Here is a 144027-nt window from a genome sequence, read left to right as displayed (position 1 = left end):
GCAAAATTTGTGAGTCAAACAGCTGCTTTCCCAGGTTATTTTCAGTACCTTAAGAAAAACAGGGAAAACCACTAATGCAAGATTTCTATATAGACAGAACTTATAACAGCATAAACTATTTATTAATAGAACTAGTTGATATTTTATCAAGGACAAAGTACAAGTGAAAATGCAAACATCTAACTGCCCTCCTTTAGAAATGGTGCCAAAAGTGATGTCATCCTCGCCACCATCAAGATAAGCAGTTAATTACAGATATGAACATAAAAGTGAAATTCACATTCTCACCACTAAGTGTCACTGCTGAGTAAGTGAAGTGAATGTCCATTAGTGAAAAAAGTCCATTAGTGAAAAAAGTCCATTCAAAAGAGCTTGCAAGTCCATACAAATAATATACTCAGTTTCCAGAAGTGACAACTACACCATATACAATAGAACAACATTCATCAGTACAAAATTTCCTTTTCTTTATAGTAAGGTGACCAGATTTAAGAATGAAATCCGGGAACAGCTGACGGGCTGCAGCACGCCTGCGCGTAGGTGGAGGGAAAATTTTATTGTTTGGGGAGGCTAAAGATGGGCCATACATAGACTGACTTAAAGCTAATGTGAGACTTGGATTCGCTGCTGGTGTAGAAAATTAACCTCCCAACTACATCTTGTGGTTTCCACTGACTCCCAGGGATACTGCGCAAAAATGCTTAGGATGTAAAAGTATCCATACGTGCATTTCTGTGAGGGGTTCTCCATCCATTTGTGTTTGGGATCAGTTAGCTTAAAGGGGTAGTTCACCTTTGAATTAACTTTTAATATGATGTAGACATTGATATTATGAGACAATTTGCAATTGGTCCTCTTATTTTTAATGGTTTTTCAGTTATTTAACTTTTTGTTCAGCAGCTCTCCATTTGGTATTTAGGCAGCTATCTGGTTGCTAGGGTCTTATTTACCCTAGCAACCAGGTAGTGGTTTAAATAAGAGATGGGAATATGAATAGTTAAGGGGCCTGCATGGAAAAATAAGTAATAAAAAATGACAATAATAATAAAACTGTAGCCTCGCAGAGCAATACTTTTTGGCTGCCGGGGTCAGTGACCCCCATTTGAAAGCTGGAAAGAGGCAGAAGAGAACGGCAAATTATTCCAGAACTATAAAAAAAATTAATTAGGAAGACCAATAGCAACGTTACTAGGAATAGGCCATTCTATAACATACTAAAAGTTAACTTAAAAGTGAGCCACCCCTTTAGATGTGTTCAAGTTAGTTTTATAGAGAGAGAGGAAGTTGGTACTGACATCCCAGGCACATTATATACAGTGAGACACAGTCTGTATTTACAAAACCAGCACATTATATGCAGTGAGATGCAGTGGGTACTAATGGCAGATATTCAGGCCCTAGCACTATAACACTGGCACTGATACACAACATTGTAACACCACTGTAACTAACTAGAAATGAACAAAACAATGACAAAAGTAAAAAAAAAAAAATAGTGCAAAAACCAACAACAAGTATATAAAAGCACAAGGAGCTTTTTCAGGGGGAAGGAGTTAACTTACCATCCATCTGTTAGGATAGGTGTATAGTGCCTGTGTATAGTACCTTCGTATAGTACCCTGGGTATAGTGCCTGCGTATAGTGCCAGTGTATAGTACCTGTGTATAGTGCCAGTGTATAGAGTACCTGTGTATAGTGCCTGCGTATAGTACCTGCGTATAGTACCTGTGTATAGAGTACCTGTGTATAGTGCCTGTGTATAGTGCCAGTGTATAGTACCTGCGTATAGTGCCTGCGTATAGTACCTGTGTGTATAGTACCTGTGTATAGTGCCAGAGTATAGTACCTGTGTATAGAGTACCTGTGTATAGTGCCTGTGTATAGTGCCAGAGTATAGTACTTGTGTATAGTACCTGTGTATAGAGTACCTGTGTATAGTGCCAGAGTATAGTGCCTGTGTATAGTGCCTGTGTATAGTGCCTGTGTATAGTGCCAGAGTATAGTACCTGTGTATAGTGCCAGTGTATAGTACCTACGTATAGTACCTGCGTATAGTACCTTTGTATAGTACCTGCATATAATGCCTGCGTATAGTACCTTTGTATAGTACCTGCGTATAGTGCCTGCGTATAGTACCTGCGTATAGTGCCTGTGTATAGAGTACCTGTGCATAGTGCCTGTGTATAGTGCCAGTGTATAGTGCCAGTGTATAGTACCTGAGTATAGTGCCTGAGTATAGTACCTGCGTATAGTGCCTGCGTATAGTACCTGTGGGAGTGGGAGGAAATCTGCAGCAAAAGTTCAGCGTAAGTGAGGTTCTTAGGTAAATTCTGCAGATTTTTTTTTTCAGTGTTCATTTCTGCACTGCCTTCAGTTTGTAATATCTCCCGAGCCCTGTCTGCATCTGTGCCTCGATTGGTCAGTTTTACTGTCTGTCAAAGAAAGCTGTGCTTTGATTGGAGAATCCACAAGAAGAAAGATCCAATCAGAGCTCAGCTTATTACAGCAGAACCGGAGCTTGCAGGAACAGGAGAAGATTTGCAGCACAGTGCAGAAACGGAGCAATTTGTTTTTTGTTTTTTTTATGGTGCCGAGCAGGTTTGGGCAGGCTTAGCCTTACTGAAAATCCGCCTATGAGTGGTGAAACTTTCTTTTGTGGCTTTTTGGTCAGTAATGTGGGCCAGGGAGGTCCTGGGTCACCAGTCATTACAATTTTTAACCAATTCCTTTTTTATTTTACTGACCCTTTAAGTTTGGGGTGCCACAGGATGTTTCTTACATCTCTAATCTTACGTTGTATTTAGTATTTCACACAGCTTTGCAGCATTCCATGGTAATGCATCCAATCCAGCTTCTATAGGAAAAGAAAATGGGGCAACAAAAAATGTACAGCTGTCAATGAGATCTATGTTTCATGCAAAATTTCAGACAAAATTCTTTCAGGTTCGAGACCTGGAATAAAAAATGGGCCCAAGACTATGAAACAGCATCCGGCTACAACTGCAAACTCCTACACTGCCATTATGAGTGCAAAATTCCAACATGTGACATTGGCCTCATCCGATTTCCAAGGGTCTTTCAGTGTTCTATGTATTTTCTTCTGTAAATTGTTATACAGCTATGGGACCTGTTATCCAGAATGCTCAGGACCTGGGGTTTTCTGGATAAGGGATCATTCTGTAATTTGGTTCTATATAACTTAAGTCTGCTAAAAATCATTTAAATATTGAATAAACCTAATATGATTGTTTGGCCTTTAATAATGATTAATGATATCTTAGTTGGGATCAAGTACAAGGTATTATTACATAGAAAAAGAAAATCACTTTTAAAAATTATTTACTTATAAATATTCAGAACTTTCTGGATAATGGATTTCCAGATAAGGGATCCTATACCTGTACCTTGAAATACAGAAAGAAATCACCAGAACCTGGTCCACAGTGTAGCTTTTATCAGCTGCTAGAAGCCCCCATGTGACAGCATATGGTCAGTTTACAACAGAGCAGCACTGAAACCTAAATGTATCAGAAGTGTGATCAATATTCTACCAACATCTTAATTAAGGTGCACAGGCACTTTTCATTGGATTTTTCTACGCTGTGCGTTGCTGTCAACTACCTGGCTAGGTACATCTCCCAGAGGCAACTGAAAGCGACCATCCTAAAGCCACTGGGGGCTACCTGCTTGTATTTGGCAACAAAGATCATGGCTAGAAAACGTCCATCAGCAGAGGATTTTCTGGAGCTTTTTGGAGATGGTAATTACACACCTGCTTATATTGCATATGTGGAGAAGAACCTTATGTGCCAACTGGACTACCGGCTGCAAGGACCCACCATTGATTTTTTTCTTGAACACTTCTCCCTAATAAGAGCATCTAGCGAGAAGTGTTCAAGCATCAACATCACCAGAGCAGCCAATGCCCTAACAGCTGCCAGAGGCATCGCAGCACTGGCCATGACAAAATATGATTTCCATCTGTATGCACCATCTCTACTGGCTCAGTGCTGTCTTAAAGCTGCTGGCCAAATATTCGGCTATAACACCGCAAATGAAGAGGGACCCCCGTGACTATCCTGCCCACCTCATGCAGGAATGCTTGGAAAAGACATTACTCCTGGTCTTTGCAAACAAGAACTTTTTGCATCAACTTATGCCAGGAGTCTTTCCAGAGACGCTTCAGGAGCATTCTACATCTCCCACCATTCACAGCGGAAGCACTGAAGTTACAGAGTCAGCCGTGCAGCACACAGGGACATCATCGAGAAGCCCTAAGAAGGAGACAGGAGCAGGCTCTCCCTGGAAGAAACCTAAAGGTGGCAGAAAATCTGCAGCTGCATCCAGAAACAGGTAAAGGAGACTGAAGTAGAGATGGTAAGTATTTTTCTGACAAACCCTTACTGACATATCTGTACACACCTACACACACACACCTACACACACCTACACACACACACCTACACACACACCTACACACACACACACCTATACACACACCTACACACACATACACACACACACACCTACACACACACAATGGACATACATTGGACTTACAGACGCACCAGGACAGTCTTCTTTGCACACACATGTCAGCATAGTCACACAATCACACATTTAGTTACTCAAGACTATGGACGTATACAACATAGACACACACATCAGAGTCACAGCTGACAGAAGGGGCAAGCAGTACCATACTGGGGAGCAGATCAGCAGGGGAGACAGCTGAATATCCCTGCAGTGGTGACAGAACAGGGAAGTGGCCGATACCAACCTCAGGACACAGAGCAGCGCACTGAGAACAGGAGTGGAGCACATCATGGCCACATAGGAACATGGAAGTTGTCATCAACTTTATTTGTGTAGAAGTGTGTTTCCCTCCTACGTTTCTACCTCATTTTCCATCTGTTCAGTTCAGTGTGTTGGTCTATATTTCAGTTCTGTACATTTGCACATTCGTCTGTCACTCATCACTAAGACAGAAATATGGTTTAATACACACAAGCAAAAATTTAAGACAATCTGTGTACCCTGCATTCCTTTTTACTCAACCTGGGTGACTGCAGAAGCTGGGGTCTGCAGGCTACCAATGTAATGGAGAGGAATGCAGCAATCACCTAGTAGCAGCTTAAATGTGATTGTGTGTATGCTGCCCAATCCCTTCTGTTTTCCTTTTTTCCACCGCAATTCCACCAGCGGTGCCTCCCCTTTATCTAAGGCAGTGCTGTCCAACTGGCGGCCCGCGGGCCGCATGCGGCCCGCGACCCCCCTCTGTGTGGCCCCCCACCTGTCTGGCTGCTTTGATGGCTTACTCTTGTGTAAGCTTTAAATGGTATCAGTACTGTGATTAACTGCCCCCCCTGCATGGTTCTCACCTCAGATTCAGGCTGTAATCCCCCTGTATTGTTTAAAAATGTAATCCCCTGTGTTGTTCACACCTTTTAGTTTCTGCACTGTTCACCCCCTGCAGTGTTCACACCTCAGGCTCAGGCTGTAATCACCCCCATTGTTCCCCTGTTCACACCTCAGGAGCAGTAGAAACCCACAAATAATCCCTGCACACTACAAAAAGAACATATACTGAGGTGGTACTGCAATTATAAAGTTTTTTAATATATAGTTATTGTGCAGACTGTAGGAGCAGTGCCAGCATTGTGTCACTGTAGGCTGCCTGTGTGTGCCATACACACAGGCATCATAGGGCAAGCAGAGTATGGCACACAGAGGCAGGGTAGGGAAGGCAGAGTATGGCACACACAGGCAGAGTATGGCACACACAGGCCAAGTATGGCACAAACCAGCCAAGAATGGCAAACACAGTGAAAGTATGGCACACGCAGGCAGGGTAGGGAAGGCAGAGTATGGAACACACAGGCAGGGTAGGGCAGGCAGAGTATGGCACACACAGGCCAAGTATGGCGCAAACCAGCCAAGTATGGCACACAGGCAGGCAGAGTATTGCAGGTTTTTGCTGTACTACAACCATTAATATGGGCATGGTCATGTGATAACATGGGTGTGGTTTCAAGTGGGTGCGGTTTCAAAAAGGGGAGTGGTAAAAACTGGCTTCCATTATCGGCCCTCCACCATGCAGGTCAGAAAAATTCCGGCCCTCGGTACAACAGAAGTTGGACAGCACTGATCTAAGGCATGGTCCATATACAGGAGCACTCTTAATTCACTCGTGTAGACCTTGCATTCTTTTTTACTCCATCCCTCAGACTGCAGAAGCCGGGGTCTGCAGGCTGCCTGGGGTCCAATGGAATGAAGAGGAATACAACCTTCACCATGCGGCTTAACTGCGCTTATGTGTATGCTGCCATATTTCTGTCTTCTTCCTCATCCTGCTTGCCTTGATGAAATATGGCGCATTGATTCTGGGAGCAAATCCGATTGCCGTTAAGGAATCAGGAAGGAATTTTTCCCTCTAGTGAAGCAGATTGGCCCTAAGCTTCTCATAGGGTTTTTGCCTTCCTCAGAATCAAAAAGCCAAATTTTTATTATCAATAAAGCTGTGATTTAACAGATTAACCACAAAGTCGCTGTATGTGTCTTTATTCTGGGTAATGGGGGACTTGGATTAAAGGTTTCATTTGGCAGGGGAAGCATGGAAGAGGGTGTGTGAGAATGCATCCAATAAGCAATGAGTTGTATTTGTCAGTGTTGTGAGCTTGTGGTGACACCTGTCTGCACAGTTAACTTAAAAGGTGAACCACCCCTTTAAGAAATTACATATCAGGAAGAAGTAAAATCTGGAGGCAGCGGGCAGTACTTGGCAAACAATGCTAGGAATGAGCTGAGCATTAGTGCATTTTTTCAGTTTTATTTTGAAACTTTTATAAAATAATCAGGGTAAAAGCATAAACTGATTTACAATAGCCTGGGGGGAACAGTCTGTGCTGTATATAGCCTGGGGGGGACAGTCTGCGCTGTATATAGCCTGGGGGGAACAGACTGTGCTGTATATAGCCTGGGGGGAACAGACTGCGCTGTATATAGCCTGGGGGGAACAGACTGCGCTGTATATAGCCTGGGGGGAACAGACTGCACTGTATATAGCCTGGGGGGAACAGACTGCGCTGTATATAGCCTGGGGCGAACAGACTGCGCTGTATATAGCCTGGGGGGAACAGACTGTGCTGTATATAGCCTGGGGGGAACAGACTGTGCTGTATATAGCCTGGGGGGAACAGGCTGTGCTGTATATAGCCTGGGGGGAACAGATTGTGCTGTATATAGCCTGGGGGGAACAGACTGTGCTGTATATAGCCTGGGGGGAACAGACTGTGCTGTATATAGCCTGGGGGGAACAGACTGTGCTGTATATAGCCTGGGGGGAACAGACTGTGCTGTATATAGCCTGGGGGGAACAGACTGTGCTGTATATAGCCTGGGGGGAACAGTCTGTGCTGTATATAGCCTGGGGGGAACAGACTGTGCTGTATATAGCTGGGGGGAACAGACTGCGCTGTATATAGCCTGGGGGGAACAGACTGCGCTGTATATAGCCTGGGGGGAACAGACTGCACTGTATATAGCTGGGGGGAACAGACTGCGCTGTATATAGCCTGGGGGGAACAGTCTGTGCTGTATATAGCCTGGGGGGAACAGTCTGTGCTGTATATAGCCTGGGGGGAACAGACTGTGCTGTATATAGCCTGGGGGGAACAGACTGTGCTGTATATAGCTGGGGGGAACAGACCGCTGTATATAGCCTGGGGGGAACAGACTGTGCTGTGTATAGCCTGGGGGGAACAGACTGTGCTGTATATAGCCTGGGGGGAACAGACTGTGCTGTATATAGCCTGGGGGGAACAGACTGTGCTGTATATAGCTGGGGGGAACAGACCGCTGTATATAGCCTGGGGGGAACAGACTGTGCTGTATATAGCCTGGGGGGAACAGACTGTGCTGTATATAGCCTGGGGGGAACAGACTGTGCTGTATATAGCCTGGGGGGAACAGACTGTGCTGTATATAGCCTGGGGAGAACAGACTGTGCTGTATATAGCCTGGGGGGAACAGACTGCGCTGTATATAGCCTGGGGGGAACAGACTGCGCTGTATATAGCCTGGGGGGAACAGACTGCGCTGTATATAGCCTGGGGGGAACAGTCTGCGCTGTATATAGCCTGGGGGGAACAGTCTGCGCTGTATATAGCCTGGGGGGAACAGACTGCGCTGTATATAGCCTGGGGGGAACAGTCTGTGCTGTATATAGCCTGGGGGGAACAGTCTGCGCTGTATATAGCCTGGGGGGAACAGTCTGCGCTGTATATAGCCTGGGGGGAACAGTCTGCGCTGTATATAGCCTGGGGGGAACAGACTGTGCTGTATATAGCCTGGGGGGAACAGACTGTGCTGTATATAGCCTGGGGGGAACAGACTGTGCTGTATATAGCCTGGGGGGAACAGTCTGCGCTGTATATAGCCTGGGGGGAACAGACTGCGCTGTATATAGCCTGGGGGGAACAGACTGTGCAAATATGGGGTGATATATAACAGGATAATTAGGGTTGTAAGGTTAACAGTGAAGGATGGAATTTACATTTAAAGGGGAAGATGGAGCGGTATGTTCAAATAAGAAGAGGGGTTGGTAAGGTAGCAAAACAAGGGTAGGATCTAGAGGTTGTTTAACAGGAAAGATGGGTGATAGTTTAACAGAAGAATATGGAGAATTTGGTTAACAGGAAAAGTGAGTGGTGAGTTAAGTAACAGGGAAAGATGGGGAGGTAGGTAACAGGTCGATTGGGGGAATATTGAGAGGTTGGTTAACAGAAAAGATTGGAGTGGTAGGTAACATGATAATGGGTAGAAATTTAACAGAAAGAAGAAGAAGAAGAAGAAGAAGAAAAAGTGGAAGAATAAGCTGAAGTGGAAGAACAGTTTGGGGGTTTCCAACCCAACATAATACACAGTATTTGCTCACTTTGGTTGTTGTCGGAATGTTACACACATTACCCAGTATCACAGGGTGGCACAATGGAGGTCCTTATGGAATGAGAATCTGAAAAAGATACATATTCCTGTTCACTAACCCCATGAACTAAGTAGTCTAAATTTTAATTTTATTGTTTTTATTCTCATATTTTCTACCTTATCCTTCTATAAGTTCTAGCAATCAGATAATAGTTTAAATTCAAAGCCTAAAAGCTGGAAACCAAAGAAAATGAAGTCAAAAGCTACAAAAACAAAGACAAAATGCAGAGTTGTCTTTAAATACTATTGTAAACACCATACTAAAAATTCAATTTTAAGTTGAATAACCCTTTATGTTAGTAAGTGTGGAATGAGAATATTGTATAATCTCCACTTAAACCAGTGGTCTCCAACCTTTTTAGCAAAAGGACCGGTGTCAAGCGCGAACATTGTTCCACGGACCGGGGGGGGGGGGGGCGCGGGCGTTCATTTGCGCATTCATCTACTCCTTTCTATGTGCGTTGCTTTCCTCTGAGCCTCTATATGCACGTTGAGTTGATCGGCACAACGCTTTTATATACGCCTTTCTTTGGGAAGCGATTCATGTATGCCGCATTTTTACCGCGGCCGGGAACTGAGGCAGCCCCCTAGAAAGCACCCCGCAGCCCGGCACTGGTCCACGGACTGGCGGTTGGGGACCCCTGTATTAAACAACGAAAAAAAGAAAAACAGGTACATTTGTGCATTGGCAAATGGTAGGTATTGGTACTTATATGGTTATAGTCCATGGGTACCTGTGTTACTGGGTACATGAGAGTAAGCGTGGGCCCTTTCAGATGCAGCATTGGCCAGGTATGTGTCCATTTTTTGCTAAGGGGCTACTGCCGGTGATGGTGGGTCTCCTGGGGGAAACAGGACCGGGGTACCAAGACAGTCTGTCCAGTGGTGCTAGATTTGTATAAAGGTTAACATTTTGTCTTTCTTATCCAGAATGGTTCTCTCTAGTGTAACTGTATCGCCCATAGTTTTTTCCTTTCTTGGGCTTTGGGAGGTGTCTGGTCTTTCCAGCTGGAGTTGGCGGATTGGGTAGTAAGAGCTGTGGTCATTCTGTGGTACGTTAGCCACTGTGTACGTGGGAGCTGCCTTTCGTTGCATAGTTGTTGTAGGGGTACAACATATTGACCCATACATCCCCGATCATAGTGAGGTTCAGGGTATACCATATTTGTTGTGTGGCACAAGTCTGGGAAATTCTAGGTTTTGCCAAAGTGGGGTTTGTGGGTAGTGCGTAAATTTAATAAGTTTGTGCCCGGCTCGTATTACTTTGCCTTGTAGTAGTAGTAGCAGCGGTGACATTGGTGGAGAGTGAATTTTGTGTTTGGGGAGGCTAAAGATGGGCCATACACAGACTGACCTAAAGTTATTGTGAGACTTACACACTGCTGGTATAAAAAAATAACCTCCCAACTACCTCTTGTGGTTCCCACTGACTCCCAGGAATACTGCGCAAAAGTGCGGGTGGGCTTTTTTACCCTAAAATGCTTAGGATGTAAGAGTATCCATACGTGCACTTCTGTGAGGGGTTCTCCATCCATCTGTGTTTGGATGTAGACATTGATATTATGAGACAATTTGCAATTGGTCTTCTTTTATTTTTAATGGTTTTTCAGTTACTTAGCTTTTTGTTCAGCAGCTCTCCATTTGGTATTTCGGCAGCTATCTGGTTGCTAGGGTCTTATTTACGCCAACAACCAGGTAGTGGTTTAAACAAGAGATGGGAATATGAATAGTTAAGCAGCCTGCATGGAAAAGTAAGTAATACAAAATTACAATAATAATGAAATTGTAGCCTCGCAGAGCAATACCTTTTGGCTGTCGGGTCAGTGACCCCCATTTGAAAGCTGGAAAGAATTAGAAGAGAAAAGCAAATAATTCAAGAACTATAAAAAAATTAATTGGGAAGACCAAGAGCAATACTAAAAGTTAACTTAAAAGGGAATCATCCCTTTAGATGTGTTTAAGTTAGTTTTATAGAGAGAGAGGCAGCGGGTACTGATGACCTCTTAAGCGCCTCTTCTCCAGTGTAAACAAACCCAACTTGGCCAGTCTTTCTTCATAACTGAGACTTACCATACCCTTTATGGCGAAGATACATGGGGTGACTTTCCTGCCATAGACTACTGTATCAGTCACTGCCACTAATCATTTGCAGTTTTTCGCTGTGCAGATTAGTTGCACACCTTTCTACAAAGTCCCTACAAAGTGACTAATCGCTGCATGTGTCTTCACCCTTACCAGCTTAATTGCCCTTCTCTGAACCCTCTCTAATTCAATAATATCCTGTCTGAGCACTGGAGACCAAAACTTCACGGCATATACTAGATGGGGCCTTACCAGCGCTCTGTAAAATGGAAGAATAACCCCCTTCTCCCGTGAATATATGCCCATTTTAATACAGCTCGTTCTTTGCCCTTGCAGCTGCTGCCTGGCATTGCTTGCTACAGCCAAGTTTATTATCTACAAGGACTCCAAGGTCCTTCTCCATTATGGCCTAGTGCAGTCCCATTAAGGGTATAAGTGGCTGCATATTTTTACATCCCAGGTGCATGACCTTACATTTATCCACATTAAATCTCATCTGCCACTTAGCTGCCCAGATTGCCAGTTGGCCAAGATCCTGCTGCAGGGATGCCACATCCTGGATAGAATTGACTGGTCTGCAGAGTTTTTTGTCATCTGCAAACACTGATACATTACTCATAATACCCTCCCCTAAGTCATTTATGAACAAGTTAAACAAAAGTGGACCCAGTACAGAACCCTGAGGGACCCCACTGAGAACTTTACTCCAAGTAGAGAATGTACCATTAACAACCACCCTCTGTACCCGATCCTGTAGCCAGTTTCCTATCCATGTGCAAACGACTTCACTAAGCCCAGTGGTGGGCAAACCGCGGCTCTTTAGCCCCTTGAATTTGGCTCTTCCAGGTGTGGGCTCACACGTACAGTGCGATCGCATTTTTGTTGCCTGTAGCAAAAATCAGCAGGAAGGGGGTGATCTTTGGGCTATGGGAGACGCGACGCAGGCGGGGGGTGGGATACGCAGGGCAGGGGAGGCTCGCTCGTTTCATGCACGAGTGAGCCAGTGACAAAATTTGGCTCTCAAAAGAAATCGCAGTTTTGTTGATATTTGGCTCAGTTGACTAATAAGGTTGCCCACCACTGACTAAGCCCAACAGACCTTAGTTTAGAAAGCAGTTGTTTGTGGGGAACGGTATTGAATACTTTGGCAAAATCCAAATAGATCACATCTACTGCATCCCCACTGTCCGGCTTCTTACTAACCCCATCATAAAAAGCCATCAAATTGGTCTGACATGACCTGCCCTTCATAAAGCCATGCTGATTACTGCTCATAATGCCATTCTGCACAACATAATTTTGTATGACTAAGCTTATTCTTATATTATACTGATCCTTCAGCTCATTATTCCTGGCAGTGACATTGAAACACAGTAACGGTAAATGAAATCCTGCAATATTTTGTAATGCCCCTGCCATTAAGATAATCAAGAAGGAGCCAGAGAACATGGCTGCCATCCAGAAAGAGGCAAGTGGCTGCAGACCATCAGTTCTTGTTCCATGCTCATGCAGCATTCCAGAGCCAGGTATAAGATCAGTCATGTCAAACTATTAATTAAGCTTCAGATATAAGATCCATTATCTGGAAACCTGTTATCTAGAAAGCTCTGAAAATTGGGAATGTCATTTTCCACAATCCATTTTAATAAGAATAATTTTATGACTTTTTTTTTTTTTTTTTTTTAAATAACATAGTAACATAGTTACATAACATCCTTTATATCTGTAATAATGAAAGTGCCTTGTACATTATGTTAACTAAGCTGCAGAAATCCAATAGGTGGCAAAGCAAAGCAATATTTTTTTGTGTGTGTTTAATATGTTTTGTGGATGTGCATGCAGTCGTGGGGGGTCATTGTCCCCACCATGCAATGACAAGCAACGGGGGCAATGACAAGGGAGGGTGGACAAGGGGTAGTCAGGAGAGTGGCCTGGTGTCTGCCATCATTGCATCCTAGGCAGCTGCCTCTTCTGCTTACCATTAGTTCTGGCCCTGATCCAAACACAGAGATTACTTATCCAAAAAAAACAAGGTCCCAAGCATTTTGCATAATAGATCGCTTACTTGTACTGGCCTGTCATTTATAGCATGTCAGTCAAAGATGGGCTGTTTCACTTTTAACTGAAGAGCAGCCCCCCTAGTCATTATTAGCTTTTTAGTAAAATGTTTGTATCAAGCTATAGCCACATCATTTTATGTAAACAACCAGAAGCCAACAAGTATCCAGTGTCACAAATCATGTAAGTATATACAGCAGGTTGGCCATTAAATTCCCTGTTATATGGTTTTGTATATCTTTGTGCATCTCTCTCTATTTGTATAACAATTAAATTACCTGTTTTCTGCTGTTCAGTGTTGTGCTACACATACTTCTGTCTTAGTCTCTTCCCCTTTGTCTCTATAACTAGCTATATGACTTCTTCATAATGGAATATGCCAGAGGTGGATAGACACCACCTGGAGAGAGAAGTGATGTAAGTGACAAAACATTGATTCAAATATAATTTATACTGGGTTAAATGCAGTATAAAAATGTCATAGGGTTATCAACTGGCACCCAATGAAAAACCCAACATAACTTTACCCTGGAGAGCACAAGATATTATTTAATGTTTTATATAAGAAGAATTTCATCTGGCCAGTGCAATTGTACAATACAGTAATGGTACATTAAGGGTCATGTGATTTGGTAAAATAATCTTGTACTAGGAATAGAATTGGTTGTAAGTCCTCAGGGCACATGTGTCACACTGAGGGGAGTCCGACAGGACAATGATGTTCCCATCATTGTAGGGGTTAAATTGGCTCCACACATGTAGTCATTTTATGTAATTTGGTACTTATATAAGGCTGATGTCAGACGAGGCATAGGGCAGATATTTTCGGCAAGCAGAAAAACGATTGGTGAAAATTCCGCCTGAAAATTCCACCCTACACCTCCTACATGTGCCTGCACCCGAATGAATGAGATATGCTGGGGTGCAGGCACATGTAGCAGAAATACACATAAAAACGCATAAGAGTCTTGCGTTTTTATGCGTATTTTGGCTACATGTGCCTGCACCCCAGCATATCTCATTCATTCGGGTGCAGGTACATGTAGGAGGCGTAGGGCGGTATTTTCAGCAAACGCTCTTCTGCTTGCCAAAAATATCCGCCCTGCGCCTCGTCTGGCGTTAGCCTAACTTTCTGTTTCACATCACTGTATGTGTCTCAATAGAAGTGCTGGTTCAGGTATGAAAAACTCTTACTGCAGAGTGTGTTGGTATTCTCTGTGCTGACATTCATTCTCTCTATATTTGTATTTATGTATTCAATGTAAAGATTAATAAAATATCCCATTTTAAAAAGCTTCTGTCTGGCACCTGTCTCACTCACTAACAAACACCTAGAACTTTATTTCTTTGTTATTTATAAGAAAAATATAAAAGAAGCCACATATCACTTGCTTTTTGAGCAGCAGCAATCAGGTTATTTAGCTAAGGTCCAGCAATTTGAAACACACATGCCAAGTTATCTGGCAGGTGATGTGGGAGTTGTAGTTAAACAATAACTTTAGGGCCATCCACTTGCACATTTCTATAAAACTACAATTTGCTTTTTCTACATTTTTCTACAATTATAAATAAATATTGTAGAAACAGTAACTTGTGCTATAACTTTGCAGCCACTCTTTATATGTATGCAAGCTAATCGATAACAGAATATATAGGCGTTTCTTAAGAATACATTGATTGGCTATAGTAAATGCTACAGACTGACCAGGCGGGCCTGATTAGACTCAGCTGGCTAATCAAAAAGCCTGAAGGCCTGGCTAGTTAGTCTACAGAAGAGCTTTGGCTGAGAAACAGAGAGGTGTCTGTGAAAACAACATACAGGAATCTATGTGGCTGTACACACACAGTTGCCTGTGCAGAGGTCTGTAATATTGCTGCAATTGATGTGTCACTGTAATGGAGGAATTCTCTTTTATACACTTTTTGTTATACCCTTATCTGGCTATTGAAGTAAGATTTGTATCTGCGTGTGTAAATTGCAGGAGGGTGACTGGCAGTGGATCTAAGCCTGCTGGTGAGCAGCACAAACCCAAATGCAAAAAAGCCTGAAGGGCTGTGTATATGTGGATATAAAGGATATAAACAATAAGCTGCTTTACTTTCCCTTTGCACATGTTTGCTGTTGAGGGGTGTGGCCTCATGATATGCCGCAGCAAATCAGCTTTCACTCTGCTCTGTCACTCACACATTTCTGCTTAACTGATGCAGACCAGTGCAAAATTTTTTTGTCTAGACTTTTATATTTTCAATCTTATAAAAACATTTTTCATGACGTTCCCCTTTAATATATCAGATGAAAGTGAGTGTAGTACTAGCCAGACCAGGATGACTTTGACATAGTTGGCCAACTTGAAGAATATAGAAAATAAATGTAATATCATTGGTTGCTATGGGTAACTGCACTGGTGCAGTTTAGAACCTGATTGTGAACCAGGCCCATACTGTAAGAGATACATATGGTTACTTCCATTAAAATATATTTAAATGTAAAAAATGTTAATATGAAGACATTTGGTTTGTTGTTAAACTAGGTCATTAAACACAGAAACTTCAAACGTTACCCTTACAACAATAAAAAAATTGCACCTGTTAATTTTGTCTGACTTAAGCCTGATTGAACTTTTGCTAAAACCACAGATGTACAATACTTTTGCCAAAGCAGTATTAAATTTGAAAATTTCAACAAAAATTTATGGTTAAAAAAAAAAAAAGTGAGTTAGTTCACTAATATAAGTTTAGCTAAAGTGAATCAGATTTGTGGGAGAAATACCTTAATCAGAGCAAATGTAATCCCACATGTACAGGCCAACATAAAATACTAGTTGAAAACTGACTTGTTAATGCCAGGTTTGGATGACTGCAGTTGAATCACCAGCACAGAAGAATGAGGGATAAAATCTGTTGCACAACTAAAGGTGATTCAAACTCGTGTAGCAACCCTGAAAGTTCAGTGTTTGCCAATCGGGCAGTTTTACTTAGGTTTGAACACCTAAAGGTGGCACTAAGTTCCCTGTGTGTAACCAGTTCCCTTTCCAGGTTACAAGCTCTTGAAATGCCCAGTAGGTAGAGGTGTACTCCAATATAAAAGGGATGGCACCCATGTTCTCAGGGTCTTTTCCTGAGACCTCACCTCTTGGGAAGTGCTTACAGGTCTGGGCTTTAGTTAGATTAAGTTAGAAACAAGCTTGTTTGTTAGAGGCAGGCACAGGATAGATCATATAAGTAGCTCCAAGCTTCAACGAGGAGAATAGTGAGTTAGAATCTTGCAGTGCCTTGCAGGGCTTGTCCAGGATATTATTGAAATGCTAACTAACACTGTGACAGGCGCTGCTGTTCCCGATCCATAGGAAAAAAGGGCCGCCAGAGCGAGTATTTGTGTAAGGCAGATCCAGGTGTTGTGTCACAGTCTGGCCCTGAGTTCCGTACCGGCTAGATTTCTAGGCTGCCCAATTTCTAAAATCCAGCTAGGGCAAATTTGTCACCAGAATCTGGGAATGAAAGGTGCATGAAACCTTTGCGCAAGACTTTACGATGGCCATCTTAGGCACTCAGTGTGCAATTAGCGACTGAACAGAGCAGATGTCCACGTGTTCCATTCCAAGCTAACATCCTGGTTACAGCAATCATGTTAGATCAGGACAGCATCAATGGCGCTTCTTTACCATAGGAACCTGCGCAGACAAACACCACTCATGACAGCCCTGCCTGACAGGTTTCCCTGGGGCATGATTGCGGATACTGGCTGCTGGTTCATGTGGTTTGGGATTTTTGCTGAAGAGGAAATCTGTGGCAAAGAGCACGTGATGGTGCCATTGTGCGGCTGGTGTGGGAACTGCCAGCAGGACTGCTGAATGGGCCTGTTTGCAGCTGAGCAGCATCTGAACCACTTAAGGCCAAGGAAGCACCCCTGTATGTGAGAGGGAAATCACCTGCAACAGGTGATGCTGGGGAAAAGAGAGATCACTGTTCATTCAGCTGCCCCCCTTCTGCTGCAGCTCTATGGGAACAGAGGCGTGGGAGGAGGTTGCCTGTTGGCCCACCTTGGCGTGTGTGAGATCAGGGCAGGAATAAATCTTTGCCCCAGTGTCAAATGTGCAGTCCCTTAAAGGCGGTCAGACCCACCATCTAGAGAGGCCCATTCCTACTGATGGGGGAAGCTCCACAGGGGAGCCTATTCCTGGCTGGGAGAAGTATGCTGAAGCAGAGGAGGACACTGGGGCCAGTCATTGGACCATGTTTAAGTTGCCTGTCAGTTTCTGGGCCCCACCTAAGATCAGCCAAGAGGGGGACTTAATTTCTGTGTCCCGTATCCACAGAGTGTTCAATTTCTGAGTACACCAGCTTTTTGCCTCCAATATTCTAACCCACCCTAAATGTCCCAGGTGGATGTGGGCCTGGAAGTATGTTTGCATGCTGGAGAAAGAGTGGTGGGCGCACCCTTGTCGCTTTGTTCATCTATTCAACCGGTCAGTTGACAGGCATCTCAGGTGACCTATATTTTAATAACTCTCTGGCTATTTTCACCCTTGTGAGTAACAGCCAGAGGCAAAATTTATTGTACGACTGCTGGGAGTCCCTGGGTTGTTGTCCCAACCGGCCAGTGCCCTATGGCAGATCCATTAAATGAACAGTGCCTATTTAACTAATTTATATAGTGTAAGTAAAGTTTATTTTGCTCAACTAATATGAGAAAAAAGAAATTGAAATTATTTCTTAGAGTGAAAGGTCCCCTTTAAAACTTCCAATGGAAATATTGCACAACTGTGCTCCTTCTAAAGCATATATGCCCTGCTCCAACACCCTGTAAAACCACCTTCCACAAAGCAAACATAATAAAGAAGTCCCTGTCAAATGTCAGAAAATCGTTTTCCTACATGACACTTCAGTACAGTACAGTATATCCTTTGATGAACGTTTCATGACAATCATGATTCTATAAAATCTAGAATTGTAGACTTTTCTGTTCCTGTTAATGGTTGTTATCCCTACTGTGTGCACTAAAAGCTTACAGATGTGGTGTATTTGGATTCCCAACATAAAGAACAGTTAGGTTAACATTTGGAGAGAATGCCTTTATGGCCATATATTGATATCAAATGGGAGCTTCAAGCAAAACGCAAGCTAAATTTATGCAGCAGCTTCTGTGGTGTCCCCTGGGTCTGTACAATGCAATCCCAGCAAGTCCTAGCATTTCTGCATTGTTTATTTCTTATGGAGGGGGAGATAATACTCAACAGCCTGTGAAGTTTTAGGGAAACACAGCAGGGTTTGCAGCACAAATGCAGGCCACTCAAAACATCCAGAAAACACAGTGGGGTTTGCAGCACAAATGCAGGCCACTCAAAACATCCAGAAAACACAGTGGGGTTTGCAGCACAAATGCAGGCCACTCAAAACATCCAGAAAACACAGTGGGGTTTGCAGCACAAATGCAGGCCACTCAAAACATCCAGAAAACAGTCAGTTTATTTTTTAACTCGAGAGGCTTTTCAGCAGCAGAAGCAAAAGGATAACAGAAAACAGTTTGTATTCAGCAACCAAAAGTCCAACAGAACAGAGTTGGCTTAATTTAGCCACAAAGTGTTCCACATGCAGTCCAAACAAATGCATTTGGCTTACTTTAACTGATAAATGCAGTCCCAACAAACACTGGTTTGTCTCAGGAAAATCAGCAGGTGAATCCCAAACAGCTCACATGTGCAGCATCTACTTCCCCACTCAGCTCATCCCAACCTGCCTTTCCCTTCCTTAAACACCCCCTTGGCTGTCCAGCTCACACTCTACTGCTAGTTAACCCTGTGTTGGTTCTCTTAAAGGATCAGAACCTAAGAAATGGGGATATATCCCTCCAGGATATATCCCCTCTATCTTGTTCAGGTCCTTACCCTGGCATTTTTGGTGTCTCGTGCACATTTTAGTTGTAGGTTTGAGCACACCTATGTGCAATACATAATTTAATTGTATACTGCCGGCTTGCAGCCAGGGTTTGCCATCTTTCCCAATATTTAAAAAGTATGTACCAGCTGCTTGGACTGAGACGGATCAAAGTCCCAAATGTGTGGAAATGAAGGTGGGGGCAGAATGACATGGAAATAAAGGTAAACCAGGAAGTACATTTTTGGTAAGTTTATAAAACTAGCTCAGCATTAACTGGCGATTTACTGGGTAAACAAGCTTTAAAGGAACAGTTTAGTGTTAAAATTAAACTGGGTAAAACACTGCGCAAAATAAAAAATATTTCTAATATAGTTAATTAGGCAAAAATGTAATCTATAAAGGCTGGAGTGAGTGGGTGTCTAACATAATAGCCAGAACACTACTTCCTGCTTTCAGCTCTCTAGCCTCTTAGTTAGTCTGTGACTTTAGGGAGGGCACAAGGGACATAACTGGGCAGTCAGGTCAGATTCAAAAGCAAACTAACTGAACAGTTACCGTATATACTCGAGTATAAGCCGAGTTTTTCAGCACAAAAAATGTGCCAAAAAGTAACCCTCGGCTTATACTCGAGTATACCTCCCTCCTACCTAACTCCCTCCGCTTGTGTCCGTCCTGACGACTCTTGCCGAATTGAGCGCGCTTGCACCTAGCCTAGACAGGCGTGCGTGCGTCCAGACGTCAATGCGCGTATGCGTGCACGGACGCACGCCGCGCCTTGCAGGAGGGACCCATCACCGCACCTTGCTGCAAGGACCCATCGTCAAATCCTGTATCGGCGTGCACGGAAACACCTGGTCGCACAACGCGCCTTGCATCCTCTGATCCTGCTCCCAAGGCAAGCCTCAATATCACACGTGCCCCCCAGTCCTCTTCAGCTTGCTAGTTCTCCTTGGGCCCGAATCGATTCTTTCTAACACCTGATGCACTGACAGTATAGGACGTACTAGTGCGACTGCTTTTTGCTGCTGATTTGTGTGCGCTGTTCATAAAACACAAATCATCAGCAAGAAGGAGTCACGCTGGTGCGACCTATATTCCTACTGCATCTGGTATTAGAAGTGATCAACAAAAATAAATAAAAATCTGTGGTTGGAGGGTAGACAAGAAGAGACAATGCTGTTGCGCCCCTATGTACAGTGCCCTAGGCAGTTCTGCCTATCCCTAGTTCCTCTGCAAGCCATATAATGCTGATAAATCTGACAGGTGACAAGAGAAGGTCCAGACATAACATTATTAGCAATGAATTTTAGCTGATAAGGGAAAATTAATCATAGTTCACAAACTGCCCATCTTCAGGAAAAAAGAAAGATAACTTATTTACAAAAATTAAATTTGTATTAAGTCCAGCATCAAGAATTATTTTGCCCTTGTAACTACTATTGTAGTACTGTGGTGGGACTTGTACACTGGGGTCCAAGTACTTGATAATTAGTATGGCAGCTTCCTTAGCTTTTGTCTGTAGCATTTTTCTTTCCCTAAAGTTATCTATTTATTTATCTGTTATTTATTTGAATATTGAAACTTGGCAGTAGTGGTTGCATTTCCCACCCTTGGCTTATACTCGAGTCAATAAGTTTTCCCAGTTTTCCTAGGTAAAATTAGGTACCTCGGCTTATATTCGGATCGGCTTATACTCGAGTATATACGGTATGTCCCATATGGCTCCCCCTCAAGTCACTGATTGGTAACTGACTGCTAACAGTTTAGAGAGGGGGAAGTAGTGTTCTGGCTTTTATGGTAGATATCCATTCATTCCGGCCTTTATAGATTCCTTTTTTAGCTAACTAATTATATTGAACCTTTTTTTATTTTGTGCAGTCTGTCTGTTTTGCCCAGTTTCATTTTTACACTGAACTGTTCCTTTAATATATGCATTTTTGCAGATATGCATTTCACAGTGTTTTTATAAATTTAACATACTGTATTTTAATGGAGTTTATGTGTGTTACAAATACATTTAAATAGGAAAATTCATGTTCAACTCAAAATAACACATTTCCTTGTTGCAAAAAATACATATAAATGCAATATGTGCATTCTGATGTGTTCACATGCCTGTGTGCAAGGGTCCTTATATTTTGTACAAACAGGTTAAGCCTTTGCTTTTATGTGTGCTTGCATGGCAGCTTGGAGTCCTAAGGTCAGTATGATTGTGTTATCTATCTATGACGATACAGAAGAGTGAATTGGTAGTGGCAGAATTCAGCTAATGTTCCCAGATCCCAGCTGTATTTGTATAAGGAGAAATTGCAGGTCAGTGTGATCAGTAGTAAAGACCACACAGCTTAAATGTACATAAAGGACAGAACAAGGCTGTGAACACTTGTCATAAGGTTATGTGGATGGCGAGCCAAATCATGTCCACATTGCTGAAATGAACATGTTTGTTGTTTGGCAGAGCACAACTTTACTACTATCCAAATCAGATTTGATGCTGTGTGCAGCTGTGTTTCACGCTTTCTATATGGATTTGCACTCGCAAACTAATGGTGCTGAGTAGTTAAGCAGGTTTCCTAATACTAATTAAATAGTGTAAATCCCAGAGGATAGGAAGACATTACTGTTCTATAATACAAACTCAGTTGTGTAGCCACTGATGTGTTACTGTGTATTTAGCAAGCTAAGCTAACATTAAATGTCTTGGCATCCAGGGCAAAACCAACTCACTGCTCATGGCAGATGCACCCCCTCACTCCTATCTGTATGTTTCAGGCAAGTTAGTAGTTATTATCAAAGTTATGAATATCTACTCAAAACTTCCACGTTACTGAACCTGCTTTTCCACATGTCTTTAGTTACTAAAGTGAAAAAATATTCTGTGTATAAATGCCAGGGGGTTCTAAAGAATTTGGTGCTCCATATGCATGGGATTGCCAAACTACTGTATGTACCATGTAGAAACCCCAGAATTAAAAAGTGCATGTAAATTGTCATCTATCACATCAGCAACTGCCTGATTTTTATGTGGGATAAATGCCATAAAATATCAGTTGCCCCCCAGAATCATATAATATTATTATTAACAACATGTATTTATAAAGCGCCAACATATTATACAATATTTACAAGGATTGGGAGAAGGTCAGACAGAACATGGGAGAGAATTGCAAAATCTTGAATGTGAGTATGTAAGGAGGTAATGAGAGAGAAGTAGGAGAAGCATAACAAGCGATTTGGTGAGTATCTAGAGATGAGTTCAGAGATGTAGGGTGGGGCAGAGATATGAACACTTTGAATGCTTTGAATGTTAGAGTCATTAGTTTAAATTTTATCCTGGATGGTAGGGAGACCAGTGCAGGGATTGGCAGAGCGGCACGGCAGAGGAGGAGTGGTTGCTGTGGTGTATGAGCCTGGCTGCAGTATTCATTATGGATTGGAGAGGTGACAGTCTCTGGAGGGGAAGGCCAATTAACAGAGAGGTACAGTAGTCTAGAAGTGATATGATGAGAGTGAATAAAAATTTTGGCAGCATCTTTGGTGATAAAGTGATTGTATTTTGGAAATATTTCTTAGGTGAAAGTGATATGATTTGATATGTGACTGAATATGAGGAGTGAAGTACAGGGCAGAACTGAGGATACCCCCAAGGAATAGTGGAATTGTTAACTGTGATTGAAGTTTTATATTTTTAGAAAGTTCATATGTTGACCAAAGTTGGCATTTTTATTCCAAACTAAAACTGGTTGTATAAGAATCTAACCCACCAAACTGTTAGCCAGGTGGTTATGAGGGGTCTCTTACTATACTGCAGACATGGTATGGAAGGGCCAAATTAGCAGCATTTATAAGTCCATGTTTGGCCATTTTACAAACTGCTATTTTTGCTAAACCTATGGAAATGCACAAACAGCCTCCAATTTCCTTTTCCCCACACTAGGCTTTCTTACTGTTCATCCTGACGAAGGGATGGAGTGCCCCCCCGAATCATTGATTTTTTTTTGTGGTACATAAAAAATGGGGTAAGCTCCCCAGCTGAAATTTTGCTTGAGTGCAGTCACTATTTCTACTTTGTTTCTTACTGTTAACCAACTGACTTACATGATCCTGCAGCAGTTCTCCTCCCCAAGTACTATCTGACCCAGCTAGGTCTTGCTCAGTGAGCATGAAACCCCTCTCATGATATTCAGTTGACCTTGGTGTTGCAATTTCATTGCCAGGTCTGTAAAGTGACAATTTGCTCAAATTTGCAACTGAGGTAAGCACACTGGGATTCCTGTTCTAAATCTGACTCAAACCTTCAATCTTTAAAGAAGTTATTATTCTAGTTAAAGCACAGAAAAACTGGAAAGACAACTAGAATATGTATAAGCAGACCTCTTAAGTTTCAAATTACTTTTGTTACAACTCCTGTTTTAAATGCCAGTGATGTAAAACTAAATGCAAAGTATTGAAGCTTCTAGCAAACTTGCTCCCACCCCTAAGCCCCTTCTACACTTTGCTGTTTAGCACCTATGAAAGGAAAACCCTGGACATAATTAACCACATCAAATTAAATAAACAACCCACGTGCTAAAATAATAGATAATAGCAAATGTTCATCCATTGTTTTATCCTTTTTTTGTGTCTTTATTCATTCCACCAGCCTGTTAGTATGCAGGGTCACTAGAGTCCCCAGTTGCTGGAGTTGATACATTTCTTACAATGCCCACCTCTTAGGGCTCTGGCACAAGAGGAGATTTGTCACCTGCGTTTTTTTCCCCCTGGCGCTTTGGCGACAAGTCGCCACGACAATACCCACGAAGAGATTTCATGTGAGTTGAGCTCCAGGCGATCTGCTACCCATGGTACACTCAACAGTTAACCCCCCTCATGTTTACTCAAGTCGCTCAGAAAAGGGTCTTTGTGCAATTTGAAACAGCAGGCGATTTGAAGTAGCCTCGTATGTTTTGACACTGGCGATTTCCATTGATTTAGCATTGGCATCTTGTCGCTCGTCTTGTCGCCAAATCGCTCTTTTAAAAATCGCCGGCGACAAATCTCCTCGTGTGCCAGAGCCCTTAATAAACTGTATCACTGTTTGCCGATGACACACAACTATGCAGGACAACTAATTTCATCAAGGATGTGGCATCGTTGCAGGGGGATCTGGACAAGCTAGCAATCTGGGTGGCTAAAGCTGGCCATACACGTGTGGGTTTTAAAAGATCTTTTCGTTATTGTACAACCAAGCTTATTATAAAAAGGATTGTTTAAAAGTATGATTTGTCCACCATCAAAAATGACCATTTCAAGTGTTATCGTCTAGTTAAAGCCAGGACAGTATTTTTTTTTTTTGTGGTCTGTCTATTTTTGGACTACTGGAAAACTCAGCCTTTAAATAAACCTGTCCTCTATAAGTGTTTTATTGATGATAACTAAATCATCTGAAAGGGCCATAGTAGTTCCCTTAAGTGTTTCCCTTCTTTACAAAAATAGTTTTGTCAATGGCATCTTTTTTACTTCTGTTATCCGTAACATTAAATGATCTGTCTTGACCTGAAATTGGAAGGTTGGAATGACAGGATTTGTGAGTTGTACTCATCTTAAGGAAGTATCCGTGAATGGCTAAATAGGGACTGGTAACCGTCATCACAAATAGCTTATAATCTTTTCTTATAGCCAATTTTGAAGTTAAGGAGAAACTGCTCTTAAATTGTAGATTATAAGCAGATATTTTGCATAAGAGATATATTTAAAAAGGCTTGAAACCTTGGCTTATAAAGAAAACTAGGAAGGGAGCCCTGAATGGGGATAAGAATTTGTTCATTGGATTAAAGATAAAGATAGTAATATACATAAAGCTAGTGGTAGGTTTATAAAATTAAAAAAAATAACATAACAATAGGTATAATAATGGAGATAATCCCATTTTTGCAATACATTTATACTGGGGTATAAGGACGCCACTCAGTGAAAGACATTACAGACCCAAACACAACTTAATCTTTTTGAACAGTTAACGTAATTTTAAGCAACTTTGCAATATACATTAATTAAAAATATGCAGCCTTCTCATAATTCCCTGCACAAGTGATGTCAATGAAGAAAGGAACATCACATTGCAATCCATTGTGGGTTATGTAGTTACCGCATGCTGCATTTCATATGATGCAGAAAGAGAAATGTTTTGCAGCATATACAAATTGTATTAATACATACTTTTTAAAGGAGACGGAAGTCATTCTGGCATTTTACTGCCAATAGATTTGCCACATTAATGCCACCTAGAACAATATATTTATTCTGCAGAAACCATTACCATACCTGAGTAAACAGCTTTAGAAGCTTTCTCCATTTGCTGAAAATAGCAGCTGCCATTTTTAAGTAGCTTCCTTCCTGCAGTCTCTAGCAGTTATAGCTCAGATCACACATTCCTAAGGGAGGGGGGAGGGAGTTCTTGGCATTCTAGTGGGTGGGGGAGCAAGAGAGGGGAGAGAGAAGAGAACTGAGCAGACTCTAGCCACAGGAATTAAGGATGTTTCTAAGAGTGAAGACACATGGAGCTACTTAGTCACGGCTACTTAAAGCTAGGAAATCCCCTGCCATAGACAGTACTGAGAATTGCCTCTGCTAAAACACACAGAGACGGTTATCAGCAAATGATCAGCATTGGCTTTTTTAGTAGCCATGACGAGTAGCTGCTACTAGTAACTCTGTGTGTCTTCACCCTAATGGTTAAACTGAGCTCAGGAGAGGAGGTTAGAAGAAAACACATGTTTCTTCAGCAGTTTGCACAGCTAGAGCAGAGTTTCTGTGGCAACCCGTAGTGCCATTTCTTCATTGGCTGCTAGACTGGAGGGCAGTGTTGGACTGGGGTGTCCTGGGTCCACCTGAACTGCCAGCTTATGGGTCCCCCACCCCAATTGTGACCTCCTCTACAGTGAGCCCTATGCCACTGCCACCACCCCCTGCACGGATATGCCACCTAGATTTCTCCATGCGGCCACACCAGTCAGGTGGGGGAATGCTTGCAGTTCCCATCAGGGATTGGATCTGGGTCGGCCCAGTCTGACCTTGAATTTAAAGCTAACAATTTAACGGTCTTATGGGGCAAATCAATATTAAGAGCCTGCTTTTGAAGGATTAATATATAACCGGGAAAACTGGCCAAATATGTTTAGTTAACTGTAAAAATTGGGGTGGGGTTGGGTTGTTAAGGGTTTAAAATTATTAACTATAATGTACATCAGTGCTGTCCAACTGGCGGCCCGCGACCCCCCTCTGTGTGGCCCCCCACCTGTCTGGCTGCTTTGATGGTTTACCTTTGAGTAAGCATTAAATGGTATCAGTACTGAGATTAACTGGCCCCCTGCATGGTTCTCACCTCAGATTCAGGCTGTAATCAGGCTGTATTGTTTAAATATGTAATTCCCTGTGTTTTTCACACCTTTTAATGTCTGCATTGTTCACCCCCTGCTGTGTTCACACCTCAGGCTCAGACTGTAATCACCCCCATTGTTCACTTCTTCACACCTCAGACATAGGTACTGTAGGCAGAGTATGGCACATACAGACAGCATAGGGCAGGTAAAGTATGGCACACACAGGCAGCATAGGTCAGGGAGGGTATGGCACACACAGGCAGGGTAGGGCAGGCAGAGTATGGCACACACAGGCAAGGTAGGGCAGGCAAAGTATGGCACACAGAGGCAGCATAGGGAAGACAGAGTATGGCACACACAGGCAGGGTAGGACAGGCAGAGTATGGCACACACAGGCAGGGTAGGGAAGACAGTGTATGGCACACACAGGCAGGGTAGGACAGGCAGAGTATGGCACACACAGACAGCATAGGACAGGCAGTGTGCTGCCTGTGTGTGCCATACTCTGCTTGCCCTATGCTGCTTGTGGGAGGTGAACCTGGCAGGGGTTTGTTAGCAATTGGAAATAGCCATTAAATGGTCCCAAAGGTGTGTAATTATGTACTGGGGGTTGCTCTGCTATCCACAGGGGAGGAGGAGGCATATGGAATTTAAGGGTATATCTTAATATGACATAATTCTTTCACATATGAATGATGGTTGATATCCCCACAGTAAGGACCAAGCATTTGGGATTTTGCTGTGCTACCACCATTGTGATAAAATAGGTGTGGTTTGAAGTGGGTGTGGTTTCAAAAAGGGGAGTGGTCAAAACTGGCTTCCATTAGCGACCCTCCACCATGTATGCTAGAGAAATTCCGGCCCTCGGCACCGTAGTGTCACGGTCGGCACCCAATACCAGATCAAGTGCCAAGCACCCTGGTCTCGGCTCGTGCTTCACCAGTAGCGTGACCGCCTTTGGCTTTGGGAGGAGCCCTCAGCTACTCGGATGCCACCTGGACTTATACGAGAGGTGCAGAGCAGGAGTTCTGGCTAGCAATGGGGCACGACTGTAAAAAGTCTTAAGGTCAATGGTCACGGTACAGATAGGAGTGGGCAAATACGTGGTCAGACAGGCTGGGTCGAGGCGGGCAGATAACTAGGATCGTCAGGCAGGCAAAGGGTCAAACCGGGTAATCAATCAGAAGGATGAGGCGGAAACAGTAGTCAAAGACAGGCACGGATCAGGATACAGATAATCAGAATCGTCAAAGCCAGGCAGGGTCAAAAACAGGAACAAACAAAAGCTTTAAGCACAAATACAGGCACCAGGAATAAACCTATCACGGGCAATGAGTAGCAAAAGAAAGGCCCTTTAAATAATTCAAATTTGGCGCCATTGCGCGCTGACGTCATGCGCCATGACGTCATCCGTCAGCGCGCCTGCGCCTTTAAATAGGATGAAGACGCGCGGCGCGCGCACTAGCAGCAGGCCGGCAAGACGAGCAGCGCGGCGGGCGTCCCCGCCGATGGCAGCGCGGCGGGCGTCCCCGCCGCACCGGTAAATTTATTACATTACCCCCCTCTCTAGGGGGGGCCACAGGACCCCCAGGTTTCTCAGGAAACTTGGCATGAAATTGCCTCTGAAGGCGATCAGCCTTGATGTCATCTACTGAGACCCAAGAGTTCTCTTCAGAGTCATAACCCTTCCACCTGACTAGATACTGGAGCCGACCACGCACCACACGAGAGTCCAGAAGCTCCTGGACCTCAAACTCGGACTGCCCGTCAACCAATACTGGGGGAGAAACCGGTAATGCACGGACCTGAGGAGCTGGCTTTAAAAGAGAAACATGGAAAGAATCAGAAATCTTAAAGGTTTGCGGAAGCTTAAGACGAACAGAAGAGGGGTTTATAACCTCAGTAATAGCATAAGGACCAATAAATCTAGGCCCCAACTTAAGAGAAGGGATTCTCAACTTAATATTCTTTGTGGATAGCCAGACAGAATCACCAACTTGATAGTGGGGAGCCTCCCTGCGAGATCTGTCAGCAGATTTCTTTTGGATCGCAGTGGCTTTAGAAAGAGAATCATGAACATCAGACCAAATCTTAGCAAACAAACTAATCGAGGAATTAACAGAGGGCACAGACGACAATAAACCGGAAAACGAAAATGCTTTTGGGTGAAGACCATTAACAATGAAAAAAGGAGACTGACCAGTAGAGGAGTGAGTGGCGTTATTATACGCAAATTCTGCCCAGGGTAATAGCTCCGCCCAAGAGGACTGGTTGTTAGCCACATAACACCTCAGGAATTGTTCAAGTGACTGGTTAACTCTTTCAGTTTGGCCATTAGTCTGAGGGTGATATGCGGTGGAAAATGATAATTCAATCCCCACCAGAGAACAGAATGCTCACCAAAACTTAGAAACAAATTGCACTCCTCTATCAGAGACCATGTTAATCGGAAATCCATGCAACTTGAAAATATTAGACACAAATAAATCAGCCAAGGATTAAGCGGAAGGGAGGTGTGGGAGGGGAATGAAGTGGCTCATCTTACTAAACCTATCCACTACCACCCAAATTACAGTTTTCCCTTGGGACGGAGGAAGATCTACAATAAAATCCATCGAAAGATGGGACCAGGGTCTGTCAGGGATTGGCAGTGACCTTAACAATCCCTGTGAAAGGTTTCTAGAAGACTTAGATCTATGACAGACAGAACATGAATTAACAAAGGCTTTGACATCTCGAGTGAGAGAGGGCCACCAAACACTACGAGACAGGAGAGACACGGTCTTGGCAATGCCAGGGTGCCCCGCCATTTTGGAATCGTGAGCTTCTTTTAACACCTGTTCTCTGAGATTTTCAGGAACAAATAGCCTCCCGGAGGGAGTCCCAACTGGGGCAGAAGACTGAACTGTGGATAAAAGGTTGGTGAGATCAACCCCCAGAGCTGCCACAATCAATTCACCCGGGATAATGGGTATGCACTCCTTAGGGTCAGGAGGATTAGCTTCAAAACTCCTAGAGAGTGCATCAGCTTTAGTGTTTTTGGAGCCAGGCCTATAAGTGATAGAAAAATTAAACCTGGAAAAGAATAGAGCCCACCTAGCCTGTCTAGGGTTCAACGGTTTGGCCGACTCAATATATAATAAATTTTTATGATCTGTAAACACAGACACAGCATGTTTAGCCCCCTCCAGTAAGTGCCGCCATTCTTCAAAGGCCCACTTAATTGCTAACAGTTCTCTATTACCAATATTGTAGTTGGCTTCAGAAGGGGAAAATTTTCTAGAGAAAAATGCACAAGGATGCAGTTTGTTAGTCAAAGGGTGCCTTTGAGAGAGAACCGCCCCTGCCCCAACCTCAGAGGCATCAACCTCAACAATGAAGGGGAGGGCAGTATCTGGATGACGGAGAATGGGGGCAGACACAAATTCTTTCTTAAGAAAATTAAATGCTTGCACAGCTTCTGAGGACCACAAGCTAGGATCTGCTCCCTTCTTAGTAAGGTCAGTGATAGGGGCCACAATCAGGGAGAAATTCTTAATGAACTGACGATAATAGTTGGCGAAACCTAAAAACCGTTGGGTAGCACGTAGGGAAAGAGGTTGCGTCCAGTCAAGAACAGCTCTTACTTTCTCTGGATCCATTTCTAGACCCTTACTGGAAATATGGAACCCCAAAAACTGAACGGAATTAACCTCAAAGGTGCATTTTTCGAGTTTCGCGTACAAATTATTCTCCCTTAATCTTCGTAACACCTCTTTAATATGACTACGATGGTCACTTAGGTTAGAGGAGAAAATTAGAATGTTGTCCAGGAAGACTACTACAAACACCCCTAGCAGGTCCCGGAAAATATCATTGACAAATTCCTGGAACACTGCAGGAGCGTTGCAAAGAACAAAAGGCATAACTAAATATTCGTAGTGGCCATCCCTTGTGTTAAAAGCGGTTTTCCACTCATCCCCTTCCCTGATACGAATGAGATTGTAAGCACCTCTAAGATCAAGTTTAGTATAGATGCTAGCACCCTTAACGCGATCAAAGAGCTCAGAGATTAGTGGAAGGGGATAGCGGTTCTTAATAGTAATCTTGTTAAGCCCCCTATAGTCAATACATGGGCGAAGACCTCCGTCCTTCTTGCCCACAAAAAAGAATCCAGCACCGGCAGGGGAATTTGAGGGCCTAATGAACCCTCTTTCTAGATTCTCAGAAATATACTCTCTCATTGCCTGGGCCTCGGGCAATGAAAGGGGATAAGTTCTCCCTCTGGGGGGAGTAGAGCCGGGAATGAGGTCAATTGGGCAGTCATAATGCCTATGAGGTGGTAGTGTCTCGGCAGCTTTCTTTGAGAATACATCAATATAGTCATTATAAGCTGCAGGTAACCCCTCCAGGGACGTGACTGCCATTATAGGGGAAATACACGAACCCCTACAGTTAGGTCCCCACTGAATAATTTTCCCAGATGCCCAGTCAATTGTGGGGTTATGAGCCTGGAGCCACGGCAATCCTAAAATGAGCGGAGAGGTGGCACCTTTTATGATGAATAGTGCTAGCTTTTCGCAATGAGAATTTATACTCAGAGAAAGAGACATAGTTTTCTCAGAAACCAATCCTGATCCTAAAGGTCTTTGATCTACTGCCATGATTTTCATGGGGGCACTTAAAGGAAGTAAAGGTACACCAAATTTGGCTGCAAAAGCAGCATCCAAAAAATTCCCCTCTGCCCCCGAGTCCACAAAAGCAGATACCTTGACCGAGCCCGTGGGCCATGTTAATTTGACCGGAATCAAAATCCTAGAGGCAGATAGGGGAGAGAAAACACCTGCACCCAAATGGAGCTCCCCTTCTCCATTTAGGCTTGGGAGTTTCCCGGCCTCTTAAGACATTGATTTAGGAAATGACCTTTTTCCCCACAGTATATACACAACCCTTGAGTACGCCTGCGAGCCTTTTCCTCAGGAGATAAGCGAGAAATGCCCAATTGCATGGGTTCCTCCTGAGGCAAAGGTACGGAGGGCCCAGCACATTCAAAATTAGACACAGCTTTGGAAGAGCTGAAAAAATTAGAACGAAGAGAGGAATTCCTCTCACCCCTTCTTTCCCTCTGTCTCCTATCTACCTGGATGGCTAAAGACATGAGGTCATCCAGGTTAGAAGATAGGGGGTAGTTGACCAGACTATCTTTGATAGACTCAGACAGGCCTATACGAAACTGTCTGCGTAAGGCCATGTCATTCCAGCCAGTTTCTACTGCCCACCGACGGAATTCAGTACAATACACCTCTACATCCCGTTTCCCCTGACGAAGCCTACGAATCGCGGCATCGGCACTGGATGCACGATCCGGGTCATCGTAGAGAATCGCCATGGAGTCAAAGAAACTATCTAAGGAGGAACGGGCTGGGTCTGAGGTGGACAATCTGAGGGCCCAAATCTGAGGGTCACCTTGAAGGAGGGTCATTACAAATCTTACTCTCTCCTCATCAGTAGAGAATGAATGAGGAAAGAAACTGAGATATAGTTTACAAGCCTCTTTAAATGTAAAAAATTTAGATCGATCCCCACAGAATTTTTCAGGGAAGGCAATCTTAGGTTCTTGGGGCCTAATGGTGTTACCCCACAAGTTAGCAGAACCTCCCGGAGGAGAAGAACCAGGACTGGACCGCTGCTGTGGAGTTTCCAGTTTACGGGTCAGATTATGAAAACCCTGCAGAAGATAGTTTTGTTTCTGCTCCTGTTCCTCTAGGCGTTGAAGCAAGGTGGTCAACAGCGCTTCAGTGGTGGAGGAGGCAGATGGAGCAGCAGCAGCAGCTTCGTGACCATAGTCTTCCATGGCCCGTGATAATGTCACGGTCGGCACCCAATACCAGAACAAGTGCCAAGCACCCTGGTCTCTGCTCGTGCTTCACCAGTAGCGTGACCGCCTTTGGCTTTGGGAGGAGCCCTCAGCTACTCGGATGCCACCTGGACTTATACGAGAGGTTCAGAGCAGGAGTTCTGGCTAGCAATGGGGCACGACTGTAAAAGTCTTAAGGCCAATGGTCACGGTACAGATAGGAGTGGGCAAATACGTGGTCAGACAGGCTGGGTCGAGGCGGGCAGATAACTAGGATCGTCAGGCAGGCAAAGGGTCAAACCGGGTAATCAATCAGAAGGATGAGGCGGAAACAGTAGTCAGGATACAGATAATCAGAATCAGAATCAGAATCGTCAAAGCCAGGCAGGGTCAAAAACAGGAACAAACAAAAGCTTTAAGCACAAATACAGGCACCAGGAATAAACCTATCACGGGCAATGAGTAGCAAAAGAAAGGCCCTTTAAATAATTCAAATTTGGCGCCATTGCGCGCTGACGTCATGCGCCATGACGTCATCCGTCAGTGCGCCTGCGCCTTTAAATAGGATGAAGACGCATGGCATCGCGGCGGGCGTCCCCGCCGCACCGGTAAATTTATTACACGTAGAAGTTGGACAGCACTGATGTACATTATGTCAGACCTGTTTCTAAATGCCATTATCCAGGATTAAATGTCCAGATCGAGACATTGAGCATCCATGGCTACTACAGCAATTTATTCTTAAAGCAATAGAGCATAGGTCTTTGTGTTGGGTCAGTCTACAGTGCAGAAATACATTTATGTAAAGCTGCATATAGATATAGCCAAATTAACTGAAGTAATCAAAGCATCCACAGTTAAATTTGAGAATGATGGCTGGTCAGCTAGAGAAGTAAGGAGGGCTAGGCTTCAGCTGCCTGTCTTCCTTGTACAAACCCAACCTGATCTCTATGAAGCAATAAAAGCAGAGTTATATTTAGCCTAGAAGCTAGAAAGACAGCTAACAATTTTATGTCTTCAGTTCAATACAGATATAAGCCTATAGGTTTAAAAAAATTGGACACTTTAGAAAATTTCTCATTAGCTAGTATGTCATTGAACGTTTTGATCATATGGAGAGAAAGAATATAAGATTTATAATAGCAGACAACCCGTCTGACCCAGGGGTTTTAGAAAGTTTGAGTCTGAATAGCTAGTTGAACTTTTTCTGTTATGGAGTCAAGAAAAGATTTTTGTTGACAATGACAAGTAAGCTTTAAAAATTAAGATAGGTTTTAACTGAAGGATTAGTAGGAGCTGTATAGAGTTTGCCATTGGTAGAAATGATTTTACTTTTGTTTTTGGTGCCCAGAAGATAATCTGATATCATTTACAGAAACATGGTCAATCCAGTTGTTTAAGTGTTCTGCTAATAACTTAGTTTCTTGGTTTAAAATAAATATATAGTTTCTGTTGGGTTCATTCAAGAGATTTTACTGCTCTAGAGGTTAGAACCAGATCTAAGTTTTAATCTTCTATAGCTGTGTCCTCATATCTAGGGTTGGGTTATTCATTTGTGTATTTGATTAAAGGTCTGAATTAATTTTTTAGTCTTTATATCGCTATGTTTTTTCCTTTGCTTTCCAATTTGGATCAGCTTTATGGGCCTCCCAGGTCTGTTAGTATTATGGAAGTAATCCTTCAAGGCGATTTCTAAGCGAGTACTAATTTTTTGGATTGTTAACAAAGATTCATTTATACTCCAACAAAAAACAGAATTACAGTTATGGATACAGTTGTGGATACTTAGGAAGAACAGGAGTACTGGATCATGTCAATGTTTGTACAATGTATTTACAATACCTTATCCAGGCAGGGTCGGTCTGGAGGCTGCAGGCCCCACTGGGGCTACCACCGCAGGGGCCCCGCACCCCTCTCAAGGGACCCCCGATGTGGTCCCCACACCTCCCCCCGGCCCGCTGCTCACCCAACGCCCTCCCCTGAGCGCACATACTTAGGGGGAGGGAGAGGGAGACATACTGGCTATGGAGTGCCCAGCAGGGGTTGGTTCTGGGCCGGTGTTTTTTTCGCGGTGTCCTGCCAGCCCAGTCCGACCCTGTATCCAGGCAAAAAAATATTATGATGAAAACATTCACATTTTTCATAAGGGAACTAGAATCACCAATACCCCTAGTTGCCCTATTCTTCAAAAGACAAATCAAGATAGGCTTTTCTGTTGGAGACTATGGGGCAGATTTATCAAATCACGAGTTCGAATCCCGAATGGGAAAAATTCGGATTGGATACGAAAATTTCTAAAGATCGCAAATATCACGAAAATGCTTACGAAAAAATCGTATTAGTCACGATAATATCATATTGGTGATCCGAAAGTCACAAAATTTTCATACCGAACGATTGTAAACAGCGGGAAAACCTTTCTGATTTTTTTGCATAAGCGCATGAAAAAGTTGCGCAAGTGTACGAAAAAGTTGCGCAAGCGTCGAAAAAGACGGCGAAAAAATACGCGCGGAGCGTTCATTCCAACGCTCCGAGCGTTCGTGCATTAGTAAATCTGCCCCTATGACTTGAAAAGACACAGATTCCCTGCTTGCTCACGCTCTTCTTTTCCATTTTAGACATCAGGAGAAAGTAGAGCTCTGCAAAAAAACAAATATTAAAACACAGAAAATTTAATATATAAACGCTCAGCCTTACTGCTCACACGGCACGATGCATCAATCACACAGATGAACTGCTTCAGCCTTTATTCAAACCATAAATAAACCATGAATAAATGGTGAAGCAGTTCATCTGCGTGAAGGTGCTCTCCTCTTTATCTGTGAAATATTAAAACACCTTCAAAAAGGTCTGTCAACTTATTTAAAAAATCCAGATTGATCATGAGAGGAAGAAAACACCTAGAGATCTCGACATACATTCTCTATGGAAAGAAGAAACATTAATAAACTTTTTCTATACGAAAGATGTATTTTAGAAAAGATATAAGGGCACATTCACAATGCCCCAGGCAGTGTGCAAAGTCCAAGTCTTCAGATACCCCTTTTTTTAAAGACGTTGCCGCCTAACTCTACTAAACACTTTAGGCACACCCTACATGACCTAATGGAAGAAGGCTTTTCTGGTAACATATTACACTCTCAGGTAGCTGATTATGTAAATGGTAGATTATCCAGTTATTGCTAAATATCACTTTCAGGCAAATATCTAACATCAGGATAGAACACTACAGAGCTGGGGAACACTATAGGAACAGCCTGAAATGCCAATACAGGGGCAAACATAATAGTACTGGGTGGAGGGGGCTAACACACAATTAGATACTTAGGTAACACTGCCAGACAGGTAGAAAGGCAGGCAGACAGTGCTGAAGGCAGAATGAACCCCAGGCAGAAACTTGACTTAGAGGTCAATCTATGTTTAGATTGTGGACAAAAAGCCAGGGCAGTGCCATTATTATTGGTGTTGAGAAGTGATCTTCAACCAGTGGCTCGTGGGCAACATGTTGCTCCCCAATCCCTTGGATGTTGCTCTCAGCAGGGCCAGAACTAGGGGTAGGCAGAAGAGGCAGCTGCCTAGGGCGCAACGATTGAGGGGCGCCAGGCAGGAGCCTCTCCTGCCTACCCCTAGTGCTACTTTGTCATTGCCACCGCCGCTTGTCATTAGCGGCGGAGGCAATGACCGATCTAATTACCTCCTGTGCTTTGGCACGCATGCGCCATTCGGGGGGGCGTGGAGGTGGGCGGAGTTGGCCGACCGGGTTGTCTAGGGTTGGCTTGTCCCGCCCCTGGTCGGCTTGTCCTGCCCCTGGCTCTCAGTGCCCTCAAAGCAGGTGCTTATTTTTCAATTCCTGGTTTGGAGGCAAGTTTTGGTTTCATAAAAATCCGGTGTTCTGCCCAACAGTACCTCCTGGAGGCTACCAGCCCACATAGGGGCTACCAAATAGCCAATCATTGCTCTTATTTGGCACCTTTGGAACTTTTTTTCATGCTTGTGTTGCTCCCCAATACTTTTTCCATTTCCATGTTGCTCACAGATATAATAGGTTGGGGACCCCTGGTGTTGAGGGATTGTGAATGATAAGGTAAGAGTCCTTCACAATGTGAAGCCCCACCATCTATAAAGATGCTCCAGAATAAAAAAAACAGAGACTGATATCACTATACTAGGGCTATTGTTAGTAAAAATATATAATAAATCTTAATGACAGAAACTTTTTAAAAAAGAATTTATACAGAACCTCTACAAGACAATTTAATTTTTCTTAGTGGCCAATGCACACAAAGTTAATTTTGTCACCTGGTTGGTAAAAATGTTGTTTTATGCCTGATGTTATTAACATGGAAAAAACACAAAAATATAGGAAGGCACTTTTTTTTTCCAAAAAAGGTGGCAAACCAACTCACAGCGTTTTGATATACGTAGCTATGCACCTTGGCAGTCAAAATGCCACTCAATGCATCCGGCCAGTTATCTCATTCAGTGGAAGCACCCATTTGTGAATCCTTTCATTCACAAATGGGTGCTTACTTTGTACTTTGACACATGTACGTCTGCCACCATTTCTGTCATATGAGTAAATAAAAGTCATGAGCATTAGAATGTAAATGTGATTTTATGCTTTTCAGTTACTATATTATAGATAATGTGAATAAGGGAAACTTTGAAAACAAGTACTTTCTCAGGGATAAAAAAAAAAGCCCAAACCATCGTTGAAAATATTTTTAATATTAAAATAATTTTATTAGGCTTTTCACCATAGGGCGGTAATGCTCAGGGAGTATAATTATTTCTGGTTGAGCAAGAGAAAAAAAATGTTTTACATCTCGGAAGTCCAAGTTGGATGGACAGGCGTTACAGCCAATAAGATCCTACCCAGCCTATCGAGCGCTCCAGTACACTGAGGGGCGGTGCAGGAAGCTGAGCGCCATCCACTCACAATCCACCACGAGCAGTTGCCTCGGTGATAAAAAGCGCATGCGCAAAGCGCTGCCTTCAGAACGCCACGTCCTGTACACCCGGCTCATCATGATGCGCGCAGTTCTTCTATTCGGCTGTTCCCTATTAATCGTCGCCAGGGCCAATATTCCCGAGGAGCGGGATGTACTGGTGCTAAAGAAAGACAACTTTGATGAGGCGTTAAAGCAGTACCCGTTTATTCTAGTGGAATTCTGTGAGTAGAATACGTCGGTGAGATATAAGGCCTGATGACATCAGGACATAGAGCGTAGGAAGCAGAAGGGAGGGGGCTGCGCTGCCTGGCTCGGAAGCTCACTAAGTTGTATAGATGCTTGGAGGCCTTAGAATGAAAACGTTCCCCTTCTCGCTAAGCGGGAGCCTTCGGGCGGGACACGGCAGCACTATGTTCTTAGCTGGCGGCCCATAGGTCAGAAAAAGCGAAGCCTGGACTTGTCAACCAATCAAGTTCATTGGGAGGAGTTTAACTTAGCGGGTGTGTCTGGAGGTTAGGTTGACGTGTACTTGTGCATTAGGCTGCTTGTGTGCCCTGCTGGGGTGTATTGCTATGGGCATGGGCTCTCTAGCATATTCACTGAATGGGGGGCCCTCTAGCATATTCACTGAATGGGGGGCCCTCTAGCATATTCACTGAATGGGGGGCCCTCTAGCATATTCACTGAATGGGGGGCCCTCTAGCATATTTACTGAATGGGGGGCCCTCTTAAAGTTAGCGATTTCGAAGTAGTTCTTGTTTAACTTGTCACCTTTCTACCAATTAGCCCTGTTTAACCTTCAGCCCCTAGACTTTATACTGTAACTCCCAGCATGGCTTAATAGATGATTATATGTTGAATTCTGTGAGTTGTAGACCTGCAGCATATACAGATCCAAAGTTAAGAATTTGTAATGCAACCCTTACAGCAGTCTTCCCAAATCTAGGAATAAGGTGCTTTGTAAGTGCAAGATGGACACCACTACTTTAGGGAGTGCTGGAATGTCTAAGCCGCCTGGTTGTATGTTGCTTTAGGAACATTTACACTGCATTTTCAACATTAGGTGTTTGAATTTATATTAAAATGGCATGAAATTCCTATAGGATTGTAGAAGGGCATAAACAAAACTGTTGCCTCAGAGCCCCAGATATCTTTGCCTAATCACCGCTATAACCAAAGGCTACTGTGGTCAGGATATTACTTGCAGTTGTCTGTGGTAAATGGACGTCTAGTTACAAGGTTTTGTTCTTTGTTGAACTGTAACTTCTAAGTGTTAGCATGTGGGTGTGGATTAAAGTTACAAAACTTCCTTTTATAGACCTTTACTAGTGGCATGGCCCATCTGATTTAACTGGTTTCTGTACAAATACAGAGTAAATGTACTACTTTATGTCCTTAAAAGGAACAGTAACACTAAAATAATGTTTAACTAAAATGTACTGTTACACTGCACTGGTAAAAGTTGTGTGTTTGCTACAGAAACACCACTATAGTTTGTTTAAATAATCTGCTGTGTAGCCATGGGGACAGGCATTAAAACTGGGGAAAAGAGAAAAGGCACAGGTTATAACAGATAAGCCATATAGAATATAATGGTGGTTTATAACCTGTGACTTTTCTCCTTTGGCTGCCCCCATGACTATACAGCAACTTTGTTTATTTAAACTATAATAGTCTTTTTGAAGCAAATACACCAGTTGTACCGGTGCAGGACAACACTTTATATTGTAATTACTCTTATACACTTTCATATATTGGCGTTTTTGTTCCTAAGCACCTAAAGTTGGGTGACATGCCAAATGGTTGAGAAGGGTTCAGTCTTTGGTTTGAGCTGTTGCCCTTCTGCTCCCTTTAGACTTTCAATTGATAGAAAAGGTGGGTGATGCAATGGCTAAGGGGTGCTATGTTGTAAGTTATGTTTCTGCGGGCTAAATTTTTGTATGTGTGACACTTTTTAGAGTAATGGTACATGGGTTGTTTTCAGTGCTACAATTTCCCAGCTTGGCAGCTGAAGGCAACCCGAATCTGCACAGTATTGCCCGAAGTGCTGGAATGCGTAATATGGGTATTAGCTTAAAACACTGCTTATACTTAGCAGGACTTGAAAATTAAACAATGATTTTAACATAAATTGCATTGTATTGTAATACAGGTATGGGATCCCTTATCTGGAAACCTGTTATCCAGAAAGTTCCGAATTACGGAAAGGCCATCTCCCATAGACTCCATTATAAGCAAATAGTTCTAATTTATAAAAATGATTTCCTTTATTCTCTGTAATAATAAAACCGTACCTTGTACTTGATCCCAACTAAGAGAAAATTAATCCTTATTGGAGGCAAAACAAGCCCCTTTTTGATTTTTAGTAGACTTAAGGTATGGGGATCCAAATTATGAAAAGATCCCTTATCTGGAAAACCCCAGGTCCCAAGCATTCTGGATAACAGGTCCCATACCTGTATATTGAAACTTGCGGGTCCTGAACTTTGCCCTCCAATGTGTAATTTTTTTTTTCTGAAACTTTATTTGTGTTCTGCAGATGCTCCCTGGTGTGGTCACTGCAAGGCACTGGCTCCAGAATATGAAAAGGCGGCTGGCGTATTAAAAAGTGAAGGTTTGCCGATCCGCCTGGGCAAGGTAGATGCTACAGAGGAGTCTGATCTGGCTCAGGAGTTTGGCGTTAGAGGGTACCCAACAATTAAATTCTTCAAAAATGGTGACAAGGCTTCTCCTAAAGAATATTCAGGTAACTATTGGTTATTGATGTGGGCTATTCTAAGCAGTTTCTTAAGTGCACCTCGCTAGTCTTTTAATCACTGCTGCTGTGTCTCCAGGAGTTAAATGAGACTTGTTAGTATGCACAGTGTGGCAATATTCTGCAACTCTGGCTTGACACCAGACATGGCAGACAGTTGCATTTCTTTCTTTGCTGCTTTCGTGGAAATCAACAATTTTCAAGAACTCAGAAGATAATTTTCTGTGACATCTGTATTTTATATTGCAGTGTAATAAATCATTAACTGTCACTAGTTTAGACATGTTTAGCTTGCCAAATCTGAGTGGTGCAGAACTTGCAAGTGTGCACAAGGCTTTAGTTTAATCGTGCCAGCATAAAATGTTGCCTTACAGCTGCATTGTCACCTGTGTTACAAATGCTTCTGTCCCTATGGCATAGTTATATTAAGTTACATTGTTGAAGCAGAATAGTTCATCCTTGTTTTTGTGCCCAGTAACTATGCCTTAAAAATGAAACTGGGTAAAATAGACTGTGCAAAATAAAAAATATTTTAATATAGTTAGGCAGAAATGTAATCTATAAAGGCTGGACTGAGTGGCTAGAACGCTACTTCCTGCTTTCAGCTCTCATGGGACTGAAAGGTTACTGACTGCTAACAGTTTAGAGAGCTGTAAAGGAGTAAGTAGTGTTCTGGCTATTATGTTAGACATCCGTTCACTCCAGCCTTTATAGATGACATTTTTGGCTAATCAACTATACTGAAAACATTTTTTTATTCTGTGCAGTCTAGTTTACCCAGTTTCGTTTTTACACTAAACTATTCCTTTAACTAATCTATTATTAACAATATCTGAGGGTTTTTGTTCATCCAGGCCATGATATATTGGATATTGTAAGTGATGTGACTAATAACTGTGCTTCTCATGCAGCTGGCAGGGAGGCAGCAGACATTGTCAACTGGCTGAAGAAGCGTACTGGCCCAGCTGCCAGCACTTTAGGTGATGAGGCAGGTGTTGCAGCTTTGGTGGATTCCAGCGAAGTCGCAGTTATTGGTTTCTTTAAGGTGCGCCATTGTATGTATGCCATTGTGTTTGTTGCCATGATGCAAATTACTGTTTTTTTGTTTTTTTTTAACTAGAATCTCATAAATAATTATGAAATATGCCAAATCGGTGAACCCTTCAATCTTTGGTACATGTACTTCAGCTTAGATCAAAGATTCAGATTTCTGACAACCCCCCCCCCCCCCCCAAGTCGGGTCTTTTCAATCAAACTGTTTATGGAAAGTCAAAGAAGCGGTGTTTGTTCTTTCTGTTGGTTTATTCTTATGGATATTAGCTGGGTAACCATACATGTTTACTATGGACTGTTTACCCAGCAATATATGTAGAACAAAAATACTTGAACCCTTATGTTTACAGTAGCTCTCTAAGGCTTATGGTATAAAAGGCTGGGATCTGCTTTTCCTGGCTCATAAAATGCAGTGACAGGTATGCTGTCGACCTGTGTGTGGACACACAGGGTATTTCTAAGCAAAAATGCACATTAAAAACCTATTCCTTTTTTTTTTTTTTTTTTTTTTTTTTTTTTTTTTTGGCCAGTAGGTTTTCAGATATTTTAGTTATGGGCTGTTGCTTATGTATTTCCTTTTTACAGGATCCAGCGTCAGAGCCAGCTAAAGTGTTCCTACAAGCAGCAGAGGCAGTGGATGATATTCCATTTGGTATCACATCCAGCGAGGCAGCCTTTTCAAAATATGAACTTGGCAAGGATGGCATTGTTCTGTTTAAGAAGGTGAGGATTTATTTAATGAAATTATGTTTACCCTGTTTTTTTCCCCCTATTTTCTTAAGAGAAATAAAGCCTAATTAAAGAATATTGTACATTGTTTTGGGCTTCTGTACCCAAAGGCAACCACAGCCCTTTTTAGCAATGAGGATCTATGCCCCCAGTAGCTCCCAACCTTCTCTTCTGGGGATTCACTGACCATGCTCTGTGCTGCTGTCAGTTACTGACCTTAGGGACAGATGCACAATATACTGTATATAGAGAATGTTGCAATATAAGGCTGATTAGTAAATAATACAGATTACTACATGGCAGTTCTAAAACCAGTGCAATTAACAGAATTTAATAATCTGCCCTGTTGCATCAGCTTATGACTGGCCAACCTCACTTTCTGCTTGATGATTTGCGTTGACCCCTAAGCTTAGATTCTCAACAGCTTCCCAGAGCCAACTGAGCATGGAAATATTGCAGATGGGGTGCCCCTGTAACAAGTTTGAAGTTCATGGCTGCTATTGAAATGCTGAAATTTTAGGCTGGTGCAGTAAGTTCTGTATATAAAATGGCATTTTTAGCCATATTTATTTAGGGGTTAGTTATCCATTAAATTCAAACTAGCCTATTGATTTGCAATGCACAGTGAGCTAAAGTCAGACAATATACATAGGCGGTTTACAGGTAACACTGCTGTGTTCTACTTCTGAAGTTTGGCTAATGTACTTTTTTTATTTTTCTTGTTAGAGGCAAGTCGAAAATCAGGTCAAGCATGTCTTAAGGCATCTTGTATACTTAAATCTCTAAGATGTGTTACACTGGTTTCTTTGCAGGGGCAATAGTTGGGCAGTGGTACTTTCATCTGTGCTACAATATTGTTTGTCTATAGTCCTGCAACTTGCTGGAAAATCGATTGGCCCCTGTCGTTTATCACTTCTGAGTGCACATTATTAATTTATGCATTGACTTTTTCTAGTTTGATGAAGGCCGAAATGCATATGAGGGAGATATCACCAAGGAAGAAGTTTTGAGCTTCATAAAGGCCAATCGTTTGCCTCTGGTTATAGAATTTACTGAGCAGGTGAGTATTTGTCTAACTCCACCCCTCTCCCCTTGTTGCTAGAACTGTTCTGACTTCTTTATTTCTTTTTCTTTTTAAGACTGCTCCAATGATCTTTGGTGGAGAGATTAAGACTCATATTCTCTTTTTTTTGCCGAAAAGTGCCTCTGATTACAAAGAAAAATTAGAGGACTTTAAAAAGGCAGCTGCAAGCTTCAAAGGAAAGGTATGTGTTCTATATACTGAGGTGCACATGTGAGATCTTGACACCGCTCAGCATCATGCCAAGGTCAATTGCAAAAAAAAAAAAAACAGCCTTAGTTAGCATGTTTTTAAATTGGCATTCAGGGAGTTAATAAAGATGAATTTGCAAATTGGAGTTTGTATGGTCTCCCCATGTCTGCTTGGGTTTCCTCTGGGTGCTCTGACACACTACAAAAACACAGGCAGGTTTAACTGGCTTCTGACCATAGTATATGTGAATGTGGTAGAGACCTTGGATTGTAAACTCATCTGCAGCAGGGACTGATGTGAATGATGTATAACTTCTGTAAAGTTCTGCTGAAAATGTAACGGGTAAAAAAAACCTGATCTGACTTCTTCTCTGCAGATCCTCTTCATCTTTATTGATAGTGATCACACAGACAACCAACGTATCCTGGAGTTCTTCGGTTTAAAGAAGGAAGAATGCCCAGCTGTCCGACTTATAACTTTAGAAGAAGAAATGACAAAATACAAGCCAGAGAGTGCTGATCTCTCAGCTGAGGCAATTAAAGAGTTCTGTGACAGTTTCTTAGAGGGCAAAGTCAAGGTCAGTTGGTCTCTACTGGTCTTAATGTTTATAATAGATGTACTTTTTCCCCCCTCCTCTCCAGTCTGTGTATTGCAGGATAACCATGTATGTCTTAAGTGTAATGGTCACTTAAGTTGCTTTCTTCCCTTTTCTTAGCCACATTTAATGAGCCAGGATGTTTCAGATGACTGGGACAAGAACCCTGTGAAAATCTTGGTGGGGAAAAACTTTGAGGAAGTTGTCTTTAATGAGGAGAAGAATGTATTTGTAGAATTCTGTAAGTATTGCACTGGCTTTTCAACTCAACTTTGCTTTATGTAAAGGTGTTCAGTCCTAACAGTCATGTGTTAACAGATGCTCCATGGTGTGGGCACTGCAAGCAACTGGCACCCATCTGGGACCAACTGGGGGAGAAGTATAAGGACCACGAAAACATAATCATTGCCAAGATGGATTCTACAGCAAATGAGATAGAAGCTGTTAAGATTCACAGCTTCCCTACACTGAAGTTTTTCCCTGCTGGGCCAGGAAAGAATGTATGTAAAGCCTTATGCTTCCTCCTCTATTGTTTACATCTCACACAATCACATCCCTACATGATGTGATTTTCATACCATTTTCCAGTTGTGTTTTGTTTTTTTTTTTTTCTGGCTGTACACCTGGCAAATGGTTCCCTCGCCTTTCAATAACTGATTGTATGTATCAGGAGATTCCATATCGACACACAGCCCTTGGTGACAGAGTATCTGCAACACACTTATGGATGCTGCAGTGCTTCTGCCGCTTTAATTTGGTATTTCAAGTGGGCTTATATAAAGACATGCTGCCACATATAAGTATTTGTAAAAACCAATGCAATAGTATATTTCTGATTCATGTGCTAGTTCTATAGTGGGTTATGGAGAGGACTTGGTCAAGGTACTTTGACACACTAGATTACTTGCCTGTTCTTCCAGCATTGAATTCCAAAAGGATAGTTAAATACCAGCCTTAAATCTAGGAAAGCTTTCCAAAAAAAATAACTTTGCAGGAGGGACTTGCTTGCCTTCAGTTCAGTGTGTAGTGATCAGGGTTTGCTTGTAATCAGAATGTCCTTAAACCCACTATTCCTTGATTATTAAAGATGACAATTGGCATGCATTTGGGCATGTAGTGTACTCACACTGTTCCAAACTGAGAGCACTTAATATTTTCTCATATTTAGTCCTCTTTTATGTGTAGCATATGCAAGAACTCAATGTACTAAATGTATGTGCCTACAGGGTGTATCCATGGCATACGAGTCCAACCTTATGGTTATTACTTCAGACAACATGGGCCAGATAAAAAAAAAAAGACCTTTAATTGTATTACATGTAGAAATCTCCATTTGATATTGGCTACTATCTGTCATGATTTCCCACTCTGGACAATCTTCTTTTTCAGGTGGCTGATTATAATGGTGAAAGAACTCTAGAAGGCTTTTCAAAGTTTTTGGAGAGCGGTGGGCAGGATGGAGCTGCTGATGAGGTAAGATTGCTGAACAAACACTTATTGGATGACTGTTGGTGGACCATATCAGGGGTGTGATAGGTCCTTTGCTAATTCATTCAAATAGGGCTGTGGAAGGCATTGCAAGTACTTATACCCTGACCAGTCTTCCTGTATTTACAATGTTTTACTGAAATAGAGCATTTTGGAAGGTCCCATAAATGTCAGGCAAGTTTAAAGTACTGTTGGGCAGGGACTGCATTAGCACATTGATATAGTCTCGCCCAACAAGCCTGCATAGGTTGCCCATTATTATCAGCTTGTTAGCCTGCTAGCCAAACAATCTGAGCAGGCCCAATTTGGCCAAGAATGTAGGTTTCCCAATCTGCAACGATCAATTAATTTGTTTGGCAACTTTGCCAAATGAGAATCTCGAGGATTATTGCCTGCTTTAGTTTGCTTGTGACCTATATGGAGTCCTTTTTTTTAAATCAGTTTGGGGGCCTTTAGGGTTGGCTCTAGCCTTACTTGGGTTTTGAAAAACTTGGTCAACATGTGGCATTCCAGATATTAGATAGGCCTTTAGGTAATGTTGGGAGTGCTAGTAAAACATTTAGAGGGTTCAGGTTACCATTACTGCCTCTAACCATGTTCCTGCCTAGCAACCTTACCGTTTGTTCTTCTGGTTACAGGATCTTGAAGATTTAGAAGATGCTGATGAGTCTGATTTGGAGGAGGGAGATGAAGCACATACAAAAGATGAATTATAAGAATAAGACTAACTTGCAGAAACCAGAAGACACTAAGAGGGTGGACGTCTAGAAATGTTACTGTGTCAAAGCTCTGAAATTGCAGGGAAATCTCACTTCAGCTGTTTGTCTGAGAGGGAAAAGGGAACTTTTGACCTTGTGTTAATGGTCGTCATTTTTTTTTGTTTGTTTTTCCACTGATGCTATTTTGTTTAAACCCCTAATTTGAATTATTCTGATGTCTAGCACTTGATGCTTTATGTAACTTTTTTGACTGTTTTTATTTTTGTTTTTTTTAATTGTGAGCTTTATTGTGGATGGGATGGAATGCATGACTGGTGAGAGCTTAACCTCCTAAGCTGCTGTTTGCTGCCGTAACTATGGGTATGGAATGTGGGTGTCTTGTTTTGGTTTTGTTTTTTTCTCCCTTTTTGCAAGTGTCTCCCTCCAGGACAAATGGTCACCCAGATATTGTGGTTCAGTATTTAAAACATTGACGGAATACTGGTAGAATCCCCTGTTCCATTATTACTACCAACAATGTAATTCCAGTGTTCGCTGCTCCCAACCAAACCTTGGTGGTATAGCTCGGTTATAAATGATACTTCTGTCCTGTCTGGGGCTTGACCCATCCTCCAAAAGCAAACCTAACCATTTTCTCTGGACAGGAGGATGTTTCCAGTAGAATCTGTTTGATTCTTGAAGCATTCCATCATATTTAAGTTGGAACAAAGTGTTGGCCAAATAAACCTAATTTTATTAACATTTTGTGTTACTGTTTGATTACTTGCTTGTCTGGGAGATGTACAAATTTATCTGCATGCAACAAAATCAACATTTTTCTTTTTGATCTGTGATCACTGTATGTAGGGGCAGTGAATTGTAAAGCCCCCGTTGCACTGAAAATCCAGAGGGAAATTGTGGTCTGCATAAAGCCTCAATATTGACATTTAACTTTCAGTATATTGTAGGTCATGGCTGTACAACTGGAGGCTTGTGTCTCCGATGTGGCCTTCCAAAGGATCTTAAATATGCAGTATGAGAACTATTTGACGCATACATGTTAGCCTTGCAGATTAAGTGTTTGCTTTCCTGTTCTACTTCTTTTAACCTTGGATTTAAAAAGCTGCCCTAGCAACCAGACAGCATTTGAACTAGAAGTACAGCATTAAGTTAAAATATCAGACTAAATTCAAAGTTGTGGCATCTATTATCCGGAATGCTTTGGACCTAGGTTTTTCTGGATAAGGGATCTTTTTGTAATTTAGATCTCTGTAACAAGTCTGTTTTTACATAAAAATAAAAAAGGTAAACATTAAATAAACCCAACAGCGTGGTTTGTAATCAAAGTGGATTTATGCCGTTTAGTTAGTATCAAGAACAAGTATTACAGAGAACAATTTTTAAAAAAAATAAAATTAGAATTATTTGCTAAGATTGGACAATATGAGAGGGTGGTCTTTCCCAACTTCTGTATAAGGTTAAGGCTCCATGAGGCAGATTGTCAGGCTGCGGATAAGCAGGCTTGACGTAAATTTGAAAAATCTAATTGTGCCTGCACCTGGAAGCACTGAATCTGCCCAGATCCAAGCACACACAGCCTATATTCACCAACTAACACAAGATTTGCTGGCCGATATCTATTATATGCTTGTACGTGGGTGGATTTAATGCTTCTGGGTGCAGGCACAATTAAGTGTTTTTTTTAACATACAGAAGGATTGTAAGCCTGCTCTTATAAGCAGGCTGACAGTTTGCCTCGTGGTGCCTACCTAACTGGTTTGCAGATAAGGGTTACTGCAACTGTACTAAAGGCTAACCTTAAAGGAACAGTTTAATTAAACTGGGTTAAATAGACTGTGCAAAATTAAAATATTTGTAATGTTATGCAAAAATGTAATCTATAAAGGCTGGAGTGAGCCAATGTCTAACATAATAGCCAGAACACTACTTCCAGCTCTCTAAGCTGTTAGCAGTCAGTAACCAATCAGTGACTTGAGAGGGGGGCCCATATGGGACATAACTGTTCAGTTAGTTTGTGAGCAGCAGGTCAGATTCAAATGCAAACTAACTGTCCCATATGCCCCCTCCCTCAAGTCACTGATTGGTTACTGACTGCTGAAAGCAGGAAGTAAAGTTTTGTAAAGTAGTGCTTTGGCCATTGTTAGACATCTGCTCACTAAGCCTTTATAGATGATATGTTTGCCTAACTATATGAAAACATTTTTTTTTATTTTGCACAGTCTATTTTGCCCACTTTTATTTTTACACTGTACTGCTCCTTTAAGACGCCCATTGGAAAATTTTTAGGGTTACTGGAGTCTGCAAACTTTATTAGCAAAATGTTTTAAACACATTCTGAATGCAATGCTTGTTACACAACATGTAACTCGTGCTGTGTATGGGGAGCAAGAAGTTGTCGGGCAACAGTAATTGTTCATCAGATGAGGCTAAACCATAACGGAGTAGCTTGACCTCTCCCTCTTAATGTAAAGTAACCTGTATGCCAGGAACCTTGATTTATAAGTGTCTTCCCCTACCCCCTTCCCTGCTACTCAAAACAGTAACACTTGTTTACAGGAGTAGATGCAGTCTGCCAAGATGTGGGGTCATTACTTCACAAGCTCTCATTACAGACATTTCCTTGGTATTCATAAGACTCCTATTTAGAGCCTCTCCATCTTACACTGTCACATGGAGAGAACAGATATATCCTGATACTGTTTACAGGGCTGGCTGAGTGCAGTGTGTATGTCTGTATCTATTTCCCGATCCCACCCATACTGAAGGCAGCTTTTGGTTCTTGGTGCGGTGACCCCCAGAAGCTTTGAGTAGCAGCTGCTCTCCTAATCAGTTGACCTGGTAAGATGAGCCTCCCTTGAACTGCAGTGGGCGTATTCAACGGTTGGTTGCCTTACAGTGGGATGAGATGAGCGTCCTGTAAATAGATGAGAAGGCAAGGCTATAAAAGGTTTTTTGGACTGCTGCTGCTTCTGCTGTAACTTAGCGGTGCTTATTGGTGATTTTGTAATAGAGCCTACTGAAGTTTGGCAGAATCAGCTTCCATCCAGTGGAAAGGAAGAGCTAGACAATTCTTTATATCTGGATACAAACAAACTAACAGAACTGGCGCTTAGTCCCTTGTCTCCAGCCCCGGACCACGGTATCCTCAGAATGAGGTATATGCCTTCTCATCGCTCTGCACGCACTGTGCGCTTCCCAAATGACATTCTCTTCCTGGACCATATCCGACAGGGTGACCTGGAGCAAGTTGGGAGGTTCATTCGTGCCCGGAAGGTGACAATGGACACAATTTACTTGTCAGGTGAGCGCACCCACATATGCTTTTAAGTGCAATAAAATAGTATTTGTAAAATTGCATGTAAAACAGGCACAATTTGAACATTCAGGCCATTTGTCTAATAGCAAGAGCAGAGGGTTCATGATAGGTTTTTGTGCAGAGGTCCAAAAATAGGCAGTTAAAGCTGCACTCCGCCTGTTTTATCCCATCAAAGGGACATTACAAGAGCTGGAGCTGCTGCAGGGAATCTTGTAACTCTTCCAGATGGAGAATAAAATGATTACACGGTATTTAGTTATGGGGAAAACCCATCAGCCTGACCTTCACTAAGCAGCTGCACTTGCACCAAAGGGAAGGACAAGCCTATTCACATGTATATAATCATTTATCATCATCTTTAATTCCTATATATCTTATTACGTTTTATTTTGTAAACCCATTTGTTTCACACTATTTTTTTATTTTTGGTTATGTCTTCATTTTGCTAAGGTTTAATGTCTTTTCCCTATAAGTTAAAGGCAGCCCTCCTCCAGGCAGCAGTGTATTAATGTAAATATATCTTATGGATAATGTCGTTGTCCTTCAAATTAACTTTTAGTATGATGTTGAGGGTGATATTCTGAGACAATTTGCAATTGTCTCCAGTTTGAAATTTCAGCAGCTACCTGGTTGCTAGGGTCCAAATTACCTTAGCAACCATGCAGGGGTTTGAATGAGAGACTAGAATATGAATCATTGAGCACCTGAATAAAAATATAAGTAATATAAAATGTCAATAGCAATAAAATTGTAGCCTCACAGAGAAATAGTTTACAGGCTGCTGGGGTTGGTGCCCCACATTTGGAAGCTTTAAAACCATTTAAAAACTATAAAAAATACAAATTCAAGACCAGTTGAAATGTTGCTAAGAACTGGCCATTCTATAATTACATACAACTGATTTGGAAAGTCCCGTGTCTCCTGAACGCATCCATACCATATATGTATATGTTTATGGAGATTTCTGACTTGTATAGGCTGAAAAATAAACTACCAAATTTTGAAACCCCAACTCCAGAAATCTGCATACTTTAAAGTGACAATCAGACCAGTCCCTGGATCAACTTATTCTCAGAGCTATTTTCAGTAACTATTCCTTCACTTGCTAAAAAGCCATCCAACCCCTTCTTGAAGCTATCGACTGTATCTGCCAGTACATCCATTGCAGAGAGAATATTCCTCAACTTCACAGGTCTCACTGTGCAAAACCCTTTAGGGCAGTGGCACAAGGGGATATTAGTAGCCGATTAATCTCCCTGAAATGCCATCTCACCTGCAAGAATGTAAATCACCGGTGGGATGGCATTTCAGGGAGATTAATACGCTTTGCCTCAGTTTTCCGAAGTCGCCCAAAGCATCGGAAGTGACGCATATGCCATCCCACCAGCAATCTCCCCTTGTGCCACTGCTCTTAGGAGTAGTAAAATGAAACCTCCTTTTTTCTAATGCAAATGGATATCTTTGCATCTGTTGGAAGGACTTACTAGTAAATAGCATAGACAAAGCAATAGGTTATTATATGGCCCCCTTATTTGGTTATTATATCTCCACTTAAGCGCCTTTTTCTTGCATAAACAACCCCAACTTGGCCAGTCTAATGTAGTTGACTTTCTTGGGACTGTCTCTAATTCAATAATATCCTGGAGACCAGAACTACACCGCATGTTACCAGAGCTGTGTAAAGTAGAAGTATCACCCTCTCCTTCGAATCTATACTTCTTTTAAAGGAGAACTAAAGCTTAACTAATAAGCAGGACACAAATGTTATACATTATGTTTTGGACTTCTGTACCAGCCCAAGGCAACCCCAGTCCTTTAGCAGGGAAGATCTGTGCCCCAAAGATGCCCCAGTAGCCCCCATCTTATTTTCTGCTGATTCCCTGCACATTCTCTGTGCTGCTGCCAGTTACTGAGCTTAGGGACCAACGCACAATATACTGTATGTATAGAAATGTCATGATATAGGCTGATTAGTAAATAATACAAATTATTAGTGCATGCCAGCTATGAACCCAGTGCAGTGGGTTCTCTCTATGCAAAACCTCATTTTCTGCTTGATAATTTGCAATGACCCCTAAGCTCAGTTTCCCAACAGCTGCCCAAAGCACATTAAGCATGTAAGTGTCGCAGACACTTCTAACAGATTCCAGTATGGTGACCCCCTGTGATAATTTTAAAGTACTGTATCATTACTGCTATAAAGATGAACCTTTGGGTTGATTCAATAAGTTCAGTATATAAAATATGGCATTTCTAGCCATTTTCAGGGTTTAGTTCTCCTTTACTATAGCTCAAAATCCTGTTTGCCCTTGCAGCTGCTGGCATTGCTCGCTACAGTCAAGTTTATTATCTATAAGGGACCCTAGATTCTTTTCTAGTCCCATTAAGGGTATAAGTGGCTGCATATTTTAACTTCCCAGGTGCATAACATTACATTTATCAATACTAATCTCAACTGCCACTTATCTGCTCAAACTGCCAGTTTATCAAGGTCCTGCTGCAGGGATGCCCTATCCTACATGGAATTAATTGGGCTGCAGGGTTTTGCGTCATCTGCAAACACTGATACATTACTTATAATGCCCTCCCCTAAGTTATAATTAAATTGTTACAAATTATATAAAATTGAGGCCAATATAGAACTGTGTGGAACCCCAGTAACAACCCTTCTCCAAGTATAGGATGTACCATAGACAGCCACGATTCCTAGCCAGTTTTGTATCCACATACAAAGAACATTGCTAAAACCAACAGTACAGAAAGCAGTAGTTTATGTGACACTATATTATTCAATGGATCACATCTATTGCAACCCCACTGTCCAACTTCTTACTAAATTTGATATATTCCATCTGGCCCTGGTGCCTACTGTGTCAGCCATTGACTAGATTGAGCTGAGCTATCTGTGCCCCTATCAGTGGGTCTTTAAACACTGACTACTCAAATGTATACTGTGACATGCTGTCTGCCTGTACACTTAATTTTTGGGTGAAATTAGCTACGGTAGGCAGGTAGCAGAGGACCAGGAGCATAGAGACAGGGACACCACATCAACAGGTTTATTTGGGGCAAACACCTCCCAACATAAACATCACAGTTCATCAGCAAACAGTTCATCAAACTTTTTTATGACTTGTCCCTTCTTTGGGACTCTCACCTTCCAGGGTAACGCTGAAACCTTTTCCCAGGGCTTCTTACCATCCCCAATGACCTTCACACATCCACGGTGACTTGAACACTTGGGCTACTCACTCAGCCTGTCTCTCCCCTCCTGGGATACCAGCTCACCAGCTTCTGGCACACTTTGGCTTCTCACTAAGCCTTGTTGTTCCAGCACTCATACACGTGGTCACGACTCCCTCTGTTCCTTGCAGTGGCAGGCAGCGCCCCAGCCCCGCTGTGAGAGTGAACCCCTCTCTGTGAGTCTTCACTTTCTGTGTAATCCCACAGCCCATTTATTTGCTGCTCACCGGCAGCTTAATCAGGCAGCTCCCTACAGCTGGCCAACTGAAAACATTAAATGGAGTACCGAATGGAAGGTCTTATCCTACTTTCCCTCCATTCACTCCAGACGCTCATTTATCCGGCTTTTCCTAAGCCGCTAACAAGAACACAGTGCTTACTTGCTGCAAAACCAGGCATTTTTCCTGGTGCTACTTGTATACCACTTTTAACACTGGTGAAAAATACACTAAATAGTGTTCTTATTCATTACATCTCTTACAATACACTGAATAAAAAAAGTGATTAAGAACATTTGCTTTTTCTGTATGCTTGATAACCAATTTATTTAATGAAGCCACACTCTCAGCCTGCATCTTTTTAGTATTAATTTACTTAAAACATTTTGGGTTTAGTCTTTTCTATCTTTGCCTGTCTTTAAAGAATATAAATACGATAACAAGTGTTGTAAAACAGCAACCAGGATTGTTATAGTATTTATATTCAACAAAGCATCTGTCCCCTTGCAGTTTTTCAATGCTTTCCTCTTTATTCTTATTAACATCCTTGTAGGGGGCACATAATGAAAGTATTGCACACAAATGTGTTCACAGCATAAACCAGTAATGAAGATCAAATTAGAATGCAATAAAATTACAACAATCCAATAAAACCAATCAAAGCAAAACATTCTTTCTCAGTTGCAGAAATTGCAGTTTGAGTAGTTTTGAGAAGCCAATGAAGTTTAAAGGCCACAAACAAACATAAAATTGCAATAAAAATCACTAAGAATGCAATAAAATCATCCACGAAAATGAGAAATAGGGACACAGTGCAATTAGAGATGATGGTAGTCAAACCAGAAATAAAACAACTTTTGAATTGGCTAAAATATTTGGTAAATGTGTATATGCATGTGTACATTTGGTGAATGTTTGTGCACTGTGAGCGTGCAAAACCCAACCAATCTGCAAAAAGAGAAAAAAGTATTTGTGTACAACATGGTTTAAGTGTTGTAATTGTGTGTTTGCTTGTTGTCTACGGCATGGAGAATAAAATAGCAGCTTTCTGTGCTACAGAACATAGAATCTATGGTCATACTTAGAGCCTTTAGAATGTGATATTTGTCTCCAGTGTTAATAAATACTCCCCTAAGAGTTACTGATCTTGCCATTTGTCCGGTGAGAAACTTGCATTTATATACAATGAATGTCTTTAATACCAGCCATAAAGTAAGACAGCATTGCTGTAACCATACAGCAACAGTAACCATATACTGGTTGCAGAGTGAAGCAGAAGCTAGCTAATTAACAGACCTGTGGAATAATTGCCTTCTGTTTTATTGTTTAAGAGTCAGAAAAAATCAACAAACACTGCTTTCAGTTGCAATTACATTTACATAAGCTTTAAAACAATTGAACATGAACTGTTAAAGTCTATGCCATTTGTTCACAATAAAATCACTGTAAACTTTTGCCTACAAATTCCTTATAGGTTTTTTCTGCAAAGCATAAACCATAATAAATGTAACCAAGACAAATGTGAAAATGTGTACAAAACTCACCAAAAACCCAGTTGGCATATATAGAATATATAGAATATATAGGGCTCCTTTACCAATACAGGTGCTAAAATGCACCACTGAATACACTAGTGCAAACCAATGTTTATTTTCATCAGTCTACTACAATTTAGAGAATAATAGAGAATATGTACCACGGGCTGGGTAATTAGGCACATTTAGGCTGATGCCAGACATGGCGTTTTTACGCTGCGTATTTTCTAATTCTCTCAGCGGCTGAAAAATGCACAATATCATCATCCATAGAAATAACTTATACAGTCTCGATGGAAAACACACTATGCATAAATACGCTAGAAAATGCGTTACCACGGACTTTTCATGCGTTTGCCGAAATACGCCCTTATTTGCACAGCAACCTATTCCTATGTATACACAAAGGCAGCTGCCAGACCTTGCGGAAATACACGGCGTTTTTTACTATTTCGCACTATTAGCTCCATGGGAAACGGGATTTGCTACGTCACCAGTACTAGGCTGAAAAACGCCATAGTCAGGGGCTGTGTGGGTTGTGCGGCGTTTTTAGGCGGAGAAAATACGCAGCGTAAAAACGCCACATCTGGCATCAGCCTTACTAGTAAATCAGCTCATGTGTCTTATTGTCAGATAATGTTTATTGGGCTATTTCCTTAATAACCCAAATGTGCTACTGGGCTTGCTCAAAGTAAATAGATACAGTGCCCTCAATAATGTTTGGGGCAAAGAGAGGTTTCTTTGATTTACCCCTCTGCTCCTCAGTGTAAAATTTGAATCAAACAATTCAGACATGATTAAAGTGCACATTTAAAATATTTGCTTAAATTTCAGTTTCACTATGTAGAAATTACAATACTGCCCTCATTTCAGGGCACCATAATGTCTGGGACAAAGTTACGGTAGGTATATTAAATGTATATCCCTTGCATGCAATGACTGCTTGACGTCTGTGATTCATAGACATCACCAGGTGCTGAGTATGTTCTCTGGTGCTGCTCTGCCCAAACTCTACTGCAGCCACCATCAACTCCTGCTTGTTCCAGGGGTTTGTCCCTTTAAGTCTCCTCTTCAGCATTTGGAAGGCATATTCAATTGGATTTAAACCAGGTAACTGGCTCGGCCATTCAAGAATTATCTATTTTTTAGCTTTGAGAGACTCCTGTGTTGCCTTAGCAGTATATTTAGGATCATTATGTTGCTGCAGGATGAAGCGCAGTCCAAGGCATTTACTGGAACTTGAGTTGATAAGATGTTTCTGTACAGCTCAGAATTCAATGTGCAACTGCCATCAGCAGTTACATCATCAATTAAGATAAGTGTCAGTACCGGTGGCAGCCATACCTGCCCAATCCAACCACCATGTTTAACAGATGAGCTGTTATGCTTTGGATCTTGGGCAGTTCCTTTTCATCTCCACACTTTCCTCTTGCCATCACTCTGATACAGGTAAATCATGGTCTGTCCATAACACCATTTTCCAGAATTCTACAGGCTCTTTTAAGTACTTTTGTGGCCATCCTGTTATTGTGGCTAACTAGTGGTTTGCATCTTGCAGTGTAGCCTCTTTATTTCTGTTCATGAAGTCTTTTCCAGACAGTAGTCTCTGACAAAGACACACCTGCCTCCTGAAGAATATTGATCAGCTGAAAGGATTTTTCTTTGCCATATTGAGGATTCTTCTGTCATCAGCAGTGGGGTCTTCCTTGGCCTTTTAGTCCCTTTGCAGTTACAGAGCTCATTAGTACATTCTTTCTTCTTAATGATATTTCATGGTTTTAAGATGTTGTACCGTGTTACCCATTGAAAAGATGCAGAAAATATAAGGTTAGGTGATAACTTTTATTGGCTGAGTAAGTAAAAATTGCTTGACGAAGGGGCCTGGGTGCTCCGCTTGCAATTTTTACTTACTCAGCCAATAAAATGTAACCTTTCCGATGTCTCTAATGGTTTCATTTTTGTTTTTCAGTCTCATAATAGGTTCCTTGACTTTCATTGGCACAACTTTTCTCTTCCTCGTGTCATGGTGCCCTGAAATGAGGGAGGGGCTATGTATAAAAAGTGTTGTAATTTCTACATTATAAAACTAAAATATATGCAAATAACTTTAATTTAAAGTCAAGAATGTGCACTTTAATCATGTCTGAATTGTTTGATTTCAAATTTTACACTGAGGAGCAGAGGGGTCAAAGAAAAATGTGTCATTGTCCCAAACATTATCGAGGGCACTGTATATGATCAAGAGGGGTCAACGATTTCTTACGCAGCTTTACCTCTTTATAGGTATGGCAGCTTTACATGAGGCCGTTCTATCTGGCAACCTGGAGTGTGTGAAGCTCTTGGTGAAATATGGAGCAGATATTGATCAGAGAGATGAAAATGGCTGGACCCCCCTCCACATGGCATGCAGTGATGGCTACCCTCACATTGCTAGGTAAGAGACATTCTGTTCTATCTTACAGGTGCATAAGATTTGACATCCTGCTGGATAAGTGTGTTAAGGTTTTTTTCTTCTACCATTATTAACAATATGAAATAAAGGGACATTAGAAGTTATTAACAGCTGGAACATGACAAGATATTTTTATGCTTTGCTCAAATGTTTGTGTGGCTTTCATAGAACTTTACTTAATTCTGAGAAACTCGCAGAAAAACATTACCTGTACTCACCTTTACCATATCAATCTTGGATAAAAAGAAAATAAAATTTTTTTAAAGTAAATCTTTTCCAACTCACTTGTCTGGAAGCAGCCTCAAAATGGCAGAAGGTGAACCAGGACAAGGAGGAACAACAAGGTCACCTTAGGATTCCCCTCACTACAGGACTTGGAGCTCTTGTCTCTTGCAGACCTTAACATGATAAATGATATCAAAGAACTGGAAGTAGCCAAGGAGGAGTCACAAGTAGGCCTTGTCTTTTTGAACATAATCAAGATCTCTAAGCAACCATCATATATACACAGACATTTGGATGATACTAAAATGTCAAAGAACAACTTGTGCATCCTTGGAGTGCCCAAAGACGTGAGGGGCCCAGAGTAGGGATGCACCGAATCCACTATCTTGGGATTTGGTTGAACCCGAATCCTTCGCGAAATAATAGGCTGGATACTGAAAAATGCAAATTAGGATAAGGAAGCACGAAACAGAACTGTGATAAAGGGCTAATTGGCCCTAGGTTGGTTAGGGGACCACATCAACGAGCTAAAAACACAGCAATCCATAAAAAAAAAATCAAACCTGCCCGCTCGAGAGCTGGCCGATTTTAGGTCAGATGTTGGGCAGGCCCATCGTAAAGGACCGATTTTGGCAGGTAGAATTGGTCCCTGTATGGCCTGCATTTACTTTGCCTGCATAGAACAGTGTTACCATCCGTCCCTGAGGGCCGATGACCCTGTTTCGGAGACAGCAGTCTCCTGCTCCTGCTGTCTCCATTCAAATTTGTCCCTGTAGGCTGCCCCCGTCTGGAAAATAAGGCCCAGTGAATCCCTGGGAACATCAGGCTATTAGACGGCCATCTAAGCAATTCGTTTGGCATGGAGGACTACAGTGGGCAAATTGGGCAATTAGGGAGCCACAAGCAGCAGCACTTGCTTTAGAACCCTGAAGCGCCTCCCTGATTGGCCAGTTTTTACACTGAAGTACTTTGTGCCCAAGGAGTTTTTTTTTACTCTTCACTTCTGGCTCCAGTGTCTCCTGTAAGCCGATCCCCCCTCCGGCCCCCTCCAACACAGAACACATAGCTAAGGCGGAGGAGAGGAATGCAGCTGACAGCAGCAAGGAACACTAGCTTCTTTCTGAGCTGCTGCTTCCCCAGTAAGTTTCTGTCACGTACAATATTTAGTACTGAGTCAAATGTGCACCCCAATGGGGATCTGGGGGGTATTATACATGGAACTGGCACTTTGTCATTCTGCTATGAGTTCTGGGGTTCTATACACGAAACTGGCACTTTGTCATTCTGCTATGAGTTCTAGGGGTTTTATACATGAAACTGGCACTTTGTCATTCTGTTATGAGTTCTGGGGTATTATACATGGAATTGCCACTGTGTTCATTTATATATTTACTGAGGGTATATTGGTAAATGGGGAGTGGTTTATTGGGGGGCAGGTCTCCCAAAGTGGGCGTGGCCTACAATTGCCATGGTGTGCTTCACGCGCTACCATTTTTACCCTTGTCCCCGGATTTCACCCTGAAAATCTGGTCACCTTAGCATAGAAGCACGGAGGGGGGAAAAAAGCTGATCTGCTGACTTTTGTTCATTGCATTGACAGGCATGGCCTCAGCCTTTCACCATACACACTGAGCAGATTTCAGTATTGAAATGATAGTATGCATTTTTTGTGTCAAAATCAGTGGATCAGCTTCTTTTCCCACCTGCTTTCTACATCACCCAGTGGACCAGTTCAGGCATCATATATACACATATGTCTGGTGGTAAAAATGTCATAAAATGTTTAATACTGTCACTAAAAACACAGCAATCCATAAAAATTACACTTACATAAAGACTTTCTGTAGTTAAGTTATAGTGGCTTCATCAGGGTAATAAATGCTGTGCCCCATTAAAAGGAAATTTGGGTGTGCAAATCCGAAATGCGCCTGAAGGAAGTGGGTCACATGAATAATCAGTTTATTGTTGTCCTCAATTATTTCTCCCTTTTAGGGCACCCTATCTAAATATTCAGGAAGGGTTTTTTGAGTGGTAGCTGTGCAGTTGTGGAATTTTCTCCCTGAATGGCACTGGCATACAGGCCGATACATTAGATAGCTGCAAGGAGCTTGAGGCTATCTAATGGGCCAGCGGTGAGTAAATGGCAGGTAGGAGCCTGTGCAACAAGGGTAATACACAGACAGGGCTTGATGAAAGGCATGAGGTATGGAGACGCTTATATATAAATGACAAATAAGAAGGCACCGAGATTATGATTATTCTGATTATGTCCATCAGAATAACTGACCCATGTCACTTGTGGAATCCCCCAGTGGCTGAGAAGGTTAGCGCGGGCATTATTCAGTATACAGACCAGCATTTGATTCCAGATAGTTCCTGACAGTCCGGTGGCTTTTTTTCAAATAAGAAAATACAAGGGATGCACCGAATACAGCATTTGATTTGGAATTCAGCCAAGATTTGGCCTTTTTCAGCAGGGTTCTGATTAAGCTGAATCTATGTGCCTGGCCCGAACCGAATCCTTAGAATCATGTGACTTTTCATCACATAAACACGGAAGTTGAACAATCCTGCTGTTGCCTAATCTGCAAATGCAAATTAGTATTTGCATTCGGTTCTGCCAAATTTTCCAGAAAGGAGTTATTTTTAGAGTTGTCATGTTTGAGTAAGGAAAAAAATGTTTTCCCTCTGAGGCTTCAATTGGATTTTTTTTGCCTTCCTCAACAGTTAAACAGAATTTAAATAGACTTAACTTACTATGTTAATATAAAACCAAGTTCTACAAATGCACAATTATGGAAAATCACATCCATATCTCCACTAAATGACATGACATACAACCATCCATTTGTTATTTAGAGCAGATACAGAGGCACATTTTGACAATATGTCTTGCAAGAAGTTTATCTCTGTTGAAAGAGAAAGGAACTGTTTGCTTTTTACAGCACATTTATGGCTCTATGTTCTCTCTTTGAAGCAGAAATATAATTTCCATCCTTCTGCTTTGAATTTCTAAAAGCCATAAAGATTAATTTTAGCAGTCACCTTCAAGTTATTATTTGATCTTGTCACAAATTTACTGAAGATTTCAACAAACCAGACCAAATCAGGACCACGTTATGTTGATAATATGGTATGCCTTTTACATGTAGTGTTTCCCCTATGGTATGTAACCCTTTCCTTTTGTAAAATATAAAGTTTCTTTCAAGTTTTCCATTAAACTGCAAATAAAGGAAATCTTAAACAAATGACATTATGAGGGAAATGAATATTTGATATACTCATCTGTGTAAATACTACTTCATTCTCTGAGGCTACCAGTACCTGACACAATAGGTTGACCTGGCGGTTCAGTGATGAATTGTATGTATGTATATCTTTATTTATAAAGCGCTACTTATGTACGCAGCGCTGTACAGTAGAATTCATTAATACAGACAGGGGGTTAAAGATAATGGATAAATACAAAGTATAACAATAAATACAAATAAATACAAGGTACAGTTGCAATAAGAGTCAGAAACACAAGATGAAGGAGGTCCCTGCCCCGTAGAGCTTACAATCTATATGGGAGGGGTAACTAACAGACACAAATGGGCAAATGTAAGTGCTGTAGGTCACAGTGGGTGACATTACAATATAAGTGCCAGTAGAAAGTAGAGAAGACGAGTACAAACAAGCTTATAAAGGGTATAGAAAGCCTCAGTTATAAAGAAACACTAGACAAGGTGGGATTGGTTACACTAGAGAAGTGCAGGATAGGATAACTAAATAAATATATAAGGGGGGGGCATACAATCTCCTGTGCCTTTTTTACCAGTAGATCTTTTCAGCAGACACAAGAGTATCAACTGAGAATAGATGTTACATTGTAAGGTGTGAGACCTGTAATATTATTGATATTCTCTCTCTGAAGTAATTGATATATTTTATCAAGTGAGAAAATACAGGGAATTATCTCAAAAAAAGAAAGGATTGTTCTGATTGCCACCTTGAAGTTGTTTGATTCAAAACCTAACATATCCTTTCACATCCATAAGAAAATAGCATTAATACCTGCCATTAGGGTCGCTCAAAAGCAAATAGTGAAGCTGCAGCGATCCCTTGATGTGTCTCCCTCTGAACAGCTCTGTACCTCCCTCTCTCCCCTCCCTTGAGAATTCTGCGTGTCTCTTGGCGTAATGCTCATGCGCACTTCGAATCCGTTTTTAATAAACTTGCGCATTCTCTTCTCTATACAACAGACGATTTTTTTTTAATCAAGTTTTTTTTTAACGTCACCTCGGCAAAATGGTCGCTGGCTGAAATACAATAAACATAAATGGTGCAGGCTGTACGAGGAGATTGGGGGAGCGTAACTATTGCGATTCAGGTCAGGGTAAGGCACTCTATGCGTTACAATTGGAATAAAAATTTGCGTCCTTTAATGTGTAGCAGTACAGCCTTTGGAAGAAGTAACAGAAACCATAAATGAACTTTTTTCATCAGTGTAATGATAGTTTGTACTGACATTCTTTTGCAGATTTCTCCCACATTTGAAAACTCCTTTTGCCTCACTGTACTTTTCAGATCTCTCCAGAAGATTCAGGTTTCTCCGGAAGTATTCATAAGGGTTTAGGACAGGGATCCCCAACCTTTTATACACGTGAGCCACATTCAAATGGAAAAAGTGTTGGGGAGCAACACAAGCATGAAGAGTTCCTGGGTGTGCAAATAAGGGCTATAATTGGCTACTTAATAGCCCCTATGTACACAGGTAGCCTATAGAAGGCTCTGTTTGGCTTTACACTGGGTTTTTAGTCAACCAAAACTTGCCTCCAAGCCAGAAATTCAAAATTGAGCACCAACTTTGAGGCCACTGAGAGCAACATCCAAGGGGTTGGGGAGCAACATGTTACTCACGAGCCACTGGTTGGGGATCACTGCGTTGGGATTTCAACTCACTGCTGGTCACTTTAGAGCAATTCAGCAATTTGCTTTTAACCATTGCTGGATGCTTTTAAGGTATTCTTTGGGTCTCTGTCCTGCTGAAAGTCCTATGATCTTCAACAGAGACTCAGCTTTCTACATGGGGTTTAGTATTGCACTCCAAAATGTAATCTCCTGCTTGTGCCAGCACAGACTCAATGCACCCAGTTCAAGGGGCTGCAAAGCAAACCCAAAACTTCAGCAAACCTCCTGCACTTTTAATTGTAGGAATGGTGCTTTTTTCTTTTAAAGGCTTAATTTCTTTGTTTTTGGGAAACTCCTGTCAAGCTTTACTTCTCCATCAGCAGTGGGGTCTTCCTGGTTCTCTTACCATAAAGTCCCCTTTTATTTAGTTGTGATGGATGGTGAGTTAAATTACTGTACTTTAAATCTGAAAAACAGACCAATCTAATCAAGGTTATTTCACCACAATCCAAATAATACTTCTCTGCAGTCATCTGTCAATTTTTCTTGCATCCACATTCAGGAGGACAGACTACAGTGCTATTGCCGTCAGTTTTAGAACTAACATTGCATATGTTGGACAACAAAAACTAGGGTTTCTGTAGATGACCTTGTAGCCTTGAGATTGTCCATGTTTTCTGTCTGAAAATGCAAATATTTCTTACAATTGCTGCCACTGCCACTAATTTGGCCCACTCAATTTTAGAACTTCTGTTGGAAATAAGATATGGTTACTTTCTTCTATTTCTTTTGTTTTATTCCATGTGGGGAGGACCTGTAATGTAAATATTGCTTGTCCATCTGCTGTAGCAATTGGTTAATCTAGGGCTGACACCCTGGGCCCGTACTCGTAGTATTGGGGATGGCATTGTAAGCAATGTATCTGTGTTTGCTGATTAAACAAAGCTATGCAGTTAAATAAGTCTATTCATGTGTCATCTTTTCAGAGGGTTCTAGACAACTTGTCATTCTGTGCAAGTTAGTTGCAGTTAAAATGCAATGTTGATACATTTGGGATTTAATAATGTGTGAGCAACTTATACACCTAATGGGACAAGTTAGGCAAGTCAATAATGCAGAAGAACCTGAGGTACTTATAGATATTAAACTTGTATGCTGTAGCGTGCAATAGCAGTCAAAAGTTCTTTCCAGCAGATGCTAGAAAATCAATTTAGATTATCAGAAAAATGTTCTGTGTTAAAATAAACAAGGTATTGTATTGTACAAAGTTGATTATGTTTTGCAAGGGATAACACACAGCCCTAAGAGATTGTTATTTGACAATTCACCCTCTTACATGCTCTAAATAGAACAGCCTGCAGTAAAGTGGAATTTATTGCACAGCACAAGACTAAAATCTCTGCAGAAGAAAGCAACTTTTACAAATGTAATCCATGTACTAAAGCAGTGCTGTCCAACTTCTGCAGTGCCGAGGGCCAGAATTTCTCTAGCATACATGGTGGAGGGCCGCTAATGGAAGCCGGTTTTGACCACTCCCCCTTTTTACCCACACCCACTTCAAATCACACCCATGTTATCACAAAGGTGGTAGTGCAGTAAAAACCCAAATGCTTGGTCCTCACTGGGGGGGATATCAACCATCATTGATTATATTGATTATATTATGTCATATTAAGACACACCCTTAAATCCATATGCCTCCTCCACCTCCCCTGTGGATAGCACAGCAACCCCCGGCACATAATTACACACCTTAATGGCTATTTCCAACTGCTAACAAACTCCCAGAACAAACCCCTGCCAGGTTCACCTCCCGCAGGCAGCATAGGACAGGCAGAGTATAGCACACAGACAGCATAGAGCAGACAGAGTATGGCACACATAGGCAGCATAGGGCAGGCAGAGTATGGGACACATAGGCAGCACTCTGCCTGCCTTATGCTGCCTGTGTGTGCTATACACATACTGCCCTTAGCTGCCTGTGTGTGCCATGCTCTGCCTGCCCTACCCTGCCTGTGTGTGCCATATTCTCCCTGCCCTACCCTGCCCTACCCTATGCTGCCTGTGTGTGCCATACTCTGCCTGCCCTATGCTGCCTGTGTGTGCCATACCCTCCCTGCCCTATGCTGCCTGTGTGCCATACTTTGCCTACCCTATGCTGCCTGTGTGTGCCATACACACAGGCAGTACACACAGTGTCTGAGGTGTGAACAGGTGAACAATGGGTTGATTATAGTCTGAGTCTGAGGTGTGAACAATTCAGGGGGTGAACAATGCAGAGATTAAAAGGTGTGAACAGTACAGGGGATTACATATTTAAACAATACAGGGGGATTACAGCCTGAATCGGAGGTGTGAGCAATGCAGGGGCCAGTTAATCACAGTACTGATACCATTTAAAGTTTACTCAAAAGTAAGCCATCAAAACAGCCAGACATGTGGGGGGCCACACAGAGGGGGGTCGCAGGCCACCAGTTGGACAGCACTGTACTAAAGGGTAAGTGTGTGCATGTACCCTGCAGGAACATGGGTTCCACTGCACACACAACAAAAGTGACATGCCAGTAATGCAACACAGAGAAATGTGTGTATACAGATATATAGTTGGAACCTGTTACTTCTTTAACCCCAATAAAGGTAGATCACTGGTAGATAGGTAGATCACTGGTAGATAGGTAGATCACTTCAATAAGGTATTAACTATTTCAAGTACCACAGTGTTCATTAGAGCATTCAAAAAATAGACTGTAATTACTGCTGTATTAGTATCCAGCATTTTTAAACTTCAACAAATGCATGTACTGTTGAAGATCTGTCAGTAAAGACAAAATATATTCTGTGAATTAGAAACAAAGGAAATCCATACAAAAAGTATGTTTATGATGTGTGTATAGATAAATGTATGGATTCTTCTTTTCCTTCAGATATCTTCTATCGCTTGGAGCACAATCAGATGCAGTAAACAGTGATGGTGAAAAGCCATATCAATTAATAGACTCGGACTGTGAGGAATTGCTGAAACTCTTCCCACCAGAAGGGGGCGACTGAAGAAATAATGGACCTAACATGCTGCCACCTACATAAGGGGTGGTAAAGGCAGACTACAGAGAATTCCACTGGATCTCTCATATATTATATGTTTACCAAGGCTGAGGAGATTCTGTGTGCTCAACCAAAGTCTACTGTGGTGAGGCAGAAGACGGCAAGTATGGTGAATTATCAGGCTACAGCAAACAAAAGCTTCTGTCTGCCACATTATTTACAACAACAAATTTATAAAGGGGGAATTTGTACATGAAAACATTACAGGTGTTTTATTGCCATTCAGTGAACTGAACTCACACTCATTACATAGCCTGACCAGTTATCAAAGGAACACAGCTTTTTCCTTTCTTCTTTGTACCAAAATGACTGTATAGTAATGTCCAAATGTAAATTCTTTGTTTTTAATGAATTGTTAACTCTACATGAAATATATAATTGCTCTAACTTCTGCACTGAATACAATATATGCACAATGGAGGCATTAACAAGGTAGGATAACTATATGTAATATGTTGGTGTGTGTGTGTGAGAATACATGATATATAACAATGACACAAAGAAATGCAAAACCTCATCTTTCCACTTTAGATTATGAGAGTTTTGTGTGTGTGTGTGTTTGTGTGTGTGTGAACCCTCATTCCAGTTTACTAACCTTCCTTATGCCTCAGTGAAACCCAGAGAACAGATTCTCATACTGGACCCACTAACTGCTACTGGAGGTCCCTGCAACAATGTTTTATGTACTTTTAGGGCATGCACCTGAAGAGATAATCTGACAGTCTAGCACTCATTTGCTGGGAATTGCCCCAGAAGCACATAATACATGATAGAAATGATCTGCAGAAAAAGGCTCTGACATCAAGGCCTGTTAGGCAAGTGCAATTTGTATTTCCCTTAGATGAAGACATGCCATTTGGAACTTAAATGAATCCTTTCCAAGGCTAATGCCACACGGGTGTATTCTCAGCAAGCGGAAAACCACTTGCAGAGAATATAACGCTACGCTTAAAAATACTCCTACCTGTGCCTGCACCCGATAGCACTGAATATGCTCGAGTGCAGGCACATGTAGCCAATATCCGCCATAAAACATGAAACTTCACATTTTTGGTGGATATCTGCTAAATGTGCCTGAATCTCAGCGTATTCCATTCATTCAGGTGCAGGCACAGGTAGGGGCATTTTTAAATGTAGGGAGCATTCTCGGCAAGAGTTTTTCAGCTTGCTGAGAATACACTCCATACGTTACGTTAAGCCTAAGCCCTGTAATGTAGGAAACCTTAGTATGTGCCCAGTATTTGATTAACAATTTCTAGCATCCCTAAAAAGCCTAATATAAGTCATTGTATCACAACAGCTGCTTGTGTATAAACATCTTACCAAGCTGTACATTGTTGTGCGTTTATTTGACTCAGCCCCTCTGCCATAGTAAAACTTCAGTTCTTTGCAAAAGTGGTAAAGGGAGCCCTTCTCAAATGAGCTTATAGTCTAAAAGAAGATATGTATGAGACACAATGTCCGATAATTTCAACTGGGCAAGGTTTAGCGAATTTTTACACAAACATATATAAACATAAAATGCATTTTTATACTATATGCATTACTACTACCGTCTTATCTTGCCCCTTTTTACAAACAAACTGTTCCCATGAAAGAGTATTGTGTAAATGTATTGTGTAAAATATTTTTAAAGAAGGAAAGGTAAAAACTAAGTAAGCTTTATCAGAAAGGTCTATGTTAATACAGCCATAAACACTTACAGAACTGTAACTGTAAATGTGAAAATAAATCACATTTATTTCCTTCTATTCTATATACATAATCTTGTGTGTCAGACTTCCTGCTCAGTTTGCACCTCTCTCCTCTATCCCCCTCCCTTCTACTCTCTCCCCCTTTCCATTTCTGCTGTAATGTGAGTTGAAAGCTGTTCTGTGCAGCCTGGAAATGAAGTCAGACCAAGCTAAATTGGCAGCTGCTATCTTAAACAAACAGAGGGAGCTTCTATGGCTGTTTAGTCAGGTATGGTAAAGCTTTCTGCAGAATAAATATAGTTTTCTAGCTTGCACTATTGTGACTAATCTTTTGGCAATAAAATGCCAAAATACATTTCCTTCTCCTTTAAAGTTTTGAAGAACATATATTATTACTTTTGCTTTATAGATTGGCCTACTCTAAGCAACATTTCAGTGGGTTTTCATTATTTATTTTGAAATGTTTTTTTGAATTAAAATTTGTACTATTCCTATATCCAGTCTGCAATGCCATCTAGTTATTGTGTCCCACCCCACCTCTGTAACAACAAAAAAAACAGACTGATTGTAAGGGTTTCATGTTATTGTTTTTATTTTTTGAAAACGAAATTTTGGTTTTCAGGTTGTTCTCTCCTATTGCTTCCATTCTGACTTACAAGCTGCTGCTGCTTGCTAGCTGGGGTAACTAAGCCCATGCAACCACACAGCAGTAAAACCTCCAAGCCTGAACTTCAAATATAAAATGTAAATATCTCAAAAAGCACAAAAAATACAAAATGAAGACTAACTCAAATTGTCTTATAATATAGGAATGGTATCTATTATCTGGAAACTTAACATCCAGAAAGCTCTGAAATAAGGGAAGGCCATCTCCAAGAGTCAATTTTATCTCCCTTTTCCCTGAAATAATACAGGTATGGGACCTGTTATCCAGAATGCTGGGGACAGGGTCGGACTGGGCCACCGGGACACTGGGAAAAGTCCCGGTGGGCCCCGGCTCTAGTGGGCCCCAGTGACCCAGACCTGTCCCTTACCTGCGCTCCCCCTGCCCGACCGCTCCTCCGCTGATGCGTTACATTTACGCCCTCAGGGGGGGACGTCGGGGGGGACCTGCAGGGCCCCTGGGGCGGGAGCTCCGGTGGGCCCTTCAGCCCCCAGTCCGACCCTGGCTGGGGACCTGGGGTTTTCCAGATAAGGGATCATTTTAATTACTAATCTTTTTTTTTCTAATTTGTATCTCCATAACTTAAGTCTGTTAAAAATTATTTAAGTATTGAATAAACCCAATAGGCTTGTTTTGCCTCCAATAAGGATTCATTATATCTTAGTTGGGATCAAGTACAAGGTTCTGATTTATTATAACAGAGAGAAGGGAAATCATTTTTAAAAATTAGAATTATTTGCTTATAATGTAGTCTGTGGGAGATGGCCTTTCCGTAATTCGGAGCTTTCTGGATAGTGGGTTTCCGGATAAAGGATCTCATACCTGGACAACAGAACCTTGTAACTGCATAAATCCATATTAATGGTAAAACAAACCTTTTGAGTTTATTTACTATTTAAATGTTTTCATTTAGGAATGGTGATCCAAATTATGAAAAAAAACTCCATATCATAAGCATTTCAGATAACAGATCTTATAGCTGTACTGTAAAGTTAAATGTGAACTACATCTTAAAACTATTCATGTTTATTAAGAGATGTTTATGAGTGAGAGGTTGTGTCTTCTTTTACACTTCTAATTAAATTATATCTCAAGTAATATCTTAAAATTTAATGTAAATTAGGAAGTCAGATCAGCTCATAATTCTGCAGAACAAAAAGATAAGAAAATAAATGGATGGGCTAAAAATGCTTTATACCACTGTGTGTGCCAGGCCCTAAAGCTGAACACACACAGTAATTAGCAAATTAAGAAGTTAGAGAAGCCGCACTTCCAGTGAGATCTTAATTAATAATTCAGGCCATTTAAAGGGTATTTAGTCACAGCATATATGGCCACATGCAAAATCCCTTTTACAGCAAGCTAAGTTATATTCAGAGAAGTAATGTGGTAATAATGCTGTGAAGGAAGCCCAGTTATCCAGGGAGCTAAAGCACCATTTTAATTACCACCATCTTTAATACATTTTTTAATCTATTTACCTACATATCCCCAATTTAATGTAGGCTCCTGCTGAGATTACAATTATTACAATATGTCAGTCAGAAAATCAATACATGAATGTGTCAAGATAGCTACACATAGGTTGTGTTTTGGGCTAAGTGAACGATTGGCTGGATTTGGTACAATATTGCTATACATGAAGATACAATGACTGGTAAGCAGCCGGATGTGCAGGACCAGGCAGTTAACATGAATTACCCATTTTGCTGTGATTGTACTGAATTGGCCAAATTATCATTGTGTCCTACACAATCAACAAAGTCACATTGGTGACACACAGGCAAGTATTATTGGCTAATTGTGTAACTTTTAAACCAGCGGTTCTCAATCTGTGGGCCGGGACCCCTTTGGGGGTCGAACAACCTTTTCACAGGGGTCACCTAAGACCATCGGAAAACTCATATTTCCGATGGTCTTAGGAATAATTTTATGGTTGGGGGTCACCACAACATGAGGAACTGTATTATAGGGTTGTGGCATTAGGAAGGTTGAGAACCACTTTTTTAAACAAACCCAAATGACACATATGACCTAACCCTAAAATTTTTAAAATACACATCTGGGGGTGTGGCCTGTGACCATTCTCCTACCCAGTCAAAAGCACAACACATAAAAACTCCATCTAAGAATCCTTATCATACCAACCAAACAACAGTAACCCTACATGGGACGCTTAGGCATAGGGGTGGGGCACACAGTTACTTTCACTTCCAATTCAGAACTTCTGAGATATCGCTGCGCTCTCCCTTCCCTCCTCACCATCTAATTTTGTATCCAGTGCATGGACATGGGCATCAGGTCCCCCTAAATTGGCACAGAAACAAGATTTTGCAAAGTTTGCCTTAATGTTCACAAAATGGTGCCTGCCTGCTTGCTGCAATTGTCAATTCCAATGCTGAAGAAAATAAGATTAAAATCATTTATATATAGTGTAATTGAAATTTATTTTGCTTGAAATACACAATAGAAAACAATTTGGAATTATTTTTGGGGTGACAGGTTCCCTTTAAGAAACTGTGTAACATGTCACAGAAGAGTTTCCTATACTGCACAGCACTGTTTGATCAGTGTATCTAACCTTCTGGAAAAAATTCAGTCAGACCATAACATAGACTGGGAAAGACCATTACAAAGTTGCTCTATTTGTAATGGGTTTATTTGTTACATCATTATTTTTGCCTTTTTAAATATTGTTTTCATCACTCTTGCTATTTCCGGCTTTACTTGGCGGCATGTTTGACAGTTAAACTGAGCAAGACATTTTTGGAGATTTATCTGCAAAACAGAAGATGTGACATGGAATATTCTTCTTTCAATTACTGATGGGAGTTCTAAATATTCTTCTTTCAAAATACTGTTTGTAATTCTGAGTTCAGCCTCCCAGTTATAAGGTTTTGACTATGTGGATATATTCTATCTTGGGGTACTTCACTATAGCACCATGATATTGCATTAAATGCAGTATTCATAAAGGATAAATATGCATGGAAAGGGAATCATTTTTATTTAATCATTTTTTTCCAGTGGGACTGAAGTGCTTTAATTAAGGAGATTAAGGGACTTGCCCATAAGGAGTATGGATGTATATGAATGTGTATGAGTAGACTGTTTAATTATACAGCCATAGGGATTATCATCCAAAATGCTTGGGACTTGGGGATTTCCAAATAAGGGATCTTTCTGTAATTTGGATCACCATACCTTAGTCTCCATATGTAATAAAAGGCATTGTTCCCTCTAAGCCAGTGATATAACAACAATGCACCAAGTTTTCCTGCAAATAATTTTCAGAGGTGGCCCAGTGTGCACAGCAGCCCCTACCAGGTCCCCCCACCCACTTGTGCCAGTGTAGGTAAGAGAGTTGCTAAGGAGTGGGGGGATTTCAACTAATATAGAGGACAACAATAGAGGAAACAGACCCTGTGATCTGGGCCCCATCCCATGTGACCACTGGGTCTGCTTCCTCTATACTTACTGCTTTAAAGGAGAAGGAAAGTCATTTTAGCATTTTGCTGCCAATAGTTTTGCCACATTAGTGCCACCTAGAACACTATATTTATTCTGCAGAAAGCATTACCATACCTGAGTAAACAGCCCTAGAAGCTCCCTCTGTTTAAGATAGCAGCTGGCATTTTAGCTTGGTCTTCGTAGCTTCCTGCTGCAGCTCTAGAGAAAGGATCCCCAACCTTTCTTACTCGTGAGCCTCAGTCAAATGTAAAAAGACTTGGGGAGCAACACAAGCATCATAAAAGTTCATGGAGGAGCCAAATAAGGGCTAAGATTGGCTATTAGGCAGCCTCTATGCACACAGGGGGCTTTATTTGGTAGGAAATCTTGGTTTTATTCAACCAAAACTTGCCCCCAAGTCAGGAAAGGAGAGAGCTGCCAGACTCAGCCCCAGGAATGAAGGATTCTTCTGAGAGAGGAAGTCTGATACCAAAGTACATGTGTACACAAAGAAGGAGACAAGAAATCCTGTGTTTCTTTTGATAGAGGACTCAGTGCAGCGTTTCTGTGAGTGCTTATGGCTGTATTTACATAGACCTTTCTGATAAAGTAATAAGTAAAGTAATAAAGGGTTCACCGCCTTTAATATTAATAATTTGTATTAACATTAATAACAAGTATTAATACATATGCAGCATCAATGATAAAACCTTCTGATTAACTGTTAGCCAGCCATAACTTACACACACACACACACACAGAATAACAGAATAGATTTACTTATCTTTGTATGATTATAGTAACAAGCATAACCAGTTCTGCATCAATTTAGCACAATCAGAGAGCCCCACAATTGTTGGTGCAAACCCTTCGACCCTTCAAATCCCAATAACCAAGCAATGATGCTAATGTCCTGGCACTTGTTCAGGAGTCCTAAGCGAAGCAACTGACACATGTTGTAGGCTTCCTTTTATACAAGAGTTCTTTAAAAAACTTGCTGACTCGTGATATTGTGTGCAAACTTTTGTCATGAACAAACATCTAACTAGACAATTTATTGACTTTGTAGCAGGCTTTATTTGTTGCTCAAATACATTGTATATAGAGTGTATTTACTATCTGCTGTCTGTTTGTTTACTCCGAGGATATTTGCTGGGTAACAATACCTGTGTTTACCGTTTACTCAACAATATACATAGAACATAGAAGACATTGAACATTGGACAATCGCTGTCCCAAAATCTGCTGCCTTAAGTGCCCATATACGTTAAGATCCGCTCGCTTGGTGAGGTCGCCAAGTGAGCGGATCTTCTCCCGATATCCCCTCCTATGGGTGGGCGAAAATGTAGGCTAATTCGATTATTTGGCCCTGGGGCGAAACGATTGAATTCTGACGGCGGCAATGGCACAGCCGGTTCGGGGACTGCATCAACGAGCCAATCTCACTGAATCTTTTAACCTGCCCAATTGATATCTGTCAATTTCAGGCCAGATATCAGTCAGGTATGGCCGTTGTTTCTGCCCCTACACAGGCCGATAAAGGACAAGGAAAAGCAAAGTCACTTGAGGGTGCCAAAATGTTAGGCACCCCCAAGTGACTTTAATCGCTTACCTTGTACCCCAGGCTGGTGCCCCTGTACGGAGAAAACAGCACCAGCCCGGGGTACCTGGAGCGATGTGCTTCCTCCTTCCTGCTTCGTTAAGCTGTGACTGTGAGTTGAGTTAGGCGCATGCGCAGTAGAGTGAAAAGCCGACTTCTCTGTTAAAGTTCGGGTTCCACTCTAATGCGCATGCGCGGCGAAGAAGGAAGAATGAAGCGCTGCAGGTACCCCCGGGGGTAGAAGGTAAGTAAGGGATTAAAATCACTTGGGGGTGCCTAACATTTTGGCACCCCCAAGTGACTTTGCCTTTCCATGTCCTATAAGCTGCCGATATCGGCAGCTACAATCGGCCCATGTATGGCCACCTTTAGGGCCGTGACAGATGGGGAGATTAGTCGCTGTGCAACAAATTTCCCTTGTTGTGGGCGACTAATCTCCCCGATATGCCATCCCACCGGCTAGAATGTAAGTTGTCTTGAGCGGAAACCATCCCACTGGCAAGTTGTCTTGAGCGGAAACCTCTGCAATTTCGGCGTCCGCGTATGCCATCCCACCGACAATTTACATTCTAGCCGGTGGGATGGTATATTGGGGAGATTAATCTAGTTTAACATAACCTCAGTGTGCTGCTAAAAACAATACCCTGTGCCACACCTCTCACAACTCTGGTCTTGCCCATTCCCACACCTTGTGTCTCAACCCTTTCTCCTTGTAGATTGTAAGCTCTTTTGGGCAGGGCTCTCTTCACCTTTTGTATCGGTTATTGATTGCTTTATATGTTACTCTGTATGTCCAATGTATGTAACCCACCTATTGTACAGCGCTGCAGAATATGTAAATAAAATATAAATAAATAAAATGTTAATAAATAAATGTTAATAATAACAATAATAATTAGTTGCCCCACGACAAGGGAGATTTGTTGTGCGGCGACTAATCTCCCCATCTGTCACAGCCCTTACTTGACTAAAACCTAGGATTTGATTCACATATCAAAGCAGATTTATATTGTTAATCATTATAAAAGCATGTTATAGACAAAGGGCTATGCTACAACAGTGCACAAAACAAATTGTCGTGTACACAAAGAATTTTAAAAATGCACATGTTTAAAATGTGCACATAGCCAAAAGGGAATTAGAAGGGAATATTGAGGCTAAATTGACCCAGTAGCAGTAACCCATAACAATCAATAAGATGTTTGCTTTTAAACAGAGGGCCACTAAATGGCTGATCACTTGCTATGGTTACTGCTCCTGGGCAAACATAGTGCCTTTTGTTACATCACATCTAAAGTTTGCTAAAAATTATTAAAAACACCTAATAGAAATGTTTTCACACCAATATGGATTCCTGCAGCTTAGTTAGGATCAAGCACAGAGTACTGTTTTATTATTACAGAGAAAAAGAAAATAATTTTTATAAATTGGAGCCATTTGCAAAAAAAAATAATGGATTCCATGGGAGATGGCCTTCCCGTAATTTGAAGCTTTCTGTTTAAATGGTTTCCAGGGATACCATATGTAAATAACTGCAACCTTTCGGCTAATGTCCTGCAGAGTCGCTAATTGCTGAGAAAGGTCTTTCCACTGGTGACTCCTAGGGGCCCATTGATTAAAGCACACATTTTGGGTGGTTAAAAGCACGATTGGAAAAAATTCAGAGTAACCACGATAATTTCTGTCCGAAAATGATTTTCCCGGTCGTACAAAAAGATTGTGGTTGCGATCCGAACGATTGTAAATGGCGCAAAAACGTTTCTGGATTTGAAATTCAATGCATGATTTTGGAAGCCTTCCATAGGACTCAATGGCACTGTACAGATCCAACCTGGCCAAAAGATAGTCACGATACCAAAGCTTCAATGAATTCCGAAATGGTCACAGTCTTTGCGAAAAATGCGACTTTTTCGTGGAAGTTAACGAAAACCACAAAAAAGTTGTGCAATTTTAATGATATTATCGTGATCATTACAAAAAGTTCTGTAAATTAGAAAAAAATAATTTTTTTTCTGAAAAAAAAAATTGTGCTTTAATGAATGGGCCCCCTATTGTATGCAGCCAGTGGAAAGCCTTTTCAGAGAAGTTTGTCTCCCTCGATAGCAGAAATCTATTGTGGGCGACTCAACCACTCTGTGGGTTCTTGCCCTTATGAATAGGTTATTTTCCAAAAAAATCTTTCTATGTCCTGATAAGAGGCTGCCATGGTGATAACCTATAATGGGCATCTTGTACATGTAAATGGAATAGATTGCATGGTTGAGGTAAAAGAGCTATAAGACTATCCAATGATATGTAAGGGAAATGCTTTTTATCACCATGACCACCTGGAAATAGTGTGCCAGAGGAAGTATATAAGTGACAATGGGCAGCCGCAGACATCGTTTTGCTAGTGCAATTACCTGTATAGTAATGTGTGCAAGCACAGTAAGAGCCAACGCCAAGTCACTCCGGCTAACACACAACTCAGGAGACATAGTTGGGAGGAAGTGATGTCATTGCACATGTTCATTACATCACACAGAATGTGAGGTTGTATATGTCACCATGGAAATTTGAAAATGCTAATATGGACAAAAGAACCTTTAGGGCTGTGACACATGGAGAGATTAGTTACCGTGCAACAAATCTCCCTTGTCACGGACAACCTAACTCCCCGAAATGCCGTCCCACCAGCTAGAATGTAAATCGCCGGTGGGATGGCATATCGGGGAGATTAGTCGCCCACAGCAAGGGAGATTTGTTGCACTGCGACTAATCTCCCCGTCTGTCACGGCCCTTAAGGCTGCCATACACGGGCCGATTGTAGCTGCCGATATCGGTCCCTTGGACCGATTTGGCAGCTTATCGGCCTGTGTAGGGGCAGAAACAACGGCCATACCTGTCCGATATCTGGCCTGAAATTGGCCAGATATCAATTGGGCAGGTTAAAAGATTCAGTCAGATCGGGGACCGCATCAACAAGCCGATGCAGAACCTGGGATAGCATTTCAGGAGATTGGTCGCCCGCAACAAGGGAGATTTGTTGCACCGTGACAAATCTATGTTTACATTCGTGCGCCCTAAACACACCCTGATAGTATTTACAATGCAACCAATTATGACACGCTACAAATGGGCACAAATTGAGCACCCATAGAAACCATTCATATAACTGGTATTTGCATGTATAAAAGCTACTATGGTGCCCACGCAAAGATACTTGGAAACCCCGGACTTAGCACCAGTATGGACACTGACACAACTCAGGCTATTGCACCATAAGCAAACTTTGCCCCACACACTGCCTTCATAATTTCCAGCAAGCACAAAAACAAGACGCGGAAAAGCACTGCATATGTCTAACTTTTTAATGGTTCTACTACATGGAACATTAGTAACCAGAGCATCGCTCTAACTCGCCCGGCATCTCTTATACCATGTGACCACCGCTAAGGGGCGCGTCATTTATTAGCGGAGGCCTGCCTCTTCTGATGTCATTTCCGTTCGGGGCCTGGTCAGCTGGGAACCGGAGAAATACAGCAGAAGGGTGAGAAAGCGGAAGTAACGGAACCTCCAAAAGGGAACGGGCTGTATAAATTGGCACATTTACATGCGCTTAGTTGATGTTTCTCATTGTAGCCCTCATTCTCCGCGCTTATGCGGTTTGCTGTGCCGCTTTTATTGTCTCTAGCGCTCCCCGCTTGGCGTCCCTAGCGCTCCAGCTGGCGAGTCACAGCCGGGGGTTTCAGCCTGTCTCACTGTGCTTGTAGGGCGACGCTAAGAATGAGCGGAATCCTTTCCAAATACCAAGTGGGCTTTGATAGGTCATTTTATTTGAAGTGTGTGAGGCTGCGCGGCGGGACCCATGGCTCCACAGTACGTGCCCGGCGGCATGGCCTGGGATTGGGATGTTTCTTACCTGGGAATTCTCACCCTTTCAAAATATTTCGTAAATATCCTATAGCAGGAGGCTGGTGCTTGATTGGGGACTGGTGGCTGATTAATGTCTGTGGGGCAGGATCTGGCTGTGTTACCCTAGGGCTTTGGTTGGAGAGATCTTTGTTATGGTTGCAGCCTGGTACCTTTCCAACCAAATCGCCATGGAGATGTGGGAAACACATAATTGCTAATCAGCTAATCGGCTCTATTTCCCCAGTAATCCCCTGGTGGTGACAGAAACAACAGAAGTTCAAGAAAGTTGATAAAGTGTTTGTGCTTGTGACACACAGGGAAACACTACATTCAGCCCTCTCCGATGGAATCTGCAGCTTATCTGCTGTGTATAACAGATATCCTGATGGAGATCTATCGGCAGGTTTAAGAATCCCATTGGGGTGAGCAACACATTCGCTTGTCAAGGCTGCGTTCCCCTTGCCTATGATCCAGTGGTTGGCCCGAGGGCCAGGTGGCCGTTTTGGGGAAAGAGCCGCTCCTTCGGCAAGATTGGCAAACAATTGGATCTTTAGGTGTATGGCTGCCTTCTAAGTGCTAGTATGCATGTAGACTGAAGGTTTGAAAATTAGAACTAGTCGTAGTTATTTGGTGCCACGTTTCATTTTTTTTTGGTACTTGTCTATTATACTGTGTAAGGCTAATGCCACACGTGGGTGTTTATATGCAGGCTGAGAAACCGTCATGCGTGCCACCAGTCTAGTCAGGCAACAGTAAAGATTTGTAATATGGTGTTGCCTGTGCTTTAAGCTTAATGTTATGAATTTTCCTGAAAGGTGATGGGTTTGTGCTTAGGGATGAGATGCAGATGTGTTTGTGAGTGCAAAATGTAACCAACTAATAAATAGTAGGAGCAACTAATGCATTTAATAATTCACAATCAATTAAGATGGCCTAAAGGTGCCCATACACTATAAGATCCGCTCGCTTGGCGATGTCGCCAAGCGAGCGGATCTTCACCCGATATCCCCACCTACAGGTGGGCGATATCGGGTAGAAACTAGCTTAAAAAAAAAATAATCCGGCCCTGGGGCCAAACAATCGGATTACATTTGTGGTTATGGGGCAGTCGGTTCGGGGACCGCATCAACGAGCCGATGCGGTCCCCGATCCGACTGGATTTTTTAACCTGGTCGATCAACATCTGGCCAATTTCAGGCCAGATATCGGTCCCAAGGCCGCTCTGTTCTGCCCATACACGGGCCGATTAGCTGCCGAATTGGTCCAAAGGACCGATATCGGCAGCTATAGTCGGCCCGTGTATGGGGACCTTTACATGGGCCAATTCTAGCTGCCGATATTGGTGCCTTAGGCCGATTCGCTAGCTTATCAACCCATGTATGGACACTAATGACGGGCCTGCCGATCGGGCAGGTTTGAAATTTAGTGGAATTGGGGACTGGATTGGCTCATTGATGTGGTCCCCGAATCGGCTGACGCCCATACCTGTTGTTGTAATTTGATTGTTTGACCCCAGGGCCAAACGACCGAATTAGCCCGATATCGCCCATCCGCCAAACGAGTGGATCTTAGTTTGTATGGCCACTTTAAGACTGTTTATAAAAAGAGAAGAATTATATTATGACTCCATATAATTTTATCTTTATATACTTTCTTACAGTAACCTTAAGAGTGAAGGCAGAGCTACTAAGTAGCAGCTACATGTCACTGCTACTAAGCGCCAGAAAATACCCTGCCATAGACAATGAGAATTGCCTTTGCTAAAACAAAGACGATTATCCGTAAATGATCAGCATTGTCTATTTTAGTAGCAATGACAAGTAGCTACTGCGAGTAGGTCTGTGTCTTCACCCATAATAGAGCAGCTACTTAATGTACAACTAAACTAAGTTTTACAGACTGCAGCCAGATCAAGGATGAAGTAGAGATGGATAATGAAATGGTAATGTAGTGGGGGGATCTTTAATGGAGAAGGATCTGGGGATCTTTGTAGATAACAAGTTGTCTAATTCCAGGCAGTGTCATTCTGTGGCTACTAAAGCAAATAAAGTGCTGTCTTGTATAAAATGGGCATTGACTCAAGGGATGAAAACATAATTTTGCCTCTTTATAGGTCCCTGGTAAGGCCTCACCTTGATTATGGGGTGCAGTTTTGGGCTCCAGTCTTTAAGAAGGATATTAATGAGCTGGAGAGAGTGCAGAGACTGCAACTAAACTAGTAAAGGGGATGGAGACATAAGCGCTCACAGAAAAGCTGCACTCCTCTATCAAAAGAAACACAGGGTTTCTTGTCTCCTTTTTTTTGTAAACCTGTTTTTTGGGCATCTGACTTCCTCTCTCAGAAAAATTCTCCATTCCTGGAGGCTATGCTGCTCTCTCCCTCCTCCTGCTCCCCCCCTCCCATAAGAATTCATAAACCTCACTTCCTCCTCCCTTAGGAATGTGTAAACTGAGCTAACAACTGCTAGAAATATACAGAAGGAAGCTATGAAGACCAAGCTAAAATGGCAGCTGAAATTAAAAAAAAAAACAGAGAAAGCTTCTAGGGTTCTTTACTCAGGTATGGTAAAGCTTTCTGCAGAATAAATATAGTGTTCTAGGTGGCACTAATGTGGCAAATCTATTGGCAGTAAAATGCCAAAATGAATTTTCGTCTCCTTTTAAAGGAGAAGGAAAGTCATTTTGTCATTTTACTAACAATAGGTTTGCCACATTAGTGCCACCTAGAACACTATATTTATTCTACAGAAACCATTGCCATACCTGAATAAACAGCTTTAGAAGTTTTCTCCATTTGCTTAAGACAGCGGCCGCCATTTTAAGTAGCTTCCTTCCTGCAGTCTCTAGCAGTTATAGCTCAGATATCACATTCCTAAGGAAGGGGGAAGGGAGTTCTTAGAATTCTTGTAGGATGGGAGAGCAGGAGGGGGGGAGAGAACTGAGCAGACTCTGGCCACTGGACAAGAAATTCTGTTTCTTTTGAGAGAGGACAGCATTTCTGTGAGTGCTTATGGCTGTATTTACACCTTTCTGATAAAGCTTACTTAGTTTTTACCTTTCCTTCTCCTTTAAGTGCAAAATCTCAAATGTAAAAAATTTGCCATCTTAAAGCTTACGAGTTTCTTTAGAAGTCAATGGGAGTCGTCCTAGGCAAAGTCAAGCCATATTTCAAACTTGAAATATTTGAGTATTAATAGGTCAGTATGGGTCTGTGTGTGCGCACTGGGGTTTGTTAGGAAGAGTTGGACTTGGGGAAAAAAAGACCAAAGCCCAATTTAACTATGTAACTTAAAGTATCGTCCATCTGTGCCAATTGTTATGAAATTAGCCAAATGACTATTTTACAGTGATTATAGTGTGTGTTCTTTGTCGGTATTAACCCAGATATTTTTTAAGGATTACTTGCTTGTCTGTGCTCTGAGTTCATGTATTGCTCTCACCATTTTTTACTCTCTCTTGGTTTTCACTGCAATTTCACCAGAAAGAACAAACTGTTTTTCAGACAACTGAACTATGACCAGGTAATTATAAAGATGAATTTTAGGAATGCTTGCTGGGATAAATGCAGGGGGATGTGGAAGGGGTGTTATCTTTTTACTACTATCTTGATAAGTCTGTCTGAATTCAGGATATTAGGTATAGTAATCTCCTATTTCTATTATCTAGTCTGCAACATTTGAGTTTTTGTTTAGTGCCCTAGTTCTTGTGCACCAGACACTTTATTCTATTGTAGGTTATACAACATTGCTTAATGGTTTATAAATAGGTGAATAGATTGGGTGGTCTGACAATTTGGCTTTATTTCAGCTCCCCAGTTTCACGAGTAGTCTATAATGGCAAGCGGCCGGCAAGCAACACTCGATCTCCAAGTAGCAATGAAATCTTCACTCCAGCTCATGAGGAGAATGTGCGTTTTATCTACGAAGGTAAGATGTGTGCAACTCTTTCCTTTCCTGTTTACATTTTTTTCAATTTACATGAACTTAGGCACAATTTTCTAGTACAGTTTATAAAAAATTCTAGGTTTTCGACACGTTTGCCTAATAAAAGAAAAAAAAAACAATTCTTAGCAAATATAAATTCATTACAATTTTGGAGTAATTTAAAGGAACAGTAACACCAAAAAATCAAAGTGTATAAAAGGAACTACAGTATAATGTACTGTTACCCTGCACTGGTGCAACTGGTGTATTTGCTTTAGAAACTTTACTATAGTTTAGTAAATGAAGCTGCTGTGTAGCCACGGGGGCAGCCATTTAAAAGAGAAAAGGCACAGGTTACATAGCAGATAACAGATAAGTTTTGTACAATACAATGATGTTTTATCTGTTATCTGCTATGTAACCAGTGCCTTTTCTCCTTTTTCCAGCTTGAATGGCTGCCCCCATGGCTACACAGCAGCTTTTTATATAAACTATAGAAGTGTTTCTAAAGCAAATGTGCAAATTTTACCAGTGCAGGGCAACAGTGCATTGTATTATGATTACTTAAAAACATTTTTATTTTTGGGTGTTACTGTTCCTTTAAGTTATTTGTATATGTAATTGCTATTGAAAGCAGTTTTCGTCCCTTTCTATTTCTTGCCCTGATGGTAGTGATGTTCGGGCCAGCCCGGAACCCATGGGTGCTGTAGGTTTGGGCCAACTTCCGCACACCATTTGAGGGTTTCAGCCAGGTTCGGGTTGAGCTCTCTCTGCCCGCAACCTTAGACTGCCGGCTTCTGACTCTTTCAACTTATAGGTGCTTGCCTGCCCCTTTTGTGACATCAGAGATGGGCAGGTCAGGCACAGGTCTATAAAACGTACATAAAAGTACATTCTGATGCTTTTACATTACTTATCAGATCAGTTTCTCTGAGGAGCTTCCATATTTGTGCTATAGTAGTTATGATTTCAATCCCAGCCAGGGCACTATCTGCAAGGAGTTTGTATGTTCTGCCTGCGTTTGTGTGGGTTTCCTGTGGGTACTCAGGTTTTCTCTCACACTCCAAAAACAGGCAGGTTAATTAGCTTCTGACTAAATTGACTATAGTGTGTGAATGTGATGGGAACCTTAGATTGTCAGCTCCACTGAAGCAGGGACTGATGTGCACTATATATATATAACAGGAAATAAATAATAAATATATACTTCCTGCCTTTTTGTGTCCTCTCCTGTATATTTTGTTTAGAACCCTTTCCCGACAAACATTGTGGATACTCTGTCATAATCTGACATATTTTTCCCATGGTTTCTTAAGCGTGGCAGTGTGTGGAGAGGGATCTGCGAAATCAAGTATCTGGCATGGACCGGGGAGTTGTAGAGGAGTATGTGGAGAAGAACCCGAGCAACAGTCTGAAATGTAAGAATTTCCAAATGATTGAAGGCCATAAAACACAAAACTCCATATCCCTGCATTACAGTATTACACTTGTGAGAGCCAGGGTAGGGAGTACTCTGAATGCCAGTGGCAAGTTTATGGTTTAGTATAGGAATTTCTTAAAAATGGACATAGCACAAACATACTAAATCATCATGTTATATACTAGTGTGTGGGAAAAATATTGTTTCGGTTAGATTTGACATTGATAAGAAAACAAAGCATTTTTAGCAGTGATACCCTGTTTATATCAGGGGACACTTTCCAGTTATTTGTGATTTAAATAGACTGAAAATTATGAGGGCATATTTATTTTACATATTGTCCAAATGGAAATTTTGCCCTTTAAAATCCCTTTACACAACGCCATTGGCATATAATAAGTGTGTGCCATTTACCTTCTTACATATTCCCGAAGAGAGGTACACGACAGGGATGTCCTTTATCCCCTATTCTTTTTGCCCTAGCAATAGAACCATTGGCTAGCTAGACTGATCTAACTACACTAATTTCCAGTACTTGTCTTTCACATAAACAAAATAAAGCTTGTATTTTTGCAAACAATCTAATATTAACTCTTACTAGACCTCTTAAGTCTCTACCCCATCTAACATATTGTTAGGCCAAGTTGCTGCTATTTCAGGACTTACTGGTGACAATTCTAAATCTTAAGCCATTAGTCTTAATCTACCACCACATATAATTAAACTTATACAGATGAAATTTGAAATCTACACACTTGAAATATGAGTAAACCTCACTTCCCACTTATCCACTCTCTATAAATGTAATTACCCACCATTGTGGAAGAAAATCAAGGCCTTATTGATTCAGTGGAACAAATACAAAATATCTTGGTTAAAACGCATCAATGCCATCAAGAGGGCGTATTTATAATTATATTATATTACCTAAACTTACCTGAACTTTTATCTTTTTTTTTTTTTTTTTTTTTTTTTGCTCTTTACCCGAAATCGACCTGATTTTTTTTTATGTTTATTTCTGACATAGAAGAAATGTATGAGCATGGGCATTACCAGGTTACCAGTGTATGTGCATAGAAATATCTGTGCACAGAGTATGACACCTCAAGTCCATACAAGACATCACATGACATATCTGGTCCACACAAGTAACCAGTCAGCACTACTAAGACACACAATTCATACTTTACTATGGACAATGATGCAATGCTGGTGGCCCTTCTACAGTCTAAGGTGTAAACAGGTGAACAATACAGTTTAACACTTGTCACTTTCTGGTTCTGAGCAGAAGATGGTAAAACCAATTGCCATTGCACATATTAGCCCTTTCTATAATGAATTGCTTCTTATTTGAATTTTTCTTTTTTACTTATCTAATTTTGATAAAGTGCTTTATCATGGCAAAAATAGGCTTTTTTTTCATATTAAAATAATGCAGTGAAAATAATAACAGTTCTGTGTAAAAATGAAACTAGGTAAAATGGATACTGCGCAAAATAAAAAATGTTTGCAATATTAATTTGTTAGGCAAAAATGTGATCTATAGAGGCTGGAATGGGCAGATGTCTAACATAATAGCCAGAACTCTGCTTCCTGCTTTACAGCTCTCTAACCTCTTAGTTAGTCAGTGACTTTAGGTTTAGGTTTTAGTCATGTCTCCTATGCATGCTATCACTCAGCCAATTATGAACTCTTTCTTTGTTCAACAGCCTTTAAACCCATCGATTTGAATGATTTGAAGAGAAGAACTGTACAGGACCCAAAGAAGTCATAACCAGAGTGTGTGGCTTTATACTTCTACTATCTTTTATCATTTTCTTTTTTTTTTTTTACGCACTTTCATTCGGCTCTCCACTTCTGACTTCTGAGGGGCTGCTCTGGGCAGAGTAGTCTTGCACTTGGATTTTTACGTTTCTCAACCTACCCTCTCTGTGCCCTTCCCTTTAACCAAGCTGATAGACCAACGGATAATAACAAACTTTTTTTTTTTTTACATTTTTCATTCAGAAGTTGTATTCGTAGCATTACTCTGCTCCTCTACCCCACTGCTGCTGGGGATTACTCTTGGCAAAATGCTCTGCTGCTTGGTAGGAAATTTTAATTGTTTTATCCCCGTGATAAGGGACTATCACACTTTCTTTGGTAACCACCATACAAGCAGAGATTGTAGTAGTACACAGAAGGTGGTGGCTCAAACTGTCCTAAAGAGTGGATACAGAGAAGGCAGAAGTATCCAGTCATGCACAAACTATGTAAGATAGCTTCATATTTATGATACTAATATGCTAAATGTCACACAGTTGACTATACATTAACCTTATTTAGAGGTGATAAGTGACTTTTCAGTTATTTTTTTTCCATGTCTGAATAGTATTGCAGCTGTTATTTTATCCACAGATTCAACTTGCCTGCTGCTCATATATGCAGTGTGTTTCTATTGGAATTATGCTACCTATACGTGTTACACCTATGAAAACTGACCTGCCTAATTTGGTTAATTGTTAAACTCAATCATGGTGATTGTATAAAACAGGTGTAGATAAATATTCAGAATCTGTTAAATTCTTCCTAAAAAAGATATTAATTTGTGGATTTTATGGATTTAAGACTTTGTTTTAAATAGAGCAAAGGTTCCTATGCTTAAAACTATTTGTGGTCTCCATTTTTGTGAAGATACCCCTCAGGGTATATAAAACACATTTGTTTGCATTACACTAAAAGAAAGCAATTATTTTTGAATGTAAAAGACCTGCAGCCATTTTAAAAAATTGCAGTAATGGGAAGCATTGAGTAATCTGATGAATCTAATCTCTATTGGATAATTCTAGACTGCTCTAAACAACAAGCTCAATATATGCTGGTTTATAATGATCTACCTTTACGGAACCTTCTGCTATAGAGGTTTTGAATTATACACACATTTTCTTCCAATCTTTACATTATGATTGAATATCCCTATGTTAGTCTGACTCTTAAAGGGCCCGTAATACCACAATATTTTAGTACTTTAGTGCCCAAAAACTGCTGTAACAATAGGTAAATCTTTCACCCCTTGGATAATGAACAGCTTCACCTAGAATTATACTTACAAAATGCTATAGGGGGGCAGGCAGACTGCAAACTTAGGCACCTAAGCTGTTTATCAGTTTAAATGTGTTTCTGTTCATTTGAGCAGTTTTTGGGGTAATGTTGTGGCAGATTGTGAACAAAGATTTAAACGGCAGATGCTGATAATAATCTTACAAGCCAAACCTCCTGCCTACAAAGCTAACTTCTGGTTCAGGGTGCAAAAAAATCCATGGGGGACACGATTCACCTATTACAGAAGTTTAGGGGTAGATTAATTACTAAAACATTTTGGTGTTAATGGTCCTTTTAAAAGGCAACTAAGGCAAAGGTGTAAGGGTGAAGACACACTGAGCTACTAGAAGCAGCTACTTTTTCACGGGTACTAAACTCCAGAAAATACCCTTCCATAGACAATAATGAGAATTGCTAAAACACATGTAGAGACAATTATCCGTAAATGATAATTCTGTGTGTCTTCACCCTTAGGTGATTAAAAGAATAAAAGATGTACTGGAAAAGGAAGGTTTGATTATTCAGAGCTCCTTCTCCCACTTTGAACTAATTACCCAGTTTCCAGTGGAAAAAGGGAGTGAGTTGAGTGAAAAACCAACGTTCCATTAGTGCTTTCTAATGACAGAACCAGTATTATTTATTATGCTCATCCTTAGCAAAGCTGTAAATATTTGTGTATACAGAAGTGTTTAGTAGTATACCTTCAGAGGCCTGTATCCACAGGCTGACAATTAGCCCTGTGTGGCAGTAGCTATAAGGACTGATTTATTTCAGCTTTTATTTACAATATCTAATTTTATATGGGTCAGAATTTAACATACTTTTTGCTGTTATTTAGTGATAGTCCAGTTTAATTGCTTAAAGGAGAATTACCCCCCCCCCCCACTGCCCTCCCTCCAAGCTCCCTCCTTGCAGCATCTATTCTTTTCAGAAGTCTCCCTGTGTCCTGACCTGCCATAAATGTGCAGAACTGTGCAGCAGTTTAAAGGAGCCATCTTCCCCTGCCTTCTAATTCTCTTCCCTTAGAGCGCTGACACGAATCTTGGAGGAGCATGTGTAGTTGAATCCAAGTCCTGAATCGGCTTCAACTGCGAATGCCCTGCAAGATCTGTACTAACTATTGAGAGGAGAGACAGAAGATGGCGCTGGTAAACTCTGCATGCAGCTCTGAAGGTTTATAGCAAGTCAGCACACAAGGAGACTTCTGAACAGAGCAGCCCTTGTGGGAAGGGAGCTTGGATGGGGGGGGGGCAGTGGAGGGAAGGCAGGGAATGGGGTAGGGTGCAGTTTTCCTTTAACTTGAATAGAACTGCTAGGGTTGCCATCCACAAGCTTTTCAGTATATTGCTGGAATATTTTCTATTCCTCCTGACAGAACTGGTGTAAGTGAGTCAGGTTTGTGGGTCTCCTTGCTCTGATGGGCTTTGTTACTTCAAATTTTCAGTGGGTTTTGTGAAGACTTCATTACTTTCACTTTGTTGTCTTTAAGCCAGTGGTTCTCAACCTTCCTAATGTCGCGACCCTTTAATACAGTTCCTAATGTCGTGTTGACCCCCAACCATAAAATTATTCCCAAGCCCATCGGAAATATGTGTTTTTCAATGGTCTTAGGCGACCCCTGTGAAAGGGTTATTCGACCTGCAAAGGGGTCCCGATCCACAGGTTGAGAACCACAGCTTTAAGCCTTTTTGGTATAACTTTGGATCACTGATATACTGGAATACAAAGTTGCAAGCAAGTTTTAAGTTTCCGGCTGATGTCTTGAGTTGTTGGTTTAAAATTTCTACATAAACCTCTTTCCTCGTGATGCCATTTATTTGCCTTTTCAGCAAAACATCCTCACAGCACAATGCTGCAATGTTTTACAGTTTGGATGGTGTTGTTCAGTGGCTTTAAAGCCTTAACCTTCTTCCATACATAATGATGATCACTATGGGCAAACATTTCTATTATTATTTCGTCTGACCAGAGAACCCTCATCCAAAAGTCTGGAGCCTTGATGTACAATGATGACAAAATAACCCTCCAAGGCAATAACCTAATACTAGCGAGTAGCATTTCACATGTTCCGTTTAGGGAGCCCAGTGGGATGTATGTGGATTAACTACTATGTAGGAACTGATTTTAGATATTTGTTCACCCTGTAAGAAAATGAATATGCTCGCAAATCTGTTTAAAGTATATTTTGCAGTGGATATATTTTTATATAAAAAAAGTTTAGAAGCAAAGTACTCCATTTTATAAAGCAGTAGACAAAGGACAGGCAACTGTATGTATCCTACTGGCACAGTAACAGTAGACTGGGTTAAAAAAAGACAAAAGTCTGTAAGTTCAATTAGTAAAAACCTGCCTAACTGCTAGAGGAAGGCAAAAAAATGCAGCTGCAGACTTTCTAATTTGCCTCGGTGTGGCAAAAAAAAAAAAAAAAAAGCAAACATTGCAAAAGTGCTTCATTTTATTTTGAAGGTAACAAATGGATACTCCAGCAGACGAACAGGCAAAAGGTACACCAACATTTTTTTTTTTTTTTTTTACCATTTTCTGCTAATAGTCCATCAAATGTAACCTTTCCTAATGACCCCAACACCTATTTGTATGTACAGATCAGTACCCATGGATAAATATATCTACACATACCTATACCAACCGTAGACCCTTGGGTGTTATGTATCTCCAAAAAGTCATCCAAGCCACACTTTTAAAGGCATTAACAGAATTTGTCATCATAACATCACCCAGCAGGGTATTTCACTGATTCACTGACCTAACAAGGAAGAGCCAGTTCTGGGTAAAATAGAAGCAAAAGTGCAAAATAAAAAAATGTTTTCAATATAGTTAGCCAAAAATGTAATCTATAAAGATTGGAATGAGCAGATGTGTAACATAATAGCCAGAACACAAAGTTCCTTCTTTATAGCTCTCTAAGTAGTTACTAATCTGTAACTTTATGGGGGGCACATGGAACATAACAGTTGAGGCCATTATGTTAGACATCTGCTCACTCCAGCCTTTATAGATTACATTTTTGCCTAATTAACCATATTACAAATATTTTTTATTTTGCACAGTCTGTCTATTTTACCAAGTGTCATTTTTACACTGAACTGTTCTTTTAAAGGGTTGTTCGCCTTTGTACAACATTCATAAATCTAACAGTTCACATTAAGAGAACACTCTATGCCATATACATAGTTAAGGCTGATGCCACACGTGGCGTAGGGCTAATTTTTTTGGCAAGCGGAAAAACGCTTGCTGAAAATTCTGCCCTACGCCTGCTACTTGTGCCTGCACCCGAATGAATGGAATACGCTTGGGTGCAGGCACATGTAGCCGATATACCCATGAAAACGCGAGACTTTGCAGAGACCCGAGCGTATCCCATTCATTCGGGTGCAGGCACAAGTAACAGGCGTAGGCCGAAAAAATCAGCCCTACGCCACGTGTGGCATCAGCCTAACCAAAAAAATGTGCAGCTGAAAGGATGATTCTGAGGTGAATATCCCTTCACTTCTGCTCAGACCCTGTGCTATAATGTACAAACAGTTGCCTCTTTCCTTATATGATGTCACGCACAGTACTGGCAGCAGACTTAAAGTGATACTGACACGAAAAAAAGAATTTTCAAATTAATTACATTAATGTACATTAAAAGTTCCCTATATTTCATGTTGATCATTTTTCACTGATAGGGCTGCTATTGTAAGTAATTGTTACTTGAAGTTCCTAAACCTGACTGTTTTGCCAACTTGACTGTCCCTTCCCAACCTGTCAGTTACAGCTTCTAATGCTCCTGCTCCTGCTGCACAAATATGGCCGCCCCCTCATAGAGGAACATGGGGGATCAGATAGGTTATTTTTTTTCCTGGTGCTTTTACTTTTATGGCAAAATTATAAGGTTCATGCAAAGACAACGTTATGATATATTTAAAAAAAAAAAAAGGTTTCAGTTGTCAGTATCTCTAACTCCTATTGGCTGTGTCTCCTGTCAGTTTGACAATGCTTCCTGTTCCTGTGACAATGCCTAGGTTGGCCCTTTAGATTCTGGCACATGCTAGAAAGGCTGCTGTAAGGTGCCATAGACAGTGACTATTTATTGGGTCTGTGGGGGTCTATTTGGGCCTTTGTGTACTTGAATACCAGGGCCTATTTTGAATCTCAGTCCAGATCTTTAGTCACTTTCAAGGAAATATTGCAGCTCTAGTTCATTGGCTAATATAACCAGCATGTATGCGCTTGGTTTGTTTGCGTGTGACTCGGACAAGCCAGGGGGGAGCCCTTTGCACTTAAAATGCCATTTTCTTACATTTAGGATTATCCAGTAGCACATGTTCTTTAAAAAAATATTTTTGACAATGGTTTATTTAGATGAAGCAGTTGTTTATAGTTATAGAAGCCACTGGTTGACACTTTCTATAGTTAGGGTTTTATTCCACAAAAATCCCTAAATCCTTCTTAATTAAGGAGACACCCAACATACTAACATTTTGGGGCCTATATATGATTGCTCAGCCCTACAAAAGCAAGAGCTTTCCTTTATGATTGCTCAAGAGGTACATTGAAATTTGCAAAATGTGCTGGCACTTCAATGGGAATTAGACATAATTGTATTTTTTAGGTGCAAATATGCTGCCTCCAGGGTTCTCCTGAGTCAATCAGCAAACTTGTGCACAATTTTCACAAGGCTGCTTTGCTTAAGTCCAAGGAGAAGCTTTTAAGCAAATAAATGGTGGAACAACTTTGCCTTTATCCCACAGCCACATATGCAGTTGTGGTCGTAAACTATTTAACACCAGTGAATAATTGACCATGTGATAGCCAGTGTCCCATATATAACCCTGCACTTGTATCATTCACAATGGGGGAAAAAAAATAAAATCAAGCTGCAATTGGATAAAGCATTGCCCTGCTCTAACATTTCTAATGGGCATGCTTGATAGTAGAACTGATGGATAATGTCTCTCGCACCACTAACAACATATAAAATATATGTATTAACTACTGACTCATTATACTGCATCAGTGATGCAGATTGTCTATATGTAACCCACTTTGACCCAGACTTTCTCTGGACCAACTTATAATTCACATTTTTTTTTTACCTTTATAGGCACAGCATTTTTACATGACACATATCTGGATCTCTTGGAGCATAGAGGCTGGAAGAACAGTGGGCCTGAATACAACAAAAGCAGAAAAATGTTTCCATGAAATATATATATATACCAGACTTAAAGGGAAACTTAAACCTGCAGAGAAATAGCATAGCATTGATATGACTCTCTACAGCAAGCCTGTGAGTGTGAAGATCAAGCATATGACGTTCTACCCTCTTCATATCTTTCCCTCTGTCTCTGGCACTGACCATAGCGTGCTGTGGGGTTTTTAACTCAATGATATCTAAGTGACTGCTGTTGAAGTTGCCACCTGTCTGATTTTCAATTATACAGTCTGGATTTGGCAGATTTTAGAATAGCTGTGTAAGTTTGTAAATATCTGAGAACAAAACAAAAAATCCAGGCAATTGTTTAAATGTGCCAAACACAGAGACAGTTCTGTGTGGGCGCTATGAGCATACATTTTGTTTGTGGGAAGACACCAGAAGGAAGTTGTTAGTGGCTGAAGTGCATACATCTTGTGCTTAGCAATGTTTCTTTTATGAAGTCCCAGTGTAGTCACAGCCCATCCAATAAGGAATTACTGCATAAGCTGAAAGCAGGGAAAAACTGCTCATCCGATGTACAGAGCAAAACAGTGTTCAACTGATGTTACTGTAACCATCTGGATTTGGCACTAGAAACCTAGTAGCCTTTTAAAAATCATCAAAATGTCTACAATTAAAATCTTTTAATTTATATGAGGAAATAAATTGATAAGTGGCAAAGTATTGTGCCATTTGTGTCTTTTTTTTAATCTGGAACTGTAGATAGCTGTATTGGAAACAACAATATCTGATTGTGTGCTTGGGCAAGAGGTAGCTGAATTGCAACAATGTGTCAATAATAAAAAATAATGCATTAATAAAGCAAACACGACCTACCTGTATTTTGTGCAGTTGGTATCAAAAGGATATATGTTATAAATAGATGAGTAGACCCTACAGGCACAAGAGCTTGTTTGGAATTTTCATGAATGGATATATTTTATGAATTGAGAAGATCTTTGTCTCCCTATGAAAATATACTTATTTTCAAATGATTCAACTTTAGCATTATTTTCCTCAATATTTGGTGATACAAGGTCATGTTTTTTATCCTTTACTTGCAAGTTAAAGAGATTTTAGCAAAAGTGTACAATTATGTGCCCATACCTTTGCAAATGATCAAATATAATTTATTTTATTTTGTTTTTAAACTTGTTCAACATAAGTTTAATTAATAGGGCTTGTGCTAAACAGATAAACCTCTTTTGTGAGAGGCTTGATTGAGTTTTCATTTTAAAATCTGAAATGCAAAATTTACAGTTTACAACAAAGGATAAGTGCAAGAAGGATAGGGCTACTCACTGAGCATGCACTGCTAGGGGCCAGTGGTACTGTCAAAAATCCAGTTAAAAGTATGTGCAGTGCCAGTCTCATTCATGAGTTTTAAATTCATGGTAAAATATGGTATATACTGCCCCTTTATGTAATCCATTCAGTGCATAAATTGTGAAATTAACATTTAGCAGCACAGGGCTGGTGGGGGCACTGAAAAAAACAGGTAGGGCCCCGCTGACCCAGATTTGCTTCCTGCTCCACCCCAACTCCCATTCATGGCTCCAAAGAGGAGGTAAAAGGTACGGCGTTTGGGTAGGGCAGTGCTGGGGGTATTGACGTATGGAGAAAGGAGATTGTGAGGGATTGGGGATCACACTGAACACACTGTATTCTCTAAATTAAATATAAATGGTGCTATCCATGCAACCCCTTCTTGATTCTATCTAATGTATCAGCCAGTACAACTGGTTCAGGGAGGGAATTCCACAACTTCACAGTATATATAGGAAAGTATATCCCTCCCAGAATCCTCTATGAAGCAGCACAAAGGGCTGTGAAATTAGGGTCTGTGCAGCTGTGAGGGCTGATTAGCCCCACCTGAAGTTAAAAGGTGGCTCCAAGGATAGTCTGGGCTGCTCTCTCCTGGGAGAGAGGTGAGACACTGGAGCTACAGTGTGGGACTTACTCTGTTTGGGGAAAAGTGTGTTTGGGTCCTGTTGGGAACTGTTTCTGCACAGTTATCTCTGAGAGCCTGAGGAATATTTGTCGACAGAGGTGGATGGCCTAGTAGCAAGGACCAGCTACTGTATGCTGCCCTAAAGACTAAAGTGCAGCCGCTTCTGAGAAAGCACAGGAATACTACAAAAGACTGTGAGTGTAACTTGCATTTACCTATATTGGCTCATTCTGCCCAAGTGTGGCTGTGTGCGTCCCCTGGGAAGGACAGTTTTCAGTTTTAGCAAAGCTGCTACTTTTGGTTGTATTAGGGATATCAGCTGTATGAACTTTATTTATGTCAAGCCTGCTGTGTTAAATAAACTCACACCAGAATTCAGCTGGAACCCTTGTGTACCTGTCTCTTAGGCTGATGCCAGATGAGGCGTTTTTACGCTGCGTATTTTCTAATTTTCTCAGCGGCTGAAAAACGCACAATATCATCATCCATAGAAATAACTTAAACAGTCTTGATGGAAAACACACTATTGTGTAAATACGCTAGAAAAGGCGTTACCACAGACTTTTCATGCGTTTGCTGAAATACGCTAGTATTTGCACAGCAAGCTATTCCTATGTATACACAAAGGCAGCTGCCAGACCTTGCGGAAATACACGGCGTTTTTTACTAATTTGCGCTATTAACACCATGGGAAACGGGATTATCTACGTCACCAGTACAAGGCTGAAAAACGCCATAGTCAGGGGCTGTGTGGCTTGGAAAACGAACATTTTGCGACTTTTTCCTATTTTTTGCGATTTTTTTCGGCGACTTTACGACTTTTCGGAAATTATCGCGACTTTTTCATTACCAATACGATTTGTGTGAAAAAACGCAAGTTTTTCGTAGCCATTCCGAAAGTTGCGCAAAATCTGGCGATTTTTTTGTAGCGTTAAAACTTGCGCGAAAAGTCGCGCCTTTTTTCGTAGTGTTAACTTAAAAGGGGCGACGTTTCGCGCAAGTTTTAACGTTACGAAAAAATTGCGATTTTGCGCAACTTTCGGAATGGGTACGAAAAACTCGTGTTTTTTCGCGCAAATCGTATTGGTAACGAAAAAGTTGCGACAATTTTCCGAAAAAATCGCGAAATACCGATCATTACGAAAAAAACGCAATCGGACGCATTCGGCCCATTCGTGGGTTAGTAAATGTGCCCCTTAGGGTAAGGACCCACGGAGCAGTTCAGTTGTAGGCAACTTCTCGTGGCTTTGCAAAACTCAATTACTCCATGGGTTCTTACCCTAAATGTGAACAAGGTACCAGGACCTGATGCAATACACCCTTGAGTACCTTTAGCCAGGCCACGTTTTCTTATTTCTGTCATCTGGTATGGTACCAATAAAATGGATGAAGCTGATGTAAGTTTCAACTGAATTACAATGACAACATGGCAATCATTGGAAGGCATGTTTGGCATCTGCTCAGTCCAGTTTTATAAAAAAAAAAAAAAAGTTTCCTAGTTGATGTCAAACACAGGTAGACAATTAAGAGAAACACCAATGAGGGAAATTTCCCTCATTTGTATCTGTTAGCTCATACTATACCAGTAGATGTCACTGTCCCCCCAGCCATTTTGTCTTGGCACTATATTCTGCCTGCACTGTTGGACTTGAGGAAACAAGTTGCTCAAAATTACAGTGATTACTATAAACTGCTTGCCCCTGACAAGTCTTTGGGGGAACTGGTTGACAATATTCTCAATACATTGATGGAATCACTCATTTAATTTCATGGGACAGTTGCTTTTCATTTTTAAAGTAGAAAAGAAGCCTCGTCTATCAGGGCAGGAAACAAGACCTTAGAGTAAGGGCCAGCCTTAGCCTTCATGGAGCCCTTTGCAAATATTTGAGCTTCCTCATCAGAGAACAAATAAGTAATTGCTATTCTCTTAGTTCATGAAAGTACTGTATATTGGAATGTGCAAAATAAATGTATATATAATGAGATATTTTTATTTTTTAAACAACAGCCCCTCACCAGCCTTATCCCTTCTCCAACACTATCTTCATCAATTTTTTCAAATTTTTCACCTTTCTGTATATTTCTTCCTAGCACCAATGAAGGCAGAGAAGGTGCTCTCAAGGGAACTGTAAACTCATATTACAGCCTAACAAGTGTGTTTTTTATTTAAATGCGCAAAGACGTTCTCATATATGCATCTCTTCTCCTGTTTAGTGGAATTTAGGACTGATCTCTTGAAGCAGGGTTTCAAACAAACACGGTTTAAAGGGATACTGTCATAATATTCATGGTGCACTTTGTATTTCTAAATGACACTGTTTATAGCAAATAATTCACTCTACCATTTAAAATGTTACTAAATAACAAATGTATATTTTTCAGTTGTAATATTGGTGTGTAGGCGCCATCTCAGTCCATTGTGTCTGAGCTTTCAGAAAAGAACAGCGCTACATATTAGAACTGCTTTCAGATGACCAATTGTTTCTCCTGCTTAATGTAACTGGAGGAGTCCCAAGTCAGACTTGGATTTCCTACTATTGAGTGCTATTCTGATACCTACTAGGAGCTGCTATCTTGCTCCCTTCCCACTGTTCTGCTGATTGGCTGCTGGGAGGGGGAGGATAACACTCCAACTTGCAGCTCAGCAGTAAAGTGTGGGATGTAAACCTGGTGGGGGTTTGTTCTGAAAGTTTGTCAGCATTTGGAAATAGTCATTATATGGTACCCAAGGTGTGTAATTATATGGTGGAGGTTGCTGTGCTATTCACAGGGAAGGAAGAGGCATATGGATTTAAGGGTGTGTCTTAATATGACATAATATAATTATTTCACATATAAATAAAGGGAGATATCCCTACAGTGAGTACCAACCATTTGGGTTTTTGCTGCGCTACCACCATTAATGTGGGGATGGTCTTAAAAGCTCTTGTGATAACATGGGTACCACAGAAGTTGGACAGCACTGGCCTAAGGTGAAGTTACACAGGAAAAAACAGCATCCATACAAATAAGTATATTTAATGATTACTGCTTCTCAGTATATAGCATGGGGAGACACCAGGATACACCAACAGTTAATTACAGCACTGCACGTCCTGCACGTGTTTGTGCTTATGCAGTTCCTCAAAGACAGATATCATTACTAATTTATTGTACAATTCATAACCATAAATTCCTCCCATAAAATGATCATCATTAACCTAGATCAAAAAAATAACAAATGGATATTTAAACACACTCTACCATTCGAAATCCATAATCAAAATACAATTCTTTGGTTAACGAACATAACCAATACATTGCTATAAATATATTGTTGCAATCCATGAGTTTAAAAATAGCAGCGTAAGTGGAAACACTGAATTTAACCCTTGTGGCTGCCTGAATTTTACCCTTGTGGCTGCCTAAATTTAACCCTTGTGGTTGCCTGAATTTAACCCTTGTGGCTGCCTTGTGCACAGCTTACAGATCCATTTTACCTCTGCACGCAGCAGTTTAGCCGGCACATCCCTTCCCTGGGGTCCCAATGCCCAGTGCCTGCTTTCTATGCTCGGACCCAAACTTGTAACTTGTTCTTAGTTAATTAATTTAGATTGTAAGCTCTATGGGGCAGGGACCTCCTTCCTACTGTGTCTCATACCACATGGCACTTATTCCCTGTGTATTTATACTTATTTATTGTATTTATTATAACACCTGTCCTCCCTGTGTTTAATTGTGTATTCTGTAAGATTGTACAGCGCTGTGTACCCTTGTAGCTCTTTATAAATAAAGTTATACATACATACATACATACATACAGGTACATACATTAATTTTATTGAGTTGAAGAAGAGAAAAGTCACAATCACTGGTGGGGTGGGGGGTGGGATTCAGCTCCTATTAGCAGAAAACCCTGAGGCAGGCACCAGCCCGGGGTATCAGGTAGGTGCCAAGGTTTTGCCCCCAGTGATTGTGACTTTCCTTTGCTCTCTTATTCTCGCCTTAGGGGGTCTGGGAGTGTAGCCTACGTTCTGCTTAGCACAGCTTATGCATGGCAGCAAAGACACCTATGGAATTTATCCCACAATCTACTGCCCTTTTGGAATACCCCTATTGAATTTATACAGGTGACATGAGTTTGCCTTAAGCAGGGGGTTGCCTATTCAACATTTATTATACCCTGTAACCACCTTATCTCTATCTATTGAAATACACAAGTCTAAATACACTTTCTCTTTTCTTCTGTAACAGCTGGTAAACTTTTAGTTTTAGTGATTTAGTTCTTGATTCTCGAGTTAATGAACTTCTTGCCAGAATGTGGGACACCTCCCACTAACCCATAAATACGTTGGTATATGTGGGCACAAATCGTGCCCCAGTTGCAGGCCGACGCTCCCATCAAACATGACAAAATTGAGGGTCAACATACATAACACTCAAGGCTGTATTGAGGTCCATTGCCACCCTAAGTGACATCACACGCAGCAAGCATGTGATGTCACTTTTGGTAGCGCATGACGTCACTTCCGTATAAGTACCATCACACATGCCGCACAGCCTCACCCCACCCCCAGGCCCAGTGCCAGATTTCTGCAGAAACTTTCTGGCTGGGGCTGGTGGTCTTAAGAACTCAGTGGTATCTCATGTATAGGAAGCCAATCTTTTGACTAGTGCTTGTAAAAATATATCTCTCCAATAGGCCTTCAATAAGGGATAAAACACCCCAAATAATTGGCCTACCTTTTGGGGGACACTCCCCTTTATGGACCTTAGGGAGATGGTAAAACACAGTAACCCAAGAATCTCAACATTTTCTCCAGTACTACTCCCAAACACAGCTTGTAACTCCCTATACATCTCTGTATCTCCTGTTCTTATTAAGGACCCCCATAAATATTTTCTCTCCCTATTTCAGTACCCCTTTAGTTTGTCCTACTTGCTTCAATGTTTTTCCTCTGAGTTTCCATTTTTTTATTTCTTCTGTCTTCCATTTCTCTTCCTCTTTCCCTCTTCCCTTTGTTCTACAATGTTCTCTACTTATTCAATTTGCACCTTCTCCCCTCTTTATGTTTTGTTTTATAGTAAATGTGGTTAAAAGTAAGACATCCATAAAAGTCAACTTTGACTCTCTCCCTTTTGTTCTAATCCTCTTCCACTTTTTTCTCTTTTTTTCCCTTTTCATTTTCTGGTCTCTAGTAGCGATGAGTGAATTTTTTTGCCAGGAATGGATTCACGGTAAAATTCCGCATTTACCATCCATAAATTAATTTTTTTTTTGCAAAACGCCTATTGGTGTGTTTTCTCACTTCTACTGCACAACAATTTTTTCAAAGTGTGTTCTTTCTCTGCAAAATATTGTTGCGCCAAATTTTTGCTGCATGTTTTTGGAGTCGGGGAAAAAAGGTTCCGCGCATAAGAAAAAGTTGTTGCGCATTAGAAATGAGAACAAATGCCCACTGACTGACTTTAGTGCATTTGGAGTGAGAAAAAAATCGCCGGCATAAGAAAAAATTGTTGCGCTTAAAAGAAATGTTTTGCCCATCAATTCATTTTTAAGAAATTTGCTCATTTATTTGCAGTTTAGTGAATTTTTTGGCAAAGCAAAACAGGGCAGATCTGTCCCATTTCAAAATGGCAAACGATTTGCGGAATGTATTTGTTGCGGCTACCATGTGACTTTTTCCACACACACAACAAGTTTTATGCTTGTGCCACTTTTTTTACACACATGAATTTTTTTTTCTTTTACTCCAAATAAATAAAAGTCAATGGTGTTTTCTCTCTCTGCAAACAGGCCCAGGCCTATGGTGGCACAAATTCGAGGCCTCCCAAGCCGCACTACAATTTGGCTCACATTCGGAGCAATGGGGACCTCTCGAATGCAAATGCACGTGGGGGTTGCGAATGCGCATGCATGTGGGGGGGGGGGGCAAGAATGGAAGTGGCCTCGGGGTGCCAGGATAAGAGATCCGGACCTGTCTGCAAATTTCCATAGTTCATGCTTTTCCATAGATTCCCTCCTTTCCATAGTTCATGCTTTTCCATAGATTCCCTCCTTTCCATAGTTCATGCTTTTCCATAGATTCCCTCCTTTCCATAGTTCATGCTTTTCCATAGTTTCCCTCCTTTCCATAGTTCATGCTTTTCCATAGATTCCCTCCTTTCCATAGTTCATGCTTTTCCATAGTTTCCCTCCTTTCCATAGTTCATGCTTTTCCATAGATTCCCTCCTTTCCATAGTTCATGCTTTTCCATAGATTCCCTCCTTTCCATAGTTCATGCTTTGCCATAGATTCCCTCCTTTCCATAGTTCATGCTTTTCCATAGATTCCCTCCTTTCCATAGTTCATGCTTTTCCATAGATTCCCTCCTTTCCATAGTTCATGCTTTTCCATAGATTCCCTCCTTTCCATAGTTCATGCTTTTCCATAGATTCCCTCCTTTCCATAGTTCATGCTTTTCCATAGATTCCCTCCTTTCCATAGTTCATGCTTTTCCATAGATTCCCTCCTTTCCATAGTTCATGCTTTTCCATAGATTCCCTCCTTTCCATAGTTCATGCTTTGCCATAGATTCCCTCCTTTCCATAGTTCATGCTTTTCCATAGATTCCCTCCTTTCCATAGTTCATGCTTTTCCATAGATTCCCTCCTTTCCATAGTTCATGCTTTTCCATAGATTCCCTCCTTTCCATAGTTCATGCTTTTCCATAGATTCCCTCCTTTCCATAGTTCATGCTTTTCCATAGATTCCCTCCTTTCCATAGTTCATGCTTTTCCATAGATTCCCTCCTTTCCATAGTTCATGCTTTTCCATAGATTCCCTCCTTTCCATAGTTCATGCTTTGCCATAGTTTCCCTCCTTACAAATGTAGGGGTTTACCAAAAATAGGCCCTTAGGACAGGAACCCCTAGGACAGGCCACAGGGTGGTGCTGGGAAACAGGGACACTGGGATGACTGGGTTGCTAAATAGTTAACAGGGAGTATACCTGTAGTTTGGGTTATGGCCACAGGGTGGTGCATAGGCCCATATAAGGGATAGCAGCCATGTGCTGTAGTCAGACATTTTGGGGACTGCTCCAGTAAGGAGTACCCCAGGTACAGTTTAGTGTTAGAAGTTCTATAATAGATTGCTCTAGGAGTAATATGTAGGACACCAGGAGTTTAGAATGGGCGGACATTGCCCCTCCAGGAGTGGAAGTGAGGTTAAGACCTCCCGGCATTACATCAGCCGGAGTGCAGGGCCATAAGTGGCTAGGTAGGTGGACAAGGTCACCGCTAATCCAGGAGGCTGTATCTGAGGGGGCTTAGGCGTGAGTACCGGGGTGGGCTGCCTGTGGTGAGGCTGCCTAGCGTGAGTACCGGGAAGGACCCCAAGAGGGGGTGCCTTCTGGCGTGAGTACCGGGGAGATCACCTAGAAGGAGACACTTGGCGTGAGTACCGTGAGTTGCCCAACAGGAGAAAGCTCTCAATGAGTAGTGAGGAGATAAAGCCCTGCATGCTGTGTATCGATAATATGTGCCACTCCTGGAGAGGTCCTGCCCTAATAAACTGATTCATCTTATTCATCTTACTCCGTGTGTATCTGACTATTTCCTGCACAAGGATCACCTACCTGCCGGTAAGCTACTACCCCAGGGAGGGGCAAGGTACTGGGGGCTGTGTGTGGATCCCAAGCAGAGGTACTAGAGACTGTTAAGTTCCCAGGGGGTGGATTATAGTTCCACAACACCATCCCTGGGTGGAGGCACGCCTTTAAGGGAGAATCCCTTGTTAACCCCCATAGTAAGCGGGGGCTCAGGACTCCTGTAGCGCCAAAGAACAGTAATCAGCAGGTAGCAGCACAGAATAACCAAAAGTGGGCTACACATAGTTCATGCTTTTCCATAGATTCCCTCCTTTCCATAGTTCATGCTTTTCCCTTCTATTTTACTTCCTTTGTTTCCTGTCTTGCACTTTTCTTTCTATTATACAGCTTTCCACTCCTCCAAATCCTTTTTAACTCTTCATCTCTTTCGTATTTGGGCAATGACTATTCCTCGTCCTCTTTCCTTTGTTCTTTTAACTTTTGCTTCTTTTTATTGCTCTCTCTTCCACATTGTGTTCTGCTTTATACTGGATTTCCCTACACTCTTCCCATATGCTTTCCCATCCCCACCTCTCCCCTTTTTCTAATGTTTCCCCTTACTATTCTACTCAACATAACCCTTTCACCAATTTCCCTTTTGCTCTGTCTATATCTCTCTGGCTGCTCCTTTATGTTTCTATAACCTTCAACCCCAGCCCACAGACACCTTTAGGCTCTTTGCAACTTAACAAAGCTGATTCTCAAACTTTTATTACATTGCACATTCCATCTGTTTCCTTATGCTCCTTATGCATATGCAATGGCTCCTTCTCTTCGCTGACATCAAAATCCAAATTGATTCTTTGTGCCTCCTATAATCAGAACGCTTTTATGTGAATCCAGCAGCATCTGTGTTCCACAGCCTGTTATAACTGTAACAAAACAAGGCTTGAGGCTTGTCCTCTAATATGGGGAAGATGCAAGCACAGTTACAATTAATTAGAATCTTTATTCAGTGCACGTGTATATTTTGGGTTGGAAGCATTTAAAGCACTTGTCTATAACCATCTAAACTCATTGTCTCCTCATTGAGGCTGATTTGTTTACATTTTTTTTTACCATAAACAAAATCAGGAGATGGGAGCAAGTTCAGAATAATGTCTTTATGGGCAGTTAATGCAGTTTGTTGTGAATATGAAGCGATAAACAACATCCGTCCCCTTTAGACTTGATGCTGAAAATGGAAGACAAGATTAAAGTTACTCATACATCCCTGTTTAAGATCAATGTGCCTACCATTAGTAATTGAAGAATTGTGCTTAATTGAAGGTCTTATTACATAGCATGGATCCCATGGGACAGTGGGTTATCCCATAGTGCTCTATATGAGCTCGCAGTGCTGCTCAAGCAAGCTAATCTCTCTCTCTCTCTCTCTCTCTCTCTATCTATCTATCTATATATATTATCATTGAAACTGTTCTTTTCTAAAGGACCAATTTTTAAAGCATTGTACAAAATGAGCCAATAAAATCAAACCTGGAATTATGATACAAATATTTTGGGTATTGCTAGATACATTGATATTGATACTGGTAATGGTAGATGGAATGAGAAACAGATTGAGGTTAGAGGGGGCTATGGGAACACCACCCATAGGTAGTTATAGGTGTAACCAAGAATGCCTTATTTTCAAATGCTTCCTAGGTTGCTTTTACCAGATACCCTGGCAGATCTCAATTTCACAATCTCTGTACAGTTATATGAGCTCATTCCCATTATTCCAACTTCTTGCACCGTTTAACTTAACAGATGGACCAAAGTGTCCCTACATGCATAAAAACACACAAATGTGAGATTCTTTTTAGGTTTTTCAATTCAGATTTCAGGTATCATGTAGTGTAGCTTAGGATAGAATTACATTTTCCTTGTATCTTCAACATTGTTTATACCTATTGGGTATAGTTGCATTGCTGCAAATGTCTATTAAGTTCAGCCCCTCCAAATGACCCCCAATGTATAAACACAAATATGTATACACACACCAATACGAAACTACCAGAATATAACTGTAGCTTTGTATATTATCACTGTCTGAGAAGTCATCAAAGCCACTACCTCAGGCATTAACCCTTTCACTGCCAGTCGATTTGGCACTTCTTGAAATTTTATTGCCAAAAAAATTAAAAATGAAAATTAAAAATATTTTCCATAATATAAACACATATATCAGATACATAAATTATTTCCCCAGCTATCTCCATGGCAGCACACAAATGGGTAGTTCCCCGCTCACCAATGAGACAAAAGGTGCCAACCCCCATTTGATTTAGGGACTCTGCTTTGCCTCCCTTACTGTCTTTTTTTTTTTTCCCTTTCCCTTGAGCTGACCAGGGACAGAGGGAACACTAGTTAAGTAATAAGCTTTTTTCTTTTCAGTGTTACTGGGCCATGGCTGGTCCAGCAGAACAATTTTCCCCCTCTTGCTGTGAAGCCCCCTGGAGCTGTCCAGATCGGGGGAATCTAATCTATTATGGGAGATAGCTCTTAGTACTAGTTGATCCAGGGACTGGTCCGATTGCCATCTTGGAGTCAGGAAGGAATTTTTTCCCCTCTGCGGCAAATTAGAGAGGCTTCAGATGGGGTTTTTTTGCCTTCCTCTGGATCAACTAGTAGTTAGGCAGGTTATATATAGGCATTATGGTTGAACTTGATGGACGTATGTCTTTTTTCAACCCAACTTACTATGTTACTATGTATTTGTGGATTAGTTAGGAGTGCAGGATCCAGCAGCCCATCTTTGTTTTGGGCAACTATAGTTTTTTCTATGGCAAGAAGCTTTGGTGGCCATTTTTGTTGTGGGCAAATGACCACAACAGGATGTGTTCAGAGGGCTTTTTAAACAGTGATGTTTGACATCCCTGCTGCTGAAGTATTCCTGCTATTCTGCTGTGCCTGCTGCCAAGGCCTGACTTTTTGCTTGCCTGCCTTCATGTTCTTTTTACTTTTTTTTCCTTCTATGCTTATTATTTAAGGAGTTTTGTTATCATTACAGTTGCCCAGGGATTATGTCTAACCCTCCCACTGAGCCTCTTGCACTCCAGGATGTGTTTAGGTATGGCTGCATTTTTTATTTTTGCTAGGTATGTTTAAAAGGGATTGAATACTACCAAATATTCTTGGTTTTCACGTGGTCCTCCACCCAAGAGGATTATCCTGCAGAAACCAGGAGCCATAGAAAGAAAAGGAAAAGTAAGAGGGAAAAAAACTTGGATTTGCCAGAAGCCTCCTCTTCAAAAGTTTGTGTGAGGAATGCCGGAGAAAAGAGCTGGGGAAGCTGTGGATTAATCTGATATTTTATCTTGGATAGAGAAAGCAGCACAGGAAGGCATCAAGGACACTTCTAAGCCAGCAAAAAAAGGCTATGAACTAGATAGAAAAATAGGAATTGAGCTTGGAATATAGTGAGGCGTTGGATGAAGACTGGTCTTCAGAGGGAGTACAGACCCAGACTGACATGCCATGCCTGTGACTGTACTGCCCTCAAGGGTTTAAATGCCGGGGAATTCCCTACCAGTCATTTCAACTGAAGAAGCCGCTTGGATGAGTGGTAAAATATTTTCAAGGCAAAAAATCAGAAAAGTCCAGTTGTTTTAGACTTAATTCTACTACTTTCAGGCTAGAATTAATAAGATGTATCCCTTTAAGGAGTCAGACTGTGTACACTGGAAGTATGTCCCTAGTGTGGATGCAGCAATTGACCAAGAAGACACCACTTCCATTAGATGAGGCAGCTTCATTTAAAGAACCAAAAGGTGAATGGAAAATAATCTAGAAGTCTATTTCACATTGGGAGCAGCAGTAAAACCAGCAGTTGCTGTGACTTCAACTTCAAAGGCTATGTCATCTTTGCTGGAGAATATAGAGCAGGCTTTGGGGGACATTGTGGAGAGAGAAAAGATTATTCATTTGAGTTGAAATTGGCATCTGAATTTGGCTGACACACAGCACAGAAGGCCTTATGGCTAAAGCCCTGGTCGGCAGATAATTCTTCTAAGAATAGTGTGTGTATCTTTTCTTGTGGGAGGAAAACTTTTTGGAGAGAAACTGGATGAGACAAAGAAGATTTCTTCAGGAAAACGCATGTTCCTGCTGCAAGAAAAGAAAGAGAGATGTCCAGCAAGGCCATTTTTCTTAAGAGATTTTCATGGATCTGGGGATAAAATTATTTTTTAGTGAATCCAGAGCCTATCATCCCGGAGGGAGTTTAGTAGAGGAATCTTGTGGAGAGGAGCTCAGAGTTCCCTTTGGAAGGGGAACAAGTCACAAGGGGCTTTTGCAGGAAGGTTATGTACCAAACGACCGGATGATCTCAATAGACTTGGTGGAGGCGTATCTCCATGTTTCTGTATTTCTAGGGAATCAGAGGTGTTTGAGGTTCACAACAGATATGGGTCAATTCCAGTTCTCCAGCCTGTCTTTGACAGATGGGTTGTAAACCATCAGAAGGTTCAGTTGGTCCGTATGCAAACCTTGATCTATTTGGGGGCTCTCTCTCTCTCCAACGCAGAAGGCTTTAGTTTCTCTTCTAGACAGCAGAATAAAGAAAGTAGTGAGTGCAATCATGTCTTTAATGTGCAAGCAGTTGATTTAGGTGAGATATTATATGAAGATATTGGGGTTCTTGACTGCAACAATTCAGGTGACTCCTTGAGCAAGGTGGCATATGGCATCATTCCAGAGCAATTTTTTGGTTCGGTGGAACGAGTTTACAGCAGAAGATTCCCTCCAGACGAGCTCAAGATGGAGCTACCCTGGTGGCAGTTTCCCCAAAATTTGGAGAAAGGGGTGTCACTGTGCAGTCCAGACTGGAAAATCATAATGACATTGGATGGACACTCAGGTCCCAATTATGTTCAGGGAAGATGGTCTCTCCAAATTGCAAACAATTCTTCAAACTTCAGGGAGCTGAGAGCAGCCAGGGAGGTATTGCAATGTCCTATGTCTCAAAGCAAGGGGGATCCAGGAACAAAGTTCTTCTGAGAGAGACAGAAGTTATCATGTTGTGTGCAGAAAGGCATCAAAAAGAATGACAGTGGCCTATCTGCCAGGAAGAGAAAATCTTGTAGTCGATTGTTTGAGCAGGACGACAACAAGTAGCCTCCCAACATGCAAGTTTTTGATCAGGTTGCTAAAAAGTTTGGATTTCCACAGGTAGATTTACTGGCATCACCAGAACATGCAAAACTTCCAAGGTTCTCCACTAGAAGATATAGATGCTATAACACAGTGATCCCCAACCAGTGGCTCGTAAACAACATGTTACTTACCAACCCCTCTGATGTTGCTCCCAGTGGCCTCAAAGCAGGTTTTGATTTTTAATTTCTAAATTGAAGAAAAGATTTGGAGGCAGAAAGACTAAATGTACTGTAAAGCAGAGCCTCCTGAAGTCTGCCAGTCATCATTGGGCAATCAAATAACCAATCACAGCCCTTTTTTGTCATCACCTAGGACATTTGTTCATGCTTGCGTTGCTCCCCAACATTTTTTTACATGTTGCTCACAGTTAAAAAGGGTTGGGGACCCCTGCTCTAATGTGTCCATGGCCTAACCAGTTACTGTACATGTTTACACTTGTACATCTGATCTTGCCTCTTCTCAGAAGGATACAGCAGCTCAGAACCCAAGATATAGCGTTAATCCGTTTTGGCCTCAGCATCCATGGTTTCCTCTTCTGTGGAAATTGGTATGTGCCGATCCATGCCCTCTTCCCAAAAAAACTGATTTGCTATCCAAGGCCAAATGTGGCACCCAGCTCCTCAGACACTGTATCTGATGGTATGGAAGTTGAGAGGAGACATTTAAAAGCACAAGGTCTCGCTGATGCGGTGGTAGCAATGTTACAGAAAGCTAGAAAGGTGTCAACCAATAAAACATATTCAATTATTTGGAATTTTTTTTCAGCCTATGTATAAAATGTAGTCTGCATCTGTGGGTGATATTTTGGCTTTCCTCCAGACAGGTTTTCAAAAGGCTCAAGTGGCAGCCCTGTCTGCTCTGACAGAAAGAAGATGGGCAATGGAGCCCCAAAATGGAATCTTCCATTAGTTTTTTTTGTTGGTATTGGCAGATTTTGAGCCAATTTAGTAAATCTCATTGCAGAAGTTGCAATAGCCATAAGTTCATCTAAGAGGATGTCAAAGCTAAGATCACTCACGATAGATGGGCCATTTTTGGTGTTTTTGATGACAGGATTAGGTTCAAAATCCGAGTTTTCTGTAGTGTCTGTAGATATATCCCTAGGGAGAATCCTATGGGAAGATGAGTACATACGAACCCGACATTTTGAGCATGAATAAGTTTCTGACATTTATGGGGGTTCCTCCAGGTTACAACATTTATGGGGGCTTCGATGCGGTCCTGTAGTTCTGATTGTCACAAGAGGATTGATTGTCTCAGTTCTTGAAAAGTAAGTTTCTTTTTATAACTTGGGATCGAGTGGTACCACAAGGTTCGCAACCCAGTGGGGATAACATTATCCCAATGTATCTCAAAGTACTGTTTCACCAGGCAGCACAGAAGCTTATACATCCCTTGTCTTGTTAACTTTTCCTTTTGTAACCCATTGTCTTGATTGCATTGCATTTGTTGATTAGAACAGGGATCCCCAAACTTTCTTACTGGTGAGCCGCAATCAAATGTAACAAGACTTGGGGAGCAACACAAACATCATAAAACATTATGGGAGTGCCAAATAAGGGCTGTGATTGGCTATTTAGTAGCCTCTATGCATAATCTCAGTTTACAGGGGGCTTTGTTTGGTAGCACAACTTGTTTTTATGCAACCAAAACTTTCCACCAAGCAGCGATTAAAAAAATAAACACCTTTGGGACACTGGGAGCAAAATATCCAAAAGGCTGGTGAGCCACTGGTTGGGGATCACTGGATTAGAAGCTTAGTTGGAAAACTCTGTTAGTAAGGGATCCTCTGGCCAAGTATTTCATTGGCTATTTGCTGCAACTCCTGCACTAGTGGTGTTAGTGATATGTCATTGTATACTTTCATAAGGTGATTGGAATTCTTTTTTCTTACAATTCTATTTAATGTGGTGTAAATTTATATGCAATAATGTCTCTTTTGTCTCTTTTGGGTCTTTTCTTTTCTAAGTCTCATTTTTCTTTTGCATGTAGTTAGTGTGGTCACCCAACTTTTGTAGTTCAGCTTTACTGCCTGTTTGGTGTCTGCATTATCCATTTGAAGTTGTGACATTACTTTACCCTCTGCTAAGTTAACGGTTCATGGTATTTTGTTTCTTGTTATTATAATGTTTTGAGCTTTTAAACATGATACAGAGCAAATGGAGAACTAAACAGGCGAAACCTCTGTGTTGTATTGATTTATATCCATGTCCTGTGTCTTGGACACATTTGCTTTCCCTTTTACACTGTACTTTCTTACTAAGGAACTCACCCTGTCAGTCCTATATACCCAGATGTCTCCTTGCATTTTCCTGCTTATCTGTGGCAATATATTTGGTATCTGCCTTTTTCCTGCCCTTATCACAGGGTGCTTAATTGGATTTTTCCTATATCTCTTGCATGGTTTTCTTTCATGACCTCTTCCCCAGACACCTTGTCTCAAATATTTATTTTATGCAAACCTAATTGCACTCTTTGAGAATTTCATATTCATTTGAAAAGAAATTTGGAATGTTGTTTGGAACAAATTAAAACACAAGCAAGAAGATATTGGAGGGTAAAACCAACTGTTGCAACCATCTCCAACCCTGAGATTTTGTCATCGTGTCATCCAGTGCCCCACATGTTATAAATAGCTGGCAGACTGGTGCCCCAACTTAAACCAAGTGCCCCATTCTGTTAATCAGTTTGTTAAAAAAAAAAAAAATCAGAAAAAAAATAAGAAATTTCTTAAGGCAATGACAGACAGGGGCTTTTTAGAAACATAACATATGTTGTCCTGAACAATTACATGGGCTCATAGTAACATAGTAAGTTAGGTTGAAAAAAGACATACGTCCATCACGTTCAACCATAATTCCTATATATAACCTGCCTAACTACTAGTTGATCCAGAGGAAGGCAAAAAACCCCATCTGAAGCCTCTCTAATTTGCAGCAGAGGGGAAAAAATTCCTTCCTGACTCCAAGATGGCAATCGGACCCGTCCCTGGATCAACTTGTACCAAGAGCTATCTCCCATACCCCTGTATTCCCTCACTTGTACTGAGAGCTATCTCCCCTACCCCTGTATTCCCTCACTTGTACTGAGAGCTATCTCCCCTACCCCTGTATTCCCTCACTTGTACTGAGAGCTATCTCCCCTACCCCTGTATTCCCTCACTTGTACTGAGAGCTATCTCCCATACCCCTGTATTCCCTCACTTGTACTGAGAGCTATCTCCCATACCCCTGTATTCCCTCACTTGTACTGAGAGCTATCTCCCCTACCCCTGTATTCCCTCACTTGTACTGAGAGCTATCTCCCATACCCCTGTATTCCCTCACTTGTACTGAGAGCTATCTCCCCTACCCCTGTATTCCCTCACTTGTACTGAGAGCTATCTCCCCTACCCCTGTATTCCCTCACTTGTACTGAGAGCTATCTCCCATAACCCTGTATTCCCTCACTTGTACTGAGAGCTATCTCCCCTACCCCTGTATTCCCTCACTTGTACTGAGAGCTATCTCCCCTACCCCTGTATTCCCTCACTTGTACTGAGAGCTATCTCCCATAACCCTGTATTCCCTCACTTGTACTGAGAGCTATCTCCCATACCCCTGTATTCCCTCACTTGTACTGAGAGCTATCTCCCCTACCCCTGTATTCCCTCACTTGTACTGAGAGCTATCTCCCATACCCCTGTATTCCCTCACTTGTACTGAGAGCTATCTCCCATACCCCTGTATTCCCTCACTTGTACTGAGAGCTATCTCCCATACCCCTGTATTCCCTCACTTGCTAAAAAGCCACCCAACCTCTTCTTAAAGATATATAATGTATCAGCCAGCACGACTGATTCAGGGAGGGAATTCCAGAACTTCACAGCTCTCACAGTAAAAAATCCTTTCCGAATATTTAAACGGAACCTCCCTTCTTCTAAACGGAGTGGGTGCCCTCGTGTCCGTTGGAAGGACCTACTGGTAAATAAAACATTAGAAAGGTTATTATATGATCCCCTTATATATTTATACATAGTTATCATGTCACCTCTTAAGCGCCTCTTCTCCAGTGTAAACAGACCTGCTGGTACCCTTTGGTTGGAATTAAACTCACTAAATTCCTCCCATCTGGACTAATTTACCAAAGCAGATGCACTAAATAATTGCTTTCATTATTCTTCATACTGCATAGACAGATCAAATTTGAGGCCAGATAAGTTGCTCTAAATTGCTGCATTTGTTTACTGTTGCATATACAGTGGTCTCTCCTGATTTCCTTGGGAGAAAAGCAAATACTATTTTTATTACAAGTCCAGGGAATTTTCATTACTGTTGAAAAGCATCAGGCTCTTGCTCATATCTCTTTGGAATTTCAGTGATGCAAATGATCAGAAGTTTATATTTAGGCTAGTGTTGAGGATGTGACAGTTGTTGGTAACACAAACCAGACATTTACAATAGGATCACTTTGGCTACCTTTTTACTTAGGATTTGTAATTTATAAAAGGGGATACTTGGGAGCATATTTATAAAACAGTGTATAATGATTAACTTCAAAAAAGTGTCAAATCAATGACGTATATGTAAAGCACTGTTGTCCTTACATGTGAATGAATGCGTTCCGTCACAATGATCAAATCATTACAAAAAGTCAATAAAGCTTCAAACAGCCTGTTCAAATAGCTATTGAATTTAATGCCTAATGCAAGTGCCAGTCGCTATGCACCCGGGTGGAGTTCAGCATTACTCAGCACCATTCTGACCAGCGTTGGCATTTTCTCTGCCAATCATTAGCCTTCATCGTGCTCTGTAAGGATCCATGTGGAATTTGTGATGTCAAAGGGGACTATGGCTTCCATCATATCCCCTGTAATATAACTATTTTCAGAAACCCACCCCATTGTGATTGTGTGAGCGGTAGATAAGCCTCTATGTCATTGCAAAGCTAATGAGAACCCACTTAGCTACCCCACCTTCTCTTTTAATTAGCAACTACCTTTTTTTTTTACCTTAATTGATTTGTAATAGCAAAGTATGGGGGTGGGGGTGTGAATTGTGTTTAGTAGACACAGTATATTGGATATATTGTATATTAACAGGCCCATAGTTTTCAAGCTGAAGCATACTAAGCTTTATAGTTATTCAGTGCTACAGCTTATCCACTAGCTGACAATCCATAAGACAGATGAGTCTTGGAGATTACTATGTGCCCATTTCTGGTCTCAAAAATGTATCCTTCTCTTTCAAATGCTGCTCATCCACCTCTATATTCTTATTGACTCCTCTGCATCAGTTTTACCTACTCTAAGCACACCCTTAAACAAATAGGAGACCAAGAATCAGGCACTGATGCAATAACAACCCAAAGTATTTTAGAATTATTTAGTGCTTAGCACAGCATTCTTACAAAACTGACATCATGGTGCCAGAGTACTTAGTATCAAGGTGTCAGATGAATTAAGGTCTGTACAACCTCATATTAGATAAGCTTAATTTAAATCATAATTTAGTATCACAACCAGCAGGACATCATTCTTAGGGCCATAACCTGGACATAAAAACTATGTTTACAGTTGTCAAATATTTGAAAAGTAAGATGAGGGAAATGGAAATTGCTGTTAAATAAAGGTGAATATAGAGTAATATTATATGATTATTGAAACATGGATAGGAGTTCAGAGCCTGCACAGTAAAACCAATTGTAAGTTCAATTTTTGGAACTTTTTTATCATATACTTCTATGGTGTCCGGCAACTGCGCAATTAGAGGTGACTTGGACCCACAGCACAGTCTTTATAGAGACTGGATTTATACTGAACAGCCGCATACCCTGCCGTGCCCCCGCTATACCTCTAACCTGACAGGGTCCACAAAATCAGCTCTTTCTCTTCTACACTTCTACACTTGGGCCATGAAAACTTTTCCATTATCATTCTCATATTGGCACTGTTACATGCTGTAACCTTTCTGGATTACTTCCATTCTTTTAATAAAAGACAAATACCCCTAGAGATGATATACCACCAATAGATGGCATGACAGATCTAGCACACACTAACAACTTTCTTTCCACATCCAGTACATTTAAACTTGGACCTTATTGATCTAAATGTTATCTCTTAACATTTTGTGTGACAGATAGGAGTTAACTATTAATTAACCTGCCTCAGGTTGCAAACTGTCTGCTTATTTTCAATACATATGATCTTGGACATCTGTTCAGTAATGTGTTATTTCCCCATACACAGCATGCCTGTAGAAACAACCTCACAAACATACATAATGATGGAAGGTAGAACTGACTTGCTGGGATCTGTTTTTTAGAGTCACATATTGACATAGTGATTTCACTGAAAAATACTTTGGTTCACCAAGTTCAGCCTTTTTCACAAACACCCTCTTTCGTATTGTTTATTCAGAAACTTGCTAGCAGCTTATTTTTTAAGGTTAATGGCGCACAGGGCTGATCCTCGGCCTGTGGATAAACGCAAGCCAAGAATCAGCCCCTACACTGGCGTTTATCCCCAGGCTGAGAATCAGCCCTGTGTGGCATTTGCCTAATGGCTTATTTTACCTTTTGTTTAGTATGATGTAGGCCAGTGATATTCAGAAGCAATTTCCTTAGAGGGAAACCATGTAAATGAGGTTTCCAGGGTCGGACTGGGGGGGGGCAGGTCCCACTGAAGCTTCTGTCTCAGGGGCCCCACAACCCCACCATGGCCCCCCCAGGCCTCTGCTGCCCGTCTAACCCCCTCGTCTGAGCACGCATACATAATGCTTACCTTCAGTGTGCTGGGTGGGGGCAGAGAGGTTTTTTCCTGGTGCCCACTGGCCCAGTCCGACCCTGGAGGTTTCCCTCGAAAGAACACTTGGAGTGTCTTAGGATGAATGTGACACTGGTATTGACCACTGTAAGCCCTGTATGTTACTAATGTCATTATTAGTTGTTGGACTGATATTTCTGACTATGATAGTGGAAACCTTTTTCCTGTTCAGAATCAAAATGCTCGTACTTTTGTCTCCGTAATCTTCCTAATGAGCTCAAGATCATCAGAGATTCCTTTGTCTTAACATTTTGAAACTCCCTTTCACTTCGAAGGGCAAATCCACAGACAGCTTTTAGTTGTAGTGACTTATACATCAACCTATGGCGGGAAAGTCATTGTGATTAGTCACCCCATGTGTCTTCGCCCTAATAGGAGTAATTAATTTATGAATTTGATAAAACAAAAAAAAAAAACAATAGAAAACTGCATTATGGGCTTGCTGATGTCCTTTCCAGATGTCCTATTTCACAGTGTTTCCTGCTAAAATATAGGACACCTCACTGGAGAACAGAAACAAGGCAAGGCGCCTGGCAAGCAGGAAGTGGATAAGCACTATAGGTGTGTCATGTTTGGAAGTGAGTGCCAGAGAGGAAAAGCTGGTGGAGAGAAAAACATTTGCCAAGAGGAATAAAGTGTGTAGCTGCAGCGAATAAGATTGGTATGCCCTTTGCTTTTATTGTTAAATAGTAATTAAAGTAAAGTAATGAAAGGTTGAGTCAACCTAAAGTTCAAAAGAGACTAGAATATGAAAGTCCAGGACCTGATGGTATTAACCACAAGATAGACAACAAGCTCAGCTCTGTGTTTTCCTTTACTTAATTTTCCAAGATTCTGTGATGTCTTGCATAGTGCTGAAAGACTGGCGAATTGGTTATGTGCTGCAATTATTCAAAAATTAATACCACTCTCAGCGTAAAAACTATAGGCCAACATAGTTTTATGCACATAGTTTGTATTGCCAGACACATCTAATCGTCTTCTATGAGGTGTTAAGCAGAAACCTAGAGGTTATTGGATGTTATCTACATAGACTGCGGCATTTGCTACAGTACTGCACTGAATACTTTATGAAATATTGTCTAGTAACATATTTGTGTTTGGACAGAGAACTGGCTACAGGTTAAATTACATAGGTTGAAAAAACAATCAAAGTCCATCAAGCTTAACTTTGCTAAGCAAACTCCCAATGTCAAATTAATAGGCCTATAGTTTTCAAGCTGAGAATGGTATCCATTTATATCTATACACTCACATACAGACCCATACTGACCTATCTATACACTCACATACAGACCCATACTGACCTATCTATACACTCACATGCAGACCCATACTGACCTATCTATCCACTCACATACAGACCCATACTGACCTATCTATCCACTCACATACAGACCCATACTGACCTATCTATCCACTCACATACAGACCCATACTGACCTATCTATATACTCACATACAGACCCATACTGACCTATCTATCCACTCAAATACAGACCCATACTGACTTATCTATACACTCACATACAGACCCATACTGACCTATCCACTCACATACAGACCCATACTGACCTATCTATCCACTCACATACAGACCCACACTGACCTATCTATCCACTCACATACAGACCCACACTGACCTATCTATACACTCACATACAGACCCATACTGACCTATCTATACACTCACATACACATACCTTCCAAAAGTAGAAAGAGGGACAAAAACAAGCTTTTTTAGGTCACGCCCACTTTATGGCCACGCCCCCAACAGGCCCATTTTACAAAACCACACATGAAAAGTATAAAATACACACCAGAAGACAGACAGTAGCTCCCCCCAGCATCCTCCAGCTCCCCCTAGCATCCTCCCAACATCCTCTAGACCCACCAGCATCCACCCAAAATCCTCCAGCTCCCCCCAGCATCCACCCAACATCCTCTAGACCCCGCAGCATCCTCCAGCTCCCCCCAGCATCCTCCCAACATCCTCTAGACCCCCCAGCATCCACTCAACATCCTCCAGCTCCCCACAGCATCCACCCAACATCCTCTAGACCCCCCAGCATCCACCCAACATCCTCTAGACCCCCCAGCATCCACCCAACATCCTCCAGCTCCCTCCAGCATCCTCCCAACATCCTCCAGCTCCCCCCAGTGTCCTCCCCAACATCCTTCAGCTCCCCCCAGCATCCACCCAAAATCCTCCAGCTCCCCCCAGTGTCCTCCCCAACATCCTTCAGCTCCCCCCAGCATCCACCCAAAATCCTCCAGCTCCCCCCAGTGTCCTCCCCAACATCCTTCAGCTCCCCCCAGCATCCACCCAAAATCCTCCAGCTCCCCCAAAACGTCCTCCCCAGCATCCCCCAGCTGCCCCATACCTTACTCCAGCTGCCTCCCAGCGTCCTCCAGCTGATCCCATACCTTCCTCCAACGTCCCCCTGCATTCTGCGGCTCCCCCTGCTCGTACCACGTCCCCCCCGCCCGCTTCCTCCGGCTGCACCCGCGGCTCTTCTTCTCCTCCCCGTGATGTCACACGCACGTCTCTTGTTAGCGCCGCAGCTTCTGCACAGTGAATCCATAAAATGTTAGAACTGAGCGGCGCAGAAGCCGCGGTGCTAACGAAAGACGCGTGTGACGTCACGGGAGCAGAAAATTTAAAAAGCGGGACAAATCAGCAGCTATCCGGGACTGCGGGACAGAGACAGAAAATCGGGACTGTCCCGCGTAAAGCGGGACAGTTGGGAGGTATGCATACAGACCCATACTGACCTATCTATATACTCACATACAGACCCACACTGATCTATCTATCCACTCACATACAGACCCATACTGACCTATCTATACACTCACATACAGACCCACACTGACCTATCTATCCACTCACATACAGACCCATACTGACCTATCTATCCACTCACATACAGACCCATACTGACCTATCTATCCACTCACATACAGACCCATACTGACCTATCTATCCACTCACATACAGACCCATACTGCCCTATCTATCCACTCACATACAGACCCATACTGACCTATCTATCCACTCACATACAGACCCACACTGACCTATCTATATACTCACATACAGACCCACACTGACCTATCTATCCACTCACATACAGACCCATACTGACCTATCTATACACTCACATACAGACCCACACTGACCTATCTATACACTCACATACAGACCCACACTGACCTATCTATCCACTCACATACAGACCCATACTGACCTATCTATCCACTCACATACAGACCCATACTGACCTATCTATACACTCACATACAGACCCACACTGACCTATCTATCCACTCACATACAGACCCATACTGACCTATCTATCCACTCACATACAGACCCATACTGACCTATCTAGACACTCACATACAGACCCATACTGACCTATCTAGACACTCACATACAGACCCATACTGACCTATCTATCCACTCACATACAGACCCATACTGACCTATCTATCCACTCACATACAGACCCACACTGACCTATCTATCCACTCACATACAGACCCATACTGACCTATCTATCCACTCACATACAGACCCATACTGACCTATCTATCCACTCACATACAGACCCATACTGACCTATCTATCCACTCACATACAGACCCATACTGACCTATCTAGACACTCACATACATAAACCCTATATACCAACATCAATACTAACTGCAGATTATAGTATCACAATAGCCTTGGATATTATAAGATAAATTCCAAAATATTTTCTCACTTAGTGAGAAACGTCACCACAAACATAAAAACAATTATCTTTTGTAGCTTATTGCCAAATATTTTGCTTTTTTATTTTTTACAAAAGTACATGTATTTCATAAAAGTCATGTTTACACTATTATAATGCCCACTTGCTCTTGGGTACCCCAACACCAAATTCCAGAATATAAATCATTTGAATAAAGTAATAACACAAATTGATAGGGTAATATAAATATGTGGTTTCTAGAAACCTCAAAACATAAATAGTGCATGCAATTTTGCAAAACAAAACACGCAAATAACCAAATGTGATATACTGCTGTAAACGCAATTAAAGTAAACCTCAGAAAACCATATATTTCTAGAAACTACACTTTTACCATTTTACCAATTATAGTAGTATTATTCATGGCAAACATTGCCGCAGATATATTTATGTAGGGATACCTTTACAGAGCCGGTCCTTTTCTATTTCCCCCGTCCCTCCAAAACAAAGTAGAGGCTTCTATATTTTCTGCCCAGTCACGTGATTCATTCAGCCATGTTTCAGCAATGATCTCTGAGTCAGACTGGGGGGGTGAAGAGCTCCCGCCCCAGGGGCCCTGCAGGTGCCCCCACCGTCCGCGTCCACTAATTCCCTCCCTCACCCCCCGCAGGGGCCCCCCTGACCCCCCTCGCAGGGCCCCCCACCCAAAGTCCTCCCCCAGCGTGCGTAATTTAACGCGTCGGGGGAGAAGCGGATGGGCAGGGGGAGCGCCGGCAAGGGTCGGGTCTGGGCCCCCGGGGCCCTCTAGAGCCAGGGGCCACTGGGATTTTTCCCGGTGTCCCGGCGGCCTGGTCAGACCCTGCCTCTCAAACAGTGCCTTTCCCTCCATCTCTCATATGTTACCATCCAGGCTTCTTACATTTATAATCATACATGTAATACTGTAAAGATTCCATATTTTAGAAAATTCTTTTTCTCACTAGTGTTTGGTCCTGTATGGCTTCATTAAAAATTACTATTGGCTCTTGACTGACCCTATTTCTGCCTAAAATACATAACTGGAACCCAATGTTGGACTGGCATATCAAGGAACAACCAGCCAGAACCCTTAACCTTTTCTTCTTATTAAGAAAAACCTCTGATATCCCCATGTTAGAGAAGTTCATTGTTCACACTGATTAATAGAGCCTAGAAAGGAACTGTTTTTTGTCCACTAGTTCAATGAAGTCTATGGGAAAAAGGCACGTTTAGGACTAATTCAGCTGCATTCTCCTGTGTGTTCTGCTGCATTATTGCTGCTACAAACACAAGAGCACAGCGCAATACAGTGAATGCAGACAGACTGCAGAGGATTCCACAGACAGACAGTGTGCAGGCAGAACATTTCTGTCACTGTGCTCCGTACAGCCCAGACAATATGTTTGCTTGAGGAATCTATTAGTTCTTGCTTTTTCATTTACACTGTGTACATTTTTCCAGAGAAGCTTACCCTACCAGCCCTGTATAATTTCCAGTCTCCTTGGATTCTCCTGCTTTTCTGTGGCAATAAATTTGGCATTTTCTCCCTGACCCTCTCCTAAACTAACTGTTTCCTATCTTTCTCACTGCTGGGAAATTAATGAAACAACTCCAGAAAGGGCAAAGGGAAAGTCTCAGTACCTGGACAGGTCAGTCTGACACTGCTGGAACCAAAACCAGTTCCTTCCAACACTGACCCTTATACTTAACCCGTAACTAGAAGGGAATATTTAGGGCAGTAAAACAACATATGTATGTGGGTTGGGAGGGGTAAAGTTATTGTACAAGATGTAAACGGGATCAGAACAAGATAGATAACACATAATTCTGTAAATAAATACTTCCTGGTCATTTTAATTTAAAACCAAATTGCTTTTTAAATCCATATGTCAACCTTGCTGCTACCATGGATATACTCCTTCCTTTGTTTACACTTTGCTCTCATAAAAAGTCAGGCCATAAATTCTCCCCTGTCACAAAAATCAGTGTAGTCTTCCTGTCTTCATACTTTTATTTACAAAACAGATAATTCCTCAGCCAAGAGGAGGGCCTCACATATTTCCTCCCTAATGCATTTAAGGAGCAGTACACTAACTTTTGTAACAATTGCTCCCTGCTCCTTCTCCCTATTCTTATTATCTTTAAACCCGGGTAACAGGAGCATATAAGCTTTTTCTCTCTCCATTGTAGGAGTTGACAGTATCATGTAGAATGAATTCTAAAACAACTAGAGTTTTCTTGAACACATTTCACCACTCATCCAAGTTATTGAGGGTAGTACAGTCAAAGACATCCAATCAGAATGGTTCCATTGAACTTATTCAGTATTCGTGTTGGCTGAAACTCACAGGTGTATGAAAGTATGATCCAGTCACAATGGTGCCATGATTTGTATTGATGCAGGTGTTAATATTTCAATGTACATGACTGGAAGTGTGAATTGTTGTGAAACCGCCGGGGTAAGGTTGTTGCTGACAAGCGGTGTCGCAGGCCACTCGGATAAGTGGTGAAACATTTTAACTCAAAGTCCAGTTGCTTTAGACTTAAAGGAACACTATACCCCCAGAATGAATACTTAACCAAAAGATATATATCTGTTAAAGAATTTTACCAAACTGGAATATATGTCGGTAAATATTGCCCTTTTCCATTGTTTCCTTTTAGCCACTTGTGTGCTCCCTCAGAGATCACCTACAAGTTACAAAACAAAAGCAAAGGTCTGCTTGGTTGCTATGGGCAATATCACTGGTGATTTTGGCTCACACAGTATAATAAATATGGCCCTTACAGATGCATTATTTCATGTGATCCAAAATAAATATATGCAAAAGACATGTGCCCCCTAGAGGCTGTACTTATCCTTTGACTCCAGCAGAAACCTATGCAATGAAAGAATACATTCAAGCTAATCTTCAATGTGGGTTTGTTCGGCTGTCTACTTCTCCTGCTGGGGTGGGAAAGAAAGATGGAGGTCTTCACCCCTGTATTAATTACAGCGGGCTGAACAAGATTACTATTGAAAACTGCTATCCCCTACATCCCCTAAAGATGTCAGAGACTTTGTTGCTTTTTGTACTGTCTGTGCCTCTACTAAGTCTAGTCACACCCTACCTTGTCTCCAGTAACCTCTACCTGTTCCCTCTCTTCCCTGGACCCACTTAGCGATGGACTTTATTGTCGATTTTCCACCCTCTAAAGACAACACAGGCATATGGGTGGTAATTGACCACTTCAGCAAGATGGCACATTTCATTCCTCTACACAAACTCCCATCAGCAGTTGAACTCTGTCAACTATTTATTCTTCAAATTGTGTCCCATAGAGGCTCCCAATTTATTTCTAAAATTTGGCAATCGTTGTGTAAAGCTCTTGGCATCACTCCCCAGTTTTCCTCTGCTTATTACCCACAGTCTAATGGAGCAGCAGAATGAGTTAATCAAGTTCTTGAGAAGTTTTTGAGGTACCATTTGTCTCTCTTCTGTTAACATAAACAGAGGTTTACAGTTATTATGGAAAATCTAATAAATCTTTGTCTCCCCGGAATTTTTAGGCAGAGGCACTTTAGGCTCAGGAAAATCCCAAGCAAATGAAGCCACAGGCAGAGGAAAGTCAAAAGATGCAGGAGGAACAGGAGCAAGAGGTCAAAACTGCCACAGTGATGCTCATACAAAGAGACCCTCATGCTCCTTGCACTAGCACTGGGCATACCTGGAATGGAGACAGGGAGCCAATGAAGTGGAGAGAAGCCGGAGAGACTGAATCAGGGTTGAGGCAAACTCGTAGTCAGATAGATCTGGGGCAGGACAGGCGGCAGATGCTCAGCATAGTAAACTGGCAGAAGGGTCAGAATCAGGTAGTGGACAAGCGGAAACAGGAAACAACACCAGGAAGTTGAAAGAACTCCAAAAACAACTAAGTGCAGAAGAAATGGCAGAGCATCCTTAAATAGTGTCCAAAATGGCACCAACCGAGGTATCTTGCATCAGAACGGATGCACACGGTGTGTGTGTAATATCTAGATACCATCACAAATGGACTCTTATTCTTCCCACCACTCCATACAAACATCACAGGATTAGAAATCTACCTTTTGTGGACAGCCTCTGTATCTGTGATGTTCCTACCTTAGAAGCTACCATGAAGCAAATGCAGTTTAACTTGTTTCAAATGTTTATTAGCCTAACTGTGTAACATGCATGATCAGGAGAAGGGGGCGAGAGAGAGAGCAGGGGGCCACTCAAAGTGGTATTTTAGATCCTCCAGGGTCCGAAGTAGTGGCGTGCAGGCAAAAGAGGTGCCCAGCAACCCCCCACCTTAGCGCCCCAGGCATTTGCCTCTTCTGCCTGCCCCTAGGTCTGGCTCTGCATTGGGTCCTCATTGGCCTGCTTTATGATCCTATGTGTCCCCCTGGGCCATCAAGTCAGCCCATTTAACCCTGCAAATGGGTGGCTAAATTGATCAAAAATCTGTTTGTTTTGTGACCTTGCCAAATCAGCTGATCTTTAAATGTATGGCTAGCTTTTAGTGGCATAGTAAATTCATTATCTGAGTGCAGTAAAGTTTACTTTACCTCCAAGCGGTCACATAATATTATCTGTTTACTTCCTTTCAAAAACAGACACGTGACAGTGATTTCTAATAAGTGTGTATAAGGTAATGATGGGGAAACCTTAATAAGAGTGGGAGAGGTATAAGATTTACAAGAGCAGAGCAAAGATATAACATAACACAGGCAACGTTAAGCAGAAAAAAAATCACAAGTTATGTGACTGCATTAAACCTTTATTTAAGGGTATGAAATGAACCTTTAGAGAACAGCATTTGGTGTTTCTCACTATGAAGAACATACAGTAACTGTATTGTAGTACAGGTATGGGACCTGTTATCCAGACTGCTCGGGACATAAAATAATTTAACTATTGAACAAACCCAATAGGCTTGTTTTGCTTCCAATAGGGATTAATTACATCTTAGTTGGGATCAAGTACAGGTACAGTTTTATTATTACAGAGAAAAAGGAAATCATTTTTAAAAATTAGAATTATTTGCTTATAATGGAGTCTATGGGAGATGGCCATTCCGTAATTCGGAGCTTTCTGGATAATGGGCTTCCGGGTAAGGGATCCCATACCTGTACTTTAGAAGTTAATATTTCTTCTGGAGCAAAAGCCTGTGATGGTAAAATGATATATTGCAGCCAACTGCCCTGCTAGTCAATGGTGATGCCTTTAGGAGCTTTTGCAATTTGTGTTTGGGCCAGTTAAAACCATGGCTCTTAACTATGTGCCATTACCCTTAAACAGTCCCCATGCTGCAAGCAATAAGTACTTCGTTTTTGTTGCAGATGAGTGTTTTCCAAACATAAGATTGGTTTGAATTTCTCCTCCACCTGTTTGTTTGAACAGGTCTATCTCTAGGCAGCAGATAATGCCATGTTACTGTGACAATCTGGACAAGATAATAGCAAGTGATTATATTGACCTGCCCAGTAAGTGACTGGTGCTGCAATAATTAACTTCAATTACACCCTGAATATGAACGAGAGCTCTCTGGTGATGTCAAAAGGACCCAATTATATAAAATTTCAACTTTATAGTTATATTCAACTTTAGGAAGCAAATTTTATCTTGATTGTCCTGCATGATGAGTTCAGTCCTGTTCAAGCTTTTTGCCCCTGATAGATCTCTGCTATCGCAGGCAACTAACAATTTTAAAATGCCTTTCTACCAGCAACAACAGGAGTCGCCAGTGGAAAGGCCTTCACATCGCTTTGGTTTTCCAAAGTTGCGCAAAGTTGCCGGCAGGAGGGAACTTTGCGCAACTTTGGGAAACTAAGTGATGTGATTCCTATCTGTGCTGGTGGAAAGGTATTTTGGAGTGTTTTTTGCCACTCTGTGGGACATCAGCCTAACTCAGTTACAGTTATTTTCTATAGACTTGTATGGCATTGACCTTTGAGCACACACCCCAGCTGGATTACAGAGAGAAAATTCATACTTTTGCTTTTCTATTGAATAATCTACCGGGTAGATTATTCAATAGAAAAGCAAAAGTATTCTACCCCATGTGTGGGATGAAATGGCTCAGTCCATGTCTGTCACAGTTTGGCCTTGATTCATGAAATCACGAATGGGATAAATTCGGATTGGATACGATAATTTCTTAAGATCGCAAATATCACGACTATGCTTACGAAAAAATCACATTAGTCACGATAATATCGTATTGGCGTTCCGAAAGTCACTAAATTTTTGTACCGAACGATCATAAAATGCAGGAAAACCTTTCCGACTTTGATCCTTCAATGCATGAAGTCTCCCATAGGGCTCAATGGCACTCTGCAGCTCCAACCCGGCCCAAGGAAAGTCTCCCATAGGGCTCAATGGCACTCTGCAGCTCCAACCTGGCCCAAGGAAAGTCTCCCATAGGGCTCAATGGCACTCTGCAGCTCCAACCCGGCCCAAGGAAAGTCTCCCATAGGGCTCAATGGCACTCTGCAGCTCCAACCCGGCCCAAGGAAAGTCTCCCATAGGGCTCAATGGCACTCTGCAGCTCCAACCCGGCCCAAGGAAAGTCTCCCATAGGGCTCAATGCCACTCTGCAGCTCCAACCCGGCCCAAGGAAAGTCTCCCATAGGGCTCAATGGCACTCTGCAGCTCCAACCCGGCCCAAGGAAAGTCTCCCATAGGGCTCAATGGCACTCTGCAGCTCCAACCTGGCCCAAGGAAAGTCTCCCATAGGGCTCAATGGCACTCTGCAGCTCCAACCCGGCCCAAGGAAAGTCTCCCATAGGGCTCAATGGCACTCTGCAGCTCCAACCTGGCCCAAGGAAAGTCTCCCATAGGGCTCAATGGCACTCTGCAGCTCCAACCCGGCCCAAGGAAAGTCTCCCATAGGGCTCAATGCCACTCTGCAGCTCCAACCCGGCCCAAGGAAAGTCTCCCATAAGGCTCAATGGCACTCTGCAGCTCCAACCTGGCCCAAGGAAAGTCTCCCATAGGGCTCAATGGCACTCTGCAGCTCCAACCCGGCCCAAGGAAAGTCTCCCATAGGGCTCAATGGCACTCTGCAGCTCCAACCTGGCCCAAGGAAAGTCTCCCATAGGGCTCAATGGCACTCTGCAGCTCCAACCCGGCCCAAGGAAAGTCTCCCATAGGGCTCAATGGCACTCTGCAGCTCCAACCTGGCCCAAGGAAAGTCTCCCATAGGGCTCAATGGCACTCTGCAGCTCCAACCCGGCCCATAGAACAATTTTAATATTTAAATACTGGGGTTTATGGCTCAGTTCTATTGAAATCATACACAAAATGAGAGGGTTGCATTTCTAGGCTAAGTCAAAATATATAAGTACAGGTATGAGATCCCTTATTCGGAAACCCTTTATCCAGAAAGTTCCGAATTACAGAAAGGCCATCTCCCATAGACTCCATTATAAGCAAATAATTCTAATTTTAAAAAATGATTTCCTTTTTCTCTGTCAAAATAAAACAGTACCTGTACTTGATCCCAACTAAGATACAATTAATCCTTATTGGAGGCAGAACAGCCCTATTGGATTTATTCAAAATGTGAATGATTTTTAGCAGACTTAAGTTGTGGAGATCCAAATTACGGAAAGATCCCTTTTCTGGAAAACCCCAGGTCCTGAGCATTCTGGATAACAGGTCCCATACCTGTACAATGAAAGAGCAAGTGATCTGGCCATATTAGCGGCAAGCATGTAAAGTTGGGATGAGTGAAGGCCTGAGAACTGTAGTCATGAAGTACATTAAACCTTGACAGACTTTACTGTAGGCTTCTCAGTGGCAGGGTACTGACAGACTGGAGTCAGTTGACCAGGAACTTGCAGTTAAACTTCACAGAAGATTCTCTCTCGTCCATTCACACACACAATCACTCAGCGTGTCTTCCCTAAAGCCTCCAGGACTCCTGTTGTGTGGAAGTGCACAGACAGAGTGCCATTAGCCTTTAAGGGGATGAACTTTCTCTCAATGAACAACCCCCCATCCCTCCGCAGTGTCCAACACACCGTGGCCCAAGCTTCACCCAAGCTGTCGCACCACAGCTTCACTAAGAGGCCAGAAGAGAGGGCATTGATAAATGCACATTCCCTGTTTGCATAGATACTAAATAGCTTTCTATTTAGTATCTATGCAAGTGCATGAAAGTACAAAAAAAGGTTTTTTTTAGTAACAAAGTTATAATCATAAAATTGACAAGCCACCAAATCCCATATGATGGTTCTAACTATTTACCTCCGGTCATATTTTTTTAAGACTGGCACCTCGGTGCATGGTAGAGTTTATTGGATAGTGTCTCCTGATCTGCCCATTGGTTTCAGTCCCAAGGCCTCTATTGAAATCATTTACACAATATCATTAACATCTATTTCATGCATCATATCTACGTTATATCAGGAGAAGTTGCTTTGCATATGAGCAGATTGCAGGTAACAATGACAGAGACATATAAAGACCATTTTGGCCGAATGCCAACTGGTAAAGAAAGACTAAGAAAGAATATAAAAAATATAATAGTTACAGTTGTGTGATTAAACCTGAAAAAACAGTGCATACTTTACCATAACCCTAAAATACATTAAGATATAAAAATTCCTCTATATAGCAGCAACTGATAGCCGTGCTTTGCTTATCTCACAATATGTAGATTATTGGCTCCAGCATTGTTAAATGACTCCCTCCCTACATTAGAGACTCCCCCTACATCTCTGTGAGAAACGACAGCAAGCTATGTGAAAAGATACATACATAAATATCTCATGAATTAAAGGTACTTGCATCAAAATGCACTCCTTGCACTGCCCTACAGTTGTGCTTTGCACCGCTGCCTTCCTGCCTTCTGCGCCAAAAATCATGTATTTTACTAATTACTCAAAAACACACATTATTCATAATTTAGCAAGTGTAAAAACCATGAAAATACAGAACGACACCATCCCAAGCTCAAAATGTTGTTTTCCCTTGCAGCTGCTGACTGGCATTGCTTTATTTATCTACAAAAACCCAAAGGCCCAACGTGAGGTTTCGGGCCCTATCAGGACCTTTCTCAAGGTAACCATGCCACATGATAGACAAATTATAGGAAGTGACATCAAAGCCAAAAAGTGACCACTGCAGTAAAGCAAGTAAAAATGCTGCAGAGTGACTAGTGCTATAAAGTGACCAAGTGCTACTACAGAAAAACAAGTCAAAATGACACTTGCACTAAAATGAACAATAACATTAAATTGTGCTTTGAATATAAATGAGTCATAATGCAACAGACCTTCATCAAACATATCAAGTAGAGAACAACACCATCTATACACATACTCTTCTAAAATGTGTATATTTCTTGTTGTAGCGTCAGAAAACGTTTTTACCCCTTACCCATAACGCCGTGAGTATAAATGATAGAAGTAAAGTGGAACACAGTGATTAGATGACCTATTGTTTGTTGCAAAGCCAGGAGTGGAGTGCTACACTGAAACTGCAAGGAGAAATATACCAGTGTGATAGCAGGGTTGGCCCACACCTGATCCCCTCCGCTCCCCCGGCCATCGGTGTCCCTCCCCTGACGCATTGCAGTTATGGGCATCGGGTGGGGGCACCTGCAAGGGATTAGGTGAGAGTGGGGGGCAGTAGCCCCTGCACTCCCCAGTCTGACCCTGTGTGATAGCCCTTGAACTAAGCATTTGGCGACATTCATTGTACATAAGATTGTGATCTGAACTGTTTGTGAGCGCATAGACTAAGGGGTAGATTTAATAACATTTAAAATCGAGTTTTAACTAATATTTGACATCAAAAAGAGGTCTTCTGCACTGACCTATTATCAATATATACAGGACATTGAGACATTCTGTGCAATAAGCTACCGAGCAATGCCCTCCCCTTTGAGCAAAACAGGGATTGTTTGTCCATATATTGCAATATACTTCAAGCTGGCCAACTACATCACAGTCATGTCCGGTCTGGCCAGTCCTACACTCACTTATCTGACTCATTAAGAATTCTACTGCTTCATTATACGTTTAACAAAATGGACTGAGTTTTACCTGAAACTTACTTGCTTTCTAGGTTGAAACCCCCAAATGGTTGCCCTGTTATTGGCTCCACTGGAATCACCAAATCTTAATGTCCTATATATATTGATAATGGGTGAGTGCAGAGGACCTCTTGTTGTATAAATTGCCCCATTGCTCCCCCGCCTAATGGTTTGACATTCAGTGGCGAGTACAGCTTTCCCTTTCTTTGCTCTAGTTTAACTGACATAGGAAGTTTTTATAACAAAAAGTGACAATGAGTTTTTAAATTGAGTTTTTCAATTTCAAACACCCGAGATACCTCCAATAAAAAACCTGGAAAGCTAAAAAAAAAAAATGTGCAACTAAAATTTGTAGAGCTTATGTAGAAGTTAGCGGGTGGGGTATTTCCAAAATTTGAGCTATTTTACAATCTAGAGTCTCTTTTTGAAATTCAAGTTTTTTTTTTATAAATAAACTAGGAATCAAGGTTTTGGAGTTAAAAACAAAAATCTTGAAAGATACTCAAATCTGAATTTACACAGTGTTTCTGGCAATACAATTGAAATAAGGTTAATGATCTGTAGTTCTGCACAATCCTGGCCATGCCAGCGGCACTGCCCTGTTTGGTTCTTTCTACTGAACTTTAAAGCAAGGATAGGAGATTCTATGCAGTTTCTTGTAAAGGACTTTGTATGGACACATAGGCCTTTATGGAATAACAAGTAATGCTAAATTTAATCTGGACATTTAAGGGAACAGTTCAGTGTAAAAATAAAACTGGGCAAAATAGTGCACAAAATAAAAAAATATTTCTAATATAGTTAGTTAGGCAAAAATGCAATCTATAAAGGCTGGAGTGAGTGTATGTCTGACATAATAGCCAGAACACTACTTCCTGCTTTTAGCTCTCTAACCTCTTAGTTAGTCTGTGACTTTAGGAGGGGGGCACATGGGACATAAGTTATTTTGTGAGCATGCCGGTCAGATTCAAAAGCAAACTAACTGAACAGTTATGTCCCATATGGCTCCCCCTTAAGTCCCTGATAGGTTACTGACTGCTAACAGCTTAGAGAGCTGTAAAGGAGTAAGTAGTGTTCTGGCTATTATGTTAGACATCTGCCCATTCCAGTCTTTAGAGATTACATTTTTGCCTAACTAACTTTATTTAACACACAGTCTATCTATTTTACCCAGTTTCATTTTTACTGAACTATTCTTTTAACAATGGACTCAAACCGATGGATATTATGTATGTATGTGTAATCAATGGGAGTGCAATGTGTCTATTGTGTTATAATAGCCTGTGGCAGATGAAGACTTATGGCAGACTCACTAAGTACTTCCAACTAATGATATCCTGACGTCACCCAGAAACTGGCTTTTCAAACCTCATTATAACCTTCTCTGCTCTCTCCTCACATTGTGCTTAATTAAAGCTAAATTAGATTCTCACTAATGGCTTCTATGCTGCAACTGGATAAAACAGTAATCTATGGGACATTTAACCCATAAGGGCGCATGAGAGTGCCAAACTCAGGTGGAATGCAGCACACTTACACTTACACAGACAAATAAATTATACATTGGGCTAGTGTTTATCAATAAGGGTATCTGAAAATTTTAATTTTTCCAAATTTTTTAAACAACGTATTTTAAACAATTGTGTATTTTCCCTCATTTTGTGAGCTTTTGGCAACACAACATGGACTTTGCAGTGTGATTTATTCAAGTCTGTGTTGGCCCTAGAGCGATGCAGCCTCCAGTTTGCAGGGAAATGGTCATTTTCAGAAAAGTAGTTTTCTGAACGTAATGGTTACATGTGTTAAATCGTGCGTTAAATCGTAATATACTAATATAGCAAGCAGCAAGGAAATATATCGCGCACAGCGGGAATTAACGAACGCTTGGAAAATAACGCACGCAGCATCATGTCTTAATTCACTATAGGATACTTTCCTATAGTGAATTGTGCGTAAAGTCGCAAAAAATAAGAAGCGATAACATTTTTCCCGCATGCTATAAATAGAGCTCGTTTTAATGCACTTTAGTGAATCAACCCTTGTGTATCTTAAAAAGATATGGTGATGAGTAGCTTGATCCAGCTGGCGATGATAGATTTTGACACCTTGGCCCCCTTCCAGGTAAATCCATAGTGGTTAAAAGGGAATCGTGTTCTCTGATGTCGTTCTGTGGGAATATAACTTGATTGCCAGACCACATCTACATTATGGGGTAAGCAGTCTTTGGAAGTGGCCAGTTTTAGGCAAAATGAAGGCAGGACAATTTCTTGGTTGATATAAAAATGTGTGGTCACCTTCAATAGAAAGGCAGGTAATGTTCTAAAGACTACCTTATCCTCATGGAAGATGCAGAAAGGGGGTTTGTACCTTAGGGCACTGATTTTTGGCTGAAGAAATTGCCACAAGAAATGCCACATTCCAGGTTAGTAGTCTGAGTTCAATAGTAGTGAGTGGTTCAAGTGGTGGTTGCTGTAGAGTGTGCATAAAACAAGGTTTACAACCCATGGCGGAACAGGGTGTTGGAACACCAGTTTGATATGAACCATAGTCTGTAAGTTCTGACATCAAGATAAAGTGCAAACTGAGTTTGAAGGAGCACTGATTTTTTTGATTTAGTTGACCCCTAGACCCTGCTTTAGGCCATCTTGTAGGAATTTGAGCAGGGTGGGGATCGGGTAAGAGACGTGTAGGAAAACGTGTGCCAAATGTGATGATGATATTTGCCATTAGTAGGTTTGCAAGCTTGTATTACCCGGTCTGAGAAGCCTTTGTGTCTCCAGATGTTGCTTTCAATAGCCAGGCTGTGACTGAATGTCTCTTTAGATTGGGGTGTCTGCAGTGGCCTTGGATGAGGAGACCCTCTCACAGTGGGAGTGTCCAGGGGTCTTTATAGACAAGTTTTGGAGGTTGGAAAACTGCGCTCATCTGTGACAATAGAGGCTATAGCTGTAGTCTGCGAAGAACCGGATGTATCACTGGAATTGGCAGGACAATATAGATCAGGTTGAAATTCCATTGGATTTTCATGGCATCTACTGCTAAAGCCTGAGAGGGTGCTCTCAGGAGGAATTGTCTAGGTAAGGGTAGGCATCCCTCAAATCGATGGCAGTGAAGAATTTGCCCCCTTTTACACACGATGATGGATCTGAGTGATTACATTTTGAAAGTGGAAATATGTGTGAACCTGTTGAGTAAAAAGCTTTTCCTTTCTCTGGATGGAGATGGTACAATGGCTTCTGTCTGGAGCATGTTGTGAATGGCTTGTCTTTATACTTGTCTCCGTTTGATTGTGAGAGGTACTAAGGACAGCAGAATGTGTTTGAAATGTATTTTGTAGCCCTTGGAATACCCATTTATCAGAGGTGGAACTTGGCCAAAGCCTAAGCCTCCCACTGCCACCCCCGGCAGGATGCAGGCCAACTTTTATTGGTACTATGATTTGTCAGAACATTTTTAGTCCCAGACTGGCTTCTTTGAAGAGCGAAACCCCTTAGATACGCTTGGATAGGAACTTTGGTGTCTGATGGAATTCTGGTGTTGTGTGAAATTGGAGGACTGAAAGGTCTGTTTAGTATTGGAAAAGGATTGTCTGGGTTCCTTTTCTTGTTGGAGGAAATCAATTTCCTCCACTAATCTTCATGATTAGAGAGTCTAGGTCTTGGCTGAAAAGGGAATTTCCTGTGAATGAAAGGGCCACTAGATTATTTTTGGATGTGGGATCTGCACTCCATGTTTTATCCACAGCGCCTCCTTTGCTGGCACAGAAAAAGCAGATGACCTCGCTGTTAGCTATAAGATATCCATTGTGTGCACTGCATGGAGTGCGTGGGTGAGGTGGGTGTTCATGTTATGTACTTGGTCATCTGTGGAGGCTAAGGACTCCTCAATCCAGAGGACTAGTGTCTGTGACTAGTGTCACACAGGCTGATACTACTGTGGGTTTGAAAGCTGTAGTAGAGGAAGGAGAATATGTTTTATTGAAGATTTTCTGCTTTCCTATCCATTAGATCTTGCCGTATTCCAGTGGAATGGTGGTATGATTTGTGAGTTAAGCCATAGGAGCATCCACTTTGGGGAAGGTGTCCCACTTATTTAGCTGATCCTGTTCGATATCAAATCATTTGTCTTTGGATAGCCGTTTATCTGGCATTTTCCATTCATTCTTCCATTTCTTTCTCAGAGACTGTGTTGTGGACTGTGAAACACCTTTGTTTCTTTTGAACAGAGTCAAACAGTCTGTCCAAGGTTTTAAGCTTTTTTGATTCTTCCTGGATGGTGAGCGATTGGAACATTTCGGCTAATAATGAACATTTAATTTAGTAGTGCATTCACTGCCTCAGCCTGAGATCTGTCTGACAGGTCTACTGATGGGAAAGGATTGTACTCTTTATCCTCCCAATCACTTGTGTTACCTTGCAGAGCCTCCTCTTCTGAAGGTGAATATTGATAATCCTCTTTGATGAGGGTGGAGTTACAAGTAAAGTGGAAGAGGTAGAAGGTTCAGGTTTGTCATCCAACTGTGGGGGTCTCTGAAGTGCCCCTAATTTATCAGTTGAGGGTGTCATGCCTAAAATAGTGGACTGAAATGATAAACGCCTGTGGTGGGGGAGTAAATGAATTCCTTGAGTGGTAGGTGGCTGGTTCCTTTTGCAAAAGAAAAAGTCTTTAACAATACGATATAGTAGTACAATATGCCAGAAGGATTTTGGCTTTTTTTCAGGTGTGTTCTGGCATGCTTTAGTTGGTATTTCTTGTCTTTCTCCGTAAGCAATCAAGTCTTTCTGGGTCTCATACTATAGAGCCTCTTTCACTGAGTTTAAAGAAGATTGTGTGAATTGAATCTGTCAGCAGAATTTATGCCATCCTTCTCTGTAATCGTTGATCATTTTGTTTCTTGTATTCACATGGAGGGAGATTGGCTACATTTAAGATTGCCACCTCACCCCTTTAATAGCAGCTGTATATTCAATCCACATCCACATGGTTAATTGGCAGTTCATTTAGACACATTCTGTAGACTGAACAGATATATATGCAGCCATACAGCATGCATTTAAATGAACTGTTAATTAGACATGTGGGATGTTGATTCAATACGTGGCCAGTAATGGTGTAAGGTAGCGACCCTATCTACATTGCTAGTGAGGAGCGAATCTGTCCCGTTTAACGAAAAATTATCACAACAGCGAAAATTCGTGAAACGTGGGTACCGCACAACTTTTTTGGCGCAGGTGACTTTTTGACACGATCCCACCAATGGCAAAATGCAGAATTTCGCTGCAAATCCATGCCTGGCTGAAAAATTTACTTAAGGTTGGGGATGTTGTACAGGACATTTATCTCTGGGGATGAATTCAGTGTGTGACTGTAGAAATATTTTATAATCATTATTATAAAGACCACCAAACATGAAAGAAAACTAATCCTGAAAAGTGCATTGAATTCTATGTAGTAACCTGTCAGGGCAGTTATATGAAATGCTATCAAACTCCAGCTGCTCTCAGGTAAATGACTGCAACATGTGACTCTTTTCAGCTGAGCCCCCAAAAACATGGAGTAAAGAGTATTCTTCCTGAGCTGTAACTATGATTTGCACTGAAAGGTGGGCTCCAGTGTTCCTTAAATAGAAATGGGAAAATATTGCTATCTAACATTTAAAATGGTAACTAAAATAGAAATCTTAAATTATGTAAAAGACTTCAGAGGCAATAAAACACATCAAATAATCATATCAGATAAAAATATCAGCCTTTATTGTCCAATTCAGCCAGTAAAGTTGAAAAACCCTAACCCTTAAAAACAACAATTAACCTATGCCACTCCCGGAGGGGCCCCTCACTTCCACACTGATATACTTGTAAGTGAATAGAATATTATAATCCCATGTACAATTTGTGCTGGATTTTCATCTCGATCAAACTGGCTCCCAGCATCAATCTCAAATTACATTTGGGCTATAAGAAGTCCACAGATAATTAAAATAATTCTTGAGTAGATTTAATACAATCACACAGCAGATCTAATGGCTTGAGTTATGTAGCTTGAATCTGTAATAGAGAACCCTGAGTTATGTTTAAGAATATAAATAATGAATTTGTGTACCTCTGAATGATGGGGCCTGTATAAAAGGCTATAGATTTGGAACCTCCAGAGTCCTTGGTGATTGTGGTGTGACATGATCCCTAAACATCCTGAAGTGGCCTGCCAGTCTCTCAGTTTCTCCTATGATTTACAAATGGGATTTATTTGCGTTCCTGTATTTGGCCTCACTTGACATCCTTTTCTGGGTCAGCATTTCTGATAGGACGCACAGCTTACACATTCTGTGGCCACAGGCTGGCACACTCCCAGGTCTGGCTCCTGTATGTGAGGAAATGCAGGGAAGCATGCTGCTCTCAAAGTAGCCAGGAAATCTCTGATTACTAAACAAGTTTGTCCTTGTCACTGCTTCCAGGTCTGGTGCCTAAACTGGTAAGAAATGCAGATAAGCGTGCCGATCTTAAAAAAAAAAAAAAAAAGATGACTAATTTCCAAGAAATACCCGGTCACGTATAATGTTTGTCCTTGTCACTGTTCTTTAATGTTAACCAGCTTCACAGAAATCCAATGTCCCATTCACGAATCAGTCTCAGTGTCTGTAATTCTGTAATCCATTGCCATTCACTTAGAGCCTCACCAGCCGGCATAGCCCTTCAAGGAGAGGCATCGAAAAGTAAAACCTTTATGGCTGAATAAAAGTGTTAGTGTCGAGGTTGGTAAGAAAAATGGGATTTTAAAACATTCAAGTTAGCTGGGACAGCAGGGACTTTTATCAGGTACAAGGAAGCAAATAAAGCAGCAAAAAAGCTATCAGGCAAGCTAAACTAGAAATGGAAAGGGATATTGCAGCTAGGAGTAAAAGAAATCCGCAATTATTTTTTAAATATGCAAATAGTAAAAAAAATAAAGCAAGAAGGGGTGGGAACCTTATTATTACAGGGGGGTCAGTTGGTTGATGAGAACGGGGAAAAAGCAGAAATTTTGAACTCTTATTTTTCATCTGTCTATACATCTGAGGAGCCAGATAATGAAGGCTTCCCTTTTAATAGACCCAATTCTAGTAATATAACTACTGACGCATGGGTCACTCAGGAGGAAATTCAAAAGAGACTTGAACATGTAAAGGTAAACAAAGGTCCAGGGCCGGATGGGATTCATCCCAGGGTATTAAATGAGCTGAGCGCTGTGATTGCCAAACCTCTTCACTTTTTCAGGATTCACTGAGGTCTGGCATGGTGCAGAGAGACTGGCGGATTGCTAAAGTGTTGCTGTTATTTAAAAAGGGATCCCGTTCTCAGCCTGAAAGCTATAGGCCTGTTAGTCTGACATCAGTGGTAGGAAAGCTTTTGGAAGGGGTAATAAGGGATAGGGTACTTGAATACATTGCAGTTCACAATACTATTGGTTTGTGCCAGCATGGTTTTATGCGTAACAGATCTTGCCAGACTAATTTAGTCGCCTTTTATGAGGAGGTGAGCAGGAACTTCGATGCTGGAATGGCAGTTGGTGTCATCTACTTGGACTTTGCTAAAGCATTTCATACAGTACCTCACAGAAAGTTAATGATAAAATTGAGAAATATTGGCCTAGAACATTTTTGTAATTGGATAAAGAACTGCTTGAAGGTTGTATTACAAAGAGTGGTGGTAAATGGAACATTTTCTAATTGGACCAGTGTGGTTAGTGGAGTACCGCAGGGGTCAGTCCTTGGTCCTTTGCTTTTGAACTTGTTTATTAATGACCTGGAGGTGGGCATAGAGAGTACTGTTTCTATTTTTGCTGACAACACTAAATTGTGCAAAACTTGGCAGCAAAATGGAAAATGAGGTTCAATGTGGACAAGTGTAAAGTTATGCACTTTGGTAGAAATAATATAAATGTGAGTTATCTACTAAATGGTAGTGAGTTGAGGGTCCTTAATGGAGAAGGATCTGGGGGGTTTTGTAGATAACAAGTTGTCTAATTCCAGGCAGTGTCATTCTGTGGCTACTAAAGCAAATAAAGTGCTGTCTTGTATAAAATGGGCATTGACTCAAGGGATGAAAACATAATTTTGTCTCTTTATAGGTCCCTGGTAAGGCCTCACCTTGAGTATGCAGTGCAGTTTTGGGCTCCAGTCCTTAAGAAGGATATTAATGAGCTGGAGAGAGTGCAGAGACTGCAACTAAACTGGTAAAGGGGATGGAAGATTTAAGCTATGAAGTGAGACTGTCGAGGTTGGGGTTGTTTTCTCTGGTGAAAAAGGCGCTTGCGAGGGGACATGATTACTCTGTACAAGTACATTAGAGGGAATTATAGGCAGATAGGGGGTGTACTTTTTTACCATAAAAACACGCACCAGAGGCCCCCCCTTTAGATTAGAGGAACAGAGCTTCCATTTGAAGCAGCGTAGGTGGTTTTTCCCAGTGAGGGCAGTGAGGTTGTGGAAAGCTCTTTCTAGTAGCTCTGTGTGTCTTCACCCTTAGACTCATGTTACCAGAAACCATTCTAGGGCAGCATCACTAGAGCAATATTGCACTCTCTGTACTAGCAGAGCCAAATTTTCACTGTAAAAAATTAGACTTCAGCTCTTAACGTTAGCAGAGGGAGCTTTTTGCCACCCCTGGTAACCGGCCGCTCCCTGCTGTCATGGCAAGAGCAGCCCTGCATGTTAAACATAGATTAGTAGCACCTACTAAGTCCAGAAACAGATTTCTTCAATGGCTCTTTGCTAGAAGCCAACTGTGTCCTGATAGGAAGCCTATTTCTTGGCAGCTACAAGTAGCAGCTACTAATCACCAAAAACAGACAAACATTTCCAGACAAAATATTTTCCCAGTTTAGTAAATCTCATCCGTATGTGTGCGGGGAACCCTTACTAAGCAAACACAGAAAAAAAAGTATGTTGTGTTGGAACTATGGGAACAAACTGCAATTTAGATTTTTTTTCCCTTTCAATCGTTTTACAATTTAGAGCAGTGACTGTGCTGTCATAACAAAGGCTAACCTAGTTTGAAGATCAGCTCTCTTAATAACTTTAATAATTTAATAATTAACACGTATATGTGTTTTCTGTGTGCATGTCAAGGGAAGAAATTGTTCAACGGAACTGCAGCCTTGATGCCAGGAGATTTTTATCCAAGCTGTTATTTTCTATGACCTTAAATTGGCATTGGAGCTCGATCTGATTGGCAGAAGTTATAGTGACGAGTGATTATCAAGCTTTTTTTTAACGTGTCTGTGCATTACAGCGATTAATAAATACAATAATAGCAGCATGATGGCTGTCATAGTTTTACTAAATACGTCCAGAACTGGTGAAATGTCTCCAAGTTGCCATATAGATTGGAACTGCATTGTATGTCGCAGTTTAATAGTTGGTTTATCTTTAAATATCTCCAGATACTAATATTGTTGTTTTTGGCATGCATTCAGTTGAAAGGAGTATCGTAGTGGGCAAAGTTCTGGGCTCTAATTCAACCAAATCTGCACTGAGTTCACCTTCGTGTAAACGTTTCTCTTTGATTGCTAGTAACCAAAATTAACTTTTACATTATAGGTGGTAGGAATTTCTATTAACACAATAATGCAAACAATTAGTATAACTGTATCATTATTAGTAAATATATGTAAATAAAATGTTTATATATGTATTTAAGTGGCTTCATTGTTCATACATCAATGAATATATTTCATACATGTTACCTGTATTATAGATACATAATAATAATGTATATACATAATATAGTCTAAAGGGTGCATGCCATATGCAGGAGCAAAACTTGGGCCCTAAGACCCAAAAAACCCACTGGAACAAGTGCAGAACTCCTAGGGTTTAAAGAATTGTGAAATAAAAATGTAAATTCCAAAAGAGAGAGGTTTATTACCAGTCTCAAACCTTCATCTGGAGTGAAAAACAAACAGTGCACTCCCTCCTACAACATCACCATCCTATGTCCCAACGAGGGCTGAAATGTTGGACATTTGTACAATGGGTTGAATTAAAGTGACACATTATATAGGGAGTGCTGATCCTAAAATAATTTGTTATACATACAGTATATACAGTACAAATCATGCTAAACATATATACAGTACATAGAAATGGAATCTATAAAGGCTGGAGTGAGCAGATGTCTAACATAATAGCCAGAACACTACTTCCTGCTTTCAGCTCTCTAACCTCTTAGTTAGTCAGTGACTTTAGGACTTTGTGCGCATGCAGGTCAGATTCAAATGCAAACTAACTGAGCAGTTATGTCCCATATGCTCCCCCCTCAAGTCACTGATTGGTTACTGATAACAGAGCTGTAAAGGAGGAAGCAGTGTTCTGGCCATTATGTTAGACATCTGTTCACTCCAGCCTTTATAGATGACATTTTTGCCTAACTAACTATAATGAAAAATTTTTTATTTTGTGCAGTCTGTCTATTTTGCCTATTTTCATTTTTACACTAAATTGCTCCTTTAATTTGTTGATAACTTTATGATATCTCTGAATAACGTTCTGTTGTGTATTTTAACAACATTAAACAGGAACAACTTCCATAAAAAACACTTCTGTTTGCACATATTTATTTGTACATTTTTTCATATTGCAAAAGACACATGAGTTGCTTTCCAGCTTCGGGGGTAGACCTTTGGAATTGGGTGTTGCTGTCTTGTGGAATAAATAACACCGAGAGTGATGTGAATGTGCCAAGCTTTATCTGTATCTGTCAGGCTGGTATGCCACAAGCTCTTCTCTAGTCTGTACCTGCAGAAGCTCCACTCGCCCCATATAATAATGACACTTTTACTTAACCCTAATGTATTTTGGGAGACTGTCGCCACTTGCATTATTGAAATCAATAGATTCTTAGCAATTCCATTTTGGGACCTGTATGCATTATCTGACACCTTGATCTATACTGGGAGAAAGCAGCGATAATAATTGGTAACTGTTTTATGTGCCAGGAGGCAAGTCCTGCTATGTTTGTTTGCTGTTATAGAATTCTACAAGAGAGGTTCCAGAAATCATAGGAGGAATAACTTTTGCAGGACCCTAGGAATTTCACACCCTGAGGCACTCAGGAACAGTAACACCAAAAAATTAAAGAGTTTTAAAGTAAATGAAATATAATGTACTGTTGCACTGCACTGGTAAAAGTTGTGTGTTTGTTACAGTAACACTACTATAGTTTATATATAATAAGCTGCTGTGTAGCCCCGGGGGCAGCCATTCAAGCTGGAAAAAAGGAGAAAAGGCACAGGTTACATAGCAGATAACAGATAAGTCCTGTAGAATACAATAGTGTTTTATCTGTTATCTGCTATGTGCCTGTGCCTTTTCTCCTTTGAATGGCTGCCCCCATGGCTACATAGCTGCATTCTTTATATAAACCATAGTAGTGTTTCTGAGGCAAACACACCAGTTGTACCAGTGCAGGGCAACAGTACATTATATTGGAATTTCTTTTATACACTTGAATTTTTTGGTGTTACTGTTCCTTTAACCCTTCTGTATACTAATTTGCATATGCAAATTAGGATTCGAATTTGGTTTGGTATTCAGCCAAATATTTTACAAAGGATTTGGGGTTTGGCTGAATCCAAACAATTGTGTTTTTGGTGCATCCCTAATTACCGTTAGGCTTAAGGACTGGCACACTTGGTGTTGCCCAAAGTGTGTCACTGGCTCAAGGAGCCCTTGTGCAGTGAGACGTTCAAGTTCAGCTTCAATATTTGGATGGAAAGATCTGGCTTTTTATCTGTATGGGTAAAATTCCAGGGTCTAATCTAAGTGACGCAGGTGGACCCTTGTAAGTGCCCAATTCATCTGCAAAAACTTGTGGAAATTCCTCAGTGACTTTTTTTACTGATTCCCCAGTGACAACATGGATGCCTTGGATGTTGATTTCTAATAGAGAGAACCAGTTCCTTCCTAAAAGGCTTTTTTGCCAATTATTAGAAGTAACATCCCGCTGACTGTGTTGTACTGAACACTCACATTGCATCTTCCAAGAAGCTCAACAGACTGCCCATTATAGTCACATATAAATATATATATAGTCACATATAGTCATCCTGGCTTTGATTAATGTGCAAGGATTGTGAGGGAACAGTTCATCAAATAATTCTTTGCTTATTACACCGTTGGCCGTGTATAAAACCATTTGCAGTGATTTCAGAGTTTTCAGGGCCCTTACTGTTGACATGTTGGATTTGTTATAGCTGTTTGCCCCTTTATTTGTTGGTATTTTTTGTGCAAACTTACTTAATCACTTTGCTTTTCCTGGTTAACCCTTGCTTTGCAAATATGTATTATATGGCCTCTGTTTTTGCAGTAATGACAGAAATCATTCTTAAAAGGGCAAGCAGAGCATCTATGCTGACCACCACATCCAATACATGGTGTAAATGATGATGCAATTGTTGCTGTTTAGAAAATGAATGTCATCTCCCTGATTGGAGGGTATAGTGTTCACACTGGTTGCTGTATGGTGACTTTCCTTAGTGAGTAAAAGTGCAGTTTCAGCAGCCAAGGCCTTCTCCTGTGCAGTGAGGTTAGACTCAGCGAGAAGTTGGCAAGGCCTCATCCTGAATAACACAGGCTAATCAGTCTCTCAGAATATCATTTAGGATAAACCCAATAGGCTTGTTTTGCGCCCAATAAGGATTTATTATACCTTAGTTGGGATCAAGTACAGGTACTGTTTTATTATTGCAGAAAAAAAGGAAATTAGTTTCAAAATTCTGAATTATTTGATCAAAATGGAGTCTTTCTGGATAATGGTGTCCGGATAAGGGACCCCATACCTGTATAGCATTCTAGCTTGCACTATTGTAACTAATCTATTGGCAATAAACTCTCAGTAGCTTTCCCTCTCCTTTAAGCAGTTTGGCTGGTACATTTATTCAGTCCTTGTCAGGAGTGTCCGCTGGTGCTCCATCTCCACAGTTTGCTACCAAATTCAAAATAAAAAGATGCCAGGGATGCGGTTCAATGCCTGAATATAGGACTTTGCTTGCAAATCCCTAGGAGCGCTGTAAAATACTTTCTTGGACTGGTTTTTCTGGTTTCTGACCATTTTGCCTGATCCTAACTCCGCCAATCAGCAAAGTCTCAGAGTCAGTTTTCAGGCACAGGTCAGTTCAGGTAGCAATCACTGCCTGAACCAACCTGTGCCTGAAAATTGACCTTGAGACTAGTTAACCCTTCTGACACTTAGTCTTGGAATGTTTGCAAGAACCCTAGCTTCCTTCTTGGTCCTGATTACAAAGTTAGTAGAGCCGAGCAGGCCCTGGCAGTCTTATGATGAATGATTAGGTCACATAGATCTAATTAGATTGGGGCCCAACTGAGACCAATGCCAGTCCACTTCTCATCCAACTTGATTTGTTTCTATTCTAATATCTGACCAAGTTCCAAAGAGAAATTCATTTGGAAGGGATCATTTTTTGGTCTTTACAATGCCAATGCAATGGTCTAAATAACTCTTGGGTATCAACTCTGTTGGAAATCATTGTTTCATGTTAACACTACTTATTGCTTGCAGATTCTTATTGATGTAACAAATTACTATATTAATTAAACAGAACTCACCCTGGTCCCTGAAACTTTCAAGTGGCTACCTGCCCTTTCCACTCAACTTACACCTGACTTTGTAGGAATACTGACCAATCCAATTGTTTCCTTGTTTTTAAGTTATTAGTATCCTTTATTGAGAAAGCACCAACATAAGCTACAACACTTTAGAGAGATAATGCATTATTCATATCAGCTCTATCCCAGTGGAGCTTACAATCCAAGGCACACACTATCCTAGACATATACTATGGGCAATTTATCAAGGGCCATTTAACCTTTTTGTATGTTTTTGAATTGGGAGAGTACACAAAACACCAGGAGAGCATACACAATCATTGCAAACAGTACTCTGCCTGTCCTAGATATTTATACTAGATATACCATGACCTGGATGAATGAAAATCTTCATAGACTAGGGCATCACTGCTTCAAAGCAGTAAAGCTGACCATGCAAAACTGTTTAATATAACTATAAATATAACTATAAATTATAACTTTTATAAAGTCAAACACAACTTTTTGAACAATGTTTACTAAACGTTGCTTATTAACTTCTAAATGCAATTGTTCAAAACTTCAGAAATTGGATTTACCCTATTTTAGATTGTGTAGAAAGATCCTAATATTTAAGGCTGAGTTCGAATAGGTTTATATTAGGCTTTTGTATTAAACCAGGAGCTAATTGATCACTTTTGGTCTATTAACTGTGGTAGAATTGTGTACTGTATGACACAGCCTAAAATAGTACCCAAAGTTGCTCTGAAAGTTCTTATCCAGCTAAATTATATGTGTGAAGCAGTGGCATATCTTGTTTTGGAAACTTTTTGTATTATATAAAGTGTTCTCTCCAACTGGAAACCTACAGGCTGCTTTTGAGCCTCTTGAGGGATTCCTTTGGCAACTCAGCAAGTCTGCACCATTCTATAGACTTCTACAGTTCTTTAACATCAGGACAGGATAAATTAACCTTTGCATGAAAAATAAGCTAGAAACACTGATGCAACTGAGTAACACTGGCTGCAGCGATTCCACTTGTCTCTAGGATAAAGATTTGGAATTTATAATGTCATAAACTGCTTTTTCTGTAAATCAATCTGAAGGAACAGCTTCTGTGTGTACAACAATTAGCTGCTGCAAGTTTTCCAAGTCAAATATTAACAGACAATAACTTACTTAATGGTAAAAATATTTACAACTTTTGTTGGAAGAAACTGATGTAAGAGTAGGTCCTTTCCTAGCAGCTGTAAGTAAGAAACATTTTCCTTTCTGGCACGAGTCCTGTCTGTTTATGTGAGGTCAGTGAACAGATCTAATGGCCGATTAGCAAAGCTACAGATAAGCACATTCAGCAGAGTGCATGGAAAAGCATCTTTTCAGTTTCTGGGAATGAATGCATAATCATATGAGGGCTTTTTATTATTAAATTAGAGCTTAGTAGCACTGGGCTTCAGACACATATTAATAAATGGGGCCCAATCACCCTATTTGAACCACTAAGCAGATTTTCAACCTTAAAGCTCAATTAGAGAGGCATCAGTTGGAGTTTTTTTTATCTTCCTCTGGATTAACTAAAGCTGGCCATACATGGGCAGATCCGCTCGCTTGGCGATGTCGCCAAGCGAGCGGATCTTCACCCGATATCCCCCACCTACGGGTGGGCGATATCAGGGAGACATATAGGCGAATTCGATCGTTTGGCCCTGGGGCCAAATGATTGAATTCTACACGTGGCAATGGGGCAGTCGGTTCGGGGACTGCATCAACGAGCCGATGCGGTCCCCGATCCGACTGGATTTTCTAACCTGGCCGATCGATATCTGCCCAATTTCAGGCCAGATATTGGTCAGCCAGGCCCCTCGGTTCTGCCCCTACACGGGCCAATAAGCTGCCGAATTGGTCCAAGGGACTGATATCAGCAGCTATAATCGGCCCGTGTATGGGGACCTTAATAGTTACCTAGCAGTTAGACAGAAAGGTTGAAGTTACAGACGTGTCATTTTTATTTTAAATTACTCTGCTACTGTGTTATAATGGTATCTTTAGGTGACCATTGTAGATCCACTGTTGGCATATTTGTTGTTATTTATATGTTTTATATTGCTTTTCTAGTGTAAAAAATATTCCTCCTGTATCTGAGAAGCAAACAAGTAGTCTACAAAGCATGAAAACAGTTATTTGGGGGTGCCAAATAAAGGCTGTGATTGGCTACTTAGTAGCCCCATGTTGACTGTGAGGCTGCAAGAGGCTCTGCTTTGAGTAACACTAAGTGTCTGTGCTTCCAAAACTTGCCTCCAAGTCATTGGTTGGGAATCACTGATATAAACAAAGCTGCTGTGTAGTCATGGGAGTAGCTATTCAAATTGAAATAGGTCTCAATGCATAGGACACATAGCAGATAACAGATAAACTCTTTAAAACACATGTGCCTGTAGTTTGCAGATAAATGCTACTCCAGAAGACCATTTTATGATCACTGTTCCCAACTCACAGGGATCCCCACTGTTCTAGATCCATTGACTCATGCTTTAAAGTCCTTTTACATCTACCATTTGACACAGTTGGGTCATGCCCGGCTCCACACAATAATGTGTCTACCCAATCAACCACTTGCTAAACCCCGGCACAAGGGAGACAGCAGATTATTCGGTTGTAGAAATTTGGATGACAGACCACTCTGCTTTCCTATTAACTAAATCTTTAAAACCAAAACACATATAGGCCAAGTCCTGATCTCCTCCAAACCATTACTATTTAGATAAGCATCCCTTTTCCTCTTCCTCACACTTCCCAGCACTACCTATCTTAGATGGTCCTGCTAAGTGAGCAAGAGGCTTCTTTCAAGATTGGTTGACAGTCTCAGTTTTGAAATTGGCTGCTCTAAATTGCTAACCTGAGCTTCCAGTGGCAATTGGTTCACATCCACAACAAAGTTTAGTATTTGTTCCAAGTATGCATCTTGGGTAAGAAACAAAGCAATTGTACACTGCATAGCAGTAAATAAATGAGCCCCTATGCAAGAAATTGCCATCTTGGATTTGCTATATCTATATATAGGCTTGCTAGAAAACCAGTTGTCCAAGAAGCTTACATTCCATGTCACACCCAGACTCAAATTACAGTTATCAAAGGGTGTGAATAGTAGTTAGGTTGTGAATGTGAATGGTAGTTGGGTTGTATGTTTGCCACAGGAACCATGCGCGAAATCCTTATCTGATCAGTTGGGATGACAGCAGTGGGGGAGTTGATAAAATGCTGTAGGAAAAGTGAGCACTAGACAGTAGTGGGGGAGCAGCCTGTGAGAAGATGGGGGCAGCTTGTGGCAAGACAGCATTTGATGACTGCAGAGGTGCTGAATACTTCAGAGGGAATCCATAATGGACCTGCTTGAGAGAAGGAACCAGACCACCATATTTTTTCACTTTGTGCTCGTTGGTAATTATAATGTAAAAACTAGGTAACATAGTAAGTTAGGTCGAAAAAAGACATACGTCCATCAAGTTCAACCTTACTGCCTATATATAACCTGCCTAACTGCTAGCTGATCCAGAAGAAGGCAAAAAAAAACCATCTGAAGCCTCTTTAATTTGCCCCAGAGGGGGAAAAAATTCCTTCCTGACTCCAAGATGGCAATCGGACCAGTCCCTGGGTCAACTTGTACTAAGAGCTATCTCCCATAACCCTGTATTCCCTCACTTGTACTGAGAGCTATCTCCCATACCCCTGTATTCCCTCACTTGTACTGAGAGCTATCTCCCCTACCCCTGTATACCCTCACTTGTACTGAGAGCTATCTCCCATACCCCTGTATTCCCTCACTTGTACTGAGAGCTATCCCCCCTACCCCTGTATTTCCTCACTTGTACTGAGAGCTATCCCCCCTACCCCTGTATTCCCTCACTTGTACTGAGAGCTATCTCCCATACCCCTGTATTCCCTCACTTGTACTGAGAGCTATCTCCCCTACCCCTGTATTCCCTCACTTGTACTGAGAGTTATCTCCCATACCCCTGTATTCCCTCACTTGTACTGAGAGCTATCTCCCATACCCCTGTATTCCCTCACTTGTACTGAGAGCTATCTCCCCTACCCCTGTATTCCCTCACTTGTACTGAGAGCTATCCCCCCTACCCCTGTATTCCCTCACTTGTACTGAGAGCTATCTCCCATACCCCTGTATTCCCTCACTTGTACTGAGAGCTATCTCCCCTACCCCTGTATTCCCTCACTTGTACTGAGAGCTATCCCCCCTACCCCTGTATTCCCTCACTTGTACTGAGAGCTATCTCCCATACCCCTGTATTCCCTCACTTGTACTGAGAGCTATCCCCCCTACCCCTGTATTCCCTCACTTGTACTGAGAGCTATCTCCCATAACCCTGTATTCCCTCACTTGTACTGAGAGCTATCCCCCTACCCCTGTATTCCCTCACTTGTACTGAGAGCTATCTCCCATAACCCTGTATTCCCTCACTTGTACTGAGAGCTATCTCCCATACCCCTGTATTCCCTCACTTGTACTGAGAGCTATCTCACCTACCCCTGTATTCCCTCACTTGTACTGAGAGCTATCTCCCCTACCCCTGTATTCCCTCACTTGTACTGAGAGCTATCTCCCATACCCCTGTATTCCCTCACTTGTACTGAGAGCTATCTCCCCTACCCCTGTATTCCCTCACTTGTACTGAGAGCTATCTCCCCTACCCCTGTATTCCCTCACTTGTACTGAGAGCTATCTCCCATACCCCTGTATTCCCTCACTTGTACTGAGAGCTATCTCCCATACCCCTGTATTCCCTCACTTGTACTGAGAGCTATCACCCCTACCCCTGTATTCCCTCACTTGTACTGAGAGCTATCTCCCCTACCCCTGTATTCCCTCACTTGTACTGAGAGCTATCTCCCCTACCCCTGTATTCCCTCACTTGTACTGAGAGCTATCTCCCATACCCCTGTATTCCCTCACTTGTACTGAGAGCTATCACCCCTACCCCTGTATTCCCTCACTTGTACTGAGAGCTATCTCCCATACCCCTGTATTCCCTCACTTGTACTGAGAGCTATCTCCCCTACCCCTGTATTCCCTCACTTGTACTGAGAGCTATCTCCCATAACCCTGTATTCCCTCACTTGTACTGAGAGCTATCTCCCATAACCCTGTATTCCCTCACTTGTACTGAGAGCTATCTCCCCTACCCCTGTATTCCCTCACTTGTACTGAGAGCTATCTCCCATAACCCTGTATTCCCTCACTTGCTAAGAATCCATCCAGCCCCTTCTTAAAGCTATATAATGTATCAGTCAGCACGACTGATTCGGGGAGGGAATTCCAGAACTTCACAGCTCTCAGTAAAAAATCCTTTCCGAATATTTAAACGGAACCTCCCTTCTTCTAAACGGAGTGGGTGCCCTCGTGTCCGTTGGAAGGACCTACTGGTAAATAAAACATTAGAGAGGTT

General features: G+C 41.4%; 3 protein-coding genes across 10 annotated transcripts; all 3 read left to right on the top strand.

Annotated features, from left to right (window-relative positions):
• Nucleotides 1–37221: 37221 nt before the first annotated feature.
• p4hb (prolyl 4-hydroxylase subunit beta) lies at nucleotides 37222–47059 on the top strand. The gene is given in 11 exon segments (NM_001039731.1): nucleotides 37222–37372; nucleotides 39691–39897; nucleotides 40818–40951; nucleotides 41545–41682; nucleotides 42644–42748; nucleotides 42828–42953; nucleotides 43338–43538; nucleotides 43677–43797; nucleotides 43875–44056; nucleotides 44946–45029; nucleotides 45683–47059. Coding segments are annotated over 11 exon segments (1521 nt in total). The 5' UTR covers nucleotides 37222–37227; the 3' UTR covers nucleotides 45761–47059.
• A 1182-nt stretch (nucleotides 47060–48241) lies between these two features.
• Nucleotides 48242–66998, top strand: ppp1r27 (protein phosphatase 1 regulatory subunit 27). Its single transcript, XM_002937314.5, has 3 exons — nucleotides 48242–49064; nucleotides 56359–56509; nucleotides 64570–66998. The coding sequence occupies exons 1-3, from the start codon at nucleotides 48914–48916 to the stop codon at nucleotides 64691–64693; spliced, it is 426 nt and encodes a 141-aa protein (XP_002937360.1). The 5' UTR covers nucleotides 48242–48913; the 3' UTR covers nucleotides 64694–66998.
• Nucleotides 66999–75595: 8597 nt separating this feature from the next.
• mcrip1 (MAPK regulated corepressor interacting protein 1) lies at nucleotides 75596–90509 on the top strand. 8 transcript variants are annotated; one of them, XM_031893960.1, is made up of 7 exons: nucleotides 75655–75684; nucleotides 76367–76471; nucleotides 79552–79570; nucleotides 79857–79975; nucleotides 81289–81390; nucleotides 83102–83171; nucleotides 89581–90509. In XM_031893960.1, the coding sequence occupies exons 3-6, from the start codon at nucleotides 79563–79565 to the stop codon at nucleotides 83164–83166; spliced, it is 294 nt and encodes a 97-aa protein (XP_031749820.1). In that variant the 5' UTR covers nucleotides 75655–75684; nucleotides 76367–76471; nucleotides 79552–79562; the 3' UTR covers nucleotides 83167–83171; nucleotides 89581–90509.
• The last annotated feature ends 53518 nt before the right edge of the window (nucleotides 90510–144027 follow it).

This window comes from Xenopus tropicalis, chromosome 10 (assembly GCF_000004195.4).
Source record: "Xenopus tropicalis strain Nigerian chromosome 10, UCB_Xtro_10.0, whole genome shotgun sequence".
Taxonomy (NCBI): Eukaryota; Metazoa; Chordata; class Amphibia; order Anura; family Pipidae; genus Xenopus; species Xenopus tropicalis.
The sequence above is the reverse complement of the archived record's forward strand: the minus strand, read 5'-3'. Positions and strand labels throughout refer to the sequence as shown.

Bases quoted from the DNA above. Each gene is read 5' to 3' on its own strand.
- ppp1r27 (XM_002937314.5), top strand. From the start codon at position 48,914: ATGAGGTATATGCCTTCTCATCGCTCTGCACGCACTGTGCGCTTCCCA. The intron at 49,065-56,358 runs GTGAGCGCACCC...ACCTCTTTATAG, and splicing joins GGACACAATTTACTTGTCAG to GTATGGCAGCTTTACATGAG. The intron at 56,510-64,569 runs GTAAGAGACATT...CTTTTCCTTCAG, and splicing joins GGCTACCCTCACATTGCTAG to ATATCTTCTATCGCTTGGAG.
- mcrip1 (XM_012965941.3), top strand. The intron at 79,976-81,288 runs GTAAGATGTGTG...TGGTTTCTTAAG, and splicing joins TGTGCGTTTTATCTACGAAG to CGTGGCAGTGTGTGGAGAGG. The intron at 81,391-83,101 runs GTAAGAATTTCC...TTTGTTCAACAG, and splicing joins CCCGAGCAACAGTCTGAAAT to CCTTTAAACCCATCGATTTG.